Here is a 121,896-nt window from a genome sequence, read left to right on the forward strand (position 1 = left end):
TTTTGATTACCAATTCAATTTCTTTGCTGGTAATTGGTCTACTCAGATTTTCTGTTTCTTCCTGGGTCAGCCTTAGAAGGTTGTATTTTTCTAGAAAGTTGTACATTTCTTTTAGTTTATCCAGTTTGTTAGCATATAATTTTTCATAGTATTCTCTCCTAATTCTTTGTATTTCTTTGGTGTCTGTAGTGATTTTTCCTTTCACATTTAGGTTTCTGTTTATGTGTATAGACTCTCTTTTTTTCTTGATAAGTCTGGCTAGGGGTTTATCTGTTTTATTTATTTTCTCAAAGAACCAGCTCCTGCTTTCATTGATTCTATTGTTTCATTCTTCTCAATTTTATTTATTTCTCCTTTAATCTTTATTATGACCCTCTTTCTACTGACTTTGGGCCTCATTTGTTCTTCCTTTTCTAGTTTCATTAATTGTGAGTTTAGACTGTTCATTTGGGATTTTTCTTCTTTCCTGAGGTAGGCATATTTCCCTCTTAGCACAGCCTTTGCTGAATCCCACAGATTTTTGTGTTGTTGAATTATTGTTGTCATTTGTCTCCATGTATTGCTTGATCTCTGTTTTTATTTGGTCATTGATCCATTGATTATTTAGGAGCTTATTATTAAGCCTCCTTGTGTTTGTGGGCTTTTTCATTTTCTTTGTGTAATTTATTTCTAGTGTCATACCTTTGTGATCTGAGAAGCTGGTTGGTATAATTTCAATCTTTTGAATTTACTGAGTCTCTTTTTGTGGCCTAGTATATGATCTATTCTTGAAAATGTTCCATGTGCACTTGAGAACAATGTGTATACTATTGCTTTTGGATGGGGTGTTCTGTAGATATCTGTTAGGTCCATCTGTTCTAATACATTGTTCAGTGCCTCTGTCTCTTTACTTATTTTCTGTCTGGTTGATCTGTCCTTTGAAGTGAGTGGTGTGTTGCAGTCTCCTAAAATGAATGCATTGCATTCTATTTCCTCCTTTAATTCTGTTTGTTTGTATTTGTTCCACATATGTAGGTGATCCTATGTTGGGTGCATAGATATTTATAATAGTTATATCCTCTTGTTGGACTGACCCCTTTATCATTATGCTATGTCCTTCTTTGTCTCTTGTTACTTTCTTTGTTTTGAAGTCTATTTTGTCTGATGCAAGTGCTGCAGCTCCTGGTTTTTTTTTTCCTTGTTAGTTGCATGAAATATCTTTTTCCATCCCTTTACTTTCAGTCTGTGTATGTCTTTGGGTTTGAAGTAAGTCTCTTGTAGGCAACATATAGGTGGGTCTTGTTTTTTTATCCATTCAGTGACTCTATGTCTTTTGATTGGTGCATTCAGACCATTTACATTTACAATGATTATCGATACTTACGTACTTATTTTCATTGCAGGCTTTACATTTGTGGTTACCAAAGGTTCAAGGGTAATTCCCTTACTATCTAACAGTCTAATTTAATTCACTTCGTATGCTATTACAAACACAACCCAAAAGTTCTTTTTTTCCTCCTTTTTCTTCCTCCTCCATTCTTTGTATGTTATGAATCATATTGTGTACTCTTTGTCTATCCCTTAGGTGACATCTATTTAGCCTTAGGAATACTTCCATCTATAGGAGTCCCTCTACAATACACTGTAGAGGTGGTTTGTGGGAGGTAAATTCTCTCAACTTTTGCTTATCTGAAAATTGTTTAATCCCTCCTTCAAATTTAAATGATAACCTTGCTGGGCAGAGTATTCTTGATTCAAGGCCCTTCTGCTTCATTACATTTAATATATCATGCCACTCCCTTCTGGCCTGCAATTGAGAAGTCTGATGATAGCCTGATGGGTTTTCCTTTGTAGGTGATCTTTTTTCTCTCTCTAGCTGCTTTTAAAAGTCTGTCTTTATCCTTGATCTTTGCCATTTTAATTATTATATGTCTTGATGTTGTCTTCCTTGGGTTCCTTGTGTTGGGAGATCTGTGCACCTCCACGGCTTGAGAGACTATTTCCTTCCCCAGACTGGGGAAGTTTTCAGCAATTACCTCCTCAGTAACACTTTCTATCCTTTTTCTATCTCTTCTTCTTCTGGTATCCCTATAATGCAAATATTGTTCCATTTGGATTGGTCACACAGTTCTATCAATATTCTTTCATTCTTAGAGATTCTTTTTTCTCTCTGTGCCTCACCTTCTTTGTATTCCTCTTCTCTAATTTCTATTCCATTTACCATCTCTTCTACTACATCTAATCTGCTTTCAAATCCCTTCATTGTATGTTTAATTTCAGATATGGAATTTCTTAATGTAACAATCCTAAACTTTTATGCACCTAATAAGAAAGCATCAAAATATTTGAAGCAAAAACTGACATAAAACTGACTCAGCAAACTGACCTTCATACTGTGTACATGCTGATAAATTGATTCAAGACTTACTGGATTAAGTATTGGGCTTTGTTTATGTGTTGTGCTGTTTACTTAAGAAATTCAGGGTTTTCCCTGCCTCTGAGGTTAGGAACAAGATCTCAGTTGCATCTTATTCATGGAGTAGACCAAAACATATCTACAGAAATGTCAGTAATACTGTTGCTCTCACAGAGTTTCTCTGAAGAGCCTAAATTACTTGTTTAGAACCAGGCCTTGGTGTCCACCAAACCTGTCAGGCCTGCTGTTTCTGTACTGATGGCAGACGGTTTCCTTACATGGAGTGATTGAATTCATAGGCTTGCCTGCTACTTTTATATAGGGTGATGGGTGAAAGAAAATGCCAGTTTCCATCTCCCCCATTCTCAGAAATGGTACCAGAACCATGATCCTATAAACGCCCTTCCCCCTGGAGGTCCCTGAGTTTCACATGCAGATCAAAGGAAGCACCCTATCTGTTTCACCAGTTTCAAGGGCCACAGAGTTGGTACAGGCACATTACAGGCTCAGCTTCAGTTCCTTGTATCGATATAGCCTGTGTCTTCTTGGTGATAATCATGTCAGATCCACTTGTACTTTAAAAGCCACACATCCATCATTTCTGGGGTTCAGGAGTATGCAGGCCCTACTTAAACATCATAAAGATGAAGAACATCTTTATGTTTGAACCTCATGTGTAAGAACATGTGTGTATGTTTGTCCCAAGTAAGCAAAGTAATTGTCTTTTCTATAAAAGAATTCTTAATTATGCTTTATAGATAAGCATAAATAAACAAGCGTGAATGAGGACAGGATGCTGTTCAAGTGACATTGAAGATTGTTGGCAAAATACCAGGAAATTCCAGTCCCTTACTGGATGTTTTTCCCTCAGTTTGTAATGTGGGTGTCCACACTGCTTAATTAGTCAGATAAGTAGCAAATCTCCCTTAACTTGGTGTCTACTGAGGAACAAAATTAAATTAATATTTGATTGAGTCTGGTCTTGAGTTTCAGTATTTCCTTTCATCTATTAAAAAGGCCATGTGGAAGAAACATACTGTTCAAGCTGAGGAGATATTTCTTGTCTCTGGTTGGGTTTGTTTTGATATTTTTGGCAGCAAACACTTGAGTTTGTTTGCATGTTTATAAAGAGTCCTTTATTTCACCCTGTGTGAACTTGACATTTTACTTTTAATATAAATAAATTGCAAATAAAGCAGTAGTCATTTAACCCTGTGCCAACCATAGTAGCTAAATACGAAAACTGGTCTAGAAGCTTCCAGATGTGTCTGCTTTTGTTGGAATGACAGCACAAAGCTTAGTGGCTCAAGGAAATGTCAAAGGACAAAGGTGTTTTCAGTTACCTATTCACTCCCTCAATTGTGGTTCACAGCAATAGTAATTAAGCCATTTTGACACTGGCTTTGTTAAATTAGCTTACAGATGAAAGCCCAGCTTCCTGCTTCTGACCAATACCTGAGCAATGACTTTCTGGTTCCTTCTTTCTCTCCCCTTCAGCACACACAAACATACTGCCTGCGTGTGTTTGTGCAATTTACCTAACCTTTTTGAGACTTTTTCTCACCTATGAAAAATGCTGATGATACTATTTCTGAGTATAAAATGAACCGTGACTGTCTTGCCCTGTGTCTGGGGTATTGTACATGCCCAGTAAATGGGAGAACCTTGCCCCTGTTTTCTCCCATCCCCAGGGCTGCCTTCCTGGATGTGTGATCTATGGAACCACATAGGGCCCCATGCTCAGAAGGGTCCCCAGTCTTGGTTTTCTGCTCTGCAGCCATTGTCTTGAAATCCTTAATACTTATTGAGCAAGGGGCTCATCAACATTTCCATTTTGCACTGGGCCCTGCAAATCATGTGCCCTGTCTTCTTACTCATTTTTACTCCTTCTCCCCTTTTCTAAACTTTCTGGGTTTGAAGAACTAGATGTTCTCTTGGTTTCCTGCATTGGTCCATTCCTCAGCTGCCTACAGAGTGTCCTGGGGGCCACAGTGATGCCATAGCTGAACTCAAGGTTCTTGGCCTTGACATAGGACTTTACCCTCATCCTGCACAGTGTCATCACCGTGCTTCTTAAGTGCATGTGAGCAGAGCAGAAAGTAGCTTTGAACAGTAAAGCCTTTCTTAAAAGAATCTGTTTGCCTACACTTCTAGTTGACCCAGCACAGAGGTAGAATAATGAGGCCCTGTCAGCAGCCAACTCTCAGGTCACTGGTAGTTTTGATTTCATGGTCTATTCCTTTGTCTCCACCAAGGGTAGAGCCCCATTTTGTGTATAGAGCTCATATGTAAGGCCTGAGCTTATGTAATCTGGGGGCCCTGTTTAGAAGAAAACAAACAAAATTACAAATACAAAATTATATTCAGGCCTTGTAGGGACCCGTGGTAGTGAAGGGGCCTGAGGCTCAGGCTTCCTCAGCTTCCCAGGAATCTGCCTCCCTTCCTCCCCTCCGCAACAAGCAGCTTCTTACTTTCTGCTCCTCTGCATCTGAAAACAGAAAGCAGTCAGGTACAACACGTACCCTGCCCAATTCGCCCACACCATGTTGCTTTTAGGTACTGGATATAAGAAACTGTGGGAGGGACCCAAACCCAGTGCATTGCTTAGTTCCTGTGAGTGCTGGCATTACCCGGGACAGGGCTCCCTCTCTGTTTCATTCCATGAGTGACTTAAATCCGCTCCTTGCCTTGGATGCCATGCGGTTCCCTGGGGCTTGTTCATTTCCATCCTCAGTGCCAAGCTCTTCCTGGAGCCTCAGGCTGTGTGTGCGGCGTGTGGCTGCCTCCTCGACACTTCCTGTGAACCTTCTCTGTCGCTCGCTCTCCCACATCTGTCACAGCCCTGCTGCTTCTCTCTCCAAACCTCAAATCCAGCCATTTTTTTTGCATGCCCACCACCCCCCACCCAGTCCGGGTCACCTCAGCCTCCTCTCTGTTCTCCCCATTGCCACAGGTGTCTCACTCCCAAACAGTGTCTGCTTAGCATCCAGAGTAATTTTCTAAAACCTAAGTGGATCATTACCATCCCCAATTTAATGTCCTTTAATGGCTTCTTGTTGGGCTTTATTTGTTTTTTTTTGTTTTTTTTTTTTTTTTTTGTGTGTGTGTGTGTATATACATACACACACACACAAAAAAAAATATATATATATATACACACACACACAAATATATATTTTAAACATGGTGGATATACAATATATAGGTTTCAAGAATACAACAGTGATATGATGACAGTTATCAACATTATTAAATGCTCACCCAAACTAATGCAATTACTATCTGTCAACACAGAAAGATGTTACAGAACAACTGACTCTATTTTCTATGCTGTGCTTTCATTCCTGTGACTAATTTACATTGTAATTGAGATTTTGTGCCTCTTTATCCCCCTCACCTATTTCTCCATGCACCCCAACCGCTCACTGGACTTCAAATACAATTCCTTACTGGGGTCCGCAAGCCTTGTCGGATCTGCTCAGCCTCATCTCCACACTCTCCACGCTCTCCACGTCAGCCACAGCACCCATTGTAGGTCCTCCAACACTCCTGTCCCAGTCCCATCTCCGAGCCTCAGCCGGTGCTGTGTCCCCTGACCCGGAGGCCCTCACCTCTGCCCTTGCCTGCTGGACTCTTTCGTTCTTCGGCCCTCAGCTGACCTACCTGAGGAACCTTTCCAGCCACTTCAGGAGAGTAGGTCCACCTCATCCTCATTGCTGCTGCCTGTTCGTTTCCTTTACAAAACTCAATATTTGCGGAATTACATACTGGTTTTGCTGTTTGTTCATTCACTTGCTTATTGTCTGTTCTTCCATTGAGTTGCAAGTTCCATGAGAAGATTAGGGACTGTGTCTGTTTTTGTCTCCAATGTATACTACATGCCTTGGGTAGTGACCAGAGGAAATAGACACTAAAAATATATTTGCTAAATGAATGAATGAATGAGCTACCTTTGAACAGTGAACAGACCTTACTGTTTTTATCACAGTGTACTACCATTTAATTATTTCCATGTGTTTTTTCTGTGCTTGACTTTGAACTCTATAAGGGCCAGTTATAAATAATACTCACTCTCTGTATTGCCACCAGTCAACTCACTGATCAAGATGCATATATCCTACTTAGTACTCAATTAATTCATGTTTAATTAAATTAGCTATAAAATTATCGATGACCAGCAGCTCTCAACTTAGAAACATTGAATGGGAAACAAGAGCGATGATCATCTCAGCTGGAGAAGCAGATAATAGGGAAAGAATTCTTAGACTTACTGAGGTATAGGAAAAACAAATGGCGATTCTACAGTAGTAAGTTGGATAATTAAAACAGTAGATACCACTGCACCACTCACTGAAGTGTCAACGTATATGTTACTGTAGGTCTTTTAAAGGGAGAAAAGTTATGACTCTTCCCTAAACATATCAGCACTGTTATCTGTGATACTCATTAGGTTAAGATTTAACTCATCTAATGGTGTCTAATAAATAATCACTAATTTAATGAAATACCAATTGGCACTTCTGAATGTTTTGATCTGATGTAACTCTTTATCTTCCCAACTAAATTGTAATCTTATGGATAGAAAACCCTGGAGATATCATTGCCAGCTCTTTGAGTTCTTCATAGCAATGCCCACATTTTCTGTAGGAAGAGTGCTCTGTAAATGTTTGCTGATCAATACATACCATGTTTCCACCCTACATGCTGTCTCACCAATGGGTTTGAGCCCCGGGGAAGTTCATTCTTGATTTGGTGAGATGGAAAAATGACAATGGAATGTTCTTGGGGTGAAAAGGTTCTTGCGGTAAGAGCTTTACTCTCACAGTGACAGGTCAAGCACTAGAATCCTGTCCACCTCAGAGCAAGTCTGCATGCAGCAAGCAGGTCTCTGCCTCTGGGCCTCTCTGTTCCCCTCCAGCCATCTCAGTCTCTGCCCTTGGCATTGCCACCCCTCCAGTCTCTGCTCTCCAGCAGCCATGCAGCCCAGAGCACTGGGCAGAACTCTTTATATAGAGTCAATAACAGCATGTTGCCCACATGTGTGTGGTGAGCTAGCTGACCAGAGTCAGGTGAGAATCCTGGACGTAGGAACTTTCATCTTCTTTACAGACCTACTAGGACTGGTGATGGATGTGTGTGAACTTTCCGCTCACCAGAAAGCCCCAGCTGAAGAAGACTCGCTGCGCTGCGCCCTGAGCTTTGGCAAAACTGATGCGCTCCTGAGGCTGCAGTGCTAAACAGCAAGCGGGAGCCTGGGTCACAGAAGTCCCAGCCCATTGTAGTGGAAGAGAACCGGGCTCTGGAATCAACGCGTTCTAGGCTGGAATCCTGGCCGTGCCATTTATTGCTCACTGTGGCCTTGAGATTAAATTCCCTCAGCCTCAGTTTCTTTCTCTGGAAAATAGGGATGATATCTAACTACCTTGCCTGGTTTTAATATTTGGGATGATGTGCTAATAAGCAGCTGGCACCAAGGATGTCCTCAACAAACAGGTTGTAGTGATTTTTCTTGGCTGTGTGAGACCCCCTCCTCTTCTCTGCTTACTAGGTGCTGTCACTTCTCTGGGGCCTGAATCTTCCCCTTGACCCTGACCTCCCAGTCCTGATCTTATCCTACCAACTGCTGTGCCACTAAGTTAGCACTTACATAAATTACAAATTATTACTGTATCTCCTGTGGGGTTATAAGCTGCTTGAGAGCAGGGATACTGTCTTGTACTTCTTCAAAAATTCCCCTGCAGATGATTAAACAGTCACTGTTGCTATGGAGAATTAATCAGTTGACCAACAAAACTTTTAAAACGAACTTGACAATTAATCAGCAAATACTTACTGCAGTGGTTCCCAACCTTGAAGGCACCTTAGAATCACTTGGAGATCTGAAAAAAATGCTGATGCTTAGTCTCCACTCCAGATTGCACATTGGAGCTTTTTTAAAAATAGCAGCCAGACCCCATCCCAGACAAATTCGATATGAATTCTGAGTATCCATATTCTAAATGTTTGAAAGGATGTGAACCTGATGTGCAGCCAGGGTTGAAAGCCATTGGTCTGAATGGGTTCTTCTGCCCAGGTGGAGCCCCCCCACCCCAGCCCCTGCCCAGTGGGGAGAAGGGCCAGGGAGAATGGAAAGGCTGGTTCCATAATCCTGCTTGTTTTCTCCAATCCTGAGCTGAGAGGTGGGGAAGAGAACAGCAGGTTCCAGGTATATGCCTTGAGGATGGATTTTATTTTGTTTTACTTGTTTTTGTCTTTCTGCCAAAGGTGTAGAAAGAGAATTAAGGCCTTTGCTATCTTCCAGAGCAGGGTTTTTCAACCTTGGCTCTACTAGAACTTGGGAGTAGATACTTCTTTGTTGTGAGGGGCTGTCCTGTGCAGAGTGGGGCGTTTTGCAGCACCCACTAGATGCCAATAGCACTTCCCTCCCTAAGTTGTGACCAGTGTGTCCAGACATTGCCAAATGATCCCCTCAGAATGGGACAAAGGGACACAAAATCACCCCTGGTGGCCAGATCCTCGAGATAACTGCAGAAGTTCTGACGGAGAAATTGGTGGCAACTTGGGGGGTGGGGCATGGATTTTGTAAGTATTGGCAAAGAAAGGCAAGTATGGCTGTATTGGTGAAGGCATTGGTGGAGATGGGGGTTTTGACCAAAGCAGCAAGAAAAACCCTAAAGGTGGTCACAGTGGCCATGACTGTGGGCCAGCGGGCGGTGGGAGACCCCAGCTGGTCCTACCAGGGCTCTGGATTAAGGGAGCACTGCAGGCAGCCAGGGGGTGGGGGCAGTTGCAGACTCTTCAAGAAGAGGCAAGGTGTTGGTTGAACTTTCACTGGGACTGGTAGAGGGAAACATGGGAGGCATGTAGAAAATTGGGAGGAGTCTTGAATGCTCCTTTTGAAGGACGGAAATATCTGAAATATCCCACCTGGATTGGACTGTTGAGAACAGCCAGTGAGAAGAAGCAGTCTTCGATAGGGTGAGACTCCTGGGAAGTAAGTTAATGGAGTGACAAGAAGAGCAGACTTTGCTCTGAAATCTTCTCACGACTTATATAACATTGTAATTAATGTTCCATTAGTCATAGGCACTAAAGTAGGACCTGAAAAGTTATACTGCATTTCCTTCCACTCTCATGAATTTAGTCATATTGACCTACCTCACTGTGTCTCCTTAGATGAGAGGAAAGGAGGTTAGAGAGGATGAGACGAAGCAGTTCTCAAAGCCTGAGATTATTCCTGCCCGCACAGTATAAACCACATAATTCTACCACTTAGGTTCGGAACGGACCATCGTTCCATCTGTGCTTTTCCATGAAGTTCTCACACAGAAAGATTGCTCATTACATCTGCACTGACAGAGGAGGTTATGACTTTTGGCAAAACAGTATATAAAGCACTATATATGTATTTGAAACAAACAAAAACAATTAAGAAATACTTTCCAAAGTTGGTTCCTATAATTCACCAGGTATTCCAGGTTTAGGAAGCCAATAACTTTCTTTTTATAGAGAATCATACATTTTAAAGCAGCAAGTGACATTAGAGGTTATCTGGTCTATCAAATAATCAATCTTAATAAAAACTACGAACTATAGGAATGTTGAATTTACCAGTTATAACCTTAAAAATACATTTGGCTAAATACAAGGGATGTTAAAATGTGCCTAAGCTTCAAAGTAAAAGTATATACATGTATTTCTATTAGCTATTTCCCTTTCTGACTTACAAAACTACTATTTACCACCACTCATTCAGTAGTTTAGGGAATATGCTGTGAATTCAGCCTCTTCAAGTGCTTTAGTGGAAATAAACCAATTGCCATTTGGAAAAACTGTTGAAATGTGTTTAGAGAACACTATACCGAGGCCTAGCTGGTCCCAGTCCACGTCCCATATCGCATTGCAAACAGGCTGCTTTTAGACCAGCTCAGTTTGTGCTTGCTTTTTTTTTTTCTCTCTCTTAAGGTCATGGAAGCTGAAGGTTGAAAAAGCAAACAGAATAAACACACACACACACACACACACACACACACACATTTCTTCAGCTTAGAGATAAGCAGGACACCAAAGAACACATTCTAAACAGTAAGGTCTTAGTAAGAATACTTCAACCAAGTGACAGAAGCCCAGGCAGACATCCAGGAGATTCTTGCAGTGAGCTGCTGAGTCACACCCTGGGCCTCCTTTTCCTCATCTGTGCATTGGGGATGTAGGCAAAAAAGCTAGTCTCACTGAATGAATGACCTCATTTGTATGTTTTTAAAAGATTTATAAATGCATAGATCATTTCTGAAAGAAACATCCTCTTAAAAGAGAGAGTTAATGCACAATCCCCTATTCTGAATGAAAAATCTTATTGCTGTCATCATGATCACCTCTAAATTAATTCCAGTTTGTGGCATTTGTGTCCAGACTACTGCATGTAGCCCCATGCATCTGACTTTACTGGTTCTACCACTGGCTTGCTGTGGGATTTGGGGGAAGTTACTTATCCTCCCTGAGCATTGTTTTCCTTGTCTGTCAAATGATGAGGGAGAAGTAGGTTAATCTCTGGGGCCTCCAGCTCTCACAGTTTATGACCAAGATGAGTCAGCTGTAGTGTGCTGATCCCCTGCTCAATTCATATAGAGGTCTCTGTCCTGCTTAGAAATATGAATAGGTAGGAATTTCTATAAGGCTGGGAAAAAGGAGAGGCTCTGAGCTGGTGTGTGTGTCTGTGTGTGTGTTACAGAAAGAGAAAGAAGGGCCGGGGTGGGGGACTTGGGAAAGCTATGCTGAATGCTGAAGATCTTGTTTTCAAGAGAAAGCCCTGGTAGGGGAAAATGACAGAAAGAATTCTAGCACAGTTCCCTGCTCTGATCCGCAGAGGAGCTAGGTGCACAAAGAATGCTAGAAGCCCCTTCCGAGACAAGAATGTGAGGCCCAGCAAGATTGTGGATCTGGTTATGGCAGCTGGGACCATGAGCTGTGAGTGCAGTCAGTAGATTTTCAACAAAAACATCCCAACAAGTACAAGAAAATACCACAAATAAGAGTGGATTTAAAATGTTAAAGTAACAAAAAGGGAACACCAGTGTAGGAAGTATGATGTCATTTCTATATATTATAAAGAAGATTTTACAAATGCATAGATTGCTTGTGAAATGTTACCTAAGACTTGAGGGAATGGAACTGGTGGGGACAGAGAAGATGAAAGAGGAAAGAGACTTACTTTTTAACAGAAAAAGTGAAGTGTGCAAAATAAAGTGTCATGTACAAACTTAACTTTTCCAATAAAAGTAGTAATTAGTTCTATACATACAGGGGGGATACAACATGCATTGTTTGATTTAAGAGGCTTATGAACTTCTTCCTGAGCAGTAACTCATGAGAAGTACTGGGCTGCCTCTAACCCAAACATCCCCCATGGAAGAAAGTATCATTTGAGGATAAAGGATGGGGCTTAGGAGTGGAATAGATGTGAACTTGAAGCCTGTCTTCATCACCTAATGTGGAGCTGGAACAGCATTGAGCATCTTAACCTCTGAGCCTATTTTCTCTATAAATTATGAAAATAATACCCACTGTGTAGATTGTTTGGGGGATAGAATCAGACAGTGGAAGTACTAGCTTTTATTACTATTTATAAACAGTGGATGCTGGCACTACAGATAATTTGCACTATCTGGCCATTACTCATTGTCTCATCCATGGGATCTATCCCAACATAGAAACTAATATTGATGATTGATTTTATGAACACTTTATACAGTACATGCCAGGTACTCTTCTAAATTCCATATGAATTGTAACTCATTTAATCCTCATAAGAATCTTGGGAGGCAGGGAGATAATTATAATTATCATCCCCATTTTATAGATGAGGGAACTGAGGCACAGAGAGAGAGGTCAAATAATTTTCCCAGAGTCACAGAGGAAGCAAGAGGCAAAGCCAGGAGTCCAGTCCATGCACTGAGCACATCGTTTGCCCTAAACCCCCGTGTGGTGCTGCTTGTTTGCAAAACTGGAATTAGAGCCCCATGTCTTTAAAACAAGTGCCCTTCTTTGGGGAAATGTGTTGGGTATCCAGATCAGAGATACTGTTCTGCCCCCTCCTCCCATCCATGGATCTGAGAGTTAAATAGGAACTAGTAAATTCATTTTCTTATGGGGAGATGTAGTAGAAACAGGCTCCAATCCCCCCAGCCTCAGCAGTTCCAGAAAATGCCCCCCAGGGCCTCCAAGTATGGGAGCTTGGTCCCCGGTTGTTATCACATTTGCATCTCTACTGCCTCCATGCAAATAGGAAATATTAAATTATGCTTGTGTTTACTGCATTCAATAAACATTGGTTGAGTGCCCACTATGTGCCTGGGATTTTCACAGTCTACAGGAAAACAGTGCGAATGACCAGGGCCTGCCTTCAGAAACCTAAAGTATTGTGATTGGAGACCACAAAAACAAACACAGGAAAATATAAATAACAATGGTATAGTAGATGGAAGGTGTTAAGTTTTAGGAATATTATTCAGCCTGGGGCAGACCAGTTCAAAGTTGAGTCTGACCATAGAATGCATATGAGAAGAGAGCATCCCAGAAGACTTGACTTTCTTTGCGTAATGAAACTCTCCTGATATTTGCCTCCAATCTTGAGATTCAATCTAAGTGTTAGGAGACCAGACGGTTTCCCTTCTGGAGCTTAAATTGGTGGCTATCCTATGGTGAGTGATGGAGATCACTTCCTCCAGAAATGCTACCAGAGCCCTTTGAGCCTGGGCCAGCCCTCTTTGCTGTCCCCCAGGTCACCCTGGGCAGACCGCCATCTTAGCCCCCTTGCACAAGTGCTGTAAGGATTTACTTTAGGGTCTCCTCCTGCCCTGGGGTTTGGAGGGGCGGAGTTAAACTAGATTGAACAGGTTTCTGCTGAAAGACTTACCCGAGCTCATGTATATTGTCAATGTGCAGCTTTCCCCAAACATATTTGGCCATGGATTCTCATCTGAGGAGTACCTTTCAATAACTCATGGGACTGAAACTCAGAAACAGTTTTAGAAGTACTGTGCTAGCTGCGGAGGGGAGGGAAATCATGAGATTTCTCAAGGTCTCCCTCTTCAAGGAGCTCAGATTTTAGTGAAGATAAAAGCCTCAACATGGAATTACAATCCGTCTGCTAAATGCTAGATTTCAGGTATATGCAAGGGATGTGGTAGTAGAGAAAAAAGAAGAGGTCAGAGAAAGCTTCAAAGAGAAGTTGATACAAGAAGGATGAATTGGCGTTCACCGGGATACAGGGGAAGGACATTCCAGGTAGTGGGCACCCATGTGCAGAGGCACAGAATTAGGAAACAGCAGGGCTATTCAGGGGCTGCTGCTGGTTGTAGATAAAGCATGAGGCACTGCTAGGAAAACAGCTGTAAATAAACCCAGGAGGAAGAGGGCAAATCAGGAAGGAGATTGTGTGCCAAGTATTGTGTTTAAATTTTATCTGGTGGTAAGCAATGAGTAGTCACTGAACCATGGAGTAAGATCATTAGCTTCTCACTGTGTAAAGAAAATTACAGAGTTGCATGGGAGACTGACTCGGATGTTGTAAAACTGGATACAAGTGACTGTTAGGAGACTGCTGGACTAATCAGGTGAGAGGTGCTGGGCATAACCAAGATAGTAACAGTAGGAAAGGAAAACTGTGGACAAATGAACAAAATGATTAAAAGGCAAACAAACATATTTATAGGTGGAGGAAAGTAGATGAGTCACAGATGATGCCCCAGTTTCTAGCTTGGATGGCTGGTGGGGCTGGTTGTATCACTATCAGGAGAGAGAACCAGGTGAAGACACAGAGTCTGCCTGGAGGAAGAGAGAAGCCTTCAGTCTGGAGCATGTTGGTTTTTGGGTTTTTATGGAATTATAAGTAGAATTGCTGGCCTGGCATTAAGGCTGGAGATACATATTTGTGAGTTGCCAACCTAAAAATAGTATCTCAAGCCATGGGAGTGGATGCAATCACCCTGCAAAGTGGAAAAGGAAGTGGAAAGAAGCAAGCCAAGCACAGAACCTTGGAGTACAAATGCCAAGTGAGCATGGAGGAAGGAGCCAGGAGGTCCCAGTGCAGGGATGCTGTGAAGCCTCACGGACATATGGCCTGGAATTCAGTACCTATGTGTTGTTCCTGATCCTGCAGAGAGGACGCTGACCCATGGGCGAGCCATGCTACTGTCAGAACTCAGGGCCCTGGAGAGGAATCTTGAACTGACCCCAGAGCTGCCTGCACCTTGCATCTCTCCCTCTTCCCATCTCTACTCCAGTCCTTCAAGGGTGTGTCCTGGCAGACTGGCCCTGTAAGTCGGCCTTCCTGCTGTGTTCCCCACTCTACCACTGTCCTTGTTCATTCTCCTAGACCAGTGTTGCTTTCTAGCATCCACCCAGAGATGCTGGCTGTTTTGTTATGGGGTACAGCTCCTTCTCCCAATTCTAGAGGACCAGGCCCAAAATTATCAGGAAAGATATCAGGGCTTGAGTCTTAGATTAGGAAGTCATCTTCATAGAAGCCACAGCTGAGACCATAGCTGAGGTTGTCAAGGTAGAGTTTGAAAAAGGAGAGGAGAGGGACAAGAAGAAATCTGAGCAATAATATGCTTTCAGGGGGCTGAGAGAGGAGCAGGGCCAAATTGAGGGGCTATAAAGTAATATTGAAGAAGATTGAAAAAGAGCCAAGAAAACATAGTGATGTGGAAGCCGTAGGAGGCAGCAGGTAAATGGCAGAGAGGCGTTCTCCATGCCAGTTGCTGCAGAGACTACAGAAGGTGACCTGAGCACAGGCCAGTGGATTTGGCAATGCATTTGGCATAGAAGTCAGGCAGCTTGCTAAAGAGACACTTCAGCTGTGTAATGGATGGATTCCAAATAGGTAAAAGTAAAGGACATAGAGGCAAGAAAGAAGCTCTTTCCAGAAGTCTAATGATGGAGAAGACAGGTTTATCTAACTATATAATTTAATTGAATTCATTTAATTCTGAAGCATCTACTCTATCCAAGGCACTAAGATGATCCAAATTTAAAAAGAAAAATGTTTAAATCTGCCCCAACAGCAGAGAGTCTAAATGTGAAGGTCAACTACACATAAAAACTGAAATTACAAGACACTGCAGAATTGTTTGCCATTTCCCATAGTGGGTCCTGTTCTCACACTACACTTTTGCCCCTTTGTAATTGCAACCACTCCCACAGCTTCAAAGACCACCTGTGACATAAACCCTCTGTACCAATGAGGACTCAGAGCTGCGCCCGAGATCCCGCCCTGCCCTCCAACCTCCAGGGCCCTGGTGCTGCCTGCATGTACTCTTTGTAATTTCTGTGACCCATTTCTAAGTTAGGTTCTATCACTGGCACCCCAGCTCCTGGGGCAGCCTGCTCATTCTTTCCTTGACCATAGGTCTGGGTGAGATTCAGGATCCAGGAAAGGGTATTGTGGGAGCCATCCTGTGCGTGGTGGGATGCTGAGCAGAATCCCTGGCCTCTGCCCCCTAGATGCCAGCAGCAACCCTCCTTGTCAACTGTGACAACCGAAACTGTGTGCAGACATTGCCAATATTCCCTGACTGAGAACCACTGCTTTATGCTTTAGCTGTGGGTGGGTAAAGCAACCTTTGTAGTCACAGAAGAGACAGCATCCCTGGGCCAGGGGTGACCAGGAAGGGAAAGCCCTTGCCCCTTGCACTGTAATCCTCTCCCCGACAAGCTACTTCTGTGTCTTGTCTTTATGCAACAGTGAACTCTCTGCTCAGACCTCCAGGTCCTGAGTTGATAATCTCATTACAACTAATCCTGTTTACGGCCATTCTCTTGGCAGAACAATCTTGTCAGCACTGAGGTTCTTTCCTCACCACTGGCTGTCCTTGCTACTCCATTGTTCCTGGGGACTGCCGCCTGGCGTGGCTAAACCTTCATTGATAGGGCTTATCCTGTTTACGTGGAGTCTGCAGGAGGGCCTCATCAAATACTTCCATCCCTTCCTTCAATAAATGGCTCCCTTTGATCTGCACGAGGGAAAGTGGTGTTTATCAGAAGCTGGGCTTCCGCGCTTCCGCTGGCTGATGATGGGGACGTCCTGTCCCAGAAAGCTCCCCAGAAGAACACTTTCTGAATTTCAGAAAATGTTCAGGTTTCTCTTTTTTTTTGCTGGGTATCTCTTTATGGTTCGTGAAGAAAGGGGCTGCTTTTGTTTTAGAAGCCCAGGGTAACACAAAGCTGGATGGTTTACTGTAGGTCACGACAATGTACAAGATGAGAGCTGGCCAGGTGAGAGCCCTTTTCCTATTGTCAGTTTAAAACTCCAAGTTATCTAACAAGGTGAAAAGGAGAGCATGGGTGTTAGGCAGGAAGCTGAATAACAGGGTGGCAGAAGCTCGTTCAATTAGGTGGATGAATGATATGTGGAATCTTACATTTTTTTAGTTTTTAAGAAATTGCCAGCTAAAGAGAGATTCTCTGTCTACAGTAATGCTTCTCAAAGGGTGGCCTTAAGCCCAGCAGCATCCCTGGGCACTTAATAGGGATGTAACTTCTCAGGCCCCATTCCACATACCGAATTGGCAAGGCCAGAGGTGGGGCCAGTGAGCCGTCCGGGTGACTCCGATGCCTGCTGGAGTTTGAGAACCACCAGTCTGCATCATAACCTTCCAATTGCAGTGTACACAGGATCACTTAGGAAGCTGACTAACATGCAGATTCCCAGGCCCTGCCCCTAAAGGTACAGATTCACTTGGTCTAGGGTGGGCCCTGGAAGTCTGCCTTGTTAATAAGCATCCCAGGTCTATTTGGAATCAGGGCTTCAAGACCAGGCTTAGGAAGGCACTGACCTATATTCCCAGGGGCAGTAAAATTTTTCACAGTGCTCCAGTCCCATCCTGAAGAGATGCCCTTCATGGCTAAGAATGAGCTGCTGTCACAGAGCAGCTCCCTCCCCCGCCATTTGTGAGACTGGCTGCTAGGGTTACCTATTGTGGCAGGTGGTTCTTTTCACAGTTACTGATACTAGAAGGCTGGACCTGCCCCTTGCTTCCTTTTACGTTAGCATCTGAAGCACTTTACAACTCCTAACCTGGGTTGGCCTCACACCATGGGCCTGGAAGCAAAAGCTTTCTATCCCATTACTAGTTCTTGGAACCACAAGACACAGCTCAGTTTTCTCAGGAGTTTTGTTTTGCACAGCTGATGCATTCCAGTCATTGTTGGGATGCATTTTCCTTCTCCTCTTTCCCTCCAGCCCCTGATGATGCCATATGTGCGTATATAGCCTGGTGTAAATATCCGCAAGTCTTAACCCTTTCTCCCAGAAGCTGTCTCTTCCACCAGGTACTGGCCTCTTGCAGAACTGCGCTCATCAAGACAGCTGTCAACTCTGCATCCCAGCAGAGAGGCAGCTACCACATCTCAGACATCAACTTCTAGGTACGGTATTGCTGTGGTTTGCCTCCTGCCTTCCTGGCTTTGTCACCCATGTCCCTTTAGACCTCTTACCACCCCCACTTTTCTGCCAGTTCTGAGCATCTTTCAGACTTCTGTCCTTGGCTCTCCACTAATGAAAAACAGTATTTCTCATATGGTTTACTGTGATCTGTTCTCAACAGACTCTTTCTCCAATCCGTCTCTGGCACCCTACAGAGGTGGTTAGCCTTTGTTCCCAGTCCCTACAACCACACCAGCCCTGTTTAGAGCCCCACAACGGTAATAGATGGGGCCCCAATAGAGCTACCATGTATGGTTGTGCAGTTTGTGCACAAGGCCCCTGAGGAAGGGGGCAAGTATAGACTAAAACCCAGTTTGCAGTCTGCTCACCAAGGTGAGTGCCTGACACTGTGCTGTGCACACCTGGAGGAAGGTGCACTTTTTTTTATATGACAAATATTTTAATAAACACATAATTAGATTATCAGCTGACTACATCAATGTGCTTATTGTCATCTCATCGTTTATGTGAAAATGAAGACTTACAGAGTGTTTGAAAATATTTTATGGGAAATAGTTACTTCACAGATTTTATTTCTTAGAGCAGTTTTAGCTTTACAGAAAAACTAGTTTAAGGTTTACAGAAAAACAGTGAGTTCCCATTTACCCCTACCCACTTCCCACCCCACCTCCAGGCTCCCCTATTATTAACATCTTGCAGTAGTGTGGTACATGTGTTAGACTGATGACACTATATTGATATATAATTCTGAAATAAAGTCCATAGTTTACATTAGGGTTCACTCTTTATGTTGCACATTCTACTGGTTTTGACAAATGTATAGTGACGTGTATTCACCGTTTTTGCACGCCACAGAAGAGTCTCCCCACTCTGAAAATCCTCTGCGCTCCACTGCTCCCTTCCCTACCTCCATAGGCCCTGGAAACCACTGATCTTTTTGCTGCTTCATAGTTTTCTGGAAGGTACGCTTTTTTCTTCACAAAAGAATATCTGCCAGCTAAAAATGATGCATTCCAGTCATTCTTGGTATGCATTTTCCTTCTCCTCTTTCTCTCGAGCCCCTGATGATGCCATCCATACGTGCATATATATTCTGGCCAGAGTGTGTACCATTTTTAAAACTTAGCTGATGCCTTGAGTGTAAGATCAAACCTAATTCAGGATCTTTCCCAGGATCACATCAGTATATCCCACCTCTTGTTTTTTTTATTCAAGCGCATCCTTTTCTTGGTAAGTATTACCTTTTGCTACCCTTTCTCCCCCATTCACCCATCTTTCCCTTTCTCTGACACATCCTCAGTGTCAGTGCTGTCCAAAAGAACTTCCACAATGATGAACATTCATGTGGCTATTGAGCACTTGAAATGTGACTAGTGTGATGGAGGAATTGAATTTTTAAAATCTATTTAGCTTTTTTAATTTCAACTAAAATCACCCCATGTGCTTAGTGGCTATTGTATTGGACACCCAGGTTTAGGTATTTGCCATTCTGGTAGCATGCATAAGCTTTCTCCCTGTCTACATACTTGAAATCCTGTCCTTCTTGTTGAATCATCCCTGACTAATTAGAAAAGAAACAGAATTGCTGAAATGCACAGCTCCATGTCTGTCACATTTACTACCATCAGATATGTATTTTCTTCTCTTACACAAAACATTAAAGTGACTTGTAAAATTTCTTTAATTTATGAGGCTCTTCCTTGTTCCTTGTCTATGCATTTTTATGTCTCCCTCTGTTAAATGTTTTCTGTTCAAAACTCTATACTCATAGAAAACAGAGAAGAATGACCTAACTATTGCTTTTGTTGACAATAACTACAAGCCATTGTTGGTGGGTAAGCACATGCCATTTTAATGTGTGTCACAGCATTTAAGGTATGAAAGAGGGACAAGAGAGGAAACAATAACACCCAGAGAAATTAAGAGTTCCAGTCCAGGGGTCAGCTTAGGTTGAGTAAGAGCTGTGGATTGTGGCTCTTGGGAGGCTGGAGATCTAAGCCCATCTGTGCCCCTGGCAGGCCCATGATAATATCGGTCAGCCTACTTCACCTCTGCTTTCTCCTCCACAGACTGTGGGGTTTTCACCAGATGCTCCAATATAAGGTGTCTCCCAAATGAAAAATCTCCTTGGGTCAAATGTAGTCTGGGAATAACTAGGACAGTTGGAGCAAACTTTTGCCCCACAGAATATTTCACACACTCCTACCTCCACCATTGCACTCCCAACTAGCAGTATTTGTGATGAGCACATTGACTTTGCTAAGGACAAGACCAAAACAACATTCTAAGAACTAACAAAACCCAGTTCAGAGTGAGTCACTGGTCCTGACTATAGTGGCTAAACTGACCACAGAAGTTTGTAAATTGTCTATATGGTATCCTTAACAATCTGCGCAGACCTTTATTTCCCGTGCTTTGAACAGAAATAAACACAGCCTTTAATCCAAGTTCTCCATTCCACAAAACAGATGAAAAGTTAAAATGTAAGCGTGGGTTCCCAGCTGCGTGTCTCTTGCCTGCATACCCACGAGGGACAGTTAAATGCCTGGTCTCTGTTACATAAGCAGTAGGAAGCCTTTGCATATAAAAATAGGGTGAGTTGTGCTAAAGTAAAATCTATGTTCTTGAGCTCTTAATGTGCACATAATAGCCACTTAAGCTTCCAACGTAAATGATTTGCTAATGGCAGCTAAAATGTGACGTGCCCCAGAGTGAAATAATTGATTCATAACTTGGTAGATCATTCTCAGCCAAGTGCCTAAATATTTCCCCTTCCCTCCCTAAACCTTGCTTCTGCAGCCCATGTGTAGAATAGGAATCACACTGTGATGACTGGTGAAACTAGGGCCTAGCACTGCAAACCCTTCCTTCAGGGTCCTCGACGCCATTGCAGTTACATGTTTGGTTCGATCATCCCTTGACTACTGTCTCTCTTTACTAGACTGAGTTGTAGGGGGGCAGGGATTGTGTCAGCTTTAGCTCAGAGCCAGGCACCTAGTAGGGAGTCATCAGAAATCTTTTGAATGAAACATGTAAGCTATGCACAGACATTGAGTCAAATCCCTGGGCTTGCATCCATGTTCTTAGACAAGTAGCTTTCCTGCCTATGCCTTAGTTTCCTCCTCTGTAAAAGAGGCCAATAATAGTATCTACTTGATCAAATAATTGTTAAAAATATGTGAGATAATGTATGCAAAGAGTTTACATCAATGTCTGGTACATAGTGAGGGCTCAATCAATGCTCGTGATTTTTAGTGGTGATGATAATTAATGAGTAAGCACTTCATAATGATAGTTCTTTTTATTAACTGTTATTATTGGAAGACACTTATTATCATTGTTTCTCTTCTGAAGTATCAGCTATTTGGAGGACCTCAATTACATATACTACAACAGGACTGCTGCTATGCCAGGCACAGGGGCAGAGATGGTGCATCATAGGAGACAGCAAAATGATGTTCACAATGGTACATGGGTTTCTAGGGTCCAAGGAAAGTTACAACATGTTTTCCCACCTCCCTCTATGCACCCCTCTCTTACCTCCTGGTACCTTCTTCATATCTCTATTTGGCCAATTCTCCCATAAAATCCTCAATTTGTGAACCAACCTCTCCTGTAGGATCTATCTCTACCCATCACAGTGCAAGGGTGCTTTCTGGCAGCTTGTTCTCTTGTGCAAATACTTTATTTCCACAAGATAAATGATAGAAGCCTATATTCCTATATTCAGGACAGGAAGGGAAATTAAGAGAAAAGACTTGAGACCAATTCTAGGTCCTGCATTTACTGAGTCACCTCTGGTGAGTTACTTGATTAGTTGTGTCTCAGAGTAATGTCTGAGTTAGGTGGGGATAATCAATATGTGATCTACCTCTCAGGCTTAGGAAAATTAAATGAGATAAAATGTAGATGACTGTTCTAATTAAGATGAAAGAGTTCCCCAAATTTCTGGATTTAATGACATTAGATTTGAACTTTATGGCACTTTCAGGAACAAGTTTTGCCCCCACACACTTTGGGATTCAATTTGATTTATTTGAGAACTGGCTGTTGTTAAAATCAAATTATTTTTAATAAGCAAGTTCACTTTGATCTTTCAGTCTCTTTCTTACAATTAAGAAACACTCACTTTAATAGTCATGGTTCTTTGAAGTAGAACACCATGCACTACTATTTCTTGTTTAAACATGATGCAACAAGATCAATAGTGAAGTTGTAAAAAAAAAAAAAATGGGGGAGGAGTTAGCATGACACTGAAAGAAGGCAGTATCCTAAGGAACCTAATTGTAGAGAATGAGAACAGAATCATAGATCTCAATGTAAGAGCACAATAAATGATAAGAAATAGATGCATAGTGGGAGCCACTTTATGATGTGTAGAACATATAAAACCATTGCAGAACTTAGACAGATGGTTGAAATAGATGACTGGGTAGATGGTCTGGAAAATAAAATGAATAGCTCAGAGCATTTCATAAGCTTGACTAGAGCAAACACAGTTCTAAAGAAAAGTTCCCAGGCACATTCCCAAGGCCAGGTGCCAATATACCTTCTATCCTATTAGAAACCATTCCTTTCCTGAGCATTGAAAGGATAAGGTCTGTGAGATGCTGGATTAATCCATAGAGATCGGAGGACTTTGAGAAAAGGTGCTCACAGACCTAAGCAAATGCAGGCTCTGAATTTTATAAATATTTTATTCCTTACTTACTTGTCTGGGCAAGATCAAATGTCCTGCTAGTGCTAACTAGATACCACATATAAGCTAAAGGGGAAAAAAAATGTAGGAAAGAGAAAAATGTGCCTAGGGATAGACTGGATGCATGGGGGACCTCAAATCAGGAGACTACTATCAACTTACAGACTGTGAGAGCTACCGGGGATGGTGTCTGCACAGAGTTTAGCACAGCTCTTGGAACATGGTAAATTTTCAGTCGATGGTGGCTGTTATATTAGTAAGAATGCTTAAGTGATGCATTTGTTTCATTTCTAGATTCTCTGGTGGGCCCTTCTCCAAGTGGGAGAGTTAAAGGAAGGTAAGCAAGCAGACCTTTTGTACCCACTCTTCTGAATACTCTTTGAGTTTTAGAGCAGAGGGAGATGGAACAATGTGCCAAGCCTAACATTGGAGGCAGGACAGAAACTGGCTTTGATGTGATGGCTCTAGTGTAATTGTATGTTTGCATGGGCCTCAGGTCTGGCTGTGCTCCAGATGCAAACACCCATGACCCAGTTGATCAAGCAGATATTACCAGTTTGGAGAATTTGTTTTTTATTTAAAATAAAAATGTGATCTATGCCTATAGAAACTTACATGTTAGCACTTAGAAAATGACTACAGGGAATATCATATAAAAATACATTTTGCAAAATATAATTATGGAATCCACATGGAAATCTTATACCTGAGTCTCACACCTGACTAATAAAAGGTGAATACTGTAACTACAGCTGGAGTCCTGAGGTAGAATTTTCATAATGGAGATTAGATTATGTAAAATTTGGTGTGGAAGAGTTGCATCTTTTTTTATTAAAAGGCTATAAGTAAATGTGAGACTTATTTCATTTTCAACTGACCAGTTCTCTTAAATCACAAACTTTGGTGAAAAACTAACATATGCAGGATAGATGCAATTGATTCTTCGTTTTGAAGAAACTTCATGATTAAAAGAAATGAAGTTATAATATTGGTATGTCATCTATCAGGACTGATATTTTAAAATAGGAACTTTTCATTCCATCTTCTAAGACTGGTCTAGAATTTTATGAGAAGGGAGGGAGGGATGGAAGGGACATTCGGAAAAAGAAAGGAAAACCTGACTAGCTTCTACCTTTTCTAACCTTCTATCTCTCTACTACGAATAGCCTCAGGCTGGCTTTCTCTGAGCCATCCGTGATTGAGCTTCTGTTAACAGACTTGATATATCAGTTAGGAATGTGTGTCACTGCAGGTAACAGAAAACTCAAATAACAGTGGCTTCAATGAACAGCTTTTTCACACATTACCAGAAATGTGTGAAATCCAGAGAAGGTGGTTGTGCCATTGTTTGCAGCCCATAATGCCACGAGGGACGCAGGTCATTCTGTCTGCTCTGCTACCCTTAGTGCCTCATGTTCCCAGATGTTTGCTGTAGTTCCGGCATCACACCTGCTTTGAAAGGAAGTGGTGTCTCTGTTTCCTTTTAACAGGAAATCAAAGGCTTTACCAGAAATCCCAGGCAAACATGTACTTAGATTCATTGTCTAGGAAAGTGAATATTTAGCTGGATAAGTGTTCAGTCAGAAAAAAGAGGGAAGTGCATATTGGATAAGCAGCTAACAGTGATGCTACAACTTGGCTTAGTTTTCATACTACCCTGGTTGCTGATGGGCAGTAGGGCTGGGAAGTAGAGCATACTATAACATCCTATCTTGGCAGGGAGTAGGTGAGTAAGTGCAGACATGACAGGCCCTTTCTGGTAGCTGCCAAATCCATAATAGCTCAGCCAGCAAGAGAACTCACTAATAATATTTTGCTATTGACTTATACTTTTCAAATCATGATGTTATTTACTATAAGGTAGATAGCCATTCTGAGCTTAGTTAGATGCTTTCCCACACTGAAGATGGGCAACTAAGTAACCATTCGCAGTGGTTCATAGGTGACTATATGACTGCGAGTCCCTGTACTCTAGAAATAGCTGGGCCTTTCTGATGTCCAGGCTGGCACACAGCCATTATGCCAAATTGGAAAGAGATTTGAAAATTCCCATTCCATTCACAGAAACCACCACAGCATTTCTTCTTCTGACCGTAATGGGAAGCACATGGAGATCACTGAACACTGGGAGCCCTTCTATGCTCAAATTATGTTTTTTAAGCAAGGGCTATGATAAAGTAACCTCCTAACATGACCCTGGCAAAAGTCAGTAGCCTTGCTTATTCTGGCCATGTTCCTGGTACAACCCAAGGTTCTGGGAAGATTTACTTAAATTACAACCTCTTTCACCCTCTTTCTCTCCCTACACTCATGATCCCTTACATAACACGTATAGAGTTACCAAAACTAAAAATTTCATTCTTGAGCTAATTAAATGGGTGTAATTTATACTTGGCTTCATTTCCTATAGAAGAGCTGGTCAAATTAGCATGTTGTACTGTTTTTCTAAGGCACATTAACTGAAATTCCCTTTATTTCTTTAGTTCTTATGTTTCAGTGGAAGTTTCATTTTTGTTTTCTATGGAAAAGATAATAAAGAGACTTACAGTATCTTTTAAATTTTCTTTAGACATATTATAACCTAGGAAGAATATTTCCTTTAAAGTAGTCTAACTTCTTATAAGAATTTGTCCATTTCCAAGAACTTTTGCATGGAACATGTATACAAACATTAAAATTCACATTAATTCATGCAAAATACATTGTGTAGTACTGGAAAGACTACATTTTCTGTGAATCATGAAAATATTAACATGTTAAAACACTAGTCAAAAAATGTGTTTAATTGTATTACATTACCACAAAATGTGTAAGTTGTAATTTTTGCCTTCAGTTCAATAGCAATTCAATGTAACAAACATTAAATGAGAGCCTTAGATATGTGCAAAGACACTGTGCTCTGAGTAGGAAAGGAAAAGGACACAATACCTGCTTTCAAAGGACTCTTATCCTATTAAGAGAAAGCATACACAAACTAATAATTACAATGCAATATGATAGAACACAGTGATAAAAAGATATACAGGGCCAGGATTTAATGCTGAAGGATGATGAAGAGAGGACATGGGGAGAGCTCAGAAGGAAGGTGATGCCTGATAAAAAGCTTTCCTTGATCAGAGGGGGCTGTGAGGGTGCCAGGAGGGCATTCTGGGCAGAGGGAAACCTACAAAGGGTGTGCAGGAAACGTGGGGGTAAAGAGTGTTGAGAACCTGAACTAAGGCAGGGCTGGTAAGGAGATGACAGGGATGCAGCTGCAACGCTTAGGAGGTAAAATGGAACATCTTGGCAATTTGATTTAGTGATTTCCCAAAAGGCTATCAAAGAGGAGACTTAATGACAGTTGATCATGATGATTTTGTTGGTTTTGTCTTTTCAATAGATGCAGTTTCAATTTGAAGCAGTTTTGACAAATACTATATGGGTATAATTTATTTTCGTTTGAATATTACATGTGTATAAATGCCAAGGTTATATGCCCAAATAGTATATCTCGAGGCATTTGTTCTTGATACATAGTGGACTAATGCAAAATAAGAAAATTACACAATGCATGGTGGACATAGAGAAAAAAACAAACTAACTTTTTCACTGTTTTTTATGTGTTCTTTCTCCCAGCATGAGTTACTTGGCCACCTACCACTGCATATTAGCAGAAAAGCTTTCCCAGCCTTGCTTATAAATGGCCAAGCAACAAACTGCCTCATTCATCCATTCTGTTGACATGTTCTGAGTATCTGGATGCTTGAAACTGGGGATAGAGAAATCAGGAGGCCGTGGTCCTTGCCTGTGATGGAAGGACAATGTAACCAGATGCTCTCAGTAGAGTGTGACAAACACTTTATCAGAGGTGGGGCTGCAGTCGTCCCGACAGAATGCAAAGAAGTGAAGTAAGTACCTAGTGCCAACAGCACTTCATAAAGGAGGTAGTTATAGAGCTTTGAGGATTTTGAAGAATGGGGGAAAGAAGGGACATGGGATAACATTTCAAATATAGGAGCTGTGGGACATTCTATCACTGTTAGAAAATATTCTAATTATTTGCTCCATCTCCCTGTGAGATATTTCTCTTTTTCTACCCCAATTTAGGTCAGGCTTGGCTATGTGAGTGGCCAATAAAATGTGAGTAGAAGTGTTTTGTGCCACTTCTGAGTAAAACCTTTAAGATCCATTGTGGCATTACAAAGTGACTCTTCTCCCCCTGCCACATGAGAAAGGGGCTGCTTCTCCAGGGTGGGTCTCAGAGTAAAGAAGACTGTTGGAGTAGAGGTGAAGCCAACCCTCAGACAACATGTAATGAAAGCAAGGAATAAGTCGGTGTTGTTGAAAATCCCTGAGACCTGGGGATGGTTGTCCTAGTATCATAATTTAGGGAGGCTAACAGAGAAGTCACACCTGCTAGGGTACAGCCCTGTGAGTGTGTGTGAGTGTTGGAGGAATAATCAGATGTTCAGCATGGGCCAGAGTGTAGACTCATGTTGATAGCCTAAGTGGCCAGAAATGAACCCAGAAAGGTAGTTGGGAACAGATTTTTGAAGGGTCTTAGATGTCCTGCTAAGAAAGTTGAACTGTATTCTTTCAATGGTAGAATGACAGTAGAAGCTAAGGAGTGACATGATAAGACTTGTTTCTTAGGAAGATGATTCCAGTGAAAGTGAAAAGAGACTAGTACCAGTGACATCAGCTAAAATGTTGTTACAATCTTGTACTTAACACTTATTTGGCATTGGTTGTGTGTCAGGGATTTTGTGTATACTTATCAAAGTAACCCTCTCAACAGTTCCATTTGTTAGGTATTATATAGTGATCCATTTTTTATAGATGAGAAAATTGAGGCATAGAAAGGTTAAATAATTTGGCTTGATCACTCTCCAAGAAGTGTAGAGTCAGAATTCCATCCCAAGCCGGAATCCATACACCTCCGCTACACCACACTCCCTGAATCCAGGCAAACGGTAGTCAGCATCTGAACTAAGACAGTGCATAGGGGTAGAAAGTTTCAAGTCTCACATTTCTGAGATTGTACAGAGTGTGGGCATGAGCTTAGGGGTGAGAGAAATGGAGGGGACAGAAATAGCCCCATTTTTAACTTAGGAGACTAAATAGGTGGTTGAACAATGAATGGAAACAGAATAGAAGAACAAGTTTGGGGAGGAAAAAAATGAAGAGTTTTTTGGGGTGCAGGATGCATTTGTTTTGAAGCAAATATGCAGCGCCAAATGGATATGACCTGTTGGCAATTAGAATATGGTACCAAACGTCAGGAGTGAAGTGGAGTGGACACAAACCCAGGTGGGCAGAAAGCCAGATGACTCACCCTGGCAGATACAGAGACGAAGCTGAGAAGAGGTCCAGGGGTAGAATCAGAAGAACCCCATTACTCAAGGAGTAAACCTAGAAGGAGGGAACAGGGAAAGACTGAGAGGCAGTGATAAAAGAGAAAAAGGTGTCAGAGAAAAAGGCTAGGTTTTCAAAGTGTTCACCACCAGTGACTTAAAACTGGAAAACTCAGGCAGTGACCACGGCCACCTCTGTTTGTGGCCTACTCCAGCTACATAATGACTTTGAGAAATGAAAACTCCACTTATGCAGCAGCATAAACATCGTACATCACTAGCATCCCAGTGCAGGCACAAGGGTGCACCGGGTGGAATTAGAGAAAAGGGGGAAAGTTAGTTTTCCCTGATTGTGACTTTCCTAGGGCTGAGCATTTATATGCTTATTTATGACTACAGAATTGCTTATAAGTGTTTAAAATGACAGGTTCCCATAAATGGAAAAGAAAAGTGCACTGCTTCAATTTACAGTCTTGCCTAATTCCAAACATGGTAATGAGAAAGATTTAAAAGTATAAAATCTTCTCTGGAACACTTCCATACCTGGAAGAACCTGCTTATTAGATTCATTTCTTATGTGCTTTCCAGAAACACTATTAAGTTTCAACAGCCTAAAACTAGTTAGAACAGTATTAAAGATATTTGCATAGAATTCCCCAGGTTTTTGATGACTTAGTACAATACCAGAATTTTAAAAATATATGAATAGCTTAAAGCTACCAGAATTTATTATGCAACATTCGACCACAACTGTCCCTCATGCATGCTTTGTGATAGGAGGAAAGGAAAATATTCTTTTGTCAACAACACAAATGACGCCCTTCTTCAGTGCACCTCAAGTTGTTGAGGTATGTTAAGACAGTGTTTGAAGAGGGTTACATGGAAACGATGCTTAGAAATGTGGAGTTAAACAATCTTAATTTTTTTCCATTGCAGAACTTCTGGGAGCCTTTAATATGTGGTTTACATTGTGTAGTTCCAGAAATGGGTATAGTATGCAGCAGTCCCCAAATTTATCCAACCACAGATTCCCCCATTTTTTTTTTGAACACAAGGCCAACGTGATCAAATGTAGATTATATTTCTGTCAAAAAGTTTGGCGCTCCTCCCTGTACTATTCTTTTTTTATAAGATTATCTTTCCCTACTCTGCTGAACACAGGAGTGGTTAATGACCTGCTTTGGCCAATGTGATGTGGCTCTGTAAGTAAGATGTGTCACTTCTCTGCAGACACTTTAGGAGACAGCCTTTAGTGTACCTAATCTGTTTACCCTACCCTGCCAGATCAGCTATGTCCCAGAAAAAGATTGTTCCAATAGCCCAGCGTTCTGGAGTGTAACTGGGATGGAAATGTAAATGCATAAGAAATAAACCTCTGACATTGTAAGTCATTAATATTTAGGTCATTTGTTACCATAGTTGACTTAGCTCAAGCTGTCCACATCCAACCTCTAAGCATTCCTAGATTATCAGAACTTTACTGTTTTCTACAGGCATACTCATTCAGTCTCAATCTTACAAATGGATGACATGTTCTGAGAATTACTTTTTAGGTTCAGACAATAACAGCTGAAGGTGAACTAAAAACAAAACAAAACAGGAAAGAGGTCTTAAAGCAGTGGTGCTCAAACTCTTATATGCCTAGAAAATTACCTGGAATTTTGTCTAAAATGGACATTCCCAAGCCCAATTCTCAGAGATTCTGATTCAGTGGGCCCAGAGTAAATCCAAGGAATCTTAATTTTAAACCAGATATTACCAGTGTAGGTGGTCTGTCAGCTGCACTGGAGAGTGTGTTGTTCTAAAGCCACTCGTTTGGTTACCAGTTATGTGATGACAGACATTTAAATAAGCACCACTTCTGTTTAAGGTGGCACCATGGAGTCTCCCCTTTTGAATTACTAGAGGCATGTGTGAGATTAGTTACATCATATTTTACTTTATTGTCACTGTGTTTCACTGCAAGATATTTTATGCACAAAATGGTACTCATACTTCAATGCCTGTCTTTTTCAAAAAGCCTGACTCTAGGTGACTCTTGGCTTTTTCAGAAAAATCAGTCTGCTGTAAAGAGATTAAGTTCTATTGCAGTGAAGACCAAAAGCTATTCCAGTTGCAAGTGAAAGAAATCTAATTCTAATCACCTTAAGGAAAACTGATGTATTGGTTATAGTACTAAAGTGTCCATGGTTTTGAGAGAATGAAGTCGAGTTGCTCGTTGAGCAGGCAGGACATGTTAGAAGTGGAGACCAGACCTGCCTTGGGAAGATGTCTGGGGTGGGAGAGGTGGGACGTAAGAGGACAAAAGGAGGATGACGTGCAGGTTCTCATGGGAGGAAATCCCAGCAGGCGAGGTACTTCCTGGACATTCTGGAGACAGTGACAGGCAGTCTAAACAGGTGATCTGCACCAGATGTTTGGCGAGGTGTGAGTTGGTAGACGTCCTGGCAGCTGGGTAGGGACTGGCGAGGGGTAAGGAGTAGGGAAGTAGATGGTGTAAAGAGTGTCAGTCAGCTAGAACCAGAATTTTGCTTATATTAGATCCAGATGCTCAGAAGACAGCTTCAAGTGCCTGGTTTTCCCCATTTTTCACCTCTGCTTTCCTCCATGTTAGCTTCACTCTCAAGCAGGCTCTCTCTTGGGAAGCAAGATGGTGGCCACCGATTTAGTAATCCCCAAACTGGGTTTCATTGGTCTGGCCTAGGTCAAGGTCAGTCTTTGACCCAATCACTGTGGCCAGAGATGCCCTATTTGAACAACATCGGACACCCAGGGCCATCTCTGGAGACAGGAATGAGGTTACAGCTACCTTCATCACATGGTTCCCCAAAGGGAAATGGGGCCATGGTTCCCAGCAGCAAGGGGCAGTGAGGACCTGCAGGGAACACACAGTCTGACCCTGCAGACTTGATGGCACTTCTGCTACTCTGGGTCAGCAATCTGACAGGGAAGGAAATTCACATGTGGATTTTTTTTCCCCGTAGAGGGGAATTTTTCTAAAATGAATAAAGCAAGCAATTTTACTTAAAAGTGTTTAAAGTAAACAAACTGTCTAGTCCTTTATGGAGAAATAGAGAGGAACTCAGTATTATAGACTGCAGTTTGATCTAATTACAGTCGTAGGAAACTGTCTTCCACTTCAAGGTTGCCTGTTAATAAAATTTTTCCACTAGATACACTGACCCTATACACCTGTTAACTTTGCTTTAAATTCACAATTTTTAGTTTGCATGGAAGCCAGGTTTTCTACAGATGCATAAGGTTTAAGGAGGAAAATGCTGGCAACTTCTTGTCCCTGTAAGTCAATTACTACAGGCCAGAATCAGAGCTTCTGCTACCGAGTACTTGAAACATCACAGAGGAAAGCAGTGCAGTCTTTTATTATGATTTCCACTGACTCAGTTGTGATTTTTTTTTAACCAGGATGCTCCATATCAATTCTGTTTACAGGAAAATATTTTTGATTCTGCTGTGCTTTTCTGTTTATAGCTCATTTTTTACTTATTTATTATCATGGAACAAGTTTTGGGTAAGGAAGTATGGTTTTGGTATACTTTGTAAGTACAGCTGTTTCTCCATTGACCCATTCCTTTTACCTAGAAATTTCCTCTGATTATTCCCATGGGCTCCCTTTCTCATTTTTTTTGTACTGTATACAGTGAGTGTTCAATACAGTGAGTGTTCAATAAATGTCACTAATTAATGACTCATCACAAGATCAACATGTTTTGTGTTATGCCACCACTCACTGAAGCACTGTAGAGTCATTTCTGAGACAACTTGGAGCTCTGCCAAGATCTAGATATTTAGGCGTTTTACCAGAGACTTGGGAAATTCCAAAAATGAGATTATTAAGAAATGTGGCTTCTTTTTTAAAAAAATGAGAATGCAACAGCTACTTATATTTGTTACTGCTCAAATATAAAATGGAGCACAATTAATAAAGTGAGGTTTATTTAAGAAGACTATAAAATTCTATCTAGTTGTTAACAGCCTTGGCACTCGAGATTCCAACATCTGACTGCAGAGGAATATCTCCGATTCATATAACCCATATATAACCTGTGTGGTCATGCAGATCAAGCAATTTCTGCCCTTTCTCACTTTACATTGCCTCCTCTGCAGGACTGATAGAGTGACAAGCATATTTATTGTTTTCAGACTATTTTAGAAAACATAGAACCAGCCAGGAAGCCAGATTCTTGTCCACCCCTGCAGCCTCCATTGTGAAGGTGATAAATGGCTGCCATCCCAAGTAGTGTTCAGGAACTGAAAAGTTCAAGGGCATGGAGGGCTTATCTGTCTCAGCCCCTTCCTTCGGTAGCTTGTAGGGGCATGGAGGGCTTATCTGTCTTAGCCCCTTCCTTCGGTAGCTTGTAGGAAAACTCAGAAGTCGGAATGGGAGGAGAGAAGAGGGAGGAGGGTGAGTTGGCTGGGTACCATGGCCGGATGTCCAGAAACCAAATCATAATAGTCTTTTCAACTGGTGTCCTTGAATTCCTTGAGTTATTCATGAAATTCTTAATAACCTCGAGTATCTGTTTATGTCATCAGTGTCAGTTCAAATCATGGATTCCACAGACAGCTTGATAAATGATCGTCAGTTTTTATCACAAATGCATTATGGTGAAATCGTTTTGCTTATGTGAGCACTTCAGTACTGTCCATAGAGCAAATTCAGTCCATAGAGCAAATTCTCGTTAAAAATTTAGTTTTCAGAGTGTTGTTTTAACAATTTTCAAAAGTTTATGCTTTGGATTATCTGGATTTTGACCCAAACACTTCCCCTCAATAGGCACACAAGCAAACCTGAGGTAAAAATATTATTATGTCTTTGGTTTCTTGATTCTTTCTTACCACAGGCAACTAATTACTTTACTAAATAAGTCCCTGCTGACATTATTGTGATGCCTGCCAAAGAAACTGTCTAATGTCACATTAATGCACTAAAAATGATGACCAATCCCTAGTCCAAGTCCTCCTTCACTGGAAGCTCCAATGGCATGTTGACTCCTGGCATTTACAGTTGTTTGCTTATTAAATGGTGTCAGGTTTCTACGGCTCCAAGTGCTGGCTCAAATTACAGTCAAGAGGAAGCAGGAAAATTCAGGCAAGCCTTTCAAGGACAGACCTGCCACAATTTCAGGTTTCCTGGTGACTGAACAGAGAAAAGGCAGATGTAATCTCTCTCAATTTTTCCAAGATCTGGACAAAAGGAAGTTGTGGAGTTGGGGATGTGGGTAGGTCATGTTAGAACTGGAGATCAGACCATGTCTGTCTCTGGGGAGGTGGTGCGTGGCGCTATTGCTGGTAGGACGGGAGGAATGAGGACAGTGTGCAGCTCAGTTCAAGGAAAGAGAGGGAGTAGAGGGTCACAGCACCTGGAGAATCTAGGGACAGAAAGGTGGCAATGCAGACAGGTAATCTCCACTAGGAAGGTTAGGTGAGGTATGAGCAGGTGAATGTCCTGCAGGTGTGCTAAGCATGACCAGAAGTGGTGGGAAGGAATGTAGCAGTCAAGACCAAGAGCACTAATCAGCCAAGGTCATGGCACCACATGGGGCTAAGGGGCAGATCCTAATCTTAGGTGTGTAAATTACAAAGAGAGCAGTAGGACAGAAGAAACTCAGTGATTCAGTCCTGAAGTAATCCATTTACAACAGTGGTTTAATCACAGAAGAGTGAAGAAAAGGGAGCTAGTATTCATTGATTGCCTCCCATATGCATATCAGACCCTGAATTGGGCTACAAACTTTATTCATTCATTATTCAATGAGCTTTAATTGAGCACCTACTATGTTCCAGACACTATTCTAGGCATAGGAGATATAACAGTGAAGGAAACAACATCCTCATCCTCTTGAATCTTACATTTTCACAGGGGAGACAGATAACAAACAAACTTTATACTAGTTAGAGGGTAATAAAGCTAAAGAGAAAAATTAATCAAGGTAGAGAAGTAGGGAGTATGGAAGATGACAATTTAAAATAAGGAAGCCAGGGGAAATCTCACTGAGATGGTGACCTTTGGGCAAGTCCTTGAAGGAGGTGAGGGTGTGAGTCATGTAGACACCTGGAGGAAGAACATTGCAGGTATGGAATTGAGGGGACAGTATGCCTAGTATCTTCAAAACAGCAAGGAGGCCATATGGCTGGATTTGTACAAGTGAGAGAATAGAAGGATATGAGAGAGGATGAAGGCTAGGGATGGAGGTGAGGATATCAGCTAAGTAAGCCCTTTTAGGCCTGTGATTCTCAACTGGGATCAATTTGTTTCCCCGGGGACATTTGGCAATGTCAGGACATTTTTGGTTGTCACAGGTGGGAGCTGTTTTTCCCATATAAGACTTTAAACAACTAAAAGTGGACTCTTTACATGCATGGGAAGCTCTCATCTGAGCAAATAGTGGGTGACCAACACATTGGACAGTGGCATTAGATTTCAAATTGGGTCTGTAAACTGAAGTAATCAGAGCAGATAAAAAGTTGTTTTTGTAAAACCTATTATAGAAGCATGATATACATAAAGAATAGTGTATACATTATATATATATATAGATGAATTTCCACAGAAACACCAACCGATAAATAGCACCCAGAATAAGAAACAGAACATCATCTGTACCCTGAAAACCCCTTGCCACCTCCTCCAATCACTGCTCTTGCAAGAGTGGTCGCTATCCTTACTTTTAATGGCTTTAATTAGTTTGGCCAGTTTTTGAACTTTTTATATTCATGGAATCATATAGCATGTGCTTGCCTTCTTTCCCTTACATTGCTTTTTGAGATTCATCCATATTGTCACATAAAGTTGTAGACCATTCATTCTTGTTAGTATACAATGTGCCATTGTGTAAGTGTAAAATAGTTGATCCATTCTACTTGGATTGGTATTTGGATAGTTTCCGTTTGGGGGTTATTATGGGTAGTGCTGTTATGAAAATACCAGTGCATGCCAGTAGGTGATCATGTACATATTTCTGTGGGGTATACATGTAGGAGTGGAATTGCAGGGTTATGGGAGAGAAAATAAGTCAATGAGATAAAATGTAGCATATTATAATTAGAGCAGTAAATGATACATTTACATATGATAGGAAAGTTCTGGGTAGGTTCAAGAATGAAAGAAGTCCTGAGCTCAGGATAGAAAGGCTATGATGTGAGGGTATGAGGTAGAATGTAGTTTAAGCTAAAGAGAACGATGGGTGTGGTGACTGGCATGTAGCTTGCAGAAATCAAGTGGTAAAGGGCTTGGGTGGGAGTCAAAAAGGTCTGGGTTAGAAACTTATTTTGCCAAATGTGACTGTGTGACTTGGTTGTATCACTTGACAACTCAAAGCTTTGGCTTTCCATGCAGGAAATACAGGTTGTTGAAAGATTATATTCATTCATTCAACAACTACTGATTGAACACATACCTATGAGCAGGATACTGGGGATTCAATGGTGAACAAAAAAGAAGAGTTTTTGTCCTCATAGATTTTACTGGGAAGAAATACAGTAAACAATGATCATTAAATTGCAATTATGGTAAGTGCAATGAAGGAATCTAACCTAATCTCGGGAGTAAGGGAGGCTTCTCAGAAGCCAAGTAGACATGAAGGTTGGGGGTGAGAAATTCCAGGCAGATGAAGGAGCATGAAGGAAATGTAAGGATGGGAGGAGCCTGGCATGTGTGAGGAAAAGAGACATGAGTGTGCAAACAGAATTCAAGTAGAAGAGGGGAAGAGATGAGATGGGAAGGGCAGGCAGGGCCTTTAAGTGAAGAGCTTTAACCTTAATTGATTTTTAAGCATTTCAAACTGGAAGTAAGGAGGGGGCTGGAAGTTGGAGTAGAAGTAGTGACAGATTCAGTCAAGTGCAAAAATATGAATTGATTTATGAATTTTCATTTCAATATTCATTCATTAATTCATTCACTTACATTTATGGGATGAAGGACTACCGAGTGAATCTGGTAAGGTTTGAAATTCTTTGGTTATTGATAACTATTAAATGGATGAATATATAAAGAGTAATTTATGAGCTTAATATGACTTACAAAAAGAATCTGTTTAAGATTATTTAATTCCCTTTGCTCTAATATTAACTTAGATCTTTTAGTAGATTCCTACTATGCATCAGTTTCCATTCTAAGTGGTGCGTAACAGGTATATGTTCACATTTAGGCCTCATGATAGCAACCCAGGGAGGTGCATTTTATTATTATCATTCCCTTTTTACTGATGGAGAAGTAGACACTGGAAGGCGTACTGATCCACTTGCCTGAGATCATCCAGTTGGTTAATACACTGTCAAGCAGTCTAATTCTAGCCCACAGCTCTCAGTGACTGCCCTTTATAGCCCCCAGAAAGAGGTCACAAACAAGCCAACACAGCGTCTGGTTGGTTTGATTGCTCTACTTCTCATTTTAAATTAATAAACTAGCATTGTGCATTACACATTAATCCCTTGTGAGTTGATTAGCATGACTGAATTTTCTGGGGCTTCATCCCTTAATAGTGGAATGAGCTTCCAGACATGCAAACCCAGCTGTGGATCAATAACTGCACCTCAGGTAAGTGATAAGAACAGGAATTGAGGAGGTAGGAAAGGTCCAATCTTGCAGGCCTTATAGATGATGGAAGTGTTTTGAGGTTTTTTCTTAGTGTAGGGTAAGGCATATGATCGGTTAGGTGATTGCAATTGTCTGGATGAGAGCCACTGGCAACTTAAACCAGTGTGATGGCAGTTGAAATGGAGGTGAATGAGAGATTCTAGGTGAAACGCTTGGCAATGGCATATAGTAGGCACATTGTAAATTACAGGTAGCTGTTGTTAACAACAAAGGCAAGTTATAATTTCAATCCAGCAGGCCAAATTTCATGGATTGGAAATTTGGCCAAAGCCCTAAGTATGACACTGGGAAAGATGCCAAAACTCTTTCAGAACTGCATGGAAAGAGTGCTGCAATGGATTAGAGATGCCTGCCATGAGCCCCAAATAAGCAACTGGTAGCACAGAGGTAAGGGGTACTTGAATAATGATTTTCAAGTAAAGACAAGATTCTTAGACTTGAGTCATTTTTCTCAATATAAAATAGTATTAAAATATGAAATATTATGTGATATATACTAGGTAGGTTTAAGCTACTATAAAATAATTTTTTAATGAGAAAAAAAGCAAAACTTCATGGGTGGTAGATCTAAAACTTACTCAATTGACCTTGACTTTGAACATATTCAGGGACAAATGCACTGCAACAAAGGGTTTTGCAGGCAAGTTAGTTTGACTTAGGTCAAAAACTTCATCCCCTTTGTAGAGACCCATGATGTGATTAGCATGTTTAAAGTTCAAAAAAGGAAGCACACTTGAAAGACTGAAATCTCTTCAATGCTTTTGCACCCAGAATTTTCCAAATTCTTTTGACTGGATTTTTTTTTTCACCTAACGCTCATTAACATCTCATAGAAACACGTTAATGTCTACATTAATATTGTGTTATAACAACACAATGTTGTGCTACAAAATTTGTAATGGCATCTTTTTTGATCCTGGCTTTTGCAGAGTTCAATCAGTCGCAGAAAGGGTAAGGGAGGAGGAGACTAGAACACAGTATGTGTTTGATTTTAGAAAACCATTCTTACTTAATGATGATTGATTGTATATATGGCAGCTTTGCTCTGAATGTAATCACTGACTTTGCGACTGATAATATTTAACCTCCAGCTGACGAAGATAGATTCTTAACCTGAACCCATGTGCTGAAGTTGCTTGAATTTGAGTTACCCAGAAGATGCACGGTTTCCACTGATGTGGACCAGTCACAGAACACTAGGGCTTATTTGTTTCTGAGTTTCCAATTTTTAGTTTAGTGCTTGATGCATAAAAGGCACTCCACACACTTATTTGAGTCCATCAATGAATGTATAAATGAATGAATAATTATGGTCACTATTTGTCTTCACAAGAAAAGGTCATTATGAGACCAGTAGGTATTGTGTCAAATCTAGGAGAAATTTTAAATAAAATGATAAGTTAAATAAAACAAAAATGTATTTAAATAAAAAAAATTTCTTGTTTGGTTCTGTGGAGATTTAGCAAGTTAGATCTACCTTTGTTTGAATTATGGTGTCTTTAGGCAAAAACTAGATCATGTTATTGAGTAACTTTGTCCTTCAACTTGGATAAATCTGTGTGAATTAGACAAGTCACATAGTCTCCTTGTTTTCTTGTCTCCCAGAGTAGGTGATTTCTAAAGCCTCTTTCAGTTCAGAAGTAGCTGTGAATCTCTTCACTATAAATGCAATGCTTTGTACTCATTCTTTGCTTGCAACATTGGAAAACTGCATAACCTTCATTATAAAACCAGGTCTGAGTCCAGTTTGAAAGGGCCCCAGGAAAGCACAGAATTCCAGAATATTTTGCAAGAATATCCTCACTCATTAAAGGAATGCACATAAGAGGAAAACAAGAGCTCTATGAACAGATTCCCCTAAAGAAGAGCTGTGCAAAGGCCCCTTCACTGAGTGTGGAAATTTCAGAACAGCAGCTTCCTCTACAGCCATCTGGATGGGCTCAGTCAACACCAGGACTGTTGACACGGGCAGGTCACCTAACAATCTCTAAGTACTATTATGGGCCAACACTTACATGTGCTATTACATGGCAGCCACTGTTTTAAATGCTCTACTTATATGAATTCATTTAATCCTGACAACAATTCTCTGAAAGTGGTGGTGTTATTACCCTCATTTTACAGATGGGCAAATGGAGACATAAAATGTTAAAAGTGCCCATGATCACAGACCTAGTAAGTGCGGGTTCCAAATTTGGACCCAGGTAGTATGGACCTAGGAGCCCTGCTCTCAGGCACTCTGCTGTGCTGCCGTCACAGGACATCGTCCAGCCACTGATGAAAGCTGAAAGAGATCAAGTCAGCCAACAGGTATTAGGTGCCCACTATGCTAATGCTATTAAGAGACTGAGGGGGTGAAACAATGAGGACTTCATTGCTGCTCCTACCCAGCTAACAAGTAGACAACTCACTCCAGGCAGAATGAAATGAGGACTAGAATGGAGGTTCTGGAGAAAGAGGAAGGTAGAATTTAGCTGGCCTCCAGGATTTTGATAGATGAAGTGGAGAGCATTTCAGGTTCAAGCAGCAGCATGGACTTCAGGGTATGCCAAATAGGCCTGTCTGTACAGATTGTGAGATGGGGAGATGATGTTTGGCTCTTAGGAGCTTCTAAATGCTGGGCTAAGGAGTCTAAATGTAATTCTATAGGCAATAAGGAGCAATTTGGCTTTTACTGGGAGTATAATTCTGGAGATAGCATGGTAGGCTGTAGTCTAAGCAGGAGAAATGAGAAATTAAATCAGGGCAATGACAAATGTAAAACAGGATGGTATGGTAGGTGTCATGACATGGTTCCTGGACCCTCTTAAGTAAAGATCTAACTATCCAGGTCACTGGAAATGCTGCCAACAGAGAGCCCTCAGCTGTCAAGCCTCTTTACACAAGGCCATGCCCTCTTCCTGGGATGGTTTGTGTCCAATGACTACTTCGCGTAGTGTGTAAAGGCCCCTCCCTCTCACCACAGCACAAGACAACTCCGAAGGGTGTCCCAGCTTCAGAACTTCCTACACTAAGTTGAACTTCTTTGTCTGCCCTATCTTGCTTCCTTTCCTTCTGTTCTATGGGCTGTTTTCCTAAGAGCACTCCCTAATTAACTTCTCTACACTGAGAATCTGAACCTGGGAAACTCAACCTGCTTCCAATGTCTATTTGGTGCCTTGTACCAACAAAATTCACAGTTGGGCATCTAAGTAGGAATGCAGCAAGTGAAAGAGAAGAACAAGTCAAAAAGATACCCAACCCAAGTAGCCAGAAGTATGAGAGTCTAAGCTAGCATGGTCTCTCCCCTGGACAACTGTAATAGGCCCCTCAATGGCCTCTGCATTTCTCTTCATGACCCCTACAATTTGCTATTTACATGTAGGCCAGAAGGGTCATGTATAGAAGAAAATCAGAAGTCCTTATCACACTTACAATGCTCCACCTAATCTGGCCTCCGGGTGCCTCTCTGACTCTCCATGCTCCCCAAGTTCCAGCCGCCCTGGCCTCCTTGCAGTTCTGAAAGATGTCAGCCATGCATCTGTTGTTCCTGCAGATATTTCCAAGTCTCTGTCTCTTATTTCCTTTGACTCTGCTCAAAAACTCCTTCTCAGGGAGCCCTGCCCCAATTACCCCATGTAGAATAGCAGCCCCTGTCATTTCCCTTAAACCTACTTATTTTTTCCAAAGTATTTATTTCAAGTTGACATTGACATTATATTATCTACCTATTTGTTGATGTGCTTATTGTCTGTTTCTCTTTCTAGAATCAGAGCTTTATAAGGCAAGAGTTTTGTGTTTTTCTCTGTTGTTCTTCTCAGTCAGGAACAGAAATTTGTGCATAAGCTAGTGAAAACTGGGAACATAGGAGGAGTGTATATTCAGCAGAAAATAAGAGTTTCATTTGAAATATGTTGAATCTAAACAGCCTTTAGAATAGTCATATCAGAAGTTTAGAAGACAGTTACCAATTCAGGTTTCTAGGTAAAGACAGAGAAGAGGAAGTTATGCAGAGTGTCCAGAACCCTGTGATGTGCATGGGGGAGAATGAGCTAGAACCACAGTTCCCAAGTTGCTCTGGGAAATAGTCGTCTCATGAGAGTCTCTTGGAAAAAAAGAATAGCATAATCGTATTCTTTCAATGGAACAGAGCCCAAATCAAACAGCTTTAATAAAATAAAAAGCAATGAGAGAGAGAGAGAGAGAGAATGAGGAGGGGAGGCAGGCAGGAAGGGGATTTGTTGGCTCACGTAACTGCAGAGACTAGAGGTTCCAGCTGGACTTGATGCAGGGGCTCACTCAGAACGACACCAGACCTTGGTCTCTCCATCCCTTGGTTCTGCTGCTCTCCTCTCTGAGGTGCCTGCATTCGCAGCCGGACTCCTTTGACATGCACCACATGGCAAGTAGATCACCAGACTTAATTCCAATTCCTTCATATCAGCAAACCCAGCTAAAAACCATGCCTCTTCCACAGTAGTTCCAAAAAAACAAATTCAAGGAGCTGGCCTAAGGAGCTGGTCTGGCTTGAGTCATGTGCTTGGAGGGATAAATGGCCTGAGTCACTTCATCTGCGACATATCTGATAGTGTGCTGGATGTTTCCGCACCTCACTGTGTACATGCCTTCCCAGTTCCATAGGCAGTGATTTCACCTTGGTGGCTTGAAAGTGACATGGTGGGAGTGCTCACACTATGGAACTTCGCAAGCACTACAAACAAGGCTATTGTTCTTTGGGAAATTGGTTGTTAGATACCTCCTTGCCCTTCCCTGGTCATATGACTATTTCATAAACCAGGGAATGAGGGACAACCCACCAGAACCAAAGGACTAAGAATAGGGGTAGGGTGGCTCCCCAAAAGGCAATCAGGCTATTGTTAGTAAAACACAGGAGAATGAATATAGGACAGTGTCCTCCACACTTTCATCGTATTATCACATCACATCACATTATATTATAACTGGAGATCCACAATGAACTAAGGACTCTAAAATGGCCTGTAATCTAAAATGTTGTTTGGGTTTATTGAACTCACTGTCACCCAAAATTCTTTGATTAGGGATCCCTTTTTTCATAAACCTCTGGTCAACTTCTCAACATCTTTGGAAACTAGTGAACTGAAGTATAGGGATACAAGATAAGGGAACTAAGAACAAAAATATGAATATGTAGATCCATTACTGTGTTAGTGGCTGGGAGAAAAAAAAGATTCTTTTGTGTTTCCCTCAACCTTAAATAGCAATTAGAAAATACCTAAAATCAATGAAGTGTTGATTTTTAAACCAACTGATATGTTTGCATATTTTATGTTTACTTTTAGCTAACTAAAAAGTTTAAAATCAAAGGAACAACAAATTTCCTATATATCCTCTAGGCTGAATATTATATGTTAATTTCTAATACTTTTATGAACAATAACCTGAGGCTTTTGAGAAATCTAATGTTAATGTTTTAAGCACTCAGGTCTAACTTAATCTAGTGCTGTGATGCTGTGATTGGAACAAAAGATAAAAAAAAGAGCAATAGAAAACTATAGTTAATAGGAAATTAATTTTAAAGCAGAGATTTTTTTTTGTAACAGGTGAATAAAATACATTCTGACTATGTTTTCAAAGGGTCTTACAAGGTAAACTTTGTGAGATAAGGGCTCTGTTTGTTTTGCTCACTGTTAAAACCTTAGTGTTTGTAGGTACTAAGTACTCAGCGAATATTGAATGAAAAAATCTAAAAATGACAGAGGCACATTTTTATCCCATCTTATGCTTCCTCATAAACCTACCTATCACACTTCCTTTGTGTAGGAACTGGCCTTCCCTCCACAACCCTGATCATGAATCTACATAGCCATCAGAAAGTTTTTATGCTTTTCCATGAACTGTCCCCACTCCCTTTTCCCTGCACTGCAAACTTGGTTAAGATTACATTTCTACCACTTGCAGCAAAGGAATCTTCATTGATCAATCTTCATTGATATCTGTTATACTGACAACTGTATTTATGGAATTCTTATGCCTCTCTGACCCATAGTTTTTGTCTCAAAGTCTCATAGTCTTTGTTCTTTAACAGAAATTTTTATTTCCTAAAGATGGACAAATGTATTAAACATCCAAGTCTAAGTAACTGAATACATTTTTAGTATAATGCTGAGCAACTCCTAATTAAACTGCTGTATGTAAAATAAAGATATTGTAAGGCATAAGCAAAAGGAACATTCTCTTTAAATCCAATGGAAGTATTTGGGGATGCTCCTGACTGTCAGGACAGTTCTGACTATAAAGACACTCTCATGTTGAAGGAAGCAGTAATCCCACAGAGGTAAATGGTAGTGTGAAAATCTGATCATGAGGTCTCAAGGCAGAAAAGAGAAACTTGGGGACAATGGGGTGAGCCAGCTCCTACAAAGACACAGTACTGTCTGATAGACAGAACTCAAATCACATGCAGAAGAAACAGCATGTCATCTATCTCAATAGTAATACAACCAGAAGCAGAGCTGTATGAGAGTTAGATGTAAGCCAAGGAAGAGAGGAGAGGATCAAACTGGACGAAGGATAGACATACAGAGCGTGCCTTTGGGTTGGGAAGGGCTTTGCATAGTGCTCAGTTAAAACCCAACTTTGCCAAAGCCTCAGGTACAGTGATGATAAGTTGTAGGTAAGATCCTAGTGAAGCTTTTGAAACTGGAAGTGGCAAAAGGGTTAGTAGCCAGGACTGATAGTGAAATACAGGGGCCAACTGTTCGGAGTGTGGGTTTCAGAGCCAGGCTGTGGTGGTCTGAATTGTACTGTTGTCAGAATCCGTGTGGCCTCCCTTGTAAATGGGAATAACAACCCTCCCTGCAACTCCCAGGTTGCAGAGAGGCTAGAATGAGTGCCTAGCACTCTGTAAGTGCCCAGTGTATGATCGTTGCTATTATCTACTGAGTATTCTGAACCCTACTTTTAGCCAGTGTCTTCTAAGTCATTATAATCACTTTGGAATTAGACTGATATGTTCAAATCTTCATTTTACTTCTTTGAGCTCTGGTTCTATAACATGAAGAAAGTGCCCAGCACTAAGACTATTTGTGTTAATAACCAAGTAATATTAATCTCTCAACCTAAGAGTCACATGTACAACTGTTCCTCTTTCCCAGAGTTAAGAAAAAAATCTACTAAGCTAAGATTAATTGTTGTAGCCCAGGTTAGGCCTACCTAGGGGAGTAGAATGAGGACTCAGATTTGAATTGGATGATACCTTTATTTAGGTAGTGTTAAGGCATCTGTCACCTCTTTGAACGTATAATTCTGTGACTAAACAAATAGCCAGAAATCCAAGATTTCTCGGGCATGTCACAAAAAAGAATCACAAAGCTGCAGACATTTCCTTTGAGAGTGGTGTTATCAGTCACTTTAAGTTCCAGCAGGGGAATCGTCCACAGAAATGTCCCTGTTGACCAGAGCTGCCATAGTGATGGCCACTTCTGTTTTCCGATACGAGACCCAGGCAGTGTACCAGATTAGGTACCGAAGAAAACCCTAGGGACATTGCTGTTACTGAAATTAATTATTTAACTGACTCATTATTTTTCAGCTACCCAATGTTTTAGAGACCTTGAATTAAGTCTGTTGGCAAATGTGTAACTATTGAAAACTCTTGACGTCAGAAACTGGAAACAAAAACTCACTCTCTTTTGGTTTTAGATTTTTTTATCTTGTACAGAGCATTGCAGGCTGTGGGTTAAATGCAGTAGTTAGAATAATATATTTAAGGATTTAAGGACTTTGGGTGTGATTTCAGACCACTTCACTACCTCTGGTTTGACCTCAGCTCAATTCCTTAATCTTTTGGCTTCTTTCTCCATCTGTGCAAGATGCCTCTAGCAACACACTGAGTGCAGTAGCTGTAGGAATAAATTAAATAATGGGCTTAATATCACCACCGAGAATGGAGTAAATTGCTCTTTTGTGGGATCCATTAGCTCAACTGAGAATATTAGCACAGGATTCTGGGTCTATGATGGACTATAAGGAATAAGGCAGCATCAATTTTAATGTGTTGCTTTGCCCCCAAATGACTTGAGACAGCTGATAAAGAACGCAGGGAAGATAGAAGAAAGTGGGGACAGAGGAGAGGGCTTCGTAAGTCAGAAGGAAGAGAGGAAAGGTGAAGGGATGGAGGACCATAAGATAAGACATGAGGTCTGAGTGGAGACCTGCAGAAAAGAGACAGTGCGAGAGGCAGGAGAAACAAGGAGGTTACCGAGAGGAAGGACAAGGATTCGAAATGGAGACTCCAACCAGACGGCAGTTTGTTGGGGCCAAATGGGAGGTATGGAGAAGGGGGAGGAGCAGAGGGGCCAGACTGGGTTTACTCAGGAAGAGAGGGTTTGCTTGTGGTATCCCTACTCTTCTCCCTGGCTCTCTCCACATTCCTAGTACACCCCCCACCCCCAACCCTAGGCTTCTGGTGGGGTCTGGGAGTTAGCTTTAACAGCTAGATCATTTAACATCTCAGAAGTATAGGACATTTAACAAGATTTTTAAAGGTGAAAGTCTTAAGACCTAGAGCATTAACTAAATGTTAGTCTATCTGGGAAAGGGACCCTTATGCAATGCTCTCAAGTCAAATAATGCAGGGCAGGAGATGATGGGCAAACAATAAAAAGGAATACGCGAGAACCCAGATGATTCCATAGGTGTCTTAATATTACCTATTTACTCCTCATCGTCCTCTAAACTTTACCCACTTAAGGATAACAGGACTTCATAACCACCTCAAAACACACCTAGCCCTAGAGCAGGCTCATATATCTTCTGTGATAGATTTAGGAGTGGTAGTAGAAATCATAATACTGATATTATATGAATCTAATATTTATTGCTTACTTTGTGTCAGCCACTTACACCAAACATGCTTTCAGAATGGATTTGAGGTGGTTTACAATAAAAGACAAATTGTAAGACAGGAGGAAAAGCTATACATATATACGTACCTTAGCTAAGGAAAACACTAACGAATTGAACACAGCAACAAGTGGTTTCATAGAAATTAATTCTTTTGTTTCCACCACTCTAGGAGGTAGGTATTTTTAATAACTCCTTTTTATGGAGAAGGAAACTGGCAAATCAAGATTTGCTATTGGTCCTTGGCTTGCTTTCAAATGCCACTATAAAAAAAAAAACCTCTGCAGGAGTCTAGTTTCTTACTTTTCACAACAGTAATTTCACCAGAAACAGTATATTCACCAGAAACAGTATATTAGCTCTGCCACCAAAAGATGGCCAAAACCATGTTGGGTGATGTCCCTCTTGATGTAGACTTGAATGTCTCTCATAGAAGGACCCTATGGTCAATTCCTCTCAGAGCTTCAGCCAAGACTGTCTCCTGAATAAACTATAATTCCTTCCACTTGACAATGAGAGTTACGAACATCTTCAGTTCCCCTATTTCACTTGGCAATAAGGAAGCTTGGAGCGAAGTTTTGTGCTCAAATGCTATTGGTTGACTCAGCCAGAGTTGTTTTTTTTTCTTTCTTTTTTTTTTTTTTTAATATTCGTCTTCCCTTGTAAACCACCTTAGGGCTCTCTGAGAAGGCACAGGGTAAATTAAAAAAAAAAATTCAATCCTGTTGGAGAATAATGTAGGAGTAAATAATAAAAACATAATAATTTACCAAAATAGTTTATGTAACACCCTGAAATCTTTTATCTGAAAGAATTATTCTGAACAGAATCCTGGGCAGATACTATCTTTCATGGTACTTATTGCATTTTTCATGCCCTTCAAATAATATTCCAGGCCAGTCAGGATAAGAATAAAACATCTAGAGAAAACTAGCTGATTACTCTCATATGTCTTCTTGTTACAGAGACCTAATTAAAGTTTAAAGTCTTGTCCAAAACTGTGCTCTAAAATAAACCAATTTAAATATGCATTTATCAGTCAGATTTAAAATGAAGAACAGTTTCACTCATTTCCACTATTCACTGGTTTAGTAACTGTGCCCAATTTGTAGATTTTTATTCTGTTCCAAAAACCTTCCAGGAACAAAGCCATATCTTATTTCAGTGATTGATAAACACTATACATGTTAGATCACACATCCTGAGAAGCCAGTTTAAGGGCCAAGACATAATTTAATAACTAAATCTTATCATCTCAAGGTTGCTGCTTTTGTGGGTGATTGATCCTTTCAAACAACAAAGCCTTTAATTTCCAGAACTTTCTTTACAGGTTGATTATGATTTTTGATTCACTTAGAGATTATTTTATATTTTACCATTTCAAATGAAATCTTATTTACAAAAAAAGAAATGAGCAAAACAGAAAAGTAGAGAGAATAGTCTATAGCTGGAAATAACAGCACAAATCCTGGGCACAAAACGTTTACTAGGAAGCCAAACTCTCCTTTCTAAGAGGTAAAGTTCAACATTTTGCTTCTTCATTCCCATTTAATTTTAGCTTGTTATATAACCTACCCTTTTACTTCTAATTATGTGATATTTTCTATTTCATTCTTTGAACATTTAATGAAAATTGCTATGTGTTATGATCTTAAAATTATTCAATATAAGCAACAAATAAAATAAATTCTTCTGATTGCAGCATCTCATGAAATTGCAAAAAAAGTAAATTATAAAATAGTTTTTACTACATAGACTGGCCTATGACAAGGAAAATAAAAATGGTATCAATCCATAGCAGTTGAAATTTAGCTGAAATTCCTTTAAGAATCCATAGTGGTTTATCTACCTTCTATATATATATATATAGTTTATATAAAGTTTACTCCTGTTAGCATCAGTAACAGTAGCATATCAAGTGCTACAAACTGAGTTATGCCCTGATCATAATCAGAACATTACTATGATATTTTTAAAGCCCTTGCTTTGTTATGGAAATATAAAATCCATTATTTCTCTTGAAAAGTGGGTATATCACTACTCTTCAAACAAGACTTTGGTAGGGTGAGGGCACTATGGTGCTTCTTAGAAGCTGTGGCAAGTTCCCAAGTTTCCTGTCCTGTGAAATGGGTCTAAATAGGTGGCAGGTTCTCTGTGAAGCTAATTAAGTGTAAGCTTCAAGGTTTTTTTTCTAGGCCCCCATCCAGGGCCCTGGCAGGAGCCCTAGCAATGCATTCACATGGTCATGTGTTTTTGTACAATTGGTAGAAGTAAAATATTTTAACCACAATCAGCTGAGACTGAGGTCTCTTTCCATTTGGATTTTCCTTATGTCACTTGCTCTTGTGTTGGGTGGTGCTGGAGTGGCATGGGCTTGCTGCACTTGTTTTTCCTTAAGAGGAACACACAAATTGCATAAATTTCAGGACTCATGAAAATGCATCAGCTCCGAGTGTGATAACAGTACCTATTTTACAGGTGTTTTGTGAGGATTAAATGAGGCAGTGGACAGTTCTGGATACATGGTGTGTATCCAGTGGATTCTAGGCTAGGCATTACTATTTCCTGAATGTTTCTGTCTCTTCTCTCCCCTGCCCCTGCTCTCTCTATATATGTAAATATATATATGTATGTATGTATATATGTGTGTATAGACATGTATATGGAAAACAAAGTCACCGAACTTAGTATTTTATGTAATATGCTGAAAATGCATTATTTTTTTTAATGAAAAGGAATTTTTCAACCCTAGGCAACAGGGCTACATTATGATTTTCTTGGGTCTGAGGCACTTTTGCCTTTGTTAAATTCCTTTCTCCATTAAAAAAATGAAAAATTATATATATTTTTAAGTTTGCATTACTGTAAAGACATCTATGTTAATACATATTTAAACACATCCTTAGATCTAAATGTTAAATTGTGTCCTGATGTGAAAATAAATTATACTATTTTCATGGGGTTCCTAAAAACTATTATGAGTGTAGGTACTGTACCTAATGGGAGAGGCACAATGGATTCTCCAACATGAATAATGATAAATTGCCCAAATCATCATGGACTCAGGAATGGGGGTGAACAAACAGCAGTGTTGTGCATCATAAACAGGGCTTCGAGTACCTGCAGTAGAAGCATGTTTTCCAAAGACTTAGGGATAAGAGGAAGCATTTCATTTTGGTGTTCAAAATATTCACATGGATGGAATTGGCCTATAGGACACTAGTATGAACCTGTCTTACTGCGAAAGAGATATTTTCGTCTAGGGAAGCCTACTTTTCAATCAAAACGTACTCACCGGTGTTTTGTTGGCTTATTTTAGTTATGTTATCAACAGAGAAATTTTATTTAAGAAAATAAGCTTCATTTTGCCAATTTAGAACTTGCTTTGGAATTTCACCCAAAGGTCTCTAAAAAATACGTTGGCCTTCGTGCTTGTACATCAAATAAATTACAAATGAAACAAACAAACCAGCTTCCTACTAAAGGTGTGTCTGCAGAGCCCTGTGACTCTGCGTGCCAGGGGCTCTATTTGGAACATTTCTGAACTTTGCAAAATTAATTGTGCCATAGAGAACATCATCAGGCGCGTCCGGCATAGAGCGTAAACATCTTCAAAACCAGGATTCTGCGCCGTCAAACGTTCTCCAGCTAATTTCATTTAGTGCATAACTCTGGAAGAAAATCCAGGCCAAGTGAAACTGCGGAAATGGGAACAATGCAGGGAGGAAAAATCTAACCCCATTAAGGGATCCGTTTCTTCTCTGCACAAATAAGCCCACCACGCCTTGGAGGCAAGACTAGATGGCTCCAGGATATTCTCAGAACGCCCCAGCGGGCCCTCTCCCACTGAGGGACCCCTGCACCCGGGGAGGAGGAAGGTGGCCCGAGCGGCAGGGTCTCAGCCCTGGGAGCATTTTAAGTAACTCATAAAATCTATGAAATAGCCCCTCCATCGCCAAACAAGGCGCAGAAGCTGGTTTTCGAGTGTATTTACACAGGGGCCTAAAACACTGCCCCACGTTTTCCTCTCCTCTATGCAATGCTAGCAATGCGCACTGACAGCGTTCTGGGAACCACTCTCCTTCCCGCAGGGCCGCAGCGTGCTCGGCCGGCCTTGCAGAAGGATCTGCACCCCGCTGGGCTCCCTCCAGCTCTTCCGGGACCTCGGATTGGCCTCCCGACCGGGCTCTCGGTAGAAGCACCACCCTCCGCGCTGGGACCCCTGTGAGCGGCGGAGCTCTGCTGACGCCCAGGGGCTGCCCCGCGGGTGGACGCCAGACGCGCGCAGCCGTGCTTGGGGGCGGTGGCAGCGGGGGCGCGCGGGAGGTTTCCGGAGGGGGCGCGCGGGCGGCGGGGCGGGGCCGGGGGCGGGGCCGGGGCAGCAGCGCCCCCAGCCGAGCGGCGTGCAGGCACCGCCCCCGCGCGCCGCAGTCCCGACGGGAGCTTCTCGGCTGTGGCCGTGGCCGTTACCGTTGCCTCCGGGCGTCTCGGGCAGCTGCGGAGGCGCCTCGGGCTCTGAGAGGGCAGCGGGCCGCCCCTCGCCCGTGGCCGCCTGGAGCAGCCCAGCGCTGGGACAGCGGAGGCGGGACGGCGGTGGCGGAGGCGGCGGGCTGAGCCCGGCCCCCCTCCTCCTCCTCCCTGCCTCCAGCCCCCGGGCGACTGCGGACTCCGGGCGTCCCCGGGCGCGGCCGTGGCGGCCGAGCAGCAAGCGGGGATGGCGAGATAGCGGCGCGGGAGCGGCCGGTGAGCGCGGGGGACGGGTGGGCGCGGCGCGTGGAGCCGCGGAGCCAGGGACCTGGTTCCATGGGCGCGTCGCCGCGGGCGCCGGGCGGCCCGAGCGCGGTAGGGGGGCAGCGCTGCGGCTGCGGCCCCGGCCCCGGGGTCGCCGAGCGTCCGAGCCGTGTGACGGCGAGGGGGAGGGGAGAGCGCCCCGCGTCGCGCCGTTCTCCTCGCCCTTGGGCCACCCGCGCGTCCCGGAGGGCGCCGGCTCCCCCGCCGCGAACTTCTGCCCCATAGGGCAGTAAGTTCTGAGGCCAGAGGCTACCTGGGGGATGGGAGGAAGCTTTAATTTTTTGTTCTCCTTTGGAGATGGAATCAACCTAGTGATTTCGTGTCCCCGTGCCTCAACTCTCCATTAAACTAGTTCTTCGTCCCTTCTGTGTTTAGTGTATTTGACTTACCTGTATCATTATGTGCTTATGTCAAAGGGGGCTAAACTGATTAAGTCCAAAGTTAAAGTGAGTGTTGGCTATCAAAGTTAGGGTTCATGAACGATGCCCCCTTATGGTGCGTTGTCCAAAAGGACAAAGCTGGGATCATGAGTTCTGACCAGGACAGAGAACTGCACATCAAGTGTTCGAATTTACCCCTGGCTTTAATAATGTGATTCTGATCCTCACCTTCAGCTTCCAGAAATATATGAGGTCTTTTATTTGCAGTCGGGTATCTTTGTATTCCTTTTTGTATGGGTATGCTTCTGAAGTCAAATATTGACCTAACATGCGTATTGTTACCGAGTGGCGTTTGTATGGAAATGAATATTTTGCATTTCTTTTTATGTGTTCTTTTAAGAATTTTTCAGCAGAAAGGTTTCTGTTTAAAGTTTGCCTCCCAATTTGTTATTTTTCAGTTTCAGATTTATCTTTAATTTAAAAAAATTGCTTGGAGTAAAATTAATGTGACTTAGTAGTATCATTTAGTCAGGCGTCCAAAAATGATTCCTGAATTAAATTTAAAGCAGATTCTCCTCCCTCACAAATGAAAAATTAAAGCGTTTACTTCAAATGATGTTGGCCCCTCCCCTTAAATGATTATTTTACCACAAATCTGAAATCACATGTCACTAATATCAGAGGGTTCTTTGTCTAAGCCTAGCAGAGGAAAGGAAATCTAGGTATAGTGTGTGTTTTTTAAAACACAAGACTGTCCTCTTGTTTCCTACCTTGACTTTCAGTTTTACAGCCAGGTTGATTTTGGGCCTTCATTAGGTAGTTACAAGCTCTATTTAAAAGTGAGGTATGTTTTCAAGGTGAACCTAGCAGCTATTTCCCTTCCAAGAATTGAATTGCGGCTCATTTGCTTTGTAATAAGTGAGATTACAAACGTGCTTCTCTAATTAGTGGAGGCTTGGATTTTCTTCTGGGAAATGAGGATCGGGAACTGTGCTGTGTAAGGGAACACGCTTTTGTGATTTTGAAAGCTTTTGCTTCTTGATAATCATCCTTGAAGAATATGTTGGTAATAGTGTAAATTATTCTAATACTAAAATGTATCATTAATTTGTGGAACAGGCAATCTGTGCACAATGGATGATTCAGGAGATGCAAAAAGCTAGAGTGGAAAGTTATACCTCCTTTCTTGACTGCCCTACAGCCCTCTTCTCCCCAGGAACTAGGATTACTAGCTACTTGTGTATATCTTTCCGGATATAGCCTATGCTAGTACAAACATTTTACATGTGTTTTTTTTTTGTTTTTTGTTTTTGTCTTTGCACAAACAGGACACATTTGTATTCACTGACCAGCGCCCTGCCCTCTGGGTAGAGTACTAAATCTTGGCAGTATCTACATCAGTACCTAAGAGAGCTGTCTCATTCTCTAAGAGTTGCTGAGTATTCCACTAAGGGTGAAACAATATATTTAACCTCTTTATTGAGGTATGTGTAAGTTGTTTACAATAATTTGCTCTAAAATTATTGTAAAACATTAGTTTTTGAGGTTTTTAAGTGGATTTCAATTATTCCCAAAGGCCCAGAGGCAGTAGTAACTTATTTTTTGCATCACATTCCAGGAAATACATGTCCTTTCTCTCCAATGTACACTTTTTGCTTCCACACAACTTCACAGCCATCCATAAAAATCTTCTGTGTGTTTGTGATGAAGCCTGAACCATGGTGGCCCATGACTAAAGTCATTTTTCTTGATTAACACTTTAGCTCCTTGTTTCAACAAAAGCAATAAAAGAATAGATACAAACTTTTAAGAATAACCTGTAAGAAAAATTCTCGAGTTTAAATATTTTTTGCACATAGAGAAAAGGCTCACACCTTTGATTAAATTGAAGAGGAAGACAGTTTGTGTTTCATAAAACTCGTTTGTCATCAGCCACTAAAATCCCTACCTACTGTAGATTATCACCAGCATGTCTTATTTTAATGTTGCTGTAATGTGATTACAAGCTGTACAGTTTGGGAGAAGGTTGTTAATAACTCAAGAGGAAGTATGCTTTTAGAAAATACTTGGCTTTTTTCTTTTAAATTAAAAATTGAGGTCTCTTCTAGAGTGCTTTTAAAACAGAATAAGTTGTAGAAGTAATGCTAATGCTCAAAATTGAGTCCAATACATTATAAAATTTGAGTATTAGCCAATGTTGAGTTTTCTGTTTCCACTGGGCTTATTTTTTAGAGTGCTTTAGTGTAAGCTATAGTGATTTTTTTTTTAACTGTTAAATCTTTTAGCAGTAAGGTGTTTGCTTTCACAGTACTTGTCATTGTGGTACAAAACTGCTAGTAAGTGCCTATATTTGCTCTTCTTTAGTAAGTATTTATTGAGCATCAGTTATATTCCAGGCAACTTTCTAGGGACTAAGAATATAGCAGTGCACAGGACAGACAGACCCCACAATAATGAGTTCAGATCGTTAAGATGTGAGGGGAGATGGACAGAAAGCAGAGAAGCAATAAAGGAGATAATATCAGATAGTGGTAAGTCCTGGGAAAGTAGTAAGGTCAGGTTGCTCTGGTAAAGAGGGACAGGGTGGAGCTGTGGTTTTAGATTAAGGGACCCTAGATGCCTCTCTGAGGTGGAGAGAGATTTGACTGCAGTTTAATGACCAGAAGAAGCCTGTGTTTTTGGAGGTCAGGAGGAAGAGTGACAAGCACAGGGAGCAGCAAGTGCAAAGGCCCTGAAGCAGTGTTGAGCACGGCTGCCAGAGGAACAGAAACTGCCTGTGTGGAGTTTATGCCAAAGGGGAAGGTGGGGAGTGGTAGCCAGGGAGTACAGGGGCTGGGATTGGTGCCCTCTATGTTAGCATTTGTCAAAGAAAATGTATGCAAGAGGAACAGAGACCTGGGGTAGTAGAGTTCCTCCACCTGCTGGAAGCTCCAGGAGGGCAGGCACAGATCTGCTGTTCCTCACTGCTTCCCCAGCACCAGGAACAGCCTCTGTCAGAATGCTCTGTGAATATTTGTTAAACTAGCAGATAAGCAGAGAATTTTAAAAATAATCTTGCCTGATGTTGGTTAAAATACTTAGATTCAGGAATCTTTTATCTGAGCTTTCTATCTTGGCTCTGACCCTCGACATTACCCAATATATTGTACACATCCTCTCAAATTATTGATTTAAGTTAGTTGCATTTGATTGTTATTCCATGAAATTAAAGTATGAAGGCATAAAAAAAAATACCAAAATTTCCAGGACATTGTAGTAATTTCTGGACAATTTAGAAGTTCATCTTTGAATTCAGTGGAATCCAGTTACTTAACAGTAAAAATTTCAGAGATGCATTTTGTTGTATACAGAATATTTTAATTCCATTGGGCAAATGATCTACTAATGAGTAAAAAAATTGTATGTACTTTATGCAGGTACTTTTATTCTCACAGGAAGAATGTGTGCATGTTCTATTTTAGGGAATATGAGGAACTATGATATTTCCTCTCCCCAACCTCTAATCTGTTTGTCATTCTAAATATATGTTCCTTTATATTAATGGAAAGCTTGGGAAATGAGTTTTGTGCCAAGCAATTGTTTTAGATGTTTAATTAGAATCTGTTGTCTTTACCTTGACTCTGACTTTTGGACTCCTATTTGACATCAGGAATTTTATGATCTTGCAGAATGAGGGGTATTATTTTTTTAATTTCTTATTCTAATTGAATGATACCCAATACATTGTTTCCATGTAAGATAATTTTATTTTCCAACTTTTCTCTCATAAACTCTGTGAAACACTATGTAAAAGATGGATTCTGTGACTCCTAAGTCTTAATAAGTAAAGTCACCTTTGTTCTTTGTCACTGCAGTGAAAGCTCTTCAGGCCAATAGCAGAAACATGGAAGCATCTGTTTCATTTGTAACTGGTTGTAAATTTAGAGGCTCAGTTAAACTATTTTTACTACTTCCTTTACATTTCCTTTGTGAACGGTAACGATGCAGGAATTTCAAGTTTATTTTACGTTATCTAAAGTTACAGCACAAACCTTCTTACCTGTCACTGCTTCTCATGTTGCTCATGTGAGCAGAGGTTGTCTTTATCAGATAGTATTTTATGGTTTTATGTTGGAAGTTGAGGGAAAACTTCTGGTGGGTGAATATTTCATGTACTTTTTCACAGAAATGAGAAAATCTTGGCCCTTTCTTAACTATTTTTCTGGTTTATAGGGCATATACAGAGAAAAGTTTGAAATCATTATACGTACCTGTAGTTGAGAACATTGTATGTATTATTAAGTGCAGTATCCTGAAATACCACAAGGAGGCGATATTACTTCCTGAAAGTGTTGGTGGGGCTCTTCCCTAGAAGTGGGGCTTGGGATGCTGAGGCCCTTGCTGTGTCTTCCTCTAACTGCTGTCAGAAGCAGGCTTTTCCAGGGAGACACTGGACCAGAAGATTGAAAGAGTAGTGGCAGGAACATCTGATGTTAAAAAACAAGTGGTGGCAGAAGTAGTGCTTCCCATTTCTAATGGGACAGTGAGTTGTAGATGTTCTGTAGACAGGATGTGTGTCTGTTGATTTGGGGGTAGGCTGGAGAGAAGTGGGAATCCACCACCAGGACTTCAGTGCTGCAGCCCCCTGAGGATGCCAGCCATTCTGATCCTCAGGCTTGGAGACCTACTGCCATACCAATGAGGTCCTGTTTCACATTTCATGCCTTAGTATTTATAGTGCAGTGCAGAAGCAAAAGAGGCATCAAAAGAGGCATGAACATTTCAGAAACTTCTTCAAAGAAACAGCTGAAGTTGGGAGCATAAATGTTCATCTGAGTGGATCCTTATCCTATATTTATTTCTTGAAGATATCTGGATCACTAAAGTTTTACTATAGATGAAAAAAGAATTTTTTTTGAAAGTCTGGTTCCGATTTCATGGAAGAGCTATATAGAGCTTAAAATGCAAAGCTCTTTATGAGTAATAGGAACTTAAACAAAACAAAGAAGTATAGAATGTCAGAGCCAGAAAAGATCTCAGATCATGTGATCAACTTCCTAAATTTACTGGTAAAGAAACCAAGCTCCAGAGATGTTATAATATGGTGCCCAAGAATCCAGTAGTTGAACACTGGCCTTGTGATGATGATTTGCTGGTATTTCCCAGTGTTTTGAGATCCCCTCTAGAACAGCAGCTCCTCAAAGTTAGGAACTTTGTGGGGTTCACCACTGTATCCTCAACATAGAACAGTGCTTAGCCCATAGAAGGCATTCAGAGATTTGTTCAATAAATCAATATCTGAAAGGATTTTGAGAATTTCAGACTACCCCCTTAGCTATAAGATAGTATTTATAAAATTGGAAAGAGTATACAATTTCATGAGTTTCTTGTTAAAAAATAGAACATGTTGCTATTAAAGTACAAAGTATTAACCCTGATATTAGGCAAGTGAAGGTGCAGTGTTTTGCTTACTAGCTTAGCACCTTTCTGAGCCCAGTTTCACTAGATTTTCTAAGTCATTCTGTTAAGTCTGCTAGTATCTGATATCATTAAAGTTGTATATTTTGTATTTGAAAGCATATGTTCTTAAAAATCTAACATTTGTTGTCTGAATTGTTTCCAGGTATGTTTTATTAATAGTTTCACGATTTATAAAACATAGAGTCACATAGGGATTTGATTGTTTAAAACAGGTCTAGCCGACTGGAGGGTTTTGAGAATTGTCACTTTGAAATGCTCTGGTGAATATTTAAATTGTTACAACTTTCCAGGAGGGCAATTTTGTATTACTCATCAAAAGCCTCAAAAATGTGCCATGTCCCTTAGTCAGGCATTTCCACCACTAGGAATTTAAACTAAGGGAAAAACAATAATAAGTGTACAGAGACCAGTCTAAATTTCTCACCTACGCAGTGCATGTGGACATCATATTCCTGTCAGTAGCTTTCTCCCCCGACAGTGCTTCTTAACTTGGTGGGAAATCCACTTAGTGGTGGGGTATCTCAAAATTGGGAGTGGGGGTGCTCTCTGAAGTTTGGGAAAAACTCATATCCAGATTCTGGTGATCTCCACAAAAATTACATACAAAAAAGCTCCTCTAATTTGCAAACATAATTTTTGTAGCTTTTTAAAAGTTATAAACTAGGAACAACTTAAATAAATGCTCATTATTAAGGAGATTGATTACATAAATTGTTGTGGTATATGCATTGATTTCTTCATTGGCAGTGAGGCGAGTATTTAAAATATATTTAAAATTTGTGAACTGAAAAGCAGATTGCAAAACAGTATGTTTATTTAAGTTGTTTGTTTTTAGAGTGTGAATGTGTGTGTGGTTGAGACAGTGTGTGTGTGTGTACAATTTTCTACCTGTTATGTTGGAAAATGTCAGGAAGAGTATATACCAAATGTTAGGTGTGGTTATGTGTATTAAAATTATAGGCGACTATTATTCTTTTCATTTTCCTGATTTCCAACATAAAAAGCACATTAGATAGTAAGGGGAATGAAATCAGATCCCATTTCCCATTTACTGGTATGTCAACTTGGGCAGGTTCGGTGTCTGTTTCCTTGTATGAAACAGAATAATAATAACCGGCTCACGGGGCCTTGCAGGTAGTTGCAGGTAGTGTTTGACAAATGTTGCCTTGACCTCACCGATCTGATTTGATGATTGAGGCCAATATTATATTCCTATTTAGATAACATTCCTAAGCAGAATAATTTTTCTTTGTAACTTACATCAAACTATTGTGAAACGCATGTCAGGACAATCTAACAAAATATTTCATTGCTTTTGGTCACCGGAAACTATTCTGTTGAGTTTTTATTTGCTTTAAAACTGAAACGCTTTCCATTGCCAAGAAATTTTATTTTGAAATGAAGGCAATTTTTTCTTCTATTGTCTTCACTGGTCCTGTATGAAAAGTTCCTGAAGGGTCAGGGTCCAATCTTTCCTTTTATAGAGTTAGAATGAAATGTGATTCATTCATTTAGTAACTATTAAGGGCCTTCTGCCAGGCAGTGCCTAGGCATCAGATACACGGCAGTGCCCAGGACAGACTCTTGAATGACATGGGAAATGACCAGTACAGGTCACGGCCAGGAGGCATACATGCTCAATAAATGGTGTTACTGTAGTGGGCAGTCAAGTAGGCTTCATTTCCTCTCCTGCAATTTTGAAAGAAACTTTGTTGTGATGTTACTTTTCCCTGAACACAGACATTGCCTCCTGCTTATTCCACAAATAAGGGAGGTACAAACCAGGTTGTTTCCTCTTGACATTCCCTGATGATTTATACATGTGTGAGAATATACTAGGCTAATAGTCTTATAATTGCTACTATATATCTTCTATGAAGGACATGCCTTTTTGAGATTACTTTAGATGGGTTCCTACTAATAAATGTAGGACAAATGGAATTTATGGATATACCATTTGAGAAATTCCAGCACATGATCTTACAGCGGACAAGGGCAATAAAGCATATAGTTTAAAATAATGTTTCTATTTGATACTATATAAAACTACATTAATCTTATAATTTGTTTCTGATGTCAGGACCTTTTTCTTTAGTTGTCAGTAGTTGTGTATATTTTTGATATAAAGTAGATTCTCAGTAGCCATGAAAGGTGTCTCAGAACCCTCATGACAAATACTGATCTTGTGTTTTATTTCCCTCATGCAGCCCTGATAAAAGAAGATGATTTTCCTTGTGTACATGTAAAATGCACGGAAGGTTAAGTCATGTCACAGATTGAAGCCACCAGCAAAGTTAACATTTTATTCTTTGTTTCACATTTTTCACATTTTTTCTATCTACACTACTGCTCTGTGGCCCACTTACTCCCCCTGTCCCTACCGGAACCAGCAATTAGCTTTCTTTTTTTGTCTGGGGAGCAGGGAAGAGGTCACTTCATGAAGAAACACTATCCCTCTTAATGTGATGTACCGAGTATGTAAGGGTAAAGGGAGAGCAACTAAGCTGTGTTGACATGCAGACATCAGGCCATTGGCTAGACATAGAATTTTGCTAACTCACCCTTCTCAAATGCCAGCTTCAATAAAATTACAGATGACTCTGATTTGGAATATTTCAGTTCAGTTACAAATAGTCAAAGCTGTGATTGCCATGCTCACACATTCCATGGGCTGGATTGCTGAGATCAAATACCCCAGTGCTTAAAGGGACAGTGGAGGTCACAGCCATTGCTGAGAGGGTCTGATCTGTCTTTTCTGTCTGTGCTTTTGAGGGAGACAGTAAGGAATATTTCACTTTCTTCTTAATTCTACTACTAGACAGACAACAGTGATAAACATGGTAAATGGCAGCTGAAATTTGCCCCACTTTGGGGGAATAATAAGGAAAGCCAGTGGAGAAGGTTGGATCTGGAGCCGTATGAGCTGACTTTTAAAGGATGAGTTCGTGTTTTTTAAATGGACAAGGAACAACAGAATGGTAAACACTTTGGGGTGGAGGGCTCAGTGGGCACAGTAACCCAGAGATGGCAGAGCCAGGCGTCTTTGGTGGGACTCAAGTCCAGAGTCCGTGTGGGACAGAGGCAGGACAGGGAAACGAGGTGGTATGAAACAGCGGACAGCCTCATGACATGCTGACGCTGGCACCTTTTCCATAGGCCTTGGAGAACCATGGAAAATTTCAGGCTTAGGACGCCGACATTTCAGAAGGGTCACTCCAGGTTGCGCTGTGGGAGGGCTTGGGAATCCAGTGGCCAGTGAGGAACACTGCAGTAGTGTAGGCTGAGGGGAAGAGGCCCTAGCCAGGTCCAGCCCCAGAAGTTTGTCTTTATTTTCCTAATATTCTCAAGGCAGTGGTAATGACTATGAGCTCTATCTACTATGCCCTTTTTAAAAAGCTTCTGATTAAACAAATAGTGAAAAAGCATTCAGTGTGTTTAAGCTCTCAAACATATATCTATTGATGTCTTATCCTCAATTTGCTGAATATTTAAGGGGTCCATCCCTAAATATGGGTGGTATTATAAAATAGGGAGCAGGTAAAGTCAGGCGTGAAGTATCGGCTTGAGCTAAAGATGCTGGTCAAAGGGTACAAACTTTAAGTTCTAAGATGAATACGTTCTGGGGATCTAATGTACAGCATGGGTACTGTAGTTAATAACACTGTTGTATGCTTGAAATTTGCCAATAAAGTAGACCTTATGCCTCTTCCCTACACACAAAAAAAAGGTAACCATATGAGGTGATAGATATGTTAATTAACTTGATTGTGGTAATTATTTCAGTGTATCATATCATATCATCACCTTGTGCACTTTAAATATACACAATTTTATTTCTCAATTGTGCCTTTGTAGAGTTTGGGGAAAAATAGTGGGTTGCACCTATGGAGATTTGGTATAAGAATACTTAAGAGGAAGATTTACTTAGAAGCCAGAATTTACAATAATTTGGGCAGTAATAAAGACAACAATAATAGCTTATGTTCCATATTAATAACATTAATGTTGGATTATATACTTACTGTATTCGTCAGAATAAAAATGAATCCTCCAATGTTAATACCACTGGAGGACAGGATTTTAGACATTGTGGTAAAATGAGGAAACAAAAGAGTTGTTCCTCTTACTATTTTGCCAATTACATTATTGACCCATTTTACTAACCAGTCTTTTGTGTTTTTCTTGTATGCTGCTGCTAAGTCTTATCTGTCAAACCTGAATTTATTCATCTTCTGCATGTTATTGTTATAATCATCATTTGTTTTGGACCCTGAAATTATCAATACTTAATGTATCTTTTTGGATTAATTTATTAGAATATTTATTGTTACATCCAGTATATTGACTATTTTGCCCATTATTTTCATCCACAGACTTGATGAGTGCAATTCCTGTATCTTTATCCAATCCACCAGTGAAAATGTCCAGAAAGCAGAGCTCTCTCACATGTGTCCATAATCTTTGTCCAGGTTGAAATCACCCATTAATTAACACCCTTTGAGTAAAGTTGACCATGTGGTGAAAGAACCCCTTCACTCTTAGGTACAACCTTATCTCTTCCTCTTGCTCATAAACGTCTTTTAGAGTGGAAAGGTCTTGTTCAAACCAAGAAACACCTAGTGTCAATTTCTGACGCTTGCTTCCCAGTTCAGTGACCTCAACAAGTAAGTGGGGTAGAGTGGGGCTGAGGTCGATGGTCTGGGGTCCCTTTCCTGATATATTCTGTGATCTTGCCCAGGATCAACATCAGGCTCACATGGCTCTGATCTGTAGAATCTGCTTTCTTGACAGAATATGCCTTTCTGAAATAGTTTTGCCAAATTTCAGGTTCTGTTTTATTTTTCATTCTCTATTCCACAGACTCAAGTAAATGTAAAGTAATGTACTGTGTTTCCACAAACTTAGAAGACATTGTAATCCATTGTCAGAAGCTAAGGATTTTATTTTCATTTTTATTTTTTTGAGAAACATTATATTTTAAAATGATGCTTAGGATTTTGAAATCGGGGATTAAATAATATCATAAAGGAAAAGTAAGACCATTTGAATTCTTTTGGAGACAAAAGCTTTCAAATTCCCACCCCGGAGGCAGTTAAGAAAACATTCATGCACATTTTTGTCTGTATCTGTGCACTGACCTATAAATCTTCAGTTTATGTTTTAAGGTTACTTCAACAGCAAGACAAAACTGTTTAATGTATTTGGTTTGCAAATACAATTCTTTGACCCACATAGTGTTCTTTAGTTGCCAGCATGTAAAAATAAGGAAATTTCAGATTAGATACAAACTAAAAACCCTGCATTTCTGGTCCTCTTTGAAAACCTTGAAGGTCTGTGCCTCCACTGGGCCATGTTCCTTGATGGTGGTAACATAGAGTAAGGTGTTAGCTACAGGCTTCCACCGAGCCCTCTGCTCCTTAATGGTTCAGGTGGCCACCTTCGCTCACTCCTGGCTGGCCCTGAGTATGTGTTGAGCCAAAGTTGGCTCCATCTTGTAAAAACTGCCATCTTAACTGCTAAATGACCCAAAACAGCTTTCCTCTCCCTATACATTGTTTTAGCTCATGCATTAAGTACATGTCCCACCCAGTGTTCGTATCCCCTGTTCAGTGATCCTGATGGAATGTATTGATAGACACATAGGCGTCAAGCTATAGTTTGAGAATAACCAGCCCAGGAGACTACTGGCACATAGCCCCCCCAACAGAGAGCTGTATATACGATGGAGGTGAGAGGGGAGGGTGTCAGGAGCACTGTGGCATGCTGCCGCCTAAGATGTGCCTTTGTAAGTAATTGCCTTACTATACTTAAAATTCTATCTCTAACTGGATTTGTCTGCCTCATTTTTCGGTCTAACTCTCTTTGTCCTTTTGAACCATGACAATATGTTTGAGCTTGCATCTGCTGAGTTAAGAGCTAACGTTGCAAGTGTACAAGTTACAAGGAGAACACTAAGGCAATGGCTGTTTGCTGTTTTGTTCCCTGTACATAGCCTGTCTAACCTCTGTCATGATGTGATGAGTGGAAGTGCGTGGTAAAGCAGGTGGTATTTCCTGCAGGAACAGGATTCTTCTGGGCAAAGTCGGGGAGAGCAGCATTCCTGATTGAATTTTAGATCTCCTAGTTCATGGGGGTGGTGAGCAGGGTGTCCTAAGAATAAAATAACTGTAAATTTCTTATACTAGGGAATATAAGCCCTGGGTCTTAGTTGTGTAATTTGAGAGATGTTAGGGGATTTGTCTGCGGTCACAAACCTGCCACCTAAGTCAATGGCAGAACAGGGACTAGAACCCAGGACTCCTAGCTCTGGTTCAGTGAGTTTTTCACTCCATGTTTTCCAGTTTAATGTAATGTTTCATAGGTGAGATTTGTAGTCAGGCCTGGATTCAAATTCAAGGTCTGCCCCTAACCAGCTGTGTGACATTTGGCAAGTGTCTGAAACCTCATTTGCCTTGTTATAAAAAAGGGGAGAATAATAATATGACCTCATCAGGTTTTTATGAGGATTCAATCCGATACTGCATTTAAAGAACTTAAAATAGTGCCTGCCCATAACAAATAATATATAAACATGTATATCTGAATGATATCTGAAAAATAATTTTTATGAATTCTATGTTATCATGGTAGACTTACCTAAACCAGTATTTTAGCTACACAAAACTATTATGTATTTAATATTTTTTCCCTCTCAGAATTTAGAAGAGCTTTAAAGATAGTTTTAGTCCATGCATTTTAAAAAAGCCTCCAGCAATTTGAGACAATATACTCATTCTTTCATAAATTTTTCCAAAGCAAACAGGTACATTCAAAAGCATACCATTCAATTTTCTCTTCAGAATGTAAAGAAGCAATTGGGTGTCATCAAAATACTTTGTCTTAAGTAGAGATGCCGCTTGAGTGAATTTAATTCTCTAAGTGATACTTGTGTATGAAGTCCTCTTAGATATGGAAGTGTTATTAAGATAAATCTATGCTCTTAAGGTTCCTATAATTAATGGGAAGAGAGGCTGGGAGGAAGGGAAAGAATAGTCTTCGTAATACCTGGTGTGATATGGCAAATGCCCAAGGTGGAAATTAAACAAACTGCAGCAGGAGCATCAAGAGAGCTCCAGTATCTGGCTGGACAAGATGGTCTGCAGGAGAGCCAGGAGGCAGAGCTGGCCCAGGAAAAGGGAGTGGAGGAGGGAGGCAGGTGTGGGGTGGGGGTCTGAGTCTGAGTTTGGGGCTGTAGTCTGAGCAGTTGATGGGTGACTGCCTCTTGAGTTTGGCCTGGAGCTTGAAGGAGTGGTGAGAGTGGCACTGCTCTTCAGAGCCAAGCAAGTCACTGCGGAAGGAGGCCTTGCTGAGGCCATCGGTTGAACTGAGTAATGAGTTAAGTTACCTCTGCTGGAGATGCTGATGAGAGCTTTCCAGGGCGCTGGAAATGGAAGTAAGGGTGAGGAGAGGGGAAGGAGTCAAGGCATGTTTTGTAGGTAAAACTGGTGAGTAGGTGGAAGGGGTGAGAAGAAAGAAGAGTCACCGGTGACCCCTGCTTGGATGACCCAGAAGAGACTAGTGCCCCGAAGGGGGATGGACGCAAGGTGGCAGATCCGGGAGGGAAAGTGAGTTTAATTTTACTGTGGAGTTTTTTCAGTATATTTTGTCATTCCTGAAGGGCCTGACTTGAGTGGAATTGTGTAGATAAGCAAGAAATTGTCCGGCAGATCATTAATCTGTAACTGGGAAGATGGTCATTCATCCAGGAAATGCAGATTTGGAAGTCATTAGTTATGAGTGATGATCCAGCCACACGAACAGAGGACACTGTTGAGTGAGGGAGTGTGGAGTGGAAGAGCAGTAGGCTGAGGGAGTCCTGCCGAGGTCAGTAAGTACTGTCGTCTTCATAGCATATCTAGTCAGTGGGGAAGGAGTGGATTATTTAATTAATGGTATTGGGATAAGTGGAAACCTGTGATGGGGAGGGGAAAGCAGGTCCCTGACTCATACTGTACACCAAAATTAATTTCATATGAATTTAAGCTTAAGCTGCTAAAAGCCTTGTATGTACTTGAGGACCATACAGATGACAATTTATATAATCTTGGCATGAGAAAGAAATTGATGGTCAGAAACTGTAGAAGACAAACTTGAGAAATCTGACTTAATGAAGTCAAATAAAAAAACCTCGCTGAAAAGTAAGAACGCAAGCTAGGAGCTATATTTGCAATGTTCCGTGAGAGAGTTAAAATGCATATTATGACATTTATTTCTCATCAACAGGGAGGTAAAAATTAATGCCTAACTAGAAAAACAGGCAAAAGACAGAATAGCAAATTATAAATAAAGCATTGCAAATTACCAATAAACATATGAAAAGGTATTTTGACTGTATAATTAAGGAAATGCCATTTATGGCCAAACAATTGGAAGAGATTAAAATTTTTAAAAAAAGAGATAATCCTGGATCTTTCTGAGATTGTTAGGAAGCACTTACTGGGCAATAGAGCTGTTCTTGAACAAGAAGGAATGTTCTTCAGATTGTTGCTTTACAGCAACAATCACAAGGTTTCATCCTTGCGGTCGAAGGAAGGAGCAAGTTACTTGTCTGGCAGATATGATGAACATTGGTTTAAGGCTGTTGTATGCCAGTCACTCTTCAGCCTCGCTGAGGTGTGAAGTGAGTGTGTAGACACCACTCTTCAGTGTGGTGGCACCTCCAGTGGATCCTGAAGGATGGTGGTGGTGGGGGAGGGGAGTTGGAGGTGTGGAGAGCATTAAGGCACATTCCACAGAGGCAGTAGTTTGAGGGGGGGCCCTGAGACCAGTGGGGGTGCAGAGTGTGGGGGGAGCTGCAATGTGGAGTGGAATGGGATGCTTGGTGGCCACTTGAAGGGCTCTGTCCACTAGGCTGAACAGAAACTTCATTGCTGGAGTGGTGGGGAGCCTTAGAAGGATTTTAAGCACCAGAGTGATGTACTCACATTTGTTTTGACATGTTGAAGTTGATAATAAACAGGCTCTTGAATTAACAGGGAGGTCCTCACTGGAATGAAGATTACCAAACCAACACAGAGGAATGTAAGGATCCTGAAAACAAAAAGTCAGATGACAGTATATAAGAAATTCCCAGGAAATGCATAACAATTTAAAAATTAACAAGTATATTCTGTTGAATCACAGACCAAGAAAAAACTGAAAATCTTTTGGGAAACAATATTTTACAGAATCCACAAACATATATTCTTATAACATGGCAAAAGTTAAATTTCAATATTATTTTCCTGCATGCAGAATGCATAGTTAAGTATTATAGTGGAATCCCTAAGCAGTGAGCTGTCCTTTAACTTAGATTCCCAAACTTACTTGGTTCATAGTGCCCTTACTGTTTCATTAATGTTTTTATGGTGCCCCCAGGTCAAAAGAAATGCCTGACAGTTCTTTTTATGAAGTAGTTAGGTCCAAACAAGCTAGTAAATATTTGTAACCTGACACTTTAATAGCAATTAGAAAAAATAATGCATATCAACTTAATGGAAAAAGTATTATTTTAATTTCATTCTTGAAAGCTACATGTGTGAACCTGTTGGGTACTACATAGTTTCTCAAACCTTGAAAACAGACCCACCCTCATTTCCATTTCTACATTGATTTTCGGATGGTATTTATATTTTATCACAGCAACCAACAGCCTTCCCTCTCACTTCACAGAGATATGACATCCTTGAATGTAACCTAGTGTCTAAACTGAACTACCTTGTACTAAAGGTTCTGGCAGTGCTTGACAGGTATGACTTTGTTTCCTCTGAAATATTAAAATAGGCTGCAATATTTGTTTGTGCCTTGGGACACCTCAGCACATGGTTTGGGAACTGCAGCTCTAACTTTTGTTCCTGGTGTTGGCAGTATTTGGGTTAATATGAGGCCTAAAACTAAAGTATACTGTGTAGTCACATACTCACTTATGTCTTTATATTCATTCATCCATTAGCCGGCTTAGTGTTTTGAGTACTCAGTGCCAGGCATTGTGCTTGGACACTGGGAGTTTACAGTGAACCAAGGGACAGCATTTCTCTCACAGAGCCTGCAGTCTGTTGGAGGAATTGGGAAGCAATGCAGTTGAACAGCAGTCAGCAAACTTTCTATAAGGGGCCAGGTAGTAAATATTTTAGGCTTTGAAGGCCATATAGTCTGTGGAAGCTGCTCAGTCCTAGCGCTGTAATGTGAAAGCAGCCATGAGCAGTACACAAACAAATGGTCATAGCTGTGTCCTACTAAAGCTTTATTTACAAAAGCAAAACACAGATGGATAAATTTGGCTCATGGGTCATAATTTGTGCAACCCTGTAATAGAGGTATAATTAAAGTGTCATTGCAACAGGAGCAGCCAAACTTCTGAGACTCCTGGAAGGCAGAGCAAAGGTGATGAGGAGCTCTTCCTACCTCCTACCAGAAGTTTCCTCAATGAATAGAGGTGGGTGGCAGAAAGGAGTACAAGGGGAATTCCAGGCAGAAGGAAAAATGTGTGCAAATATACAGTCATAAAGGGGTCTAGCAGATGGGAGCACAGTATCGTTCAGAGAAGAGGGCACAGGGTTTCTTTCCTGAGTTGAAACTCCAGTTTCATTTTTCTCATTTTTTGTTTTCTACCCTTTTTTTTTTTGTGAATCATGTTCTCTTGTAGCCTCTGGAGAATGGGTGTATGGTAGGTATATATATTTTGAGTGCTGACATATCTTTATAAAATGTGTTTTATCCTCCAACTCAATTGGCAGTTTGGCTGAGTATAGAATTAAAGTGTGAAAATAAATTTTGCCTGGAATTTGGAAGATGTTCTCTTTAGCTTTCAGTGCTAAGAAGTCTGATGTCTCCATCCATCCCCCTCCCCTAGAATATCTGTTGACCACATACCCAGGGTCTCCTGTACACCCATGGGCTGCTCTGGAGATAGCGCTGTCACTGTCCCTTTATGGCATTGGAGGGCTTGCTGGGCTCAACAGCGAGGCACCGAAACCTGGCTCAGTGAGCTGTTCCCATGCTGCTCTCATTCATGAGCCCTTGGGTGGCTTTCCCTTTCCTAGAACTTTTAAGATCTTCTTTTATACAGGTATTCCCCATATGTAGCTTGTTATAACTTTTTAAATTCATTTTGCTGGGTATGTGGTGGGTTCTTTAAGAACTATATTTTTGTAGTTGAATGTATCTATAAAATTCTGTGCATGTCTTTGTTATTCAATTGTGTCTTATTAATCTCTCTAAAACACCACTTCTTTCAAGCTTCCCTCTTCCTTAAAACCTTCACTGTCTCCCTACACCGTCAAGTATCAACCTATATTCCCAAACGGAACATCACAAACCAGCTAGGCTTATGTTTTTCTTAACTATGTCTCTCACTTAACTTTAATCCCTGCATTTCACTTTAATAATACAGTGGAGTCTACCTAACTGAAGAGTTTATGTTCCTGAAAAGCCTTCTTCAAAGGGTAATTCTTGACGAACTTCAGATCTTGTGTGGGAGTGAGCAGGAGGTGGGGAATGGAATTAGGAAAATAGTTGCTGGTCAAAGTTTTTAAACAAAATTTTTATGTTGCCTGATAGAAAACAAAGAGAGAGATGGTAAGAATATGAATCACAGCAGTCTGGGACTGTTACTTTCCATCTGCTTTCCTTTGCTTGGAGCAAATGTTGGGTCATCTCCTCTTCTGTGGATTCAGTGACCTGAATTTATTTTGCCTAATAATATACATTTATTTTGCATAATTTGAATTGAATTAATATACATTAATTTGTATGGTGACATACATTTATTTTGCCTTCTTGTGCTTTTCTCCCTCCAGTGTTCAATTCTTTTTGTGAATTAATGACAAGGGAGTTGTTTCATTGTGATGACAAAAAGGAGATTCTCAAGATTTGAAAGAGGCTGTGGGTGACCTTATTCACCTCTCCTTCATGGAGCAGGTGTCTTCTAAAGTCCCTTCTGGGAGCTGGGTGGCCTCAGCGCCACTCTTGGTAGAGTCCTGCGGCAGTATGCACCAATGTCCTGTCACCTTTCCCCCTCCCTTCCCACCTGGAAAAGAAGGGGGAAAAGGCTTCCCTTCCATCCCCACCTTCAAAAAAAGGAAAAAAAGTAAATACATCAGGATTGCAATTTACATTCCTCTGCCTTTAGCTTTACTTTCTCTTCTCAAATCTCTTTTGTAATTATCCTGAGCTTTAAGGTCCAGAACTTCCATAGCCTGGAGCCAGATCTCGCAGCTGAGGAGAAAGCGCCTGAGTGCAAATGCAGGCTCCATTGGATTTTTTTCTTTCTATTCAAGTTTTATAAATTGATTCTGCATGACCAATTTTCTCAAGCAGAGGGCTTATTGACTTTTTTTTAACCCTTAACATAATTATATTGCATAGGATACAAACTGGTGGTCATCAGATAGGATGAGGTCTGAAGGTATACTTTGTCCTTTAGAATATTTGTTTAAAAACTTTGAATTAGTTGCTTACATTTACAAATTTAAGTATTCCATATATACAGATTTCTACCCGGGCTTGATTAATCAGAAAGCCTGGCAAGATGAGCACCACTGCTGCTGCCTTCAGACTGGGCAGCTGAGCTCAGGGTTGCACAGCCAGCGCAGCACCTGTAACCCATTTGCCCCTCTGGCATTGGCATTTGCATTCCGGACTGCATCAGGAGACGGCGACCTAATTTTGAAAACCAGCTCCTGTGGTTCTCTAAAAACTTGTTCTCCTCTAAGGAATAAGGCATTGTTGAAAAAAACATTAGACAGTGTTTCTCTCAGAAGGGAACAGAGACAAGTTTCATGTGTCCTTTTTCCCCTCGGGAAGTACATTGGAATAGAATCTGTTCATGGATTGTTTTGGCCTCAAATAAGTCCATTTCAGAGTTTTCCTTGGCAGAGAAGTCAGATCTATTTCAAGTATATTATTATATGGCTTAAATGACCTACTCAAAATTTTCTGCATGAATGTCATGACAAAAATTTTATCATCCTATTTTCAGTTAAGCAGGGTTGGCAATGCTGCTGTTAATCCTCCTGTTTCTGAGCACCCCTGGCACCCCACCGTGACACCTGCTGACCCTCCCTGGTGGCGTACTTGACCAGTGGCTCTTGCTGGCACTGGCCTTGTGCTTGTGGGTCTGCTTGCTTGTTACCTGCCAACAAGAATGGAATATTACAGCTCAGCTTTGGGAAGTTTCTCAGGTCTAGAGCTGGCCTGTGTGCTGCAGGGCTTGAGGCTGAAGCTGAGAGGGATTAAGTGATTTGTTCTCTGTGACACCGCTAATGAGTAATGGAGCCAGGCTGAGCGTCTGAGCCCGCACACCTGGTCCAGAGCTGGTCCTCGGCTGGTCCTCGGCTGCCCTCGGCTGATCCCTCCTCTTGCCACTTCATGGGACACTTCTCTCCTAGAAAGACTGTAAACTTGTAGTAAGGGACTGTTTCATTTCAAGATAATATTTAGCCAGTCAGTAAATATGGCTTGTGATTAATTTAGCCATGGTTTGGTCTTGTTTGGTCTCTTATACTCAGTTATTCCTTTACATACTATATGACTCTACAGCTTCAGCAACTAGCATTTTCAGCATTCCATGAATATGCTTTCATTCTAATAAGCAAGCTCAGTGACACTGGAATTGGCTAGGAAGTTACTCAGCCAGAAAATAATTGAGCGCTTTTGAAATGTGTGCTTGTGCCTTGTGTGTGTTTGGATTATAACTATTTACTGTTTAGTATTCACCTCCTGAGGTTTTGACAGTGTTCAGCAATAGCCAATAAGAGACCTCAGCTCTGCTTTCAGTAAGAAGAGTGCTTCTGAATTATCTTTTGGGACTCCAGTTGTTCAGATGTTAGATCTACTTTCCTTTATCAAGTCCCTGTGTCTTGCATCTCTTCTCACATTTTCTATTTTTGTCTTTTGTTTTTTTCTGAAAGATTGCTCAATGTTTTATGTCTTTAAACATTTTTTAATATCAGCTAATATATTTAACTTACAGGAGCTATAAGTTATTTCTAAGTATTCCTTTTTCATTGCATCATCTTGTTTTCATGGCTGTGCCATATTTACTCTGAGAATACTGTTTGGAGGTGGTTTTGTGTTTGGTTTTTAGTTTTCCTCTCCCATATTTTCCCTATTTCTTCTAAGAGTAGTTTTTATTTTCTTTTTGGTGATCCTGTTTATCCTGAATCTCTCTTTTTTGTTTTAGTCTTTACCTGTAGGTTTGTGATCCTTGGTTGTCTGTTCCAATATAAAAATGAGGCAGTATAAGGTCAGACAAAGGAGTTCTCAGTAAACTGGAAGCACTTGTCATCTGTCAGTCTTCATTCAACAAGAGTGGATGGGAACATCATAGTCCGAGGAATCCCTCAGTGTCCGATATGGAAGTCTTTCCTCTTTGGCCCCATGTCTTTGTTAGCTGCCTTGATCTCAACAATTGTTTTACATTCTGTAGGGAGAATGCCCCTACATGAGGTGGGGAATGGAGGCATATCAAAGTTGACTTTTACAAACAGATCTTCAGATTCAACCCCATAAATCACTGCCTTCTTCTTCATGTACCCAGAGTGGTTTAAATGGCACCACCATCCATCCATCATTGTTTGCCCACTAAATCTAGTAGCCATCCTTGCTTCCTTCCTCTCTTCTCCCTAAATCACACAATACACAAAATACACTTACCTCATGACACTATTCCAAGTTCTTTACATATATTTATTTAATTTTCACAGCAAACTTACAAGGAAAATACAGTTATCATCCCCACTTTACAGATGAGAAAACTGGGGCACAGAGAGTTTAATGTCCCACAAGCAGCAAAGCTGGGATTCACGCCCTGCGTGTGTTTTCAGCCACCACACTGTTCTGCTTATGATGCGTTGGTAAGACCCTCCATCTCTGTAGCAGATCCTGACTCTGACCACCTCTCCCCATCTCTGCTCTCAGAACCCCAGTCCTCACCACTCATTTTCTCATTTGGACTGATTTCTCTCCCTCTTCTCTACTCCCCTGGAGTCTATCCTCCAAGTAGCAGCTAAAGAAATCTTCCCAAAGAGCACATAGGATCCTGGATCTCCCCTGATTAAAACACTCCAGGGCTTCCCATCTCAGCCCCATTAAACTTCCATATCCTTTTGATGTCCAGAAGGCATTATGTGTGCCAACTCCTCTTGGTCCTTCTCCTACCCTGTGCACCTGCTGAGTTCATCCTTGTCTTTGGGTCTGTGTATTTGCTCTCACTGCCCTTTCCCCAGCTCTCATCACTCAGTCTTCTCATCATAGGTCTCACCTCAAGCAGCAGACTTTCACTCACTCACACACTCCAATGCGTGTTCACTTGTTCTAGTTTTTAAAGCATGTATCAGGAGCTTAAATTGCTTTTTTATGTATGTATCTCTCTGAACTAGATTTTAATCTCCTGAAGGGCCAGGACTTTGTCTAGTTCAGTGTTGTGCCTCCAGTGCCTGGATAAGGACCGGGTGCTTGGTAGGCTGTCTCTAAGCATTTGCTGACAGATGGGGGAGCTCTTAGGCTGAACGATACCTACCTCCATTGCAGTCCCTCCTTTCTGCCCTCCAGGTTCAGTCACTGCTCATCTACATGCTTTCAGTTTTCAACAGAAATGTGTTGAAATCTCTTGTCTAGCATGGTCCCTTTCCCATTATAGGTGTTGTAGTGTTTATTACACTTCAGTCATTTGTGTGTTATTGTCAATATATTTGTCACATCTGCAAAGCACCTTTATTATTATTTAACCCTGATTTTTTCTTTGAACTATTTAAATTTATGTGAAATAGAAACTTTATATCACAGTATAAAGGGAAAAGAAAGCTAATATTACCTTGCCATAAATAAGTGATGATAAAAGTTAATATGTACAGTACTAAAAAAAATGTCATCCCATGTATCACTTAAAATAGTCAAAACTTGAGTTTTATGCACTGCTTTTCTATACTCCAGTACTGTTGGAGTGGAGAGCCGGTAAACATGTGCCCAAGTTATAATCTTGGACTTGCAGCCTGTGATTTGAATTGACCTTGTAATGATTCCCTGAAGCAACAGCTGTGTCTGATTGTTCGTGTCTCCTAAAGCCAGGGAAGCTTGAGTCTAGTGTTCCTGAAGTTATTAATGTATACTATGTTTCAGTATTTGTGTATATCCATTTTCAGTGTTGGTGTGCACAGTTTAAGGCAGGTTTTTGGAGCAATTTGAACACCATTTGAAATTCTCCTCCTCCTCTAGGACTGACGACATTGCATGGATGATGGACATTTCCTCATGTTTGAGACAACCATCCCAGATGGTGAACACTAAAAGAATGAGGTTGACTTCACATTTCCAGTGGCTTTTATTAACATTTATTCTTCTATATTTAATAAATCAAGTCAATAGCCAGAAAAAGGGTAAGTGCATCAGAGTCATAGAGAATTAATTGATTGTAGTATCACTACTATTTTGATTATGAAATCATCTTGTGTCTTTATTGAACCCTTCAGGTTTTTTTGTGGTTAAGTTCCCTTTCTTTATCATCTTTTTTATGTGTGCTTTCATTTTCTTTTAAAAAGGCCCATAAAGTTAGACCTAATATTATTTACCCATTTAAAAAATTAAGGTATACTTTACATACAATAAAATTCACCCTCTTAAGATAAAGTTCTGTGAGTTTTGACAAACACACACAGTCATGTAACTACCAGCACAGTCAAGGTACTCAAGAGTCCCATCGTTCTGAGGCATGTAATAGAGGGAAGCAGGCAGATAGAGTTCAGAGCCCCTGTGTGTTATTGTTTCAAGACCCTTGTAAGTTTCAAAAAAAAAAAAAAAAAAAAAAGCTCTAATCCAACTCAGCCATTCAAAAATACACTTAGTTAGTCCCCAGCTGTGATTGGTTATGCCCTATGTAAATGAAGCATTGTACTTTCAGACAATCAAGAGTGGGTTGTGATGTCATGGTTCAGTTCCCTATTTGGTCTGGGGAGCATGGGACTTCCTCCTCTCAGGAGGCAATGTAAACCCCCCTGACACTACAACCCTGATGGCATCCTCCCTTGGAGCCCCTCCTGAGTAGCAAGAGCTTTCTCTTTTCACTCATTAAAAGAGCTTTGCTGGTTGCTCTGTACTATTGTCTGCTGGCTTCATTCTTCACACCTCTGAGATGCAATTCTGGGAAAAACAGCATCTCAGTCAGTAACAATTCCTGAATGTTCCCCATGCTCCTCCTGTAGTCAGCCCTTCTCATGCCCACCTCCAGCCAACACCAATCTATTTTTTGTCTCTCTACTTTTGCCTTTCAGGATGTCACATAAAGGAAATCTAAATATCTCTGTTAAATAATATGTTGTTTTCATCTTATTTAAATATGTTAATACTGTTTGTATAGATGTTACTAGCTTATTTCTATAAAGAACTTGTCATCCTTCTGCCTGGGTTTAGTTTTTATATTATTTCCTTAATTAAACCAATTTTCTCTTTTCCCCAAGATCACTTTTAAGTAACTTTATGATTGTTGATGATTTTATCATGTGAGTGCTTCTAATGTTTTGGTTCCTGTCTTACATAAATGGCTTTATAATTCATTGCCAACTATGGGTAAAATATAAAAAAATCTTTTTCATAGACATTTATATAGTCTAAGAATACCCTTTTTACACAAAAATTGCTTTATTCCCTTCCTCCTTCCCTCTCTTCCCTTCTTCCTTTTTCCCTTTTGCCCCATTTCCCTACCTTCATATTCTTTCATTTTTTTTCTTTTAGAATGACATTTTTTCTTTTTGTAGTTCAAATCTATTCCACAAATGTGTTCTCCTAGCAGATGGCAGTGTGCCCTGTTTTTTTTTTAATAGATATGAAAAAGTACTAGTAGGATTGTAAAGTTCTGAATTGTGGCTTTTCAATTGATTAGACCTACACAAAACATATATTTCTCAGAGACTTGTGTGAGTTCATTACTGTGTAAGTATAATATACTTCATGAAAATCTAAAGGTTGGCTTTGGGATTTTTTTGTAGGTGTCAGTCTGGTAGTGAGGCATCAGTGGCTAGGTGTGTTTAGAAGCTATGTTTGTGAGTATGGGAGACACATAGGTTTTACTTAGAGGGTTTGTTTTGTTTTGTTTTGTTTTGTTTTGTTGGGGCTGTTGGAGATTAAAATTCTCTTCCTTCTCTTGGTCTCATCAATAAGTCTACCCACTCCCTCCATTTATCTTAGTTGCTGGAAGTAGTATTTTGGTAGAGGCCTAACCCCTAAGTGCTCTAGCAGTTGGCCCACTTTCATCAGTTTACTCTCTTTTTAAAACCAAAGCTACAAAAAGAAATAGAAAAACAGTGCTTCCTGTGACGGCAGGTTCATCCCTGCCCAAAGAATGGTGGCCCTGTGCAGGCGTGTGCTTGTACTTACCACTGAAAACTCTCTGACTTGTTGGCCTTCTATGATAGTCATGTTAGTAAGCATGTTCTGTGTGTGTCTTGTTTCTCCTTCTCCAGGGGCTCCTCGTGATTGGAAGTGTATAACTAACAATTTACAAATATGGGACTGTTCTTGGAAAGCACCCTCTGGAGCAGGCGGTGACACTCTTTATGAAGTTTGCATTGAAAATAGGTAATGGAAATAATTTGATTAATTTATAAAGGGAAAAGTTCTTGTTAATTTTGGTATATAAAGATTTTATTCTGGAAAATTTTTAATGAAATTTGTATTTTGGCTCTCTTGTTTCCTGAAAATTCTGTATCTTTTAACAGTCAAGATGCAAACATACCTTCTCCTGGCCAAAACTTTAATTATTTTTTATTATATGAACATTAAGCAGGGAATATACCTCTCATGTGTTTGTGAATTCTGATCTGCTATGGGGAAGTTTTACTGGTCTGTCCCAAACCAATGTCTGCCTATTTGAGTTAGGTTCAAGTTCTGGCTCTGCTTAACACAAAATCCCAGTAATGGTGGCTTAGCAGACAGGTAGGTGTTCATTCCCATGTAAAAGGTCTGGAGTAGGCAGTTCAAGGCTGACATGAGACCAGATCCCTGTTTATCCTGCTACTGTGCTTTCCCTAGCATGTGATCTCATGGTTCAAGGATGCTCAAGGAGCATCTATCATGTCTGCATTCCAGAAAGTGGGAAGGAAAAGAAAGATGTATTTCTTTAGGGGGACTTCTAAGAAGTTCCACACAACTCCTCTGCTTCCATCTCATTAGCAGAGCGTAGTGAAATGGCTACACCTATTTGCATATGAGGCTGGCAATGTGTTCTCCTAGCAAATGGCAATGTGCCCAGATAAAGCATCTCTTAATATTGTGAAGACAAAGGGGGAGTGGACATCAGGAGGCAAGTGCCATACTTTTCACACCACCTTACCCTCTTATGTCATCTTGGAGTAGGTTATAGGTCCCAGCGCCTGCAGTTGAGTCCTTTGGGCTGTCTGTAAGCCAGAACATTCTCCTTGCTTTTCCCCAGTCCCAGCAGGGCTCTCAGTTATTCAGCAATGCCAGGAGAGTTCCAGCTCAGCAACTCCTACTCCCAGTTTGCTGATGAGGAGTCCTAATGTAAATTGACATAAACATGTATTTAAATGCACTCAGATTTTTCCCTTTCAGTGTACATTTACTGAGCATTAATCTAAGTATTATAATGATGTATCAACCAGGGTGATCTCAGTTGTGCTGCAGAAACGACCCTCATACCTTATTTCCCTATTTTCTGCTGTGAAACTACAGGATTATTTCCTGTTGTGTGTCTGTCTTGGGTCAGCCAGCATCTTTGCCCCATGTCTCTCCCTTTGGGCCACAGGCCAAGGGGTTCCTTCCCTTCGAGAGCATCAGGACAGGGAGGAGAGGAGCACAGCCTGCACTGGCTGTTAAGAGCTTCCTTCCTGATGTGGGAGATGTGACTCCCTCAGATTTCTCTGCAAATAAAGTGACTTCTCCATGTCTGGCTTCTGAGGAGCAAGGAAGTACTTCCTGCTGTGAATCCAGAGGAGGAGAACCTGAAAATTTTGGCCAGTAGCACTACTCAGAGAGGTATTGTTCTGGCTTGCCAGGAGTTCACAAGGAACAAAGCATGCCCATGCTGTGGGCGAAGTGCCTGTGGAATTCTCTGGGAGGGCTGAGGGGCACTGCCTCGGGGCACGAGGCCCTGAGAGGCTGGCAGAGGTGAGGCTGTGGAAGAGGAGTGCTCATTCTCCTCATTAGGGAAAGGGCAGAAGAACACTCCAGCCCAAAAGAATACTGGGTGCCATGGCACGAATGCACCGAGTGGCCTAGGTTAGAGAACCAGGATGGTGGCGTGTTCCCAGCACCCGCTGAAACCTCACCGTGGGAGGATGAGGAGTGCTGGGACGGGGCAGGGATGCAGCAGGCCCTTGAAAGGCCCTTTTCACAGGAAGGTAGACATGCATATGAATCACCATAAAAATATGTAAATGTGCTCCATGAAGATACAAAGAGCCATGGAACCACAGAGGAAGAAACCACTTCTGTCTATGAGATAAAGGGTGGAAACCTGGAAGTGTTTTGAAAGCACAGCTGATGAGAAAGTTTTGTTCAGTGAACCATCAGCCAAGACAGAGGAGCAACCACATCAAGACGTGTGTGGGGCGATAGCTAGCTGTGTCCTTTCTGTCCTCGGTGTCTGCTGAGCACCGTCGTAGTGTGAGCAGCCTTGCAAAGGTCTGGGCTAGGCATGGGGGTATTTAGTTGGTGGCCACATGCAGTGGGAGATCAAGCTACAAAGGTGGGCATTTGAAGGGCATGTGAAAATCCTGAGTTTCTTGAAAGAACCATCCTACTGACTCAGTTTCCTGGCACAGTCTGGTCATTTTTCTTACTACCTCTTCGGTGCACTTACAGTTAACCTTTTCTTTTTCAGTTTTAAAATGTAGTTATAACCTATTACCTTGTATACAAAAGAGCAGGCATTTCCAGGGCTTTTCATGTTAGTCAGGTTTTTATGAAAATTATACTATTATTTTTACCTGTGAATTAAAATCCAAATTGTTACATTGCAGGTCCCATTCTTGTTATCAACTGGAGAAAGCAAATACTAAAATCCCAGCTCTTTTACCGGGTGATCATGAAATAACAATAAAACCTCGACATGACTTTGAAAGTTCTATAAATAAATTCACACTAAATGAAAAAAGTGTTTGTAAGTATTTGAAACAAAATTCATTTGAAAATAACTCAAAAGGGTGCCTTTGTTAGCATGGCAGCACTTTACAATTGGCAGGGGTTGCTGTTCTTTTCAATCTCAGTGGTTGTGCTTCTGTTTACCCAGCAGCCGTACCGGTGTGGCAGAGCATAGCCAAGATAAGAAGGAAGTAGACTTGTTTCTAGTCAGTCAAAACGGATGTCACAGAGTTCAGGATCCTTCCCACAGCTGGGTACTTTTCATCCCTTTGCTTGGTTGATTCCCGCACAATTTTCAGACTTTCTCAGGCATCCCTTGCTTTAGGAAGTGCTCTTTGACCATCCTCTTCCACAGGAGGTCCATTACTTTCACAACATTCCCTTAGGCAATCTGTATTTTCCTTTGTGGCATTTCTCACAATTGCATTAGTAGCTTATTATGTGCTTTCTCTGTGTCTCCTTCACAAGAAAATAGTTTCCACGAGTGCAGGAAGTTTATCTTCTACACCTAACACCCAGCCCAGTGCCTTGCAAACAGCAGGCATCTTTTGCAAACACCTTGGTTGAATTGAATGCCTAGAACATATGGTACAAGGTGGAAGCAAGGAAATAAATCCAGGCTGATGAGAAGGAAATTTTGCTACAAAGAAGGCCTTAAAAATGCCAGTAGTCTTGACTCTTTTAATGGTGGGGTAAGCAGGTTTGTTGACTCCTGGTAATTGTTATGGGAGTGGCATCATGATGATATTATACTGAGTCTTATAAGAATAACTTACTTTGAAACAAGGGGAGGAAAATGTTAACTTGCCAATCTGTCTAGTTTCATGGATAGGCTGCAAGTGGTTTGTGTCTGAGGTAGCAGAAATTTTGAAAGGATAAAACAGAGCATCTGTCCAGGACTTAGAGTCTGTCCCATTTTCTGGCTGAAGTGTTTACCAGGTCAAGTGCTACTTAGGACCATCTTTTAAGTTGAAGAGAGGAAAATCATGTTATTTCCTTTCAATAGTTGTGTGTAAGATACATGTGAGGATGTTTGTACAGATCAGCCACGATCCCAATGCCACCAGAGAATTACTGTTAGTATGAAATTAAAAGTTAAATATATTTTCTGTGCATATACATAGAAAAATAAAGTTCATATTATTACCCTGCTTTACCAAAGACCTAGATTTTCAAGTTCTATCTAAGTAAAAATATATTATTTTTATAGGCTGCATAGTATTCCATTGAATGGAGATGCCAAATTGCTTTAAGTGATTGACTATTAAGATTGAGATTTTTGTTTCCAGTTTTTCAATATTATAACCAATGCTTCACTGAACATCTTTTCCACATACATGTTGCTGAATTTGTGTGAAGATTTCCTTAGTCTAACTTCCTTGAATTGGGAATACTACATTAAAGGCATTCTTCTTCTTAGAACCTTTGATATCTGTTGCCAGTTATTCTCCAAAATTTTGCATCTCTTTGCATGCCCACAAACATCGTATTAGAGGGTACCTGCTCTTCCGCATCCTTTGCCAGGACTGGATATTGTCTACCTCTCATAGTTTTGCCATTTCAATCTGATGGCTCCCAAATTATAGTACTGTTATTTTTTCATTTCTGTGGTTACTTTTAAAAAATTATAAGTCATTTTTATGCTTTTTGGAACTGTGTATTTGTATCCTTTGTAAATTTTCTCTTGTATTAAAATTCATTTTTTCTCTCATCAGTTGACAAGAGCTTTTTCCATATTATGGTCATTAACTCTGTCATATTTGCTACAAAGGAAGCTTTGCCAAGTTTAAAATTTAAACTTTGTGGTATTTTTCATGCCACAGGTTTTCATTTTTATATAAATAGAATCCCTTGCTATTTTCTTTATGAGTTTTTGGTTTTGTTATCATGCTTGATTTGAATCTTTCATCCATCTGGAATAATTTTGTAGTAAGGTATGAGGAATCTAACTTAATTTTATTCCAGATTTTTAAAAAAATTCCCCAGGACACTGTCAGAGGGCCAGTTTGTGCTATTTTTTCAGACTGTTCCATCTGGGAAGCTGCTTGAAGAGGACAGCGTTAGATAAAAAGAGTTAGAAAGGCAAATCAAAACAGATTCTAGGTGACTTATTTGATTAATAGTTCATTGTTTTTACACATCATATAATTTGTTGATAGCATTTTTAATAACAGACCTGCTTTGATTAGAATATTAACTGTATCCCAATACTAAGCTGTTACTACTACTACTACTAATGAGGTAATTCATACTGATAAGAAAATGGAAAAGCAAATTAGATGAATATAAGGGGAAGATGGATGCATCAATAAATCTTTGAGCACCTACTGTGTGCAAGAGAAGCTGTGAAATGACTGTGAAGCTGTGCATTAAAGGATCTGGGTTCTTCGACAATTTGCTACTAAAGAGAAATTAAGTTCTCTCTAGACCTTAGGATTCTTTCAAAAGTATACATATAAAGCAAAAAATATATTTAACATTTATACAAAGATCTAATCTTTTAATTGACAAGGGCAAGCACAAAAATAAGGTTTTACAAGACTTTTAATGCCCTGAGTTTCTTAAAATAACCTGAAAATTTGGATCTTTCTGAGTGAGAATAAATACTATGGATCCTATAAAAGATCTGGGAATGCTTCCATCTTCTGATATTCTAAGGCAGAAAGAGCATGGAGGTTATGGGTAAGGATATACAAGCTGTAAAAGATAAACATGGATTAAATTTCTCTCCTAAAAGTTCCTAGTTTCAAGAAAGCAAGTTAACATTGTCCTCAAATGTCTATTCTGGCTGGAAAGAAATGCAGGTGATAGTTCATGGGAGCTCAGGGGAACTTCCCATGTGTATCCTGAAGTATACTATGAAGTAGTGAAAAAATGTATGTGTGTGTGTTTAACCCTTTCATTTGTAATTATGGCTATTACTGTCTTTAGCTAAAAGTATTGGATATGACTTGTGTTTTGAAGAATACCCACTGCTATTTAAATAAAATATAAATTATATGTACTTTTCAGGGAGGAAAGCATTTTAGTAGATGAATATTGCCTTAGTGAAATACTTGTTTCATAATTTTTAAGTTACTACATTATGACATCTTGAAACATTTGAAAGAATCATGCTCTTGTAAGCCTGTGCTCTGTGTAGTCACACTGGCACCATGAACAACTTCTCCTGGCACTGAATCAGCTTCTTACTTCTCTTTTGCAGCTTCTTTTTTTAAAAGCAGCTTCCCACTTAAAAATTCTTCTTTAAAGCATTCTCCTCTGTTCTTGTATAACTTGTCCTGTATAACTATGTCCTATGTAACTTGATTTTGCTGTGTAGTTTCGGCTCTCAGTCCACATGTAGTGTTTCCTGTACATCCCTAAACATTTTACATATATCCAGTATAGAGCACTGTGGTCAGCAAATTGTAGTTAGATTTATTAAGAACTTATTTTTATGTTCCAGGACTAATGCATATTGATTTGCTCTGCCATTTTTGTTACTTAGTGCATTCACCTACCCAAACTCCTGTACCTGTGCTTGTTATGGCTATTTTATTGGCCCTGAGCTTTATGGGGAAGCATTAGGATAGAGATGAGGCCTACGAGCATGTGTCTATGGACATTTGAGGAGAGAACATGCAAGAAAGAGCCCCCATTTTCTCTGCCCCTCATACGACAAAGCTTACATCTTGTAGAATAGAACAGGCTTATACCTTGTGTGTTTTACATTGAATCAAAAATTTCAATAATTTACCATCCCCTATAGGTAAGGACACTTCAAGACTTTGAAGAATACCTCACTCTTCTGCTTTTGTATTAATTTTCTAGTTTCTCCCTATGAGATGCCATACCTTTTGAGCACAGTTTTTCTCTTTAGCTTTTCTAATGTAGTCCACACCCTCCTACACTTCCGTCTCAATTACTTACTACTGTCAGTTGTCTCAGTCTTCCTCTAGGAATTCTGTTTGCTTTGGCTTAACAACCTATTTCAGTGATCCTAAATTTTCTCTGGTTTCTCTCTGCTTCTATGTCATTTCCTCTTAGGATTCTTCTTGGGGTCTCTGGTTCCCTGAAGGTGACAGTTTTGTTTGTTTCTCTCACGACCCTCAGTGAGTTCCTCTTGAATGTGTCCATGAGCCTCACTAACTGTCTGCAGACCCTTCCTGGCTTGTGTCTTCTTCCTCTGACTCTGGTTATGCACTGCCAGTCTCCTGCATCTCTTCACAGTAATCCCTGATCCCTTTAGCCTTCTTGCTGCTTTCTGGGCTAGAAACTTGAGGAAATGTTAGATGTTTCCCTTTCTCCTTACATTAATCCTTCATTTCTTTGACCCAATCATTTCTTTGAAATGCTCATCAATTTTGTCCTTTCTTTTCCAAATACGGCATCACGATCTGTATCCTTACCACTCTAAGCAAGACTTTCTCCAGCAGTCTCCTACTTAATCATCTTATCTCTTTCTGAATCCCCATGCACACTCTTGCTAAACTAGCCATTCTGAAGGACTTCTTAGATCCTGCTGAGTACCTCTTAGATCTGCACAGCACCCCGTTGGCTTCCTCATGCAATGCCTGGTCATTACTCTGGTCTTGCTGCTATTCACTGATACCTAGACCAGTACCAGCTCTTCCAGTGACTGTCTTTTCCCAGCAAGGGATCTCTGACACTGAGAGATGAGTGAAAGCGTGCAGAGAAACAGATGGAAAGTTTTACCATGGCAAGCTTTCTATATTCTGTCATCTTCTTAGGTCTGGCCAGTAGCCATACAAAGGGAGCTGTTTTACTTCTCTGATACATTGCCAATTTGTAGATTCCAGACCAGATGACAGTAGCATTTTATGCGAACCCAGTTGTTGTTTATATAGAAGACATACTAAGAATATTAAACAGCCAACTGATAATTTTCTCAAACTTGGATGATGAAACATATGAATAAAGGAACTACTTATATAAGTAATACATATATTTGTTCTCTTTTTCAGTAATAGGTTTGAGAGTTTGCTTTTAATTCTTCATTATTTTTTGATCAATAAGGAATACAGTTTAAAATTAGTTGATTAATGGAATTTCATATTAAAATATGAAAAATCATTACTTGTTTCACTAAGTTTTATCTTTTGTTTCTTAAGCTTTAATTCCAAATACTCCAGAGATCTTGAATTTATCTGCTGATTTTTCAACTTCTACGTTATACCTAAAGTGGAATGACAGGGGATCTGTTTTTCCACATCACTCAGATGTCATCTGGGAAATGAAAATTCTACGTAAAGAAAATACGGAAATCGTAAAATTAGTAAGTTTGAACAAAAATAGATTTCTTTTCCTGCGCCATTCAAGAAACCAAATAATTTTTTAAAGATGTTTAAGGTGGCATTGGTGAACTTTTACATTAAGAAAGTAGGTCAAATAATCGTTGCGAGGTTCATTAAAAACTGGATGCCATGACTCAAAAATCACTTAATTAATAAAATAAAGTATAACCATTATGGGAGGTTTAGGAAATTAAGGGAGGAATAAATCCATGATTCTACCACCTGAACATGATAAATGTTATCTTTGTGTATTCCTTTTAGCCTCTTTTATATGGTTTTTATATAAATGAAATAAAAGTATACATATAAACCAGTCCATTATTTTTATCTTTGTCTAATAGCATAAGCATAAGAGTAAATGGTTTTATATGTTTAGCCATAGTAATTGTTGAGAAATTTTGTATAATTCTATCAATTTGAATTTGTCTGATTCTGAAATAATGTTCTTATATTTACTAATTCATGCTTTTTTTCCCTCTCATTTTTTAAAATACAGTTTATGAATGGTTTCCTTATGATCTATCTTTAGTTTACTCTTAATCTAAGGGATAATGAGAAATGGTAGTAAAAAGTTTTGACAGCTGGTATATAGTAATTCCCCCTTTTATCCTTTTATTCTTTTCCTCAATGGATTTGAAATATGCTTAGTTATAGATTTAGGAATTAGAAGACCATCTTATGATTTTATAATTTATTTGCTTAAGTATACAGAAAAGACAATAAAGAATAATAAATAGTATTATTCTGCATTTCATGGTTACTATCTTATTTTTCCTTTTTGATGACCTATGTGTTACATTCCTAAAACAGTAGCAGCTGTAATTGTAGATACCATGTATCCAGAGCCTCCCTTTGTTCCTGACACTGTTGTAAAACCTCTATGTATGCTGATTGTTTGCATCCTTACAACAGGCCATAAGAGAAGCATTATTAGCATCATCCCCATTTTACAGATGAAGGTAGTCACAGGAAGACATTAAATTGTAGAAGCAGATCTCAAACCTAGGCATTTTGGTTCCAGACTCTGTGTTTTTTTTTTTTTTTTTGAGAGGGCATCTCTCATATTTATTGATCAAATGGTTGTTAACAACAATAAAATTCTGTATAGGGGACTCAATGCACAGTCATTAATCAACCCCAAGCCTATTTCTCAACAGTCTACAATCTTCTGAAGCATAACGAACAAGTTCTTACATGGTGAACAGTGCAAGGGCAGTCATATCACAGAAACTTTGGGTTTTGATCACGCATCATGAACTATAAACAGTCAAGTCAGATATAATTATTTGTTTGATTTTTATACTTGATTTATATGTGAATCCCACATTTCTCCCTTATTATTATTATTATTATTATTTTAATAAAATGCTGAAGTGGTAGGTAGATGCAAAATAAAGGTAGAAAATATAGTTTAGTGCTGTAAGAGGGCAAATATAGATGATCAGGTCTGTGCCTATAGACTAAGTATTAATCCAAACATCCATGGATGCAGAAGATTTCTCTCAAAACAGGGGGGTGAGGTTCTAAGCCTCACCTCTGTTGATCCCCAATTTCTCTCCTGATGGTCCCCCTGCGACTGTGCCTGTCTTAGGTTGTTCCTCCCTTGAGGAATCTTACCCGTCTCTGGCTAACCAGTCATCTTCTGGGGCCATACAGGGAAATGTAGAGTTGGTAAGTGAGAGAGAAGCAATATTCTTTGAAAAGGTTAGCTTTTTACTTCTTTGCAGATTTATGCCCTGTGGCTTCTATGCCCAGCATTTGTCTTGAGGTATCTTTACCACTTGGAAGAATTACGATACTCGGTAATTTTCGATATGAGGCACTAATTCTACTAAAGGGTTGTAATTAGAAAGGAAGAAGAAAAGCTATAGAAGTAGCAGATGGAAGAAAGCATGGGAAGATTGATTATTTCTTTGACATTTCTTGTAGAGTAACATAAGCATGTATAGGTTTTAAACTACTAATTAAATTGCGCACACACATTAACATAATAGGAATACAGCTACATAACAAAAGCAGACCTACAATTACCAGCCATATCCAGTGAAACCAAGAAAACCAGTTAGGTACCCTAGGCATTTGTGAAAACTTACCAATGATATGATGGATATTGTCTGTGTTGTTTCTTAACCACTACAATTTGTGTTACAAAATAAGTATATTTATTTTCATCCAAGATGCCCTCCCTCTCCTTTTTACTCTTCCAAATCAAACCCGCATTTCAAGATCCAGGTCAAATCCTGCCCCTTATTTTAAAGCCCATTCTAATTACCTCAGCCTAAAATGCTCTTTCTTTTCTTGTCTGTCAATCTAATTTGCAACTAGCTTTGATACAGTGGTACCATTGTTGTCTTACAAATATTACTTATTTAAACAAAATTGTATTATACATAGCTTTTTTTGTGGCCTAACATTTTGTACTCTGCATTACTACTTACTAGCTTAGGGTGACTTCTCCAAATCTCCTGTTTCTCATTGCTAAAGTGGTGCTAATATTTGCTCTAGTAAATGATATGATATTTATAAAGCTGCTAAGCAACCACTAGTTGTCATTACTTCCTTCGGAGGCTAGGTTTTTTTTAACGTAGGAATGCTAAAATAAGAGGGATACTCCTTGTAGTGTGAATGAAATCAAATATAAATAAATGGAAATATTATTCTAAGGTCATATAAATTACTGCCACAAGCTGCAGAGAAAGATGACAATGGCAAGGTGGTAATTCCCACCTTTGGGAATATGATCTTTGAAGATGGGGAAATACAGCAAGAGGCAAGAACAACAAAAATAGAACAAGTTAGTTTGAAAAAGTGAACTATAAGAAGGTAAATGATGCAGGTCCATAGTAAAATGTGGCAATTTTGTTTATAATTTTATGTTATTAATATCAGAATTTAAGGCAGAAATACTAATAACTGTTACTTGTGACAGGTTATAATGCTACAATTTTGTAATAGCTTAAAGATCAAGAATACTATACATTAGTGTTTCATTTATAGTGTTCCATTTATAACTTGACAGTTTCTGCTCACAGTCTCCCATGCAGTGGTGGAAGCCATGCACTGCACAGACCAAGATGTAAATGATCCCTGGGGTTAGGCAGCGTCAGCTCCCCCACCACCCTGCCGCCCCCGCCATCTTTCTCTCCCTGTAAACAACCAATTTCAGTTATGTTAGTTGATTCTTTATTATGTATCCCCATTTTTCCAAACAGCAATGCATATATTGCTCTTCCTTAATTTTTCTTTTCAGTTTTGATAACTGTTTTACTAACTTCCCACAATGAAAAGTGTGAATTCAGTCCCCACTCTCCTCCCAGCCTGGCACACACACTGGCATGCTTGTGCAATTTGTGCTGGCAAGAATGTGTTTTCTTACTCTGTCAATCACTATCTCTTCCCTGACTCTCTCACTCACATTTCTTAACCTTTCCCAATAGCATTCTTTTATATATTTTTGGTAGACCAATATGAACACTAACCACAACTGAATCAAGTAGTGTATATTATTCTTACTTTTCCTTTTTTTGGTATGACTTCTTGTATTGTCTTGTATTTTTGTTTTTTTTGTCTGCTTCATTAACTAAATCCTAAATTCTCTCCAGGTTCAAGCATACTAGTATTTTATCAGTTTTATCTTGTGAATAACTCTCTGAGGGCCTCTGATTTATTTCCCAACTCTTTTCACACAGGGCTCATGCAGATACTGACAGTATTTGTATAGCAGTAATTGTAGTGCAGTAAATGGCTGAGGATTTTTGTGGATGGAGGTATCTCAGGGATTCCAGCAGCCTCTATTCCTGCTAGCCAGCCCTAGGTTTAAGGAGATTAATGCCTAGGTACACAGATAACCCATTCAAGACAAACCTGTGTCAGGCACATTTGTTAGGAAGCTAATATGCTCCATTACCATTCCAGAGGATTCTTTACCTTTTTCTTGTGATGGATCCTATTTTCCTCAGTTTTCTGTCTTCCTCTTATTTCCTCATTTTGGTGGAAACATGTATTCTAGTAGTTATTTGCTATTTATTAGAAATGCTTTGCTCTCTGCAATGGTAACTTGTAGGTATATCTTATTTTTTTTTATTTAAATCAGTTGTCAACAAAATTTAAAAGATTGTCAATTCCAAATATTGTGAAGATGCAGAGCAATTAGAACTTTCATACACTTGTAGTTGAATGTGAAATGATACTTGATGATCTCACTGAGACCTGATGTTTCTGAAAATGCCTTTATTCTGTACTCTCTCATGATTGCTAATTTAGATGCGTTTAGAATTCTGGGTTGCAAAATTTTCTCAAGATTTTGAAGGCATTGTTCATATGTTTCTTACTGTGGATCTCTATCTGTTGTGCTAGACACTCACCGGGCCTCTTTCAATCTGACAACCCATGTCTGTCAGCGTGGTAAATTTTCTTATTTTTTATCTTTGATATCCTTATCTCTCTTTTCTACTTTTTTTTCTTAGAAATGTTCTTTAGAAACTGGACCTTCAGACTAGTTTTCTGATTGTCTTATTATAGTTCCAAATTTCCACCTGTTTTTTATTTTGCCTTATTTTCTGAGTTTTTCCTAAACTTTATCTTGCAGTTCTGCTACTGAATTTCTATTAATTTGAAAGAGATCCTTTTTTTGTTCTCTCTCTCCTTTTAATGTATCTTGTTCTTCGTGAATGCAGTATCTCCTCTTCTCTCTGAGGATATTAATGATTTAAATTTTTCTTCCTGTGCAGTATTTTCAAGTTGTTTTTTCTTTATTTTGATCTTTGACTTTCATATTAGAATTTTTTCTCCACTTTCTGGTCATCCTGGTTATTGTTCATATTTACGTGAGTGGCTCCTAAGTATGAAAAATATGATTGGAACTTCTATTTGGTTGGAAGTTGTTGACTGGGGCTTCATTGTAGGGGATTAGGATGAGCTGTCTAGTTGGAAAAATCTAACACTACTACTTCAGATTTTTACTTTGGCCTGTTAATATGCCCCAGAAGAGTATTTGGGGGAGACTCCTTCAGTATACTGGGAGCTGAGTATGGGAAGAATGCAGGAGTACCACAGCTTTCAGAACGCATAGGTTAGCAGTCCCCCTGTTTTGGGTATGGTATTCCCCTTTTCCACCTCTTTCTGAGGTTGTTAAGCCCAGAGGTATTTTATTTTACTTTTCCAGAGCATATATATCCATTCTTCTGCCAAGATGAAGAAGGTCATCCTTTGGTAGTGTACAGTGTGGAAGGGGATCTAGGAGTCAAACATACTTTCAAACAGCTTTCAAGCAGTCTTCCTGTTTAGCATTTCACTTTCAGTATGCATTTTCAGGGGAACCTGGTGTAGCCACTTCCTAGGCCCTTTGGCTTTTCTGTGATAGAAATCAGGTGGTTTCTGGCTTTTCCATTAGACACGTAAGGTTCAGCTTTCTCAGGTCTTCTGTCAGTTACCATTGTCCATCTGCTTTCCAGCACCCAAAATTTTACTGGTGATGTTTCTTCTCCTATTTTTTTGTCCTTGTGCATTTATGCCTTAAAAAGTAAACTGTGTACTCTTGTTTTGGAGGGATTTCAGGAGGTATGAGAGAAGGAAATACATTTATTTAAACTGTTGTCTTTAACCAGAAGTCCCAAAGTCTTTCTTAGTAAATTCTCAAAATTTGATTGAAATGTTGCCCATTTTTCACAATTGAGGTTAATATTTTATATTATTATAAGTTGACCATTTAAAAATAAAATTTAAGATATTTAACACATATAAAAAACAAATCTAGTCTAAAGCAATAATTTATTTTGTTGAAATGCTGTTCCTCTCTTTGACTTTAACTCTTGGATATAAAAAGCTATTAATTATTTTTTCTCCATGAAAAATGGAGATCATCTGAGATGTTGGTATATTGTCTTGTGAACTGTGCTTCTTGTATAGTAATGCAGTAGGGCCTAAAGCTGAAGAACCAAAAGTGATCGTTGTTACTCTAACTCTCCTGTTATGCCTCATAGAAAACTGAGATAGTTTTGCAAAACGGACAAACTTTTACCTTATTTAGCTGGAATGGTATACAGTCTGCTGTGTTTTTTAATCCTGAAGGAAAGCAGAACATATCACTATCGGGAAATGTCTTGTGTTTGTGTTCATTTTTTAGGTGACTCACAACACAACTCTGACTGGAAAAGACACAGTTCATCACTGGAGTTGGACCTCAGACATGCCCTTGGAGTGTGCCACTCATTATGTGGGAATTAGGTGCTACATTGATGATCCTCATTTCTCTGGTCACAAAGAGTGGAGTGACTGGAGCCTACTGAAGAACATTTCTTGTAAGCTTATTTTTAAAGAATTCTTGTTTCAAATGAATTATATTAGCCTTGCTTAAGGGTAATGTTTTGTTAAAGCTTTCAGTTCTCTGAACCCCATTTGGCTGCATGAGGCTCACCTGGAGATCTTCCAAGTCCCCCCATTTCAGAACATCTTGATTTAAAAACTCCAGGATATAGGCTTCAGCAATCTGTATTTTTAAAGAACTTCCTGAGTGATTGGATAAATATCCAGGTTTGAAAATCACTGTGTTAGGCATCAAAGAGTATTTAAAAATTTTACATAGGTTATGAAACTAAGTCTATATTTACAAAAAAAAGTCTCCCAGCTTCTTGTCCACAGAGCAGACCCCTGTTAGCCACAGTTACTGCAGACAATATGGAATCTGAAAGTATACCAAAAATCATCTGTACCTAGACTACAACTCATATGCAGGTAGAATGTTGACAGTGTGAGAGAGGGCCTCGAAAACTGTTGTCAATAAAATTAACTCATTAAAAAGGCTGCTAACCATTAAGATTATCCACTTTAGTGACAATGTGAAAAATGGATCTGAGGAAGGAAGGACTGGAAGCAGGAAGATAAATAAGAATCTTGTTTCAGTTCAGCAAAAGACAGTAAAAGTGTAAACTAGGATACTTGGACTTAGAAGTATAAAGGGGGAACAGGTGTGAAAACACTGAAGAGACAGAATTAGAATTAGTGACTGTGCATTTGCTAAGAGAGAAATAGAAACAAAGAGGACTATTAGTTTGGGCAGGCAGGTAGCTGGTGATGTTCACTGAGACAGAAAATACATGAACAAATTAGGCCCATCTAATGGGAAAGATAAATTTTATTTTTAACATGTTGAGCTTGAGATACCTACGAAGTGTCGGGGTAGCAATGTCTCATAGGCTGTTGGAAATACAAGTGTGGCATCCAGATGATCAATTGGAGCTGGAGATACATATTTGAGAATCATCAAATATATGTGATAATGAAATTTTTTTAATCTTAGAGGTTAACATAACTCAGGGGGCCAAAGACAAACCCTTAGAAGGTTGTATGTCTAAGGGTAGGATGGAAAAAAAAAGGCCTGCAAAACAAACAGCAGCCAAAAGATTAAGAGTAGCCCAGGACAGTACAGTGGTATATGCAACCCAAGAGGGAAGGGAGGTTTGAGAAGGAAGACTACACAGCATACCAAATGCTGTGGAAGTCAAAGGGAAGGATTCCTGAGAAGTGGAGATTGGATTGAGCAATCTGACCAGTGAGCCATGTTGTAGAATGGTCAGGGTAGAAGCCACATTGCAGTACATGAAATCAAGTAATAGGCAGAAGGGAAACTAGAGATAATTGAAAAGATTGGCTGTTTAGGAAAAATTTTAAAAAGGTTTGGGTTTAACATGCAGAGAGTTGGAATTAATGAAAAGTATTTTTTAGCATGTGAAATGCTTAAACATTTATGTAGGCTGATGGAAAGAAGTCTGCTCTAAACATATAGAATCATTTCAAAGGAATGGAATTATTTAGTGAGTGAGTTTTTCTTGCATTTGATTTGTCACGTAGATATAAACCCATTAATTTGAACCTTTAGACTTCTTAGACATTAACCTGTAACCTTAGACATTGACCTACAATCCCCTCTGCTCTCCTACCATTACCCTATCATAAGTAAATAAAACCACACACACTTTTATTTATTTATTGTATGTCTTTCTCTTTAGAAACATGGGGACATAACTTATCTTTGGGCACCCTTTATTACAAAGCACTTAGCAGTATGTTTTACATACATTGGGCCTTTCATAGGAAAAGACTTCTAAAGTATTTGTAATCCCTTTTGCTCCTTCTAGGGTCTCCTGATTCTCGTTCCAAAGTTTTTCCTCAAGACAAGGTGATACTTGTAGGCACAGATATAACATTTTGTTGTGTGACTCAAGAAAAAGTGTTATCAGCACAGATTGGACAAACAAAGTGTTCTCTTATCCATCTTGATGGGGAAAATGTTGCAATCAAGATCCATAACATTTCTGTTTCTGCAAATAGTGGAACAAATGTGGTTTTCACAACAGAAGATAACATATTTGGAACAGTTATTTTTGCAGGGTGTAAGTATATAATACTTTTTAAAGAGTTCCTATCAATCTGTTTGGTCATCTTTGAAAGCCTTAATGCTTTTTCTGGGGAATGATTCTATTTTTCATTTTTCTTAATTCTTTCATATAAATGATACATGAAGGTGCTAGAGTTTTTGTTTTAAGATGAGTTCCAAGCTTGTTTTCTGTATACCTGTATCCACATGATTTGTAGGTTTTATAATGAGATTTGAAGCATCCAGCTGCTAATTTTTAGTTTAAATTCTTAGTTAAAAACTTGTTGAGTCAAGGGTAGTTGGTATATAATATTTCTTAATCCTGTATTATTTGGAAATTGCTTCATTTAAGTTAATTTCCTACCTAGTTGAAGCATACCTTTTTAGAATATCTAAATTAAAGAAATTGTAATACTTTACAGTCTTTCAATAGCATAATATATGCTTCTCCAACTTTTAAACTAATGTATTTGTGGAGAAGAGGATGGGTGGAGGGCATGGATGAGACCCACCCCCCACCATGTTATGTGTCATGTGGGCTCCATAACGCATGGCCATTGTTACTAACATGGTCACTCCTACAGCTCTAAACTGCCATGGTATTTCTGAAAGTTGTGGGGAACTGCCCTACCAATATGGATCATGTTGAATGTCCACAGATAATTTTGCATTTCGAGTTTTTCTGTCCCCTGTCATGTGGTGACTATAGTGCAGTACACGGATAGCTGTGTCTCCCTTCCTCCCCACATTCTGAATTAAAGGCTCTGTTTTTGGTCCTAGGATCTTGTCAATGAAGTGTGTGAAATATAATGAGTTTTGTGATTTTCTTTTGATTACTTAGTGATTTTTCTTACACTTTATTATGATTGCCCACTGTACTCCAGATCAGCAGCTCACAGTCTCCTTTTACTTTCATAGAAACTTATGGGAATTATATTCAGTTGCTGATATATTCCCAAGGGAAAGACCAGGATTAGATGTATTTCTTAGCTTGATGGCTATAACCTTTTCATTTTCCAAGTAATGCATTTTAGAATTTAAGTGAGAGTGAGGTTATGTTCAAATTTAAACTATAGAAAATCAAGTTTTCTTTTCTAATGGAATTTTTGGAAATGACTTAAATCATTCCTCACAAATGCTCTGGAGTCTAAGTTGAGAACCAGTGGTACATGTTGTGAAGCTGCCTGATAAGCTATATCAAAAGGTGACATACAGGCATACCTCAGAGATATTGCTAATTTGGTTCATTACAATAAACTGAATATATTGCAATAAAGTGAGTCAAATGAATTTTTAGTTTTCCAGTACATATAATAAAAGTTATGTTTATACTGTACTATATTAAGTGTGCAATAGCATTATGTCTAAAAAAATGTACATACCTTGATTGAAAAGTATTAGTGAAAACTGCTAACCATCATCTAAGCTTTCAGGAAGTCATAAATCTTCCTGTTGGTGTAGGGTCTTGCCTTTGTGGTGTAACTGCTGACTGATAATAGTGGTGGTCGCTGAAGTTTGGGGTGGTCGTGGCATTTCTTAAAATAATACAACAATGAGGTGTGCCATGTCAATTGACTCTTGCTTTCAAAAATGATTCCTCTGTAGCTCATGATGATGTTTAAAAGCATTTTCCTCATAGTAGAACTTCTTTCAAGATTAGAGTCAGTCCTCTCAAACCCTGCCACTGCTATTATCAACTTAATTTATGTAATATTTAAATCCTTTATTAAATCAACAATATTTACAGCATTTTCACCAGTAGATTCCATCTCAAGAAACCACTTTCCTAATTCATCCATAAGCAGCAGCTCCTCATCTGTTAAAGTTTTATCATGAGATTGCAGCAATTCAGTCTCTTCTTCAGGCTCCACTTCTAATCCTAGTTCTCTTGCTCTTTCTACCACATCTGCAGTTACTTCCTCCATTGAAGTCTTGAACCCCTCAAAATCATCCATGAAGGTTGGAATCAACTTCTTCCAAATTCCTGTTAATGTTGATATTTTGACATCTTCCCATGAGTCAGGAATGCTTTGAGTGGCATCTTGAATGGTGAATCCTTCCCAGAAGGTTTTCAGTTACTTTGCTCAGATCCATCAGAGGACTCACTGTCCATAGCAGCTGTAGCCTTAATGAAATGTATTAAGTGATGAGACTTGAAAGTCAAAATTACTACTTGATCCATGGGGTACAAGAGTGGATGTTGTGTTAGCAGGCATGAAAACAACATTAATATTGTTGTCCATCTCCATCAGAGCTCTTGGGTGACTAGATGCATTTTTGATGAGCTGTAATATTTTGAAAGGAATCTTTTTGTCTAGGTTTCAGTAGTATGCTAAAAATACTTAGTGAATATGTTATAAAGAGATGTGCTGTCATCGTGGATTTCTTGTTCCATTTAGAGAGTGGTAGTAGAGTAGATTTAGCATAATTTTTAAGGGCCCTAGGGTTTTTGGAATGGTAAATGAGCATTGGCTTCAACTTAAAGACACCAGCTGCATTAACCTTTAACCAGAGAGTGACCCTGTCCTTTTAAGATTTGAACTTAGTCATTGACTTCTCCTTTCTAGCTATGAAAGTCCTGGGTAACATCTTCTTCCAACCAAAGACTGCATCGCCTATATTGAAAATTTGTCGTTCAGTGCAGCCATTTAATTAATTATTCTAACTGCATATTATGGATAACTTGTTGCAGCTCCTACCCAGCACTTGCTGCTACACCTGCACTTTTATGTCATTGAGATGGCTTCTTTCCTTCTGAACCAACCTCTGCTAGCTTCAAGCTTTTCTTCTGCAGCTTCTTGACCTCTCTCCACCTTCATAGAATTGAAGAGTTAGGAGGGCCTTGGGCTGGATTAGGTTTTGGCTTAAGGGAATGTGGTGGCTGGTGTGATCTTCTATCCAGATCACTAAAACTTTCTCCTTATCAGCAATGAAGCTGTTTTGCTTCCTTATCATTCATGTGGTCGCTGAAAGAGTGCTTTTAATTTCCTTCAAGAACTTTTTCCTCTGCATTCATAGCTTAGCTAACTGGGGCAAGAGGCCTAGCTTTTGGCCTGTCTTGGTTTTCAACATGCTTTCCTCATGAAACTTAATCATTTCTAACTTTTGATTTAAAGTGAGAAACGTGCAACTCTTCCTCTCACTTGAACACTTAGTGGCCACTGTAGGGTTACTGATAGGCCTAATCTCAATGTTGTTGTGTCTCAGGGAACAGGGTGGCCCAAGGAAAGGGAGAGAGATGGGGAGGGGCCAGTCCATGGAGCCATCAGAACACACACATTTATGGACTAAGTTTGTTGTCTTATATGAGTGCAGTTCATGTCACCCAAAGCAATTTCATCAAAGATCACTGATCACAGATAACCATAATATAATTATAATAATAATAATGAAAAAGTTTGAAGTATTGTGAGAATTACCAAATGTGACACAGAGACCCAAAGTGAACAAATGCTGTTGGAAAAATGGAGCCAAAGATCTGCTCAATGCAGGGTTGCCACAAATCTTCAGTTTATATAAAACATATCTGCGAAGCACAATAAAGCAAAATGCAATGAAATGAGGTATGCCTGTGGATAATTATTTTTAAAAAAAAACGTAACGTTCACTGAAAGATAGTCTTGGATGAAGACAACAGCAGAAATACTTGTTTTCCTGTATGCTTGGTAAACCTGATTACAGAAATATCAATTTTCTATAATCAGTGTCAGACTGCAGAATTTTCCCTATCACTTTAAGGTTCTCAGACATACACATAAAATAAACCTTTTTCTTCTTCTAGTTTTACCTGTACAAAGCGAAAGAGTACTTTCAATAAAGAGGAAAAACAGAAGAGTACTAGTCACTTTGAATATAGGGAGATAATAGAATTTTACCAAATATTATTAATTTGTAAATAATAACTCTAACTTATTTAAGAACTCTGAAACTTGTAACATGACTAATGTTGACTTTTAATATGATTTGGCGCTTCTTTTCAAATCACAATTTATAGATGGTAGATGATAATACTTTTAACCTGTAGATTTATTTGACGTAACTTGGACGCAGCTTTCCTTTGAGAGATTTGATAGACTCAAATAGGATTTAAGGGAAAAAAACTATAATTGTCATTTACAGGTTGCTATTGGGGAGTTTCCTAGTGAACTAATAGTCACTTTTCAGTATATTTTAATCCATCATTTCTAATGTAATACAAAATCCAAAAAAAACCATGCTATGGAAAGCATGGTAATTCCTGCTTTGTTCAAAAAGTATAATGTAAACAATAAATTATTTCATTTTTTAAGGAAATTATACTAAATATAATTAACATTTATGAAACATAATGTTTTCAGGGAAAATTATATAACCATAAGTAGTTACACTTGTTTTTCTTTTTTGCTTTAGATCCACCTGATATTCCTCAAAAACTGAATTGTGAGACATATGATTTAAAAGAGATTATATGTACTTGGAATCCAGGAAGACCAACAGCACTGGTGGGCCCACGCAAAACAAGTTACACTTTATTGGAAAGGTAAAGGCCACCAGGAAGAGATGTCAAACAGTGAGAAGACATTGAAGGATGCTAAGTGACATAGAAAAATGCTCTCATTTATACTATCAAAACCAAATATGCTGTATAATATTGGATATACTATACATACTTCAATTTAAATGCACATGGACTGGATTTGTCTCCTTTTTCAAAAGGTCTAGATGGCAGGACCCTCAAATATGAGCAGAGATGGTTTCTGGGGAGGGCTTATTTATGGCTGATTATTGTCTTCTATTCTCTGTATCATATACATATTTTTCCTTGAGTATGTAGTATATCTAATTAGAAATATAAACTTTAAAGAAAGATTAGATTAATTATTAGAAAAGTATCCATTCATTTTTTTCCTGAAGTATTTATCTATTGTCATTTTGAAATTGAGTAGTCTTAATTGCTCTCTTAATTCCTAGTTTTTCAGGAAAATATGTCAGATTTCAAAGAATTGAAGCACCAGCAAATGAAAGCTACCAGTTACTCTTTCAGATGCTTCCAAATCAAGAAATATATAATTTTACTTTGAATGCTCACAATCCTCTGGGTGAATCAGAATCAACGATTTTAGTTAACATAACTGAAAAAGGTAAGCTGCTACATAAACCCATGTCTTGAAAATAACTTAAGAAATGGTGTCATATCATTGGGATTAATGAAAAATTCATCTAGAGGTAACTTTTTACTGATTATTTTATTTACAGTTATTTAATATTAATTTTGTAAATTTTATTGTAAAAGCTTTAAAAATATATAATTTCAAGTTTCACCATTTTATTGAATTCAAATAAAAATTTGAATTAGTCATTGACACAGAGCCTGTAAGTGGCCCTGTTCTGAACCCAGAGTCAGCATTGGTTCCCTCAAAAAGCCAAAAGTCAAGACAGAGTTTGGTGAAAGGAAAGGTTGCTTTGTTCAGGAAGCCAGCACCTTGCGCAGGCAGTGGGCTAGCCTCCCACGGCCGCCTCCAAGGTGCCGTGGAAAATGAGAGCATTTTCAAGGGGAAATTCATGGAATCAATGGCTCGGGAGCACACTTAATGGCGTCCAGGAGGCTGTGTACTTGGAAGCTGCCTCGGGAATGGAATGTCCTTATCTATAGTCCAGGGGCACCAGCTAAACTTCCTGAAATTCAGAAAGGTCTGGTTAAAGGACAACATGGAAGGAGAGGTTTCACGTATTAGCTTGTTTCAAAATGGAGTGAAGTAGACTTTGTTAGAGTCTCTAACAGCTTTATCAAACCGTTCTTGATTTCTGAAAAATTTTTTGCCTAATTTTTAAAAACTTTTTAAGTTTGAAATAATTATAGACTCACAGGTATTTGCAAAAATAATAAAGTAGAGCCATGGTCTCCCAGATGGTAACATCTTACATATCTCTAGTACAATATCCAAATGAGACAGTTGACACTGGTACAGTGCTGGGAACCAGACCACTGAACTGGACTACTGACTTTGCTCAGGTTTCACCAGTTTTTATGTGTATTCAGTTCTGTGTGTGTGTGTGTGTGTGTGTGTGTGTGTGTGTGTGTAATTCTGTGCAGTTAGATCCATGGAACTACCAACACTATCAAAGTACAGAACTACAGATACCCTCATGTACTTCCTCATGCACCCCTTTGAGGTACCTTGCTTCCCTGTCCCCAGGCCACAGCTAATCTGTTCATCTCTATTTTGTCACTTTGAGAACATTATGTAAATGGAATCATACAATCTGTAACCTTTGGAGGTTGGCGTTTTTTACTAAGGATAATTAATGTCCATGAGATCCATCCAGGTTGTATGTATTAGTAGTAGTTCCTTTTTATTGCCAGTGATTTCTGATTTTTTACCAGTCTATCTAATAGATAGTTCAAAGTAGAAATAAAATATGGTCCATGTTTTTGGCATTCATTTCCATGGTCATTCCATTGCCCTCAACTCTGTGCCAGGCTCTGCAACACACAGAGCAGTATCATAGAGGCATCCCCTTAGAGATGCACAATCAGGGAAGAAAGGGCTTCAACCAGATACAGCTTGGCTAGGAATTAGCACATGATCCTGTTGCCTTATTTGTCAGTGTAAGTACACTTTTATCAATTGTTCCTGCCATTATCTTTGTTATTTCCTAATTTTTCCTAAAGTCAGAACAGCTGCATTTTATACTTGAGTGTTAGTGTTTGTATGTATTTGTCTGCTCTCTTCCATTTCAACTTTACTTGCCACACAATTCTTTCCCACCACTCAAGCTGGTGTATGTACTCGCCAACATAATGTGTGGTTTGCTTCACGAACCTTGGTTCTTGCCAACACCCCAGTCTGAAATGTTTTTCTGCATTTTGCCAGTTTTAGTCTGATTCTACAAAGCTCATCTTAAATCCCATCTTCACTGTAAGACTTTCTCTACCATGCTTACATCTAAATTCCTATAGCTGTTAAGATCTGTACCACACAGTTAGAAATTAGCATATATACACACCTTATTACTTTTCTCTTTCTGTTTGTCATTCTCCAAGTAAATGAGGGGTTCCTTAAAGGTAGAGACTATGTTCTTACCACCTTCTAGTATTCTCAGCACCCAACTGAAGAACCTTCAGTGTGGTTAGTTCTTAAAAAATGTTGGCATGATGTCAGCAGCCAAAGTGATGTCTGTGTATTCCACAAGTACTGGGTAAAATATTGTTGATCAGCACTAATGATACATCTCTTGGTTTTTGTTTTCCTTGATTCTCTTTTGTCTTATCAGAAAATAGCTTTTAAAGTATTCTTTATATTTACAGTTTACCCCCATATTCCTACTTCAGTCAAAGTGAAGGATATTAATTCAACAGCTGTTACACTTTCCTGGCATTTACCAGGCAACTTTGCAAAGGTTAAACTTTTATGTGAGATTGAAATTAATACAACTAATTCAATACAAGAATTGGTAAGTAAGACTCTTCTATAAACTTCCTTTGAGGTTATTTTGGATAAAATGCTTAATTTTCAAAATGGATTAAGTAAATCGATATACATAAACTCTCAGATTATTAATTATAGAGATTTACTGAGAATCAACATATTGTATGTCAATTTAATAACAGCATTATATTTGGTACATGAAAACAATAATACTGGATATTATAGAACCTTTGTTGATCTTCATTACACAGAATGTTTCTAGGTCTAGCATAGCTGGTGCTTAATAAGTTTGTAAATGAATGAGTGATTTTTGCTGTAACCTTTAGCATTGTTTAATGGACTAATCGGCACAAGAGAGATGTGATTTTTAAACTTGTTAAGTGCAGCAATAGGAGCAAATTATAATTGGTCATTGTAAGTCAAAATGTGACTTTTTAATACATTTTAAATACTTAGGTTGACTTTTATACTGCATCTTTTAATTTGTTATAAGTCCAAAATAAATAGTAGTGTACTTAAATAATCATTTGGAAACTTACTAATGATTTCTAGAAAATTAGTCATATCACAAAGTGTAACCCAAAAACTAGCATTTGGGAGCTTTCCTGAGGCATGCAAATACTCAAATTTGTTTAGAATTATTCCATTTTAATTTTATTTAGTTTACAAAAGTATCTTTTGAATATTCTACATGTTGAGCACCATACTAGAAATTCTAAGTGCCATATTAAAAAAATGCATGAGATGATGACGCCTGCCTCCAAGAAGCTTCCAAATATCATCTGAATAATATATTTACTCCTCAAGATCATCTTAAATTACCAAATTGTATTAAAAGTTTTATTACATTACTATTAGCCATTGACTGATTATCAAATTACATCACCCTCTCTGCAAATTTAATTGACCATTATTACTTAGAACAGTATTTGAGTTAAAATGACACCTAAATTTTGTTTATTCCTATTGCAGAGCATAATTTCACTGATTTGGCATTTATATAATAATTAAAATATTACAGTAGGTGATCTTTTTTTGGTCTTATAAAGGCCAAACTCATATGAACATTCAGTTGATTTAATATTACAAATTTGGGAGGATTTCTTATTTTAAAAAGTGTGTGTATGTGTATATATGTATTCATACATATATGACATTACATATGCATATATATACATATTTGTTTTCTAATAGCGGAATGTCACAATCAGAGGAGTAGAAAATTCAAGTTATCTTGTTGCTGTGGACAAGTTAAATCCATATACTATATATACTTTCCGGATTCGTTGTGCTACTGAAACTTTCTGGAAATGGAGCAAATGGAGCAATGAAAAACAGTATTTAACCACAGAAGCCAGTAAGTTAACTAAGTGATTTGTGGCTAATTATTTATACATATTCAGATATTTTACAACTTCTTTTTTTAAAGAAAATGTCACTAAGTGACTAAAAGTAAGAGAATGCTTAGATAAATTTTGTGATTCTCCCAGCAAAATATCATACAGGCATTTTTAATGATGGTCTTTAAAGTTTTGTGGTAATACGGAAAAATACTTCGGTATATGATGTATGAAAAGACGAGGCTACCCTATTGACAGTATGATTGCAACTACATTAAAATAACGTATAAGAAACCAAACTTGAAGCCATGGTAAGATTATGGGGTGATTTTTCTCACACTTCGCCTTTCCCTAGAATTTTAACAATCTATTTAGATTACCTGTTTATTGAAAACATTTATTAATAAAGAGAATTTATTGGAATTTTTATATGTAAACTAGGCCTGAGGAATGGATGGAACTAAAAAGTCTTCAACTTAGTTTTTACAGTATACCCAGATCAAAGTAGGTATAAAATCAGGTAATTTGTTTTCTGATCATTTCTAAAGGCAGAAGGTAATTCTATCCTTGAGTAGTCAAATGTCAACTTTAAAAAAGAAGACAAGAAACTTAGAAATAAGTGTAATTTTCAGGAATCATTCAATAAAAGATAGCAAAAACTTTGTACTACGTAATATAGGGAATTTAAAATTTCTTCCCAAAAAGTTAACAAATAGCAAAACAAAAAAATGATAGATGTTAATCCAAATTTTGTCTTCCCACATGAAGCAAGACTAGAGAGATGAGAGGAGCTTTGCTCTGTGTGGAAGAATTACTCGGATCATCAAAAATGAATCCTATGCATGAGTGCAGAGTTAGAACATACTAGTTATCTATTGCTATATGGTGACACATTACCCTAAAACTCAGTGGCTTAAAACATTAAGCATTTATCATCTCACAATGTCTATGAGTCAGAAAGTCAGGGGCAGCTGAGCTGAGTGGTTCTGGGTTAGTCTCTCCTGAGTATGTCAAGATGTGGGTGGTGCTGCAGGCTTGACTGGGGCTAGAGACGGGCTTTAAGGGCTCCCTCAGCAGCTCTTGGCAGGAGGCCTCAGTTCCTCACCATTCAGGCCTTTCCTTAGGGCTGCTGGAATGTCCTCATAACATGGCAGCCAGCTCCTAGACTCCGCGACCAAAGAGAAAGCAAGGCAGCCTCCACAGTGTTTGTTATGCCCTAGCCTCAGAAGGGACATACCTCATGTCTGCCATACCTTATTGGTCACACAGGTGGACTCTGATGCAGTGTGGGAGGGGACCACAAAGGGCATGACTATCAGCAGGCAGGACCAGTATCACCGTGGATACTGGCTACTACGGGAACTTTTGCCTTAAGTTGATGAGCTCTTGTCAAGAGGAAATATTTTGTTTACACCTCATTAAAATGAGGGCATTTATTCACTTAATAAATACTTACTGAGTACCCACTATATGTGAGGAATTATTGTAGTCACCAAGAATATAGCAGTGAATAAAACATCAGTCTCTGTCATGGAGTTTATAGTATAGAGGATTATAAATGAAATTTTAAAAATATATAATAGTGTGTCAGGTGGTAGTGAGTGCCACAGAGCCTAGAAAGGGGGCCTAGAGAATGAAGGTCAGGACACAGGGTGGGGTGGGGTGTGGATGTGTGCAGTTTATATAGGGCCGGGGAAAGACCTCACTTCCATTGGAACTGAGATGTAAAGGAGGTGAGGAAGCATGGTTGGGTCAGGGGAGGAGAGTTCTAGGCAAAGGGAGAGAGGGCACAGAAAATACAGAAAGCCTGAGGCAGTGGTCCTCAGCATGTTCAAGGAGCAGCCCGGAAATCAGAGTGTGGCCAGAGCTGATTGGAAGAAGGGGAGATAGGAGGATGCGGGCCCAAGCGGTGCCTGGGGACCCATCACTTAGGGCCTTGAGCATAATTTTAACTCATTCTAAGGAGTATTGTGTTTTGTAGACATTGAGAGCTCAATTTTTCCATTGCTTCATTTTCTAAGTGGGAGCCACTGACTGCTTTACATTTTTTTTGAGTATTCCAAAAACCTAGAAAAAAAGTTCCAGCATCACCACTTCAATTATTGATATTATAAACTGATATATAATATACATCTTCAAAATGCTAACTTCTAAATCTTTCCTAGTTCCTTCAAAGGGACCAGATACTTGGAGAGAGTGGAGTTCTGATGGAAAAAATTTAATAATCTATTGGAAGGTAAATACCTCATTTTCCCTTGTCTATTTAAATAACTGTATTACGCTAAACTACCGAATTTGTATATGGTTATGGGAGCCTGAATCTCCCAACTGCCTTAGTTTCTAACCTGTCTCCTTAAGTCCCCAGTCTTCCTCAGATTCCTTATCTCTGCTGATTCACCAGTTACTTTAGTGAAGATCTTCTCTCTAGATCAAAGCATTCTTTAGTTTGATTCTGTGATGACTATTTAGGGTCTGAGGATATCATGAATTCCATCTCTCTCACTTTATTCAGAAACATAATCAGAAGCTACAAGTTAGAATCCCAAGTGTTGATGTTACATTTTTTACTTTGATGAACAGGAAACTAACTTTATATATATTTCATATGTAATTAATTTCCCTTAAATTGCATTTTATTTGACAATTATAAAGTTTCTCATGGTTTTGTAAAATTTTTAGATAAATATGAATTGTATTGTGTTTACAACTTTTTTCTACTAGAGCAAAGTTTTTGTTGCTATATTTGTGAACATCAAAAACAAATAATTGTTTTCTGTTAGATTTTATAAGAACAGTCATTATTGGATTCCTTTAAATAATGAATTTTGTTACTGAAAGTAAAAAAAAAATTTTTTAATTTGACATCAGTACAGCTTTGAGTAAAGTCTGTGTACAAGTTCAGTGTAAGTTCAGTTGCCATGCAAAGGTCTGTATATGACTGTTGATCCCCTTTGACTCTTGATTAGAAAAAATGCATAGGCTACTCTCAGTTGTCTGTCAGACTTCATGATACTACAGTAACAATTATACAATTACTTACTATGGAGAAAGTTTGGAATGTTATTCAAACTAGATGAATATTTAACCAAGGATTAATAATAGTGAAGTGATTCAGATTCTGTATTCAGTGACTAGGTTAATGGTTCTGCCATTTGTCAAGGAGGAGCATATTTGGGTAGAAAATTATGTTGTTTTGGACATGTTGAGTTTTTAATCATGTGTCCTTGGGATATCCCAGCAAAAGTCCAATGGGTGGTGGTTTGATGTAAGGGTTTAGAGTTCAGGGGAGAGGTTGAAGCTGAAGATGTAGCTTTGAGGAGCATATAAATGGGATCACAGGGTGGAAAGAGGCCAGGGGTGGAACCCTAAATGACAGCAGCAGGTGAAGGACCAGCAAAAAAGGAGAATCCAGCAGAGGAGATTGGGAGTGGAGGTGCTGGGAAGATGAGAAGAAATGGCATCATAGAAGCCAATGGAGGGGAGGGAGTTGGGTGAAGGGGTGAGTGGTGAGGGCACAAGGCTTAGGACAGGACATCGGAGGTCATCTGGGACCTCTGCTGGAGCAGGGTTTTCAGCAGAGTTTAATATCAACATCAGTCTAGGTCATAGAGTCCTGTGAATTGCAGTATAAATCGGAGCAATTGTTTTGAAAAGCAGTTTAGCTACATCTGAACATCATTTCCTTTTATCTGGCAAGTCCACTTTGGAAATCTGTATTAAAGAATTAATTCTAACTCTGAAAAAGAAAAAATGTGGCACTTAAAAGTTCACCGAAGTACTTATTATTGTGAAAAATTAAAAACAACTTAAATTTCATTTATTTAACGAATATTCAAGTAAAATGGTAAAAAAAAACCTACATGAAATATAGTCATTAAAATGTATATAACCATATTATCACAGACAGTATATCACAGAAAAGTGAAAAAATATAAAATTATATAGTAATGTTAATTAATATAATGTTAACATTAAACTAATGTTAATAAAAAATCTACACTTAGAAAAACAACTTGACAGAAATATCAAAATGTGAGAGTATTTAAGAGATGGCAATATGGGAGTTTTTCACTTGTTTTTCTTTCAATTTTCTACATTGAGCATGTACTATATACTACTTTAAGTGAGAAAATAATATTTTTTAAAACTATGATGCCATAATTTTTTATGTTGTTTTGCTTCTGAAAAATGTGAGGCTAAATATTATTTTATGTTTACTTCATTTTTAAATTTCTATGTGCGCTTACTGGTTACAGCAAGTACACTTTGTCTTTAGTATCACCCTCCCAATTTATCCAAGTCTCAGTGTATTTTAAATCTCTGTTTACACTGTTAACTTCATCTCTTCTAGTGTTGACTTGTTATGATTAATATAAGGTCCAGTTTAGACTTGATGGTCTTGCCTATCACATAGTCACTTCTTACAGGTTTTTGTGACAGAATTAATTTTTCTATTTTTCATAGCCTTTGCCCGTTAATGAAGCTAATGGAAAAATACTTTCCTATAATGTATCATGTTCGTCAGATGAGGAAACACAATCCCTTTCTGAAATTCCTGATCCTCAACACAAGGCAGAAATACAACTTGATAAAAATGACTATATCATCAGTGTGGTGGCAAAAAATTCTGTTGGCTCATCGCCACCTTCTAAAATAGCCAGTATGGAGATTCCAAATGGTGAGTACTTAAGATAATGTAGCATATGAGAACAGAAAATTAAGGCGAAACATTTGGAAGGCGTTGTTTGACCTTAGGTAATGTCAGCTTTCTCCTTAGAGCCCCTGCTACTGCTGATATATAAGGAGAAACAAGCAGATTATTGTCCAGCATTCACTGAGACAGCAGTCATTACTATTGACTCCATGCCTTTGCACTGATGGATAAAATGATTACTATACCCAGTTACTTTAACATGTTAGAGAGTTATTGTTGTGGATATTGCTTTTAAGAAATATTTTAACAGTTTACTCAAATACTGTTCTCATATATCTCTCCAAGACCATGAGAGTTGATGCTATGTCAGTTAGGCTGTTTTATAAATAGACAGGAAGGAAAAAAATACTCATTTTAAACAGCAGCTTTGTTAATAAGATGTGCTTTACTAATAGGAATTCCTACTGATAAATTCCATTTAAAATCTAAATTAGGTCTTCAATATATGCTTTAAAAAAATAACTGTAGTGTAATTTTAAAATTACTTAGTGCCTTCCTCTGAATTTTATGGGTTATCAGTGATGAGTCCATTCTGACTTAGCTGTCCTGACAGCTCTTGAGTCCTAAGTTTTAAATAGTCACTTCTTCCTTTTTCCCCAGTTCACTCCTCTTCCATGTCATTCCCTGATCCCCCTTTGCTGCCCTGCCCCAGTATGGGGGCACCTTTCAATGGCCACCCACTCCTAGAGGAAGACAGGTTGTTCCAGTTAGGCTCCTCTGAGTATGCAGCTCTTGCTGAGGCAGTTTCTTATTTCTTGTCACTTAACTGCTTCTTTGCTCTGTTTCAGTCAGCCCTGGGGTATTAGGAGGAAGGCATGGGGGAAGCACAGTACATTTCACAGACACGGAACAGAGCCCAGAGAGCAGCACACGCTGGAGAGGAGAGGTCCTTAGCAGCCCTGTGGTGGCAAAAAAAAGAGCCATCAGTGAACATCCATAGGAACAGAACCTACTGACTTAGATCATAGAGGCCATTTCTGTCATAATGATGGTCAACAGCTATGTTGACTTTTCATTCAAGAACTGTATTTCTTCCTTCTCTATGTGTTCCTCAGAAGATAGTAATTTATGGAATTAACGGTAGTCTAGTCATCAACTTTCAGACAATTACTAAAGCCCCAGAACAAATCATTATTCCTGAGGATTTCCTGAGGTGGAGGCCCTGCGCCCTCAGAGCAGGTTTACACTGTGGATTTGCAATCACATTGAGCCAAAAAGCTGTTGTGTCCAAAGTTGTCTGTATTCTGAGCCAAAGTGCTCTTGTGTTCAATAGTAGCTGTTTTGTGAATGCAAATTTTGTTCAAAAACCTTTCTGTGGCTTTTTACTAAACAGTGCAATATAAATGAGTTAAGAAATTACTTGTTTTCTCCTGTGACTGTGGTAATTCCCTCTCCTTTTAGCTACATTCTCCTAACCCACCCAGTCCTCACCCCCAACCTTGGGCCTCCCTTAGCAACAAGTCCAAGATCTGGTCAGATGGGGAAACACAGCCTTCCCACAGGCACCTTTCCCCCAGCCTCAGCACCTCACCCTCCTTACTCCACAGGCCCTTATTAGGCTTCTCTCTCTGCTCCGTTGCCAGCTATCCTATCCCTTCCCATAACTTTAGATCCTATTGCATTTCAGCAGATTCCCCCTCTCCCTTCCTTTGTCCACAACCCCTCTCTACCCTCTGCAATGGAGTAACAGTCTTCCTTGGAAAGAAGAGAAGAGCTAGCTCATCCAGCATACTATTGTGTTCCATACTCTGCGTCCTCTGGGCTCCAGCATGGAGCTGTAGGCACAAGCCCCCATCTGCCCTCACAGAGCTCTCCTCCGTATTGAGTAAGAGAAGGGGTTCGGACTGTGCCCCATGGCTCCTGATCTTTGTTTCCTGGCCCTACTGTGTCACTACCCAATTCTAGGTGCCTTCCTATTTTTTTCAGGTGCTGAGTTTATCTATATGTACAGGTAGTTGCTATAGTTACAAAAAAAATAGCAGAACAATACTTCTAAACTTTGCTACAAGTTTATCTAGTTTGAGTACTATTTAAAAATTCCTGTATAGTGATGTAATTTTTATAAGTCTTACCCATTTTCTTGAGTTTTACCTTACATTATTGTTTTTAATGCAAGTAAAATACCCTTCTTTCTTGTTGAAGATGATCTCAAAATAGAGCAGGCCATTGGAATGGGAAATGGGATTCTCCTCACTTGGAATTACGATCCCAACATGACTTGTGACTATGTTATCAAGTGGTGTAACTCATCTCGGTCTGAACCCTGCCTTATGGACTGGAAAAAAGTCCCTTCAAACAGCACTGAGACTGTAATAGAATCTGGTAAGATGGATTACTGTCTCTCAATTAAAGTTCCTAAAAATACTTTTTAAAAGAGCAACACATGGTGTGACTGGGCATAGTGAGAGGTCATTCTTCCTCACCACTGGGGCAGGTGTGAGCCGAAAGGTGGTTTGTGGCAGTGTGTATGTGAAAGAATTCATGCCCTCTGTTCTAGTCGTTGCTTGTCCAGGAATTTAGTCTAAGACTTAATCAGAGAGCAACACAGGTTTCCATCTAAGAATGTTCACCTCAGCATTATTTAGAATTACAATGACTGAAAACAGTTCAGATAGCAAATAAGAGAATGAGTGAATTCCAGTACATAAATAAAATGGGATGTTAGTAGCATTAAAGATTCTGTCATAGATTTAACAACCTGGAGAGATGCTCATGAAGAAAGAACACAGTAAAACTGGAAGCAGTGTGGCCTCACTCACTGTCCTTTGTTTGGCCTTTGTTAAACCAGAGCCCAGGTTACTGAGGTTACGGAGAGACAGAGAGCGAAGGACTGGCACCCATTACCACTTTCCTGGATGTACGCCAGTGTGGCGATGGAGGTTCACAGGGCCTGACCGTAATGAGCCATGAGTCTCCTAAGCTGAGCCACTTGGTTATGTTAAAGCCTAAACTTGAGCCATGAGGAATATTTAGCAACCTCTAGGCTAAACCAGCCTTGTCCTGTGGAAGCCCTCTTTCCAATATCATTTTTCCTTTTGAGTAACTGATAAGAGAGTTTCATGCCTCTGTCCAGGGAATTCTGGAACCTGCAGCCTGATGGTGGTGATGCTGAGTCCCATTCACTACATTACTACATGTGGGTTTAGATTTTTTTCCAGTCCTACTTGGTATACAGCCAGACTCCTTCACACGTGTGGTTGGCCAAGGCAGTGGTGGTCCCTTTGTCCTTTCATACAGCTTACCTCACTTACTCGAGTGCCCAGCCATACATCACCCTCCTCCTTCCTGCACCACCCCTTGAATCTCCCCCCACATAGCTGCTGGAGCTTTACATGCTTCTGTGTACTCTATAAGTTCTAACCCCTCTTCCATCCTTTCTCACATGGGCTTTGAGAAGGATTGGGATGGAGTGGGGCAGGTGCAATGACACAGAGAGGCTTCCCCTTAGATAGAGTGTCTCAGGATGCAAGTTTAAGTTGAGACCTGTAGGATGAGGAGAGATTTCTATCTTGAGGCAGATGAACAAAGGCCCTAGGTGGTTGAGAAAACAGACGCTCAGAGAAGTTAGATAACTTGCCCAAGGTCACAAAACTAGCGTGTTGTAGCACCAGGATTCAAATCCAGAGCAATTCAAAGCTCCAAAAGGCTGGGAATTTTGTTTTGTATTTACTAGAACAGTGTGTGGCCAGGGTAAGCACTTCCTACTCCTTTCGCACTCAGTCATCTACTCATTCAACTATCTTCTCTATTTCATGACCCCAAAACACATTTCTGATGCTCTGAAGCAGGCTTTTTTTTAAGTGGCAAAACCCTCTAGAATAAAGATATACATAACTGAAACGTAAAACTAGGCACAGATTTACTAACATAAACGCAGGAGAGCAATACCAAAGAAAAAAGTTGCACAGTGACTTTAGAGGGTGACCATCTCACTTTGGGCCCGTAGAGCACTGGTGGTTGGTGGGTACATAATTGAAAAGCTAGAGTTATGACCTCACTAGAATAGTTGCATCCCACCAGTTAAATGCAATCCTGTATGCTGCCCTCATCCCCTGGCAAGCGGTATCTTCTTCCTAGATCACCACTGGTGAGCAGATTGTCTTTCAAGGCCCTATTCAAATGTCATGTCTTGGTGTCATTTTCTGATTGTCTTAGACTGATGTGGTCCCATGTTGAAAGTCCTGTGATAGGGCCCTCTGGTCTAGTACCCTGTTTCATGGTTATCCTGTTCATCTGTCTCCCCACCACTCTGCCAGGTTCTCCAGGCCAGGGGTCTTACTGTGTCCACCTCTGTGTTCCCAACATTTCACACATTGCATTGTATCAAGGAGTCATTTAAAGGGAGCTTTTTTGAGTTGAAGTTAAGGTGCTTCTCTTCTGGGTCTCATGGAGTTATGCCACGAAGAGGAACAGACTCCACGGCTCAGTCCCTTTAACTCTGAAGCCTCAGATAGAAGAATGGAAATGCAGTATCTGCTTCTTGGAGCAATGGGAGAACAGAAGTTTCTTTCCAGTCCAGAAATAACACTAGTTAGGGAATGGCTCTTCAGAAGCTTAATGTGGGCCTAGGATAGGTGGGTAAACTGACCTTAGACCAAATCTCCGGGAAGAAGTTGTCGCTGATTTTTAAGGAACAAAATGAAAACCTCAATCACCACTCTTTTTTATAATACTAAGCTGTTCATTACAATAGGAGTGAATCTGTTTTTGTTTAATCAGTTTTCATTCTGAATACTTAACCAATTTTTAAAATATTGATGTATTTTGTATTATAAAAAACATCTGTTTAATATTAGCTTTGGAAATGGCAGAGCAATTTGTTATAAATTTGGTATTTCTAAAATAGATATTCATAGTAATATGTACTAATGAAAATTTACTGATTCTGTTCATCTTATAGATCAGTTCCGACCAGGTATAAGATATAATTTTTTCTTGTATGGGTGCAGAAATCAAGGATATCAGTTATTACGTTCTATAATTGGATATATAGAGGAATTGGGTAAGTTAAATGGGTATGTTTCCTTAGTGCACAAGGTAACATGGGAAATTATAAATCAGCAACAACTGTGAAATGAATTTTAAAAATAGATTGAATTGAGATGTTTAGTTCAAGGAAACAAAAATAATTTGTATGAAACATTTGAAGTTATTTATGATTACATAATATTACTCCATTTGTTTAATGTTTATATTTCACAATTTTACTGTTGTCATTGAGAAAATTAAATCTTAATTTGGATGTCAGAATATTTGTTTGAACTTACACAAGTTTAAAAACCTGTTAAGTTATTCAATACTATCAATAAAGAGGGGAAATTAAAATGAAGGCTGATTGAGTAGCCGCTTAAGATTCTGCATAAGTTGCCTCCCTACATACATGTGTTGCAAGTTCTACCTTTGTGTCTCTAGTTATTAGCATATAAACTTCACAATGAAAATGTTTATAATAATAACTCTAAAAGTTTATAATTTGATAGAGAATAAAGTTTAATTCCAAGTTTAGCTATTTCTGAGGCTAGAAAACTCATTAAACATTAGTTTCTTACTCTATACTAGTAAATTCTCCTGTAGTTACTGAGTTTTTTTCCTTTTCCAGCTCCAAATGTTGCACCCAATTTTACTGTTGAGGATACATCTGCAGATTCAATATTAGTAAAATGGGAAGATATTCCAGTGGAAGAGCTGAGAGGCTTTTTAAGAGGATACTTATTTTACTTTGAAAAAGGAGAGCGAGACACATCTAAGATGAGAGATTTAGAATCAGGTAAGTAAATTAGTTAGTGAGAGTAGTGTTCCTTAGAAGTTCCTCATAAACCACACAAAAAAGCAAGGGAAGTGCTGCTGAGAAATTCTCTGCTGGTTTCCAAAACTGTCTGAAAATTAGGGAGATGAAAATGCATGAATATGAAATTTTGAGATTGTGGTATGTGGTAAGTGACATGTATGGTCTTTCAGAAATCATTTAAATCATTTATTCTGAGGCCTTTGATTTATAAGCCCTAAATCACAGAGTCCATCTCTTATACTAGTTCTGCTGCATGATGATCCATAACATAGCATTTTATGAGGTTTATTTAAAATTAAGTCTTTCTGTACTTAAAATAATAGAGGGGAATAGTGGAGGAACCTAAAAATGGCTTCAGAGTGTCAGCTGTCATCTGACAAAGGGCCATCACACAATTAGCCACAGCCTTAAGCCAAGAAGTTTAACTGACTTGATTGTTGATGTGAATCTTTAACCAATGGTAAGTCTAATACGTTCAGAATTCTCAGATTTTCAAATAGAGGAATGTTTATGCAGAATTGGTTTTTCCCTGAATTATGTTTCTGTTGGGAGTCAGGTATTTATTACTTGTAGCCACATAACAGTTTAGTCTTTTCAATTTCAAAGCTTCCATTTCCTATAAGTAACAATTTTAATTATTGAATGCTTTTCGGTCAAGTAGAGAACAGCAGCAGTGCAGGAAATGTTGACCGGGCATTAGCGAACTCACTTCCCAAGAGATGCCACATTAAACGGCGCTCCCCAGATCAATGGTTCTGCATTTCCTGACACCTCAGAGTTGCCTGTGGATGAGGAAACCCTAAATACCAAATTCTACACATATCCAGGGTCTAGTGTAATTTTCAAGTGCTCAGAAATTTTACACTTGAACAGTTAAAATTCTAGCATTTAGACTTCTAGTTAGACATGGTGGGTGGGTCACTAGAATTAGAGTAAAATGCTCATAGTCAGGAGTAGGGTGAATGGCAGCATCCTTGCCATCCCCGTCTTGTGGTTGTGGCTTTTCATGCTCTGAGTAACACAGAGAAGTGGCTTTTATTGATTGCCTGCTTTGTGCCAGGCATTATTCTAGAGAACATGTATGAAAACTTCACACAGCCTATGAGGTATCTTGTGATGTTCTGTTGCATATTTAGAAAAACTCAAGTTACAGTGGTTTCAAACATAGGTCCAGATCACATAGCTATGAACTAGCAGAGGTAGAACTTGAACATGGCTCTGGCCAACTCCATGGACTCTGGTCCTAACAGTGGCCAACAGCCAGACTCACTTAACAGGGATGTGTTTGTGGCAGGCATGAGTAATCATTCGGTTAAAATGGTATAGAAATCATTAATACTATTCTTTACTTTTAAAATAGGTCGTTCTGACATAAAGGTTAAGAATATTACTGATATATCCCAGAAGACACTGAGAATTGCTGATCTTCAAGGTAAAACGAGTTACCATCTGGTCTTGCGAGCCTATACAGATGGTGGAATGGGCCCAGAGAAGAGCATGTTTGTGGTCACAAAGGAAAATTGTAAGTTAAATATTGCCACTGAGATGCTTTCAATACCTAGATGCAGTGTTTCTAGTGATTTTTGTTTATGTAGGAACTCCCCCTTTTCAGTACTTCACAATTTGTTGCATTTTTATAGTGGGTAGAGGGCAGTGTTAAAAGATCGTGGGATGATTTCACATTTATTCTTGTCAGTTACCTGAAACTATGTCCAAATGAGTACCTAAGAAATGAATGAATTAAGGATACATCTGAACCTGAAAGTCATGTTGAATTTATATAATAGTCAGTCGGTTTAAAATTTTTTGCCTGAACTATTCTAAATGTGATTTTTAACATATCCAGAGAAGAGTGAAAGAAATATCCTTTAAAAAAATGTGTAAAACACAACATTCATCACTGTGAGATGGAAAGTAGAGAAGAGCGACAGACTTGACTGTCAACAAAGAATTTTAGTTTGGTCTTGGGCTTATTCTCCACCCCTGAATGGGAGCTCACGTGCTTATAAAGGATCTGAGGATGTGGTTCTCAGCTGGGGATGATTTTGCCTTCTAGGGGATACCTAGCAATGTCTGGGGACTTTTTTGGTTGTCACAGTGGGGGTGCTACTGGGATTTAGTGGTTAGAAGTCCAGGGGTGCTGGTAAACTTCCTACAGTGCATAGGAGCATCTCCTCCCCAACACAACAGGGAAATACCTCCCCTAAACTGTCACTAGGGCCAAGATTGAGAAGTCCTGCCCTAAATAATGCAGTTGATAGTATAAAAATTATTAAATACTTGAGCAGTTTAATAGTCTTTCAGTGTCTGTATGGCAGTTGTTTTTTTCCCTTCAAATGATCTACCAACTTAAATATCTTATAATATGAATTTATTCTGTACTTCATACTAAAAATCAGAATCTTAATATTTGCAATATTCTCTTTTCAGCTGTTGGATTAATTATTGCCATTCTCATCCCAGTGGCAGTGGCTGTCATTGTTGGGGTGGTAACAAGTGTCCTTTGCTATCGGAAGCGAGAATGGTAATGTGTCTGCATTTACTCTTGCTGCTTTGTTCTTAAGGGCATGATTATTTAGTTTTTGTGTTAAGAAATAAATATTTCTTATTTGATTGAAACAAGTAAAAACTGGTTTAGTCAGAATTAACTTTGAATTTAATATTAGGCAAGAAATGACATATTATTTAAAGGTTTTAAAATTAATACAGTAAAAATATAAATTTTCCCTACATATTTATTAATAATTTTAAATAGTATCACTTGTACTCACAAAATTATTTGCAGGCATAAATATGGCAATGACTATAAGCCGGATTAATTTAATAATTAAGATCTCACTTGACCTGGCAAACTATTTAGAAAATCTGGTAATGTATTCAGCAAATATGAATGACCCTTCCTATGTGAAGAGGGATAGAGTAGTGAACTAAATAAGCGTGGCCCCTATAAACTTACAGCACAGTGGGGAAAAATGGGCATTAAATCCATAATCATTCAATAAATACACGCTTACAAAGTGTAAGTACTAGGAAGGGCTTTGAGTGTCATGAGGCAAATTAAAGGAACCATGTCACGGGAGGTGGCCCACCAAGGCTTTCCTCCTGTAGGAGTTCCATCTGAGCAGAATCCAGAGCACAAGGAGAGGGAAAGAATGTTCAGGCTGAGAGAATAGCTTCTGTGAGGACCCAGAAATTAGAAAGAGCTTGGTCTTCTGGAGAAAGTGAGAACTGTTTGCTGGGTGAAATGGGATAGTGAGTCGCAGGAGGTGAGCGGATGTGAGCAAGGGCTCAGTGGGAGAGGGCACCTCAGGATCAGCTGGCGGGAGCTGTTCCGGGCCAGGCTCCAGGCAGATGGCTGTATTCATGCATAGACAGTGCTCACCCGCCTTAAAAACAATCTGTGATAAAGAAGGAATGTATTCTAGCAATCCTGGCTTTATAAATCAAAATAGTAATAGTTTAGAACTATAAAAGTACCTGTTTTGATAACCATTTTCTCAGTACCAAAAATCACATTTTAAAAATTATTTCAATAGGAAAAAATGGAGTTTAGAAGTTAGAACATGTCAGACTTACATTAACAAGGCTTTTTTCCCCTGCAGGAATTTCAAACAATAAAGTTCTTTTTAATGTCCATAAGTATAATATGGCACTGAGCAAATCTCATTTTTCTTTGCATTTAGTTTTTGCTCAAAATTGACAGCCTTTCTTTTTCTAATAGTCCAGAGCCTGTTATGAAAACTCCCTAATGCAAATGTGTTCCTAAGTAATCAATCATCTAACATACTGGTTAGATGAGAAATGCCTGTATTTTACTTTCGCCTTAATAGCACAATCACCATAGTAATTGTTCGTGTTCCATTTTCATAAAATACATAAGATAATTCTAGAAATAGAAATCCTGTTCGAAGTTTTCAGATAGGAACCTCTCAGTACATTGTGTAGAAAGCTCTAGTAAATGATCACATTAAAAGTAATCTTCCACTATTCTCTTTTAAGTATTCATATGAAATTCAAAATAAGCCTGATGATTTATTAATTTATTTGTTGTTTAATTGATAATATTGTAATTATTAAATGTACTGAATTGTCTTTATTTAAAGGATTAAAGAAACCTTCTACCCTGATATTCCCAATCCAGAAAACTGTAAAGCTTTACAGTTTCAGAAGAGTGTCTGTGAGGTAATTCTTTATTTTCTAACATTTATCTTCCAAGTACAGCATACAGCTTCCTTCTTTTAGTCTTTTGTGAAAAGTTTTTAATGTGCAAATGTCATCCAGAGCAAATGTATTAGAAAATAGTAGGAGAGGTATTGCATGAAGCATTTAGTGCTATCCTTAATCACTGTTTTAAAATGTATTTCTAGGGAAACAGTCCTCTTAAAACATTGGAAATGAATCCCTGTACCCCAAATAATGTTGAGGTTCTGGAAACTCGATCAACAGTTCCTAAAATAGAAGATACAGAAATAATTTCTCCAGTGGCTGAGCGTCCAGAAGATAGCTCTGATGCAGAACCTGAAAACCATGTGGTTGTGTCCTATTGTCCACCCGTCATTGAGGAAGAAATCCCGAACCCGGGAGTGGATGAAGCCGGAGGGGCCTCCCAAGTCATTTACATCGATATCCAGTCCATGTATCAGCCTCAGGCAAAACCAGAGGAAGAACAAGAAACTGACCCCATAGAGGGTGCAGGATACAAGCCACAAATGCACCTTCCCATTACTTCTACTGTAGAAGATCTCGCTGCAGATGATGATGATGATTTAGATAAAACTGCCGGTTACAGACCTCAGGCAAATGTAAATACTTGGAACTTGGTAACTCCAGACTCCCCTAGATCCACAGACAGCAACAGTGAAATTGTCTCTTTTGGAAGTCCATGCTCCATTAACTCCCGACAATTTTTGATTCCTCCTAAAGATGAAGACTCCCCTAAATCTAATGGAGGAGGGTGGTCCTTTACAAACTTTTTTCAGAACAAACCAAATGACTAAAGTGCTCCCTGTCCCTTCAGTCTGCCATCTCGATAAGCTCTCGTTACTAGTACTGCTGTGTCAGCACTGGGCACCTTGGAGGGATCCTGTGAAGTATTGGTGCACCATTACACTAAAAGTGTTAACACACTTTTGATGTAGTCTAAAAGCCAAAGGATAGCAACTCATAAATTCAGTCCCCACAATTCAAGATTTGGAACTATTTGTGATTAGAACCACAGAATTCATGTGTCCTACCTTCAAGAAGCATTTTAAGGCTATTACTGTCTAGTCCATACATGCAAACCAAATCCCTCAGCACCTGTGTTCTGTTCTGTTACTAATGGTTTTCTCATGTGTATATGTTACAGAATTGCAAGCAGATTTGCAGGCACAGGAGAACAAAGAGTAACAGATGATCTTTATTTGCTTGACAATTGCTCCATTCTACATGAACACCAAGCAAAGATTTTAAAACTTTCAACATTATTCCCCTCTATCCACAGGATTTACAAAATTAATATAATCTTAATGTAGTGACAGCTATTTAGTGTTTTGTTTGATAAAGTATGCTGATTTCTGTGCCTACTGTATAATGGTTACAAACAGTTTTCTCAGGGGTACAAACTTGGAAAACAAGCGTGACACTGACCAGCCCAAATCAGAATTGCATTTTCTTGCTTTGGTAGGTTTTTCAAAACCTTCCATTAATTTTTAGCTTTTATGTGAGCATCCCTTATCACAGCTAAGTTCCCTAGTATTTAAACCTAAATTTCTAAGACTGTAGATCTAAGTTTTTAAAAATCCAGGATTTTTTTGGGACACAAGTATCATTTTTATCAGTATAGGAGCAAATTCAATATTATTCATAAACATATAATCCCAAGATTTGCTATTTGAGATGACTACTAAGCAATATCTAGCTACATTAGCTATCTGTATAGTTCTGATTGCCTTCATGTTCTCCTGAGGAAGACCAGTGAGCCCCGGCACCCGGGCAGTGACAGCCTTTGACAACTCTGTGTTTGTAGCCAATGTTCTACCAATTGTGCATCTTACAGTTCCTCCCTCTTCAGTGATTATCAGCCCAGACTGATAATCTGGGCTGTTTGATCCAGGCCTCAAATTTTTAAGTATAAAACTAAAAAGATAAAGTTTCTTAAGGAAAAATTACTCCAGGGCTGTTTTCTATGAAATGTGATGACGTGACTTTGAATCAGTGGGCATACCTGCATGAAAGGTATAGCTGTTGCTTCATGTCCAAAGTTGTGTGTCTTTATAGCAGCTTCTGCCCAACCTTGGTTTTCATAAATGATGTCCAGAATGAATATGATTCTTGGAAAAGCAGAATGAAAAGTGAAAGTACATCTTATGTTTTCCCTGCCTTCAGGTTAGGTGTGCATTTTGTCTTTTGATAGTTAAGGCAAAAGTACTTGAAAATGTGAAGTATCTGTATAGGTCAAAATGTACCTGTTTCCTATCATCTGAAGTTCTGTAATGTATTGTCATAAGGAATCAGGGGTTTTTGGGGTCTTTTTTTTAGCTCATAATGTATCCTTACTAAAAACCAGGTTGTGGGAAAAAGCCACAGGGTGACAAGGGACAAAATCTGTTGAGGTACTCTGGTTTATGAATCCTGATTTTAATTGCTAGAATTCAGCTAAATTCCTGAGTTTAGTGACATATGGACATGTGGAATGAAATAGAATTATATATACACATAGTATATTGAAACTATGTAATCACTCATAGAGATATTCAGCAATGAAAAAATGTATCAGAGCAGAATCATTCCTAACAGAGTTTGCTTTGCATTCTTATTTATCCTCTTGGTCTCCTTCCCTTGGCCTCTACCCAAGACACTCAGATCTGGGACTGCCTTTTCTCCCTGTGGAAGCTTGTCGCTCCCAACTCTTGCCTGTGCCCCACTGGGACCTACAGATCTTGTATTTCATCTTTTTAGGATAAGTGTTGGTGAAGGTAAAAGTTCACTGGACTGAACTACACTGTACTGAGATAGTAAGAAAAGGCCAGAAGAGATAGTTTGATCTGTCATTAATGCTCATGCATTTCAACTGTGACCATCTGAATCTAGTGCCCTTTCTGGCCAATGTAATAACTCCGTCACCCCCCCATCCAAGACCTCACTGCTTTTCCTGCATGAAAAAGGCTCACAGAGTGCTGCTCACCTCTCCCCTGTTCTGCAGTTCTGAGCTCTGTGATCACTAGGTTGATGGGAAGCAGTTACACTATGTTGTCTGGGCAAGCTCGTTGTAACTTGCTATATGCTTGGGAAAATGTGGTCTAGGACCAAGGCCAAAGCATGTCCCTTGTCTTTCCCCACTGAACTGCAGACAGCCAGACCCATTGTGGAGATGGGAAGTTATTGCCTCCCACCCCCACCCCACCTGGGGATGGTGGGGTGGCTTCAACACAAGGAGAGGAGAGGGGTAGAGAGAGCGAATACTCTGTCACATGCCTGGTTGTCTGTGTCACTGGAGGCACTGGTGAAGACACAGTGTACCGTTTGTCAGTGCCAGACCATGTGCAAGTGTGAAAGGCAGGCTGATGGTGCTCATGCTTTGTCTGGTCCCATTAGCTCCTCCCTCCCCTGGGATGGGGAGGTGGGGGTCAAAGGCTTTGGAAGGAGGCGAGATATGTTCCTCCAGCCCTTCCTGACTGGAAAAATAATTGGGAAACCCCTCTCTCCTCAACTAAAGCCCAGTTGTTGGTTAGAACATTCTAAATGTCTGAACTAGAAATATGTTCCACTATGTCTGTTGAATAGGGCTTATTGTCACAACTCTTATAAACCAATTCACTTATAAGCCAATTTCAAAGCAAGCTTCACTTGTAAGGAGTGGACCTTCTGGTGGTCATTATGATTGCATTTCTCTTGTGAGTGGCTATTTTAAGTAAACTATTTAATTTACAAATACTCTTAGAACACTTAGCTAGGCTTTTGACATTAGATAGACCTCGTACGTATGTATTGCATGGATTCACACCCATATACAATTGAAGTCATCAATGTAATGAACCTGTAGAAGCCTGGATTTGAGAGTGTGGCCCCACGTGTGTGGATAGTTGAGCTGCTTGTCAATGTGCTTAGGTGATAGAGGTGCTGTGTTCCTGCAGTTTAGACCCAGAAGCAGCCATCATGGAAAAGTGTAAGCATGGAAGTGTCAGCTTCATTTTACACCAGCATTACCTGAACGGCTCATGGATCTGAAGGATTGCATTTAAAATACCTAGTACTGTTCCACTCTCAGAAACTGTGGTAAAGTCATATTCTTAAAGCTTCATGCAGCTTGTATTCTTGTTGGAAATTAGTTCTATAATTTCTTACTCGTCTTCATATTTAAAGATCATTACAGTCCTTTTGTATTTGAATAATTAGTTGTAGTATAGTGAAGGAGACTAGAAAATATTTTCTTCCAAAAGGAATTTGAAATCAATTTTATGGTATTTTGAAATTAAAGTACTCCCTAACATGTCAATATGCAGAAAATGTTATCTCAAATTTTTCTACTACTCAGGCACATAATCTCATAAGAGTTTTTTTCCTGTCTAAATAAGTTTTTACTGTTTTCTGTTTTGAGTCATGTTAAAATTTGTGTATCTTTTATAAAATGCCTTTTTTTTTAAATTTTGGAAGTAAAATATTAGGCATCTCAAAAGTCAAATGTGAAATCATTAGCTGATTACAAAGACTAGGTACATAGTAGAAGCCCAGTGAGTAATTTTTTATTGACCTAGTCCCATCCCAGAATGTGCAGATTTAACAGAGCTTTCCTGAAGGGGGGTGTGTATCAGGATCTAGCTTGTGTAGATCTGAGACTCTTGGCTCAAAGATGCAGATTTACTGTAGAAGTGGATCCACAGTTCAAATGAAAACTTAGGAAAGACTCATGTAAAAGCATCATGAGATATCTTATTCCTCCTCCATTTTAAGTGTTTATAGTATCTTTTTATTTGGTGGGTACACAACTTGGGATGTGTTTGTACCAACCACCATGTCTTCTGGCAGACCAGCAACACACTGATGTGTGAGCTTAATTGATTAATATAAGCTCTTATTCTCTTGATAAACTAGTTCTTCAAAGCATTTATTTTAAACTGGCATTTTCCTTCTGAAATAAAGTTTTATGGTACCATGCCCATCTTGTCTTTTACATCCAGAAGAAAATTTTTCACAGAAGAAATTGACTTATGGTTTAACTTACTGGAGATTTATCTTGTAAACATGATTTTAGAATATCATTGGAAATTACTGGTTTGAATTGGCCTATGAATGTATCTTCATGGATTATGTACCACGGCTATTAATATTTAAACTTACTTCAATAGGGTGGTAGGATTTGTCTTTTCAATTAGTGCTTTTGTCTCAACTATTACATGATCACATTCATGCTAATTATAATACAGATGAAATATTTGCAATGTCGCTTTGGAGGATTAAGGACAACATTCAGTTAATTGATATGTCAGGTTGTATTGTGTGTGGTAAAATTTCAGGGAATATGATTTGATACAGAATATATCCAAATCTTTATGATACTCAGTTATGATAGGATTCCATTATTTTTAACCATGAGTAATGTTTGTTTCTCCTATATTAAGAATGATGATACTTATATAAGTGTCCAAGTTATAAACAGAATTTATGTAAGGCAAATTCTAACTGCAACATTTTTATGAAAAAAGTGTTTTAAAAGGAATCTCTTCTGAATGTTTTTATGTACAAGTACCTAGCTGAAGAACCATAGAAATAATAAATTCAAAAGTTCTTAAATAAGTAAACTGAGAGTGTAACTGATTGAATATTAACCACATACAAAACAGTAATAACTTACATTATTTTTGGCTGCTATAACTGAATACCCTAAAAAGTAAGAGATGTGAATGGGGCGGGGGGCAGAGAATGAATGTATAATTGATAAGGAATTCATTTTTATTACATTTACATACATATTCTAAGACTGCCTTTGCAGTAGCTAACTAGAACTTAAAAAAATAAAAACTAGCAGGACAGATCTTATGCTGCTCTTAAGGCAAAAATACTTTGTATCCCTGATTGAATGGCTTGCTTAAATGTATTGAATTTCCTTCTACATTTAAAATGTACTTCCCTTTAGAATTATTCCATTTTAAATGGGTAACTTTTAGTTCCTGAACTTACTGTTTTTTCTAAGCATTCCAGTGGTGTATTATAAAAGATCACAAAAGATTTCTAGGTGATAATTTTCATTAAAACCTGGACAAGTTAGCTGTTAGGTTTAGCATTAGTATTTTTGCAACTGATCATAGAAAACAATACTGAATGATTTACATAAAAATTTTTTCCAAATAATCTGTCCTGAGTTTGATGCCAAAACTTTTCTCCATTATTTATGATATATCCTTCAATTTAATATCTTCCTTCCAATATAATGTTTAGGGAAAACATGCATATGTTATGAGTAGTTGAAAACAACACACAAAAAGAAACCCTATTCAGTTCATTATTGTGGAAGGGTAGGTTTGTGTGATATTCCATAATTTGTTTGGTCCTATTATCTTCTCAAAAAGCAGCATGGCCTTTTCTTACATATTTCAATTCAAAATTTCTTGAAAAAGATTAGCCTGGGTAGAAAGACATCCTGAGTTTGAGACAGCACCACCTTAACGGTATGTCCAAAGGTAAAATCATTTTGAAATGCTCAACTTTCCTATAGGAATATATTACCTTTTTTTCTCTTTCATCAGCTGGCCACAAGTCAGAGGTCCTGATAATGCAAGGAAATTACCATTTTTTAATTTTCAAAATTGCATTACAGTGAATTACTGTTTACAAAATACACATACTGTGAACAGATATAGTTTTTTTGTTTTTTTATAAGGTAGAATGAGTGTTTTTTTCAAAGGGGATGTTATGTGTTAAATATTTTCAGTTTTTTATGAATACTATTAACTGTTTACTAATTTTTGTTTGGTCAGGTGTATGCAAACATACCTGACAGATAGGGAGAAACTGTAGATCCAAAATTGTTCCCTTTTTCATTTCTTGAAATGTTACCACTACAGACATTTTTTAAATCTGAATGATCAGTTGTGATGTTCTGTACCTACAATCATGCTTAATCTTATAAGGAAACATTTAAATATACATATAAGGAAGTAAACTATAGATCACAGTATATTTGTGTGATTCCATTCTGATTCACAGAATTCTGATTTTAATATGGAAAAAAACAAGTCCATTTACAGAGATAACAACTGGAGTATGTTCTGCCTCATGAAAATTTGGAGGTTTTGTTGCCATTGCCAGAGTGGGAAATTGGACATTTTATATCATTGAATAATTTCAGAATTTAGTTTCCTTTCCATATCTTTTCGGAAAAACATGATTTTAGCAGGAACATAGAACATAAGTAACCTATTACTAAAACACATTAAATGTAAAACTAGTATGCTTGGCTGTTAACTTTAAAGATGTTACTTATGTTTGTTTTTAAAACATGCATGTATTTAACAATTTTATCATTGTATTGTCATGAAAAAATAAATATATTTTCTTACAACTTACACTGACAAATTTGGGCATTATTGTGTTTTTTCCCTCTTTTAAGCACTTAGGAAAATGCCTTCTGCTCTTGTTACTGTTAATGCTTTTGGTTCTATCCCATAAGAGTTATGATGCAGTCATACAGGGTTATGGCTACATTTTTAATACTTTATACATTGCTATGCCATTGATAGAACCTTCTGTATGTTCTATAAAATCTATATTCTATTTACCAGAGCAATTAGTGTTAAAATAATCAAATATTGGTAATCCAATATTATGAAATAGTAAGTACCAGTCCTTAAAGTATGGATTTTTTTTCCCTCTAAAAATAACAAATATTTCTGGAGAT

The 121,896-nt window shown here is 39.2% G+C and overlaps 1 protein-coding gene across 2 annotated transcripts; it reads left to right on the forward strand.

Moving 5' to 3' along the window:
• The first annotated feature begins 49,960 nt into the window (after positions 1-49,960).
• Positions 49,961-121,564, forward strand: LIFR (LIF receptor subunit alpha). 2 transcript variants are annotated; one of them, XM_037002331.2, is made up of 21 exons: positions 49,963-50,100; positions 66,349-66,441; positions 72,222-72,382; positions 74,462-74,576; positions 76,979-77,118; positions 82,214-82,377; positions 88,521-88,695; positions 90,532-90,786; positions 95,160-95,289; positions 95,721-95,890; positions 98,059-98,204; positions 99,374-99,536; positions 101,685-101,755; positions 103,984-104,197; positions 106,376-106,555; positions 109,134-109,235; positions 109,833-110,000; positions 111,382-111,543; positions 112,452-112,545; positions 114,125-114,203; positions 114,389-121,564. In XM_037002331.2, the coding sequence occupies exons 3-21, from the start codon at positions 72,241-72,243 to the stop codon at positions 115,016-115,018; spliced, it is 3,300 nt and encodes a 1,099-aa protein (XP_036858226.1). In that variant the 5' UTR covers positions 49,963-50,100; positions 66,349-66,441; positions 72,222-72,240; the 3' UTR covers positions 115,019-121,564. The 2 variants fall into 2 exon arrangements, with proteins under 2 accessions (XP_036858222.1, XP_036858226.1); XM_037002327.2 differs by lacking the exon at positions 66,349-66,441 and having other exon boundaries at positions 49,961-50,100.
• Positions 121,565-121,896: the final 332 nt, after the last annotated feature.

The sequence above is a fragment of the Manis javanica genome, chromosome 1 (assembly GCF_040802235.1).
Source record: "Manis javanica isolate MJ-LG chromosome 1, MJ_LKY, whole genome shotgun sequence".
In the NCBI taxonomy this organism is placed as follows: domain Eukaryota; kingdom Metazoa; phylum Chordata; class Mammalia; order Pholidota; family Manidae; genus Manis; species Manis javanica.

What these genes read in the sequence shown, in the direction of transcription:
- LIFR (XM_037002327.2), top strand. Translation starts at nt 72,241, where the DNA reads ATGATGGACATTTCCTCATGTTTGAGACAACCATCCCAGATGGTGAAC. An exon ending in AGTTAACATAACTGAAAAAG is followed by an intron (nt 95,891 to 98,058) that starts GTAAGCTGCTAC and finishes TTATATTTACAG; the next exon opens with TTTACCCCCATATTCCTACT. An exon ending in TGCTATCGGAAGCGAGAATG is followed by an intron (nt 112,546 to 114,124) that starts GTAATGTGTCTG and finishes CTTTATTTAAAG; the next exon opens with GATTAAAGAAACCTTCTACC.